The sequence below is a fragment of the Phaethon aethereus genome, assembly GCF_964289735.1.
Source record: "Phaethon aethereus genome assembly, chromosome: 6".
In the NCBI taxonomy this organism is placed as follows: domain Eukaryota; kingdom Metazoa; phylum Chordata; class Aves; order Phaethontiformes; family Phaethontidae; genus Phaethon; species Phaethon aethereus.
The window spans coordinates 655,348-798,981 of NC_138580.1; the positions used below are offsets into that span (position 1 = coordinate 655,348).

General features: G+C 45.1%; 2 protein-coding genes across 2 annotated transcripts; one reads left to right on the top strand and one right to left on the bottom strand.

Annotated features, from left to right (window-relative positions):
* Nucleotides 1–8,385: 8,385 nt before the first annotated feature.
* On the top strand, nucleotides 8,386–70,413 carry CCDC148 (coiled-coil domain containing 148; the record flags this gene model as incomplete). Its single annotated transcript, XM_082001159.1, has 14 exons — nucleotides 8,386–8,440; nucleotides 13,482–13,603; nucleotides 19,958–20,061; nucleotides 20,693–20,775; nucleotides 20,941–21,104; nucleotides 21,366–21,461; nucleotides 21,553–21,734; nucleotides 29,502–29,640; nucleotides 31,749–31,955; nucleotides 50,355–50,495; nucleotides 58,933–59,051; nucleotides 65,431–65,548; nucleotides 68,188–68,328; nucleotides 70,267–70,413. The coding sequence occupies 14 exons, from the start codon at nucleotides 8,386–8,388 to the stop codon at nucleotides 70,411–70,413; spliced, it is 1,818 nt and encodes a 605-aa protein (XP_081857285.1).
* A 3,839-nt stretch (nucleotides 70,414–74,252) lies between these two features.
* Nucleotides 74,253–82,191, bottom strand: UPP2 (uridine phosphorylase 2; the record flags this gene model as incomplete). The annotated part of the gene is made up of 7 exons (XM_082001499.1): nucleotides 74,253–74,696; nucleotides 75,219–75,365; nucleotides 76,971–77,180; nucleotides 77,858–77,972; nucleotides 80,150–80,308; nucleotides 81,385–81,502; nucleotides 82,166–82,191. 7 exons carry the CDS (start codon nucleotides 82,189–82,191, stop codon nucleotides 74,524–74,526), a joined length of 948 nt encoding a protein of 315 aa, XP_081857625.1. The 3' UTR covers nucleotides 74,253–74,523.
* Nucleotides 82,192–143,634: the final 61,443 nt, after the last annotated feature.

Below are 143,634 nucleotides of genomic sequence, written 5' to 3' on the forward strand. Positions count from 1 at the left end.
TTTTTTTAAACAGCATGTCCAGATCATTAAATCCTGTGCCTCCCCAGTAATTTTGCCCTTCTGTTCATTAGCAGCAGTTTAGCTGAGAGGAAAAAATGACACTCATGACCCGAATCTGCAAAGATTTCTGTATGCAAATGACTTGTTGAATTGAGGCAGTGAAATCTAGGCTCCTTTAAAGTTAATGGCTGAACTCATTGGGAGTACTCATGCTTGTGGAATTGGGACCTTAACTGGGTGTGAATCATCACCAGTAGCAGCAGGCTTTGCTCACTCCAGAAATGCTGACTAATGCTTGTAGAGTTTAATTTCTATTTAAATGAAAGGGAGTAGGATCTTGCCATAGTATTTGGTGTTCCTATGTTTAAGAATATACTTAAGTCATACACCTCAGGCACAAGCAAGTGTTACATAAAGAGTGCACTGAATTGTTCAGTTGAATTCAACGAATAATCTTTTAAGAGGTCATATTTGTTATTACGTAAAAGAGTTCTGAATTGTAGTGAAATACAAAATTATCAGCAGGAGGAGAAACAGAGGACTGGTAAACCTTGTGCTTTTACCATTACTAAAAGGCTTAGTTATGGCTGGCTGTAGACATAACTGATTTAGCATCCTTGGGGAACAGTTTTCTCTGTACTAAAGGCTTCTGTTCGATGTCTGGTTCGTCTTTTGTACTTTTTCTTTCTAAGATGCATCAAGACTTCTGACCTAGAGGCTATATTGAAGTTTGAACAAAGCCTTGAAGCAGGGTATCTGAACTCAGGCTTAGATGAACTTTTATAGCATTGAAGAGGTTTATAGATATATCAGCATTGAAGCAGAAATACATTTAACTTGCAGTGCTTTTATCATTTTCATTGGTACATTTTCTAGTTACTGTTATTATTAAATACTAGTTTATACAGATCTTGCCCTTTCCAAAACCATCTTAGCATTAGTTTTCAGTGTTTTAGTGAAGTCATAACATTGAATTTGTGATAACAGAAAATGTCTGTTAAAAGGCTGAGATCAAATACCAATGTATGACATCATTGCAGAAGAGAGAAATTGGTAGGCTGGAAGGGAATAAGCACTTATTTAATAAAATAAAGTAGCCCTAAAATTACAGAAAATGGCCAGTAAGTTGGTTTTGGAGTGGGTTTTTTTTTGCATCAGTTCTGTTCCCACAGATGTAATCTCCTGCTTTGTTTTCAAAGGAGTGGAAGCTAAGGCAAATATGTGTAGTTTTGTTAAAATGCTGGCATTATATCAGAAACATGTCAGTAGAAAGAAGAGATATTAACACTTTGCCAAAGGGATAAATAAATAAACCAGAGGGGTAGCTATGCTGCTGCTAATCTTACTAGTATCCATAGTTATTTTTCAAAAAAGACAGTGTTTCTTGTATTGGAAGAAGCTTGGCATTTATAGCTGGCCAGATGGACCCAGATTAGGATGATGTTTCCCAAAACATGTAATACAGGAGAGTGACGTTAACAGGCCAGCTGGACAGGGAACAGTAATGAAAGGTTTTTGTAGAGAGAAGTGGGTGCAATGGATCCAGTTGTCTTAAAGCTTTCAAGTACTCCCAATTTTTCATCATTAAGTTATTTTTGCCTTCATGTAGGGTTAGATGAGTTCACTGTGTAGTACTCTTCCCAAGTTTATCAACAGAAGTAGTAGTGCTACGATGGTCAGAAACCCAAAAAAGCAGGCAGAAGGAAGGCTGGCTGTCTATAGCAGAAGAATAGAATTTCTTTTAAGCTCATGAGAGACGAGGTTGTTAGCTCCTTGTGCAGTTATTTTTCTGAAGACAGATGTTTTGTCCGGCCTCTACATTACTCATAATTTTGAAATGTCTCTTCAACCTGATTTGTTTCATTTAACCTAGTAAAATCTTAACTCTACTAAAGGTTTGATGCAGTAATGAAACTGTCAGGTGGTATCCCCTTTCTCTTTATTTCCAGCTGAAGTTCCTGACCTGTTTTTTCTTTTAATTTATTTTTAAATCCCACGCTGTCGTGCTCTGACCATGTACAACAGCCAGAAGAGGTACTGTGAGCTGATGGGGAAGGCAGGAGAATAAGAAGAAGCCAGCTTGAAAATCAGACTGGGGTTGAAAAGTATGGGTTTGTGCAAGATGCTGCTCATTCTGTCAAACTTGGATAAGGATTGCTGATACTTACAAAAGATAGTTTGCATCCTCCTATGCAATCGTACAGCACGTAATAGTAATTGGCAGAGCTCCCTAATGCAGCTTTTTTTCTTCTTTTTTTAGAGCTTTTTTCCAAATCTGCTGAGCTGTCTAGTTCTTAGTTCTCCAGTGAAAATGCTCCTTTGCCCTTCCCTTGCTTGCTTAGGTCCCCAGGCTTGGACTCTATGGTGTTAGTATCTTTAGGTAAAATGCCATCCTGTTTATGATAGCATGAGTGGAGAGGGAAGCACTTCGCCATTTGTGAGAAATTAATCTGATTTTGCTGTTAGTTACAACTCCTGACCGGTCCTTGGGCTCACATGGTGACAGGAGGTAGCTCCATGTCCAGTCAGTGCTCTCAGGTACTTGAACCACTCCATTTCAGCCTGTCCTTGCTTGTTCTTGTGAGCAAATCTGAGCTTAAACTTCATTGTGTCTAAGGTATTTGGAGACAAACTTGCACTCACCCATAGGCTCTGGAACACCTTGTGGATTGCAGTGTGAATAGGAGGAAGGCTTTCGCTTGTGCTGCCTGTTAGCTTGGGCTTGACCTTGCATCTACCAGTGATGTGGGCACACGGTCATCCTGGCCTGGCTAGCTCCACGTACGCCAGCAGTGTTAGGGCAGGCAATCATCCGGGTGTTTTTTTGGAAGGATGCAATGTTATATGACACAAAGCGTTAACAGCTTTGGAAGTACCACTTAAGTTCAGCAAGCAAAGCGTGGCATGCCTTAGCTGCTTTGGACCAAAGCCTTGGGTACACTATGGACACAGTCAGTCCCTCCTAATGCTGGTGTCCCAGGGTGCTCTGGAGTTCTGTTTTACAGTCTGACCACACTGGGGCTGAGCCAAGAAAGGGAACCCAGATGGAGGTGGGGGCTTGGGGGGTGTGTGTGTGTGTGTGTGTGTGTGTGTGTGTGTGTTAATGTTTTTGTTTGTTTGTTTGCATTTTAATTTTCAGTTATTGGATAAAGTGTTTTAGATTAAACACTCTAATGACATGGTATCTAATTTTGATGTAGGATGTTTGGATGTGAGGCGTAGGCACTATTCAAAAACCTTCAGAGTAGATTATCCCTTTATATATGTGGATAAGGTAACCATCCAATATGTGAATCCTTGTGGTTCCAATGCTTAGAAGACCCTTCAGGATGGGCATTGGAAACCAAAGTTTTCCTCTTTCATGCCTCTTTATCCCTAACCACTGGGATACAATGTTTAAAGGAAGGGAAGGTGCTTTTCTCTTTTGCAAATGGTACCCAAATTTCCTTGTGGCTTCTAAAGAGTATTTTAAAAGGTTAAATGCTAAGATGTCAACCTTCTTGAATCTTTTCTTAATCTTTGTGGTCACAAATATTCAATGGATTGATCAAATTCCTGGATACTGTGTTTGGTTCAGGCTACATTTTATGGACGTTAATAAACTAATTGCTAAAAAAGCCAACAGAAATAAACCTATTCCAAATGAAAATATGCTATGAGTACCAGAACAAGTGAAGTTACTCTTGTTCTAAGGAGTACTGAATAATCTCCCTTTAGAAAAGTATGCAAATTATAGTTGTTCTGTTGTAACGTGTGGAGGTGGAAAGATATTGAAGGCAGTAAACTCTTACTGAAATTGATATTTCTACTCTTTAAGTATTTTAGCTTCAAAAACACATAGATATATGGAAAAAATCATTATCTGTAACTCATTAGGTCTGTTCAAGCAGCTGCAAACCTTTAAGAATTAATAATTTTCATCATGAAATATAAAGTCTGTGTTGTAAGCTGTAGTGTTCATTCAGTGTAAAATTTCAAATGAAGCTGACAGGAGACTTGCAGGATAGAGGTTGAGAAAGCACCCTCAGAATTAACCCACTGCTATCAATTAAATTTGTCATCTTTAAACCTACAAATTATTTGATCTTTGTAAAAGTGTCCTTATGATGTAAATATACCAAGCCTCACCCTAAATTGATTTCCTTTCCCCTTTTAATACAGACTCCACAACTAGGAGAAATACTAACAGATCTCAATTTAATGAGAGCATTGACATAGTGGAAATTACTCTTTTAAGGTTATAAAATGCAAAAATTCCAGTGGTTTCTTGAAGAGCAAAAGGATGAAGGTGCTTCAAGGCATTGCCAGATGTATTGAGATGCAAAATCCAGTGGCTCTTGTTAAAAACGAAAATAGCCCCTGAAATATTTGCATTACTTTCCATGAACTAGAGTGGAAATGCAAGAGGAAGTAGGAAAAAAAATCTGCTGCATATGAATTTCTGTGAGTTGTGCTTGTAAGAATGAAAAATGGGAGTAGATTATATGCTCTTTGAAATTGCGGAATCACAGTTCTTCCACTCGGCCCTGGGAGGCGGAGCTCAGCAGGGAATTCCGCAGGTACTGATGCAAACCGCACGCCGAAAGAAAGGATCTGCTGCAACACTGGCGTGAATGAATACAGTCTGTAGAACTGATGATGGAGGCTTAAATGCCCTTGCTAAGGACTAAGCTTGTGAAAAGAGCAGAGTCAGAACCTTTTGAGGCAGATTGTTTATTTTGTACCACTGAATCCCTCTCTAACTTTGAATCCCTCCCTAACTTAAGCATGGGGAAGATGGCTGCGAAGAATTGCAAGTGCCAGCAGGCAAAGCAAAGCCTGTTTTCATTGTTGCAAATCTCTCATTGTCACTTTGCAAGGAACTTTGATGTCTCACTCTGAGACTATCCCATGTTCCGTTTTCCTTTAGATATATTCTGCTTTTAATTTGAGGAATTCTGACAACTTGGTCGAAGCTGCTGCTGTCGCTGGGCTGTTACAAATCTAAAAAGTCCAAATGGTTCCACAAAGCGTGTGCAGACAATCTGCTTCGAGTCTAACGGAGAAATATTTATTTCCGTTTGCAGAATCTCAGAATGTGGTAGCCTTGCTGATATCTGCTAAGGAAAATCAACATTGCAATATAAATATTGATCATAGTACACAAAAACCCTCAAGAGAACTTGCTGTTGTTTAAAACTCATGCTGCTGATCTGTAGAGCTCGAGTGGCTCTGCTGGAGAAAGGTCATGTGGTTCAGAATCCTTGTGTTGGTTCTTCCCCCTTGCTTTCTTGGCCCTACGTAAATACAGGCTATATCTGATGGTATAAGGGGAGACTTGGTGCAGTTATTCTTCATTTTTACATTAGTGAGGATATCAGTAGGGTATAGAAATATCAAGCCACAGTTGAATATTCACATCTTCCTGAATGAGGCTAGGAATTGTGATGTCGTATGATCTTTCTGAGAGAGAGATGTATGACAGTCTGTTTTAGACTGGTCAATCAAAAAAGCTTTCAAATGAAGAATTTCAATATATTGTGATGCTTTCCCTCTCTCTAAATTCAGGTATGTGATTGATTTACTCTTCAAGGGAAGGGTAAAATTCAGCAAAGGAAAAAAAAGCCTGGTTTTGTTTCCTTGTGATTCACATTGAAAGCCTTAAGAAGAAATAATTGAAAAGGTAGTACTAAACAAATATTTTTTTGTTTCCTTACTTCTTTTTTCTACTACTTTAGCTTTTGTTATTAGTATTTTTTTTTTCTGTTCAACCTTAATGACTATAAATTCAGTGGAAGATTGTGTCACATAATTGTGCTGGAGTTTCCAGGAAGTGCTGAATATTACAGAATTCCATGGGAAATGATGCCAGTTTGCAAGGTTTCACTCTGTCTGAAAATTCCCCCTCTGGCCCCTTTTTTAGTTCCAGAATTTCTTGATGTGTCTACTTCCCCCTCCTCCCAAGAAGAAGATTTTGGAGTCTGGAAATCTAAGGGAATTATGACACTAGGGATACTAAACTAAACCTAATTTACAACTTGCAAACCACCTGACTAAAAAGGATTTTCTTTAAATGCCTTTTTAAATGTATCAGCCTGTAGCTTAAAGATTTGTGTGTTGGTGATGGAGCATTTCTTGTTCCTGTTATATTTCAGTGATTCCTCCAAGAAACAGAGAAAGACAAGCCTGTGCATAGTCATTCTAAGAAGCAGCAGAAAAATATATTTTGTCTTTGGGGGAAAAGAAGCAACATTTAAACTGTCTTTGTGCATCTTGGAGAAATAAATCTGGTAAATCCCATACTTTAGTGTGTTATGTAAATCCCTACCTTAAGGGTTTACATGTATAATTAATTTGATTTTTTTAAAAAATCTACTCCAAGCAAAGTATATATGCAGTTAAAAAATTATATGTAGATAAGTTGATGTATAGATAAAACATTACCATGACAAACAGGCCAAAGTTGCTTCTGATATGGAGAATTACCTTATCTGTCTGGATGAATTTGGCAGTGTTGTATGGCTACAAGTTGAAACCAAATCATTGCTTTAAGTGGAGAAAAATCGAATCAACAGTATGAGTGTGCTAACCTTTTTCTTCCTTTCTTTTTCTCTTGACTTCTGAGAAGTGTGTAGACTTTGGGATAGAACTGTGAATTTATTTACAGGTGACTATTAGATTGTAAAATACACATTAATCTTTCAAAAGGGTGTCGTATTTACTTGCTCTCTCTTTAATTTCAGTCTTTGTGATCAGATGATGATGTTCAATGTAGCTAGTGACCAATTGATATTGTCAATTACTTTCAAAACAAATTTGGAAAGGCCCCTTTATCATTAATGAATGGTCACTCTTGAGTGAAGACAGACAACATTTAGACTTGCATAGTTTTGGTTTACTGCAAGGTACAGTTTCATAGCATTGTTAAGTAACACTGAAGAATACACATGAAGAAGCACTGAGAAATGTCACACACTATCAATGAGCATTCACTATTTTCTACTTGGTTTGGTCATGGAATATGCACTGTTCAAAGCCTGGTGGTCATGAATTTTATTTGCCTTGTACCTTGCATAGTTAAAATGTACAGAATTAATATCAAACTGACTTTGAGCCACAGGAACAGCAGTGTGTGTGTATGTATATGTCCTGTTGTGGCTCTAATTTCAACTGCACTTACCATTTATTTGCAGTAATAATGGAAGCTCATTCATGAAACTGTTGTCCATCTAGGTCAGATTTTTACACGCTATCTGTTTTTTATGATTGTGCGATGCAGAATGTTGTAATGAAGAAACATAGCTCACAGGAAAGTACAATGCTAAGTACTTTGGTTGCGGTTTCGCATTTTTATTTGTCTGATATTAATAGCACTCTGTCAGAGTGGTTCCCCTTCCATTGCTTCCACTGCTCTTCCTTCCCTCCTTGTTGCATTGTGCCATCCTGGGAACTTGTATGGATAAACTGGTTAAACTCACTAGAACATCAGAAAAATAACTGCACAACGCACAACTTAACAGATTTTGCTGGTCTGCTGTTTACTGGGTTGCTACTTGCTGTGGGACAAGACAAATGTCAAAGGTGTGACAAAGTGGATGGAATTTTGTGTGTAGGAAATTTTGGTAAGGTTGAGCGGGGTTTGAAGTGGGGAAGCTGGTTGAACATGACCTTCCCCTTCTGGCATTATTCAGCTATTGTTTCAGTTCAATGGAAACACCTTGTTTTGATCTATTGCATTAATTTGTATGCAAGACCTGTGATGGTGCCCATGCATGCTTAATTAATGTGAAAGTAAGGTTTTTAAGACATCAAAGTTTTTTTACTATGTTGTACATCTTATTACATCTTAAATGTCAAGTTTATCCCAAGATGATGTGAATACTTGGTACATGCTGCCTGTCATAGTTGCTCATCAGGAACTAAAGCACTGTTGCTGAAACAGCTCCTTGGATTGACAAGTGTTAATACAGAGACTCTTAAAGGTGGGCGTATAGGGATCTATACATAAACCACAGTCTCTAAATATAAGAAGAGAGTGATCTTTTCAGGCTTAATTTCTAAAAAGCAAAGAACACCTCAAAAACTTACCTTACATTTGGGTCAATAGGATTGTTATATTTTGAAAAGCACACAGCAAAGAATAGGTGATCTATGTAACAGCATTACAGATTCATCAAGGAAATAATATTTTCTTTTCTTTTTCTTAGCTGCTAAATGATATGAGGCACGTGAAATCTCTCTTAAAATGAAAGATGAACTTGTGGAATTTCTAATTACATTTTTAGTAAAATGTGTCTTCTCAGAAAACCATACGTAGTTTTTGAATGTGTTTTTAGCTTTCATCCACAGTGTTGGTGTTCTCAAAACATTTGTTTCTCAACAGGTATAAAAAAATACATTAAAAAAATGAGTGAACCGGACCATGGAACACTCTTTACAACTCATGGGACTAGTGATGTAGGTATGTATGCATGCTATCGTGTTCAAATTTAATTGTGTTATCACAATCTAGAATAAAACTACTTCTGAAATACTCTGTGCAATTAATAGCTGCATAAGGAAGCTGCTATGGCATTCCGATCATCGAATCATAGAATGGTTTGGGTTGGAAGGGACCTTCAAAGACCATCTAGTTCCAACTCCCCTGCCATGGCCAGGGACATCTTTCACTAGGTCAGGTTGTTCAAAGCCCCATCCAGCCTGACCTGGAACACCTCCAATGATGGGGCATCCACAACTGGACAACCTGTTCCAGTGCCTCACCACCCTTGTAAAAAACTTCTTCCTTATGTCCAATCTAAATCTGCCCTCTTTCAGTTTAAAGCCATTGCCCCTTGTCCTGTCACTACAGGCCCTGGTAAAAAGCCCCTCTCCTGCTTTCTTGTAGGCCCCCTTGATATATTGAAAGGCTGCCATCAGGTTTCCCTGGAGCCTCCTCTTCTCCAGGCTGAACAACCCCAACTCTCTCAGCCTTTCCTCACAGGAGAGGTGTTCCAGCCATTTCCGTGGCCTCCTCTGGACCTGCTCTACCAGGTGCATGTCTGCCTTGTACTGGAGACCCCAGAGCTGGACGCAGTGTTCTGGCACGGGCTGTCGAGAGCACAGTAGAGGGGGAGAATCCCCTCCCTCAATCTGCTGGCCATGCTGCTTTTGATGCAGCCCAGGCTATGGCTGTCTTTCTGGGCTGCAGGCATGTGTTGCTGGCTCATGTCCAATTTTTTGTCCACCAGGATTCCCAAGTCCTTCTCTGCAGGGCTGCCCTGAATCCATTCAAGGCCCAGTCTGTGCTGATATTGGGGACTGTCCTGGTGGTTGACTTCAAAATATCTTTCCACAATGAGGCATCATTTGGGCTGATGTTGTCAAACTTTCTGTAGGCATGTGGCAAACGAAAATCCTTAAGGGAGACTTGAAGGAAGATCATGAGATAGCTTTGCAGAATTTACCTTCCCATTTTACATGGGATCCCTCTGCAAAACGGTATGTCAGACATACCGCTTCCAGCCACTATGTTTTTAACAGTGAATGGAAAAAAAATCTTTCTACTAATACCTAGTGGCAAGTTTGACTACTAAAGGAACCTAAAAAAGAGGTTGGAAAGAAAAGGCCCATTCCTTATGCCTGTTATCTTGCTAGCTTATGTAAAGTTACTGAGGGTCTGTGCACTAAAGCTTTACAGTAGTGGGGCAAATGTTTGTTATCTTGCTAGCTTATGTAAAGTTACTGAGGGTCTGTGCACTAAAGCTTTACAGTAGTGGGGCAAATGTTCAAGTATTTTCATTTACAATTATAATTGTATCTCAGGCTTTAGCAAATATTTGTTATAGAAAATTGTGAAAAGGCATTTTAAAAGTGAGAAGTGTAATGTTTTATATTTTTATTCCTGTGTGAATATATGTGTATATATTTGTGGGTGTATACATACATATAAACATATATAAAATAATATATACAATGTCCAATACATTACCTATTAAATACAAAGTTTGTATCCTATATGCCAAGACCCTGATTTTGGAGTTAATTTCACATGACCCTATAGACTTCAGAAAATTCCACAAAGTCATCAGTAGAAGAAACAGATAAAAATTAGTAGCAGAGAATCATAAGGTTCAGATATACAGGCTAAAGGAAAAAGCATATTGAAAGCAAAGATAAAATTGAATTATTCAGGGTTGGAGGTTTGGAAATGAAATCTGTCTTTCACTCCTCATTCTTTTCTTAGATGTGAGGGACATTATTAAGTTGGTGAAGGTGAGTTATCTGAGGAAGTACCTCAGGTACCTACTTTCTCTTACATTGGTTCTATATGTAGCTATGTATATTTATATCTTTATATAAAACTTTTCTCAGACTGTAGAAAATATAAGATCATGTTGCTGAATAATCTTGGGATTTTCAGAGGCAACTCTAAGGCTTGCAGACATTGCCGCAAGCTTTTTTTTTAATTAGAATCCAACATAGTAACAACTTTATTTTTAATCTAGGTACCACCAAGTTACCTTTTTAAGTAAGTGGATTCTTTCTGCTTATTCACTGTTCTCCAGTAGATTTTTCTATGGTTAGAACAGATTAAGACAACCCAGCCAAAGAAAAACAGTGCTTGTCCCTGTTGGATTATAGCAGTCCTTGTTCTCTCCATCTATTTATTCAATGGGGTGGTTCATTCTCCCTCCCTTCCTAGTTGTTTTCTGCACTGTATTAGTTATTGGTTCATGTACATCAGTATACACTTTCATATTTTTAATCTCGATTTTCCACGCTTTTTGTTGTCAATCCTCTTCTCTCATTTTATATTGTGAGAAAGAAAGGGTGCAAAAAAGTTTACTTGGGCTTGTTTTTTGATCAAGTCTCTTTTCCTTACTGCACTATATGGAGAAATAAAGCTGGCATAGAGAAAGCAGGGTTTCAAAAGCCAATGGTGAGTGAGAGCTGTCAAACAGGGACAGCAAACTAATTTCATTGAGTAGTTTGAGATGACAATGCTGACACAGACCAAATAAAACTGGTCAGGATATTGCCATTTTTGAGTGCCATACCCAGACAGGGTTCCTACCCCTGGATGTCTCTACCACAGTTCAGAACAGGTGATGTGAGAGATCCGTGACCGTGAAATGATTTAGGAATAACTTCCGATTCCTGATCTGAAGGAGTGGCAAGGCTAAAAGCTGACTGTAGCATGAGGACTTTGCCAGTGCGTGCATTGACATGTGTGTGGGATGCATGTAGAACATTTCCAAAAACACTGGCACTAGGTACTTAAGGAGGTCTCTGCAGCAGCTGCAGCAGGTGCTGCAGGAGAGATTTAGACCTTTATCTCCTCAGGAAGATGACAGCGTGCCACCTTTGTTCTGACGCTTACCTGCATCGTAGTATGCTATCCTGAAATTATTGAAGATCTCTGATGCTGGAACATCACGCTATCATGCTTTTCAAAGATCATGAGATTCGCAAGAACCGTATCAAGGAGTTGTACTTAATGACTTCTAGCAGCTCATGTCATTTAGTAGTACTAGTAACAGTTACTGATCCTTTTCTAATGAATGTGACAGGATGCAGCTGCTAACTTTGCTCCCAGGCATTTGCCTGCAGGGAGCCTGAATTAGAAATGTTACGGAATTGCTCTGAAGCTCCTGCCGTGCCCTGCTGCTCTTGTGTGTGGACCTGATGTTGCTGCCCGAAATGACTCCTAGCAGACCAGAGGTGATTGTAAGCCTTTGGGACGGGTCATGAAGGAGTGATAGGCTTAGAAGGAAGAACTGAATGAGTGGCTTTTCAGAGGGTTTGGCAACTGAACCTTTGCTGCTTTGAACACGGAATGACGTTCCAAAATCTCTGCTGGACAGTGTTGTAAGCAAAGTGAGAAAGAAGGAAAAAAAAAAATCTTCACATAAAATCTTCCTAAGTTAGGGATGGGAACTTTAAATTTGGATTGATGATAAAAGCCCGCAGATGAACAAAGTTACCTAAAGGCCTAAAAACTGGGAGCCAGGAGATTATTCGTACTAAGCTCATAGGAGGGATAAAATGAAAGAAATTAGTGGATCAAACTGCTGAGCATTTTTTGTGTAAGCTATATAGAGAATAAAAAAGTAGTCATAATACAAGATCAAAGCTATAACCTGGTTAGCATAATGTTGCTTCGGTGGAACAATTTGCATGTTGAGAAGATTAGTGGAGAGGAAAGCAGGACTGACGAGCAGGAGGAAGGGAGGAAGCCTTCCTCTGTGTAGGTGGTGTCCCCTCCAAGGTCAGAGTGGAAACTGCAAAGGGACTGCCTGTGGAAACTGTAGGTGAGGATTAGAGGGGAAGAAGGACGCGGTTCTGTTTTGATGGGAGTCTGGCGCAGGCCAATAAGCCAGGAAAATCTGTTGATGAGTATCAGGCAGCTGTGTGTCTGAGGTTACCTTGAGCGTGCTGCTCTCTCTTTCTGTTGACAAATCTTGTTCAGACAGGATTTGCAGCCTTTGTTTTCTGGATTCGTTCTGATGTGGCTGGTGGTCTTCCCAGTCCTTGCCTCACCCGGTTTTAAGTGTATATGTAATATGCTTTGGATCAAAGTGACCATGAAATGGCAGAAGTTATAATTTTTAGGAACTTGCTGAGGTGGAATAGAAATAAAGGTAGTGGATTTTAGGAACGTGAACGTAAGCTCAAAGTAGGCCTCCATGGTAAACTTGAGGTGACTCGTTCGGGGAATATGGCAATCCCACAGTGAAACTTCTTAGAGGGATCGTTGTAAGTTATCTTCACTGTGGGGTAAAAGAACAGCTTGGTTAACTCTTTATTCACTTCAAAGGCTTTTTCAGCAAAACTACTTCCTTTGGGGTTTTTTGGACAGCAGTCTTTCAATACTGCCATGGTCTTTCAAATATAGACGATAGGACCGCAGAAAGTGGGAGTTATAATCCACACTGCATGAGGCAGAAACCAAAATTATGTTTTTCTCTTTTAAGGAAGTACATTGTTTTCCCAGGGGCCTACAGAAATTTAATATAGAAATCATGCTGTTCTTATGGCTGGAGATTCAATGGGAAATGTAACTGCAACTCACTCTGTTTCCATCTAATTAGTAGTTTGTATACCTTTTAGAAAAAAATTACTCCTATTGTTGAATCTGTAGATTTCACAAATTGGAAGACTACCTCGATATTTATTGTAATAAGAATGCATATATTGAAATGTACGTATTTCTGTATTAGAACTTACTAAAATTCCAGTAAACCCAGTTAATAGTTAATTGTTCACATAGTAAAAAAAAAAAAAAATTAAAATAAACTCTTTGTAAACAGATAAATGGTTAATGTTTCTTATATAATTTCTACTAGCTTATGTTTGTTTCAAATTCTTATTCACCAACTAAAAATCTCTTTGTTATGGAAACTTTTAATGTTTAAAATATACTGTTTCTAATTTCTATCTATAATGCTTTCATTTTGCCTCACACTTAAAATATTTCTTCAGAATTTGAAATGACTATATGTGTTTTATGTGATAACTAGAAAACTTGGTTGTTCCTCTACGAAATGGTCTTTGCAGCCAGAAGTATAAACCTGTTGACTATAAACATCTATATGAACTTGCTGCAGTAGAAAAAATGGCATCTGCAAAAATTCAATTGAAGGTACGATTTTTATGGTATTTGTAATGTGAATGATTTTAAAATTCAGTTATCATATTTCTTTTCACTGCCCCAAGGAATCTGAGAATGAATAGGGGTAACAAATTGCTGTAACAGTGTTTGGCAAAAAGGGGCAAAAGATGAGAGTTTATGACAGTTAGTGTTATTGTGATTTAGACACATTAATGTCAAAGCGTGGAATTTCTTTGAATCAAAGGTGCAAAAGTATGTGTGGATTCTGCTTCCCAAAAGACAGGAAAAGTTAGTATTCGAGTGCTTTGGGGAAATTCATCCAGACTCATTACATAAACTACTCAAAATACTGGGGGTAATGAAGAACTTACAGGAATAAGTGGGAAGGGGAGGTTGATCCAGAAAGAAAGAAAACAAAATGAAACAAAAAGATAAAAAGTGAGGATTTGCAAAAGTCAAGCTGAGGTAGGTCTTGAAATGAAAATTAAAAGGGTTTTATAGCCATAAAACATGAATGTAGAGGTAGACAGTTAGAAAGGTATACATAGCTACAATATGGCCCAAATGGTAAATAAGAAGGTAATCTATTTAATACTAGTAAGGTTTAATGAAAACTTTACCTCTACTTTTATTAAGAATAGTGATGTATAATATGTGGGCAAAGCAGGGTCACTAACAGAACTGAGGAAGAAGCAAAAGTTGGGGTTGTCAAACTGGAAAGAAGAATAAGTACCAGATATTCTGTATCCACTCATGCAATTCCACATACTCATATTTTCTGTGAGTCTGATCTTAGAGACATTTAATAAATCCGTGCAACAGTGGATGCTACCATATGAGTTGAAAATAGCAAAACAGTTTAGTGTGTTAAGAAAGGAGATAAAATTTTGGAAGCATTTTTGGCAATGATACACCCAAAGTCTTCAGCGATGTGCAAGTTAATGAGAGTCCAAGGTGAAGAGAAGAATTGGTTAAACCCGAGAAAGAAAATGGAAAGTGGGGACCGGTCTGTAAATATGGGGGAGGACAAGGTGAACACTGGTAGCTCTCCAGACAGCCTCATTTCATCCTTTATGTTAGGCATATGCCAAATGTTATGACAGAGTTTTACCTTTGTAGAAAAAGGACCAAATATTAGAGAAAATGTAAAGAGAGGACTGGAAAGATTAAGATATAGCTCTGACATAGCTAACTCTAGAATACTGCATATGACCCTCATCATTATAGTACCCCCTCCCCACCCCCCTGAATAATAAAGGAAAAAAATCCTCATGAGAAAACCTAAAGGAGTTTAAAATTTTCAAGTGTTTTGAATAGTGGTATTGATTATACTTACTGATGTTAATACAATTCTATGCAACACATAAATGAAATTGGACAACTTGATACTAGAACTAACTGCAGATAAACCATTCATGTATGAATCTGTTCCAATTTGCTTAGCTTTAAAGTATCTCTAGGCAAGCAAACGCAAGGATGCAGATTGGCTTTTCTTCTTTTCTTCTGCCAAAAACCTAAGCAGGACTTTGGAGCATCATTGTATTCTTGTTCTTATTCCTGTCCTTCAAAAAGTTCCCTGTCTTTATTTTAACATAATACTGAAATCAATAATGTAAATCGTTGCTTTGAAAAGAGACTTTGAAAAAATGACATTCTATTCTTACAAAACTTTATTGGTTTTATGCTTGCAAGAATGAAAATGTACTTTTTCCACAATATCAAGGAAGATTTTACTTTAAACACACAGGATGCTAGCCTGCTGATCAAGGTGTCTCTTCTTTGGGTCACATTCCAAAGCAGAACTGTTGCATGAGACCTACTTTATGTCATGTCAACTCTCAGGTGCCTTGTTTTTCTTGAACGCGGTTTACCTTCACCATTGACGTAGCCAGCACATCGGATTTAGCCTGGTCTATTAGCTTAGGTTCAGTGCTGCACAAACACAGCTCTTCTGCCTCCAGAGGTACATCTGTTTGAAAAACAGTTTAGCTCTCACATGACATGACAACTAAACTCTTAGGTCCTCCTGGACCTCAGCATGAAGCCGTTCAGGTGCTTTTGTGGCACCCTTCTGGAACTGGGGTGATTTCAGTACTTGTGGGCCTGGGCTGGCTGCTGATGCTTGGTTGCATTGCAGGTTCCAGTAAGGTTGACCAGCTGCTGTGTGACACCCTGCGGTTAGCAATCAGACTAGGTAGTGGGAGTTCTGAGACCTGCAGTATCGGGAAAATCATAGAGTGGCTTTGATAGCAGCCAGACCTCATTGCGTAGAACCAGTCCGGTTAAATTGAGGTAGATTTTAAAAGATTATGTGCTTGAGGGTCTTTGTATCTTGCTTCCCTGAATGTCCTCTATGAATATGTATTGCCTGGTTTGTCAGTCTTGGTTACATACAACATTGGAGAGCTGATGAATTTGTTTGTTTACTTATTTTTAAATTTTGTGCCATTCTGAGCGGGTGGTTCTGATTTCTTCCAACATTACCTACAAACCAACAGGGAAAATATGGAATATTTTTGTGAACAAGCTCCTTAAGCAGCAAATGTATGAGAAGTCTGTGGATCATCTTGGCTCTCATCCAGCTGTACACTAAATAGTTTGTTCCTGATTTTGCAGTGGGAAGAAAATAACATTTTAATCTCAACATGTTTGTCTTGAGAAAAGAAATTCTTTGAAAACAGATTTATGAGTTTAAGTTTTTTCCACACAGCTTGTCATCATGCTGTGGCTGTTGAGCTGCAACAGAATTTGAAGTGTTGCACTTCTTGTTTTTAGTGGGACAGCCAAAACATGGATGTTCTTTTAGTACTTGTATATTGTAACTAGTTGGGGCAGCGTTGGGAGGGTGAAGGTGGTTAGGAATAAACAGGTTTTGGGTTTAGATGTGGATGTCCAGAAACATTCTTTGGATTTGTGTTTTTAAAGAGCTTCCCTTTAAAAAATTGTGCTTTCTTTGAAGGATAGTATATGTCAAACTGCTAGAGCTGGCACTTCAGGACATGGTTTATTGGGCATGGTCGTGCTGGGTTGATGGTTGGATTTGATGATCTTAAGGGTCTTTTCCAACCTTAGTGATTCTCTGAAATGCGGATGCACAAGAAGTCGCCAACCTCTTTGGAGCACATGTTGCTGGCTCTGTATGTTTTCCATCTCAAGTTGTGTGGAAATAGTGTAAAATGTTGGTCCAGAAACACTGTAGAGTGATAACACTTTGTGGGAGTGCAGCTGCTTTCAGTGTATAAGTCTTTCACTAATTGCTACATGATTTAAAAAAAAAAAATCAAATTCACAGAAAGAAGTGATTTCTGAAGAAATTGACACTGATACACATTCAGCTGAAATAGTTCTTTTAGGCTGAGAAACAAAATAGAAGAGGAAAGAAATTATCAATTTGAAGCAGACCCCTCCGGCAGTAATGCCATTTAAATGCTTTTTAGAAAATTGCAAATTCAGCAGAAGGATAACAGAGTTTTGTATGCTTAGCCTGTGCTAACATGGCAATTTATTGTATCTCCAGTCTTTGGCCATTCCTCTGAACAGTTGCAATTTTGTGGATAGCTTTTGGGACAAAAGGCTACGCTGAAGAGTATAGAAGCTATGCAAAATGCAGTGACTAAAGTTTTCTTGTGTAGATGACTTAAGGGACCTGATCATCTGATGTCTTTGGCATGTATAAAATATAATTCGAAGTCTTCATTCAGACAGGATTGCAGAGTTCAAAGGGAAATTTGCTGAAGAAATATGGGATTATGGTAAAGTTCTAAAAAAAAAAAAAAAACAACCTTTAAATCCATGTCTAAAACCTATTTAGAAGTTCTCTGAACAGAGGTTATTAAATTAAATATATTGGTTAGCACATAACCATTTTTTTTGTTCCTGTGCTGTTTTTTAAATCTTAGTAAATGGAATATACACAGTACCAACAAGCATAACTTACTAGTTCACACTACTATCCTGAAGGCCTTGCAACAGAAAAAGGGGGTTGCTCATGCAGCTCCCCTTTTTGTTTCTAAAATAGAAAAGCATGATGGTGAATGAGAGAAAAAATGCATACTTACTTTATAATATTGCTTCCTTTAATGCATGTAAGTATCATATATCAAAAGCGCTGGCAGGTATTTCTTCATGCATTGGCAATACAAAATTCTGCTGAATTCATTCAAGCTTTAAACTAATTTTTCATCATCTGTCTTTTGGTATTTCACCTTTTCAAGTGTTTACCAACTGAGGAGGTAGTAAAATATATATATGCTGAAAGCTCCACAGAGAATAGAAGTGTTCCCACCTACTACTTTTTTTGTTGCTGATTCAGGCTATCCAAATTTTGAAGTGCTGGGTTACTCCTCCATTGAGGTAGAACCAAAGAAGCAAATGGTAAATCAGTTGTTGACCATTTCAGAAAGAAAAACACAGCGCATACAGAAAACAGCTAATATTGCAGCAGTTATACATAAATGTCATTGCTGTTGCTATAAAATAATTTCAAGAGCATATTAAACTTTATGTACAGATCTACTTCAATTTTGGTTCACTTTAGTTTTAGAATTGATTTGAAGACGTATGTATTTTCAAATTACTTCAATACAGTGTTCTGTTTGATGAAGTCTGGTTTTAAGCACCTAATGGGAGTCAAGAGGAAGCTATAAGTAACTTTTTAAACGTGAAAATATGTAAGCAATAAAAATAAGGAGACATTATCTTTGATTTAAAGCATTGTAACATACTGATTGAGAGCATAAAACAAGTGTTTTCAAGCTCTCTTATAGTGCAGTCACAGATGCATCCTGTAAACACCTTGTTTCTCATTTACAGTCACATAATCTCTCCATAGCACCCATTCCAACTTCTTACCCAAATAATACCGCGAAAGCAGGCTTGCTGCAAAAGCTCAATAGATTAGCCATATTCCAGCTGTGGTTCTTCCGTATGTGAGTGTTTAGAAACCAGGTGTATTCAACCGGATATATTAAACTTAGGTTCATTTGAGGTGTAAATGCTTCTAGTTTCAAAATTGTAGGTATTTTGTTTTAAAGTAAGATTTTAGCTTTGTTGGTGGGTGAATGAGAGGCTGTGGTTTGAGAAGTGATGGGGCTCTTGCTTACCTGTGCGTGAGTGCTGCAAAGACAAGCTCTACAGCGTGCCTTGTTGGGATGCGTGCCGGTATCGCCTGCCCGGCCGGCACAGAGAACGGAGAGCGCGCCTGCAGGGGGATTTACTCTCCACGTGCTTATGCGTGTGAACGCGGAGGGGGCCGTGTGTGGGTTTGTCCAGCTTTCGCCAGGCAGGAAAGCTGACTAAGCATTTTAAACACAGCAGATTACTGCCACCTGAGCCAAGTGGAAACCCAGCATTTTTGACTCGGAACATCATTTCTTTCCTGTACTAGATGTGGAGTGAGATCTTTATTCCTTTCTCCCTGTTAGGAACTAGGACAAGAGTTTCCAATTTTTTTTTCCTGTCTTGCTACCATTCTGCAGTGGAATAATGTATCTGCACGAAGGAAGGTCTGGGGAGGAAAAAAAAAAGTGGAGTGTGTGTGAGTTGTGGGAGCCTCGGGAATCAGAGAGGGTTCTGCAACTAGAGGAGGTTGGCTGGAGCAGGGGTGAGGTCAGGTGTTACGGAGGAAAAGGCGGTAGCAAAAAGAGAAGGAGCGGGAAAGGAGCCAATTCTGAACTGAAATGCAGCTTTGTCCTGAGTATCCACTGAGAGGCCAGAAGACCATCATGGTGGCGGGAGGATGAGAGAAAACTAACTTGTCTCAGGGGCTTCTGGCAGCCACAGATTTCTGATCCTTTTCCCTTCATTGTTGGTTGGCCAGAGTCATCTGGCTACCGCTTCATCAGCCTTTCCCTGACAGCTTTTCCTCAAGCTTAAGCTGTAAACCCATCTATCTCAAAAGGATGTATTTCTATTTTTCTGAAGTTAGAAGCAACGTTTTTGTGAAGCCCTCAGACAGTTTCAGAGCCTCTTTAATTGGATAGATTTTGAAAAAGCACTCTTTTTTAGTAATCAATTTTTGAAATTCTTTTTCTTGAAAGACACACTTTCACTCTTATCTTCCCACCTGTAAGAACGTGTATTTTTCTTTCTCCTGCTTGTCTTCCCCCCTTTACCTCCTGGGAAATAAGGATGGGAAAGAAAGGGGAAAGAAGAAAATGGACTGCATTTTTTTCACTTTCTTCTCTCATTTAATTGTGATTTTGAAATGGAATAATTTTTTTCATGAAAATTGGTTACATTTGAACCTGTTGTTCTCTAGAAAAACACAGTTTTGATAAAAGCTTTTAGGTTTACCATTCCGTAGTTAAAAGTTTCCATATGAAGGCATTTGATAAAGCTATTGAACAGATTCAAAATACTTACAAGCTTTAATTTTTCCTGCAGATTAAAAACATAGAGCAAGCTTCAAAAATTAACAAAGAGCAAATGCTGCTGAAACAGCATCAGCAACTATGGTGGCAAGAGCATAAAAGACTGAGTGAGAACAGGTAGGAGCTGAGGAATCTTAATTAGCCATTATTAAAGAAATACTTCAGTAGACAGAGATGCTGGTGTGGCACACTTGATTCAAGGGACTTTGAGAGGAAAAGATTAAAATACCTGAACTGAAGGTATTTTTTTGTGCAGGGCATGAGAGTTTGTGACCTATATTGAAAGGGGCCTGTAGACAAGAAGAGAACATATAAAGGGAAGGGAGAATAGAGTGGATGTTGTTCTGCTGTTGTTGACCTCTCCATGATGATCTCATAGTTGTTTGGTTGACCTATCAACATCTGAAGAGCATGTATTTGCAGGAGTATCAGAAGTTTTGAGATACTTTTTAATTCCTTCAGAGTCTGTCTCTAGATGTGCATATTGAGTTCACACTTGTTAAAGGGAACATTAATATTGTTCTTGTCTATTAGCTTGTGTATTGTATATACAACAGATCAATGAGATCATTTTTTGTTTAGAGGGTAGCTTCCATACCACCTTCATGTCGAAGTCCTGCACTTCATACCTTCTCAGGCAAAGAATCCTCCTTTTTACTTAATTATTAGAGTATTTGTGGCTTATGATTCTTGAAAACTTAATGAATAAGAAATTAAAGCTTCTGTAAAACTCATTCATACCTTCCAGGCAAAAAACAGAAATGGAAATAAAAACTTTTCTTGACGAAGAAAGCCATAAGCACAGCTTCTTTTTGGATATGAGGAACTTGGGTAAGAATTTTTTATTCATTTCTTGATTATTTCTTATAGGCAAAATTATCTTGATTATTTGTTTGAGTTTTTAAATCCCTGTCTTGACAGATTTAGATTTAGAAAGCACAGTGCTGTGTAATATTTTGTGTGTTTGAGAAAGTTTTATGTTTCGTTTGGATATAGAGCATAAATTATCAAAGGAGCGTGATACATACCAAACAAATACTGTAGTTCCTATCTGGCAACTAAAAGAGAATTTGAAATTCAGGCTGTCTGAAATGCAGCGTTACCTCTCAGAAGAATCTTGTCTAAAATCTAAGATGAATCCTGTTGAGATGTTACAGCAGGTTGGTATTTTAACTTTATTTTTGCAATTTATTACCACTGTATTTTTGGCATTTTAATTTATTTCTATGTAATACTTTGAGAATATAACTCACATTCAGAGTATCCAGTAACCTCTGTACTTGCCATAGTGTAAATCTGCTTCACTAAAATCTGTAAAAGCATAGCAGTGTAGAACTGGAAATCAGGCTCTTTGTTTTTAAACTAGAGTTTTTATATTATAACAAGATAAAGAAATAACAGTAACATATTTCATGAAATAGATCAAATTTGTGAAGAAGCAACAGAAAGCAATTTTGGAATTCCTTATCCTTGAAAGTCTGACTTTGGAAAGAGAGCTTGAAGGCTATAAAACAAAGGTAAGCTTTTCCTTATAAGTTTAATTAGCAATTTTTTGAGAGAGAAAATACAATGCAGAGTAGTCTGCTGAGTAGCATGTTTCCATCACAGGCATTAGCGCATTCTTTTGAAGAGCAAAATGGACTTTTCCTTGAAGTTCCTTCAGCACTACTGTCTTTGGAATGCCCCTACCCTGATTTGAAGACTTTAGTTATCAATGAATACCGAAAGCTTGCAAGTGGGTACTGGTCTAAGCTTCAAGAGATTGATCAACAGCTAAAAGTTTTAAATAGGTAATGACGTCTGTTTCTGTATTTCTTTTGTTGGGTATAAAATAAATAACTATAATGTATATTGTAATCTGTAGATCCTGTAGTTGCCTTTGCCGTTAGAGTTGATTCTATTTTATGCAGAGCAGAGAATAGTTGATGCACTGCCCAGCTCTCTAGGATTAAGTAGTTGGTAACTGTTTGCACAGCTGAGAGAATTGAGGCAGTCCTTTCAAAAGCTTTCATCTGACATAATAACAGAAATGTTTTGTGGATTAAAGAACCGACAATCTGGTGTGCATCAAATGTCCTCTTCACATGCTTTTGTATGAATAGAAATTATTCTTTCTGTATGGTGATTACACTATCAAATTTATGCCGGAAAAGTACAGTCTTTCTGAGAGAGATCTAGAATGTATTTATCTATAAAGCAGATAAATAGGTCCAATCTTTTCACAAATTTTGGATTGCTGCAGTCATTCCCATCACAAAGAAATGCAGAAAATGTATGTAGCTCTGATTCAGAATAACTGAAAAGGGGAGGGATTTTTCTGTAAGTGAAAAAAATTATGAACATTTATGTTCTTTATATAAACATCTATAAATCTAACATAGCTATATATTAATAGTATAAAGCTTAGCTTTTCTGCTAAGGCTAACTTAAGTCCGGGAGATACTGAGTTGCCGATATTGGAGCAGCCTTGACTTCTTTTTGCCATCTGCTGGTATTTTTCTGGCTTAGAACGGCATCAGGTTTTAAGAAGACTGAGAATAGGAAGGTCAATGGAATTGTTTGAAGCCTGAGCAGAAGAAACTGGGGAGAGCAGGAAAGTCCCTAAGTTTCTTTGGTAAAGCAATCACATGCTGCTTCTAGATCTCCCTCTTTTTCTACATACACCTACAGTGCAGCACTTAAATCTTCAGCCACTGCTGCTGAATTAGTTTGGGGGTGCTGAAACATGTTTAAGATGTTGGATCCCATCAAAAGTGATGTTACAATCTACTTATCGGTACAATTTATACAAAATATATTCTGTAGGTTGTTCTTCCGTCACCTGAAACCTGTATATTATTATTGTAATGTCCTAGCTATTATGACATGATACTTACTAAAAATTGTTCTGATCTTTCCCATATTTAAAGCATTTATTAAGCAGCAAGTGGCAAATTTACAGCAGTTCCTTTGCTGCTGTCTCTGATATTTTGTTGTAGTTGCTCTTATGGAAGAAGTTTTAACAACCTCTATAAGAAAATTTGTAACAAATACTAAATCATTAAGTATGTACAAAGTCTTTCTAGTGGTTTTAATTAAAATTATATTAAAGTTTATGATCAACACAATTTTGGTGAAAATTCATGAATTTAAATACCTCGATCCACACAGCATGTGTGCTACTGAAGAATAGACAAACGTCAATGTAGACAACAGAATCTATGAAAATCTATGACGGTATTTTCATTGATCATATGCCAGGTTGGAATTTATGTCTTAAGCTAGCTAATTTTGCACTGATAGTTAAGTAACATCAAGACTTAAAGCTATAATGCCATATTTGTGAGAGAAAAAAATTCAGTTGTAGGCATAAAAACATATGCAGTGTACTTTGAAGGAATGAAGTTATGATATCTAGGTGAGAAAAAAGAAATGAATGTAGCTGGAAGAACTGCTGGTGGTAGTGGCAGTGGCAGCAGTCTGCTGGTGGACGTATGGGTAGGTTGCATAGGACAACTTGCTCAATTTGCATCAGCATATGCCAGTATTGTTAGCTGGGAATGTATGAAATCATAAATGAACCATCAGCAATTACCTTAGGCATTCTATTTAAAGCTAGATATTGGTCTTTTTTGTTTGCCTTCTGGTCTCCAAATCTTGAAGTATTTCTCATTTATGTTTCTATGATTTTATCCACAACAATGTTAAAACTGTGTTTTCAATAACAATGCAAGACTTTGTTCTTGTAGAATTGCTTACTTCCAAGATCTGGGTTTTATAAAAGACATGACACTTTGTCACTTCTTACATTTATATTGGCTAATTTGCATGAAAATATTTTATGAGTTTGCAAAGATACAGCTTTGTGACTTAAATATTCCATATTTCATCAAACTAACTTTGATCCAACTAACGCAGATAATATTATTAAAAATTGAGTGACAGATTTTTCACCTTGGTGTGTATCCACTGCACTCTGCTGATTAATATAGCCTTAATGAAGCCTTTGCAATTATTGCCGTTGCTCTATACCCAAAGATACCAAACATTCTCCTGCAATACATTTTTTTTCCGCATGTAATTTGAGGAGTTGCTCAGTAGAACAATATGATTATATGATAACACGATAACTTAGGCATTTCATCTGAGGAGTACTTCTCTGCCCTTCTTCCTCTCTCATCATATGCTTGAATGTACAGTAAAGAAACCTTAAGTTAATATTAGTCTTCTGACATTATACATCTCCTTGTTTAACTATTCAGACTGCCAGAAAATTTGGAAAATGTGCATAGAATTTCCAAAGAAGAAAAATCAGAAGAAGATAATATTCTGGTCTGCTATGTTCTTTGTATGCTTTGCAGTCCTACTATAATGCACATTACAGTGTTTATTGCTTTTAGAAACTGAAGAAGAATTTGGGGTTTTTTCAAGCATAATACAGGATTATAATCTAAATTCACTTCTTTTACTGCTGCTAGAACACCAATTTTTGTGTTTGGGAAATACCCGCAAACGGTGGACTTGGAACTGATGTGTGTTTTATAGCTGATGGTTCTCTAAGCACTATTAATATTTTTGCCACAATTTCCAAGGATGTCTCAATTATTTAAATAACTGAAGGATGAGTGGAGTATTGCATATTCAGCCCTGTATCCTCCGCAGAATCCTGTCGAATGAATGGCATAGTAGGACAAAGTCAAGTAAATTTAGTTCCTCTTTTCAGGCCTATTACCGGGATGTTTCTGGTACAACAATCGGCAATGACATAATAGTCAGGGAGGTTAACATCTCACTTGGTGGTATTGTTGCAGGCTGTGTGCCTGCAGATTCAACAAGACAGCACTGCACCAAGTCTGCATGGCTGTTGCAAAGGATATCTGGGGATTATAGGGTGGAGAGGGTAGCTTCCCTTCCGAGTTGTTTATATTCTTTAGAATGTGTAAAGCCAGGGATTAATGCTGGGTAAATCTGTTTCAAAAGAAGCAGCTGCCTCAGGGTTGTTGAATACAAGACAATTGTTGTGTTTCAGTTCTGAAACAAAATAAAGATTGTACTGTTTTCTAGTAGAATGACACATACAAGAAAAGGAAGCACTACATTTAAAATTTGGGTCATGCATTCAGCCTTGGGAAAGTTTGTCAACATCTTGACTCTGAAGAAGCCTGATATTAGCTTAAATATGAATGTGAAATTCGTTGGCACTTTTCAAACTCATTTTAGATGATATCTTCCTTCCTGAAATTTTACGAAAGTTTAAGTAAAGTGACATCTTGAATTCAGTCAGACAGGGTATTTTGAAATTCTGCATGCGTTTGTTGGTTACGAATACACTGGGCTGGATCATGCTGCCTTTTTTTCTTTTTCTTTTCTTTTCTTTTCTTTGCTATTTGTCTATGAACAGCTGACAAAACCGCTGACAGCACAGCTGACATTTTGGCATGGCTGACAAACCAAAGCATTGGCAGTTAGTTTGTCCCTATGTACAATAAACTACTTGTAGCTCTAGCTATAGCTGATTACTCCCCGGAGTATCTTCCACAAAACTTAATTTCTCCATCTTGTTCTGGAGTAGCGTAAAGAGTCATTGTTCGCTAGCTGTTAGAGGAGTATACAAGTTGGAGGGAACCTTGAGACATGTGTGAGAGACGGGAGCCAGAAATTGATGCAGCAGCTGGTGCCTCCGCCCTTGAGTGCTGGGGGCAGCGGTCATCACCAGACTGCCCTTCGGACCACAGAATCTGTGGTTTTCCCTGCTCTCAAGTTCAGCGTATAATGTTTCCTGGCCAAGATGTATCTTAGTCTGCCTTACTCTTCTTGTCAACAGAGGACCTGTATTTGTTCACAAACCTGTATGGTCAGAAATATCTAAGTTAGATTGTTAGAAAAGAGAATCGTAGCTCTTAGAATTGTCTCATTACTGTCACTAAAACGACGTGTTAAAACGGCACCATACCGAGGTGTATCCGGACTCACAGAAGAGGATTACTGATTTCTTTCAGAAATTACAAGAGGTAGTTCAAAATCCAACTCATAAACTAGTAAACACTCCTTTAGGGTGGCTGGTACTCTCTCTGAGTAAAGGCTAGCAGGGTTTTATGGTGGTTCTTCTAATAAATAAATAAAATATTGGGGCTGGAAAGACAAGAATGCTAGGTGTTATCTTAAGGAAAAAAATAGCTTTGAACTCACTTAGTTCAGCATCAGTAGGATCAGTTGCAGTGAAAGAGATTTAAATCGTAGCAAAGAATAATTAATTTGTTCATTAAAGTTATTCTTCAGAAGTCTATACCTCAGAATGTCAAGTTATGACACAGATTCTAAAATTAATAAATGAACTGGTTTCATAGGAAAGCTCCCTCTAGAGAAAAGGGAGGAGTTAAAATCATGAATTTCTGAGGATCCGTTGCAAGACGTTTTTCTTAGAGGCAGTAAATGTTGCAGAAATAGCGCATCTTCCAATAGCACCTCGGTGTCAAAGCTCAGGGCCTCTTGTCTTTGGCAAACTGTATCTGCTGTTCAAGTCCTGCCGCTTGAAGGTTATAAAATATTACAGCAACCTCTCCCTGTTTGAAGGCTTCCTTAGCCCCATTTCACTTTCTGGGGTACTAGTCCTTCGTTAGACCTAGCATATGAAAAACCCTCAACTCAGACATCTATATTCACTCTCTGTCATGGGAAACTTAAGCAATCGCCTATAAAGAAACACTTTCATTGCTGTTCTGCTTTTGCTGATGTAATTTCACTTTTTATGTTGTCTCCGACATTTGCTTGGTAGTTGTCAGTCACTGCAAATAAACTTTTTACAGGAGCTAATTTTTTCTCTTCCGTGTTTTGAAGTGACCTCCATTTCTTCTCATGATGACTGGATTTAATAGCAAACAGCTGAGTCCTAGAACTAGTTTGTCAGATATTTCACATAGTTTACAAGAAAAGAGAGCAAAATTGGTGGTAAGTGTGAGTAATATACATCAAGCTCATATAAACTTGTAGAGGGAAAGCTGTCTCCTTCCACAACTTTATTAATTTTAGCCTACTAATGAGTCTCCAAGTCAGGATTGTTACTATAGTATTCCTAGTCCTAAATCTGTATCTGCATAAGTAGTCGGGAGCTTTTCTGTATGAGATTGCCTCTGCTGTACTGTAATACATCCCCACACAGCAAGTGTTCAAAGGCTTGAGTAAATGGGGAGGTCCATGGGCTGCAAGGTAAGGTGTGACTTCGTGATGCTTTACGTACCCTGCTCGCCGCCTCTGGGCGTGCTAACTGTGACTTGGCTGCTTGGCGTTCTTTTCATGGCAAGTCAGGTTGCTGTTGAACTCTGTTTTTTCCCAGCTATGTTTCGTGAATTATTCCAGAGCTGTCAACAAATGCAGATTGTGAACCTTTCTCTTGCGTGGAAAAGCAAAGCCTAAAGCGTCGGTGTATGCTCTTTGTCCTGGGATGTGATGCTGCTACTTGCGGACACTTCAGTCTTTTTTCAAAGTTAATTTTCTATCTGTTGCTTTCATTTTACTCCATTGATAAACAGATAAGCTACTCAAAAGCATTCCCACAGAGGCCCAGCAAACAGTTAGTGCTTCATGTTTTCCCACAGAAAACCCTTTCCTGACTGGAATCTCTCTCTATGCAATACAGACATTATTACTGCAGAGCGCTCTGTTTTGATGTGCTTGTAGCACTAACAGCCATAATAATGTTATTGGAGTTTACTGAGGAAGTAGGATGTGATTTCTCCTTACCTGGCCATCTTCATTGTGATGCTGTCTGCATAAAAGGGCAAGAGTAACTTTTAACATTTATTCAAAGAAAAACAAAATACAGAAAAAGTACACATAGAGTGCAAGAAATAAGGTGTTGATTACTAGGTCTTAGTAATTGTAATGTTTCCTCATATTTGGTTTTCACTGAGTTGCCACTATTCTGATCCTGGAATAACGATTTTGTGCTGAAAATGTTGTAGTAAGCTAAGAATCATTTTTATTTCATGAAAGTCAGAGGATGAAGAGTTGAAGCAGTGAGGAAGGAACCTCTGATCACTAGCTGTCTCCAGAAAGATGGGTGAAGGTTAAATCCCTCTTAAAAATCCCTCTCAAGACCATAAGGGTTAAAAAAAAAAAAAGCCCATTATTCTGCCTGAAGAAAACTGTAAAATAAGTGCCTTTAGGTAGGTGAAGATAAGTGGACCTCTGTCCAAATTTGTGCCAACTTCACACCAAAGCATGCCACAGCAGAAAGTGCCAGTAGAGAGGAAAAAAGGTGAAATGCTTGTCATCAAGAGATTGGATTCCCTTGCCTGACAGGATATTACTTCGAAAATGGTTTGTTGAAATGGGATATTGTGTCTTCGCATTCTTGATACGTCTGTAGGTGAAGCTTTCCATTTCTTAAAACTGGCAGATCTAGGGATATTTTCTTGTTTCTTCCTTCAGTGTCCCAGAATGTCATATAATGGTGATAATACACTGTGGTTTACAGTACCAGAGTGGTTTTGTACCACTGTTTTTTAAGGAAAAATTGTGTTAAACTGGATTACACAGAAATTTTTTTAATGCTTGTGTTCACTGTTCTCTCTTCAGAGATAATGCTAGATCGTATCGTAACATCGAGCTTAATATTAATTACAGATAAGCATCTCACAAAAAATCCTCTTTTTTAAATACTTACATATTTTTGTTGCGTAAGGATAAAGTTGTACTAACGTTTCACTGAAGGCAGTGCTATTGAACACTGAGACACCACTGCTGGCTCAGGAAGCCCGAGAGCTGCAAACAGTTTGGGGCTGCAGGAATTTGGTGGGGGTAGAGTCATATGATTGCAGCCTTTTAATTTTCCCTGGGCTTTTAGTCACTTGTGAAAGCAGGTCACTGGGATAGAGAGACCTTTTGGTCTGACTCGGTGTAGCTGCTCGTACGTTACTGCTGACAATAGAAGCCCGACATTAATCCCTTTGAGGCCGAGAGTTCAGACTGAGGGTAAAATCTAATCTACCAAATCCAAATCTGTGGTACTCTGTTTTATGTTCCTTCTTGCTACTCTAATTTTCCAAAATACTTGAATGCAGACTGATTACTATACCTCCTATTTTAAAAAATCATGAATCTTATGCCTTGCTGATGAGTTTATGGCTGTCAGAAGTTTGTTTTTAAACTAGCTCCTCATTTAGCTACACACAGGTATTACCACTTCATTCATTTCGTTTTGATCATTTCTTTAGTGTTCACTGGTAGAGGCTGATCATCTGCTTCCTTTTCCACACTGTATTTTTGGTGTGGCGTGACTATTAATTAATGTAATGTATTCGCGACACCCAGTATCATTCCCCGGTAAAAAGCCACGTTAGAAAAGGAACAACGTACTCGATGATGGCACGATAAAAGGCTCCGTTAGAAGAGCCGTATAGGTTTGCTTCATTTCATTAAAGTAAATCTAAATTTCTCAGCTCTGCTTCAACCCCCGGTTTACAGGTTGAGGATTGTGAGCCCACTGAAAGGTTAGGCCTTTAAAAATAAACCAGAACCAACCTCCTCCTTTTCAAAGGTTAAGTTACACTGATGCCAATTGTTTTGCATTTCTACAGGGACACTGAATGGAAGGAAGAAGATCAGTGGGTTTTTCAGACTGTTATTAATCAGTATCCGAGTGATCTTCAGAGGAGGAGGACTTTGTACCTCGATGTGCTGCAGAGATACCTTCCTCACAAATCTAGGCATGATCTGGTCAGTTTTGTTTTAAACAAATTAATACAATTTAGATTAATTATATAAATTCTGACATAAATCGGGTAGTGAACGTTTGTATTAAAGAATGTTTAGCGAAGGTTTTTTGTTTTAAAATTTCTTAATCATAAATTTTATTCTGCACAGTGAAGAAGGGATGCCCCTGTCTTCAAAATGCATGAACTTGAAAACCTATCACTTCTTCAAAATAAGCGCTGTGGAGATTTTATAGTTCCACATACTTTTACAGCCAAATTCACAACAGTAGTTTGTTAGCCTTGCTTTTGCTGTACGATTTTACAGTTATGTCATGCTATTTTGCCTCTCTTGCTATTTTAATTTTTTATGAGGATGTATAGCATTGTCGCACTGTCTAGGAACAGTTATTTTAATTGGTCTGTGGCACGTATATAGCTGGAAGAGTGGAAAGCTATCTCCTGCTCTGAAGGAGAGGCTATTTTTATATGCATAATGCCTTTCAAATTGATTGCTGATTCCTTTTACACTCCACAGTGAATAAGCACATAGCAGCTAATAGAGGAATGCATTTCAAGGCCAGAACACTTCAGGATGTCATAAGTAAAGTAGGAGTCTTTTTTTATCTCAGCATGTATTTTTAGACCATCTACTTCCCTGTGTTTGAGGGGTGCCAAGTGCACAGGAGTGACAGTGAAGTGATACTGGTAATTAGCACACTTTTGCCAAAAGTAAAGTTCTTGCGGAATTCAGAACTTTTGCCTGTGAGACCTGGGCTAAATAATTATGTGCTTTGTACAATGTAGGTATATTTTAAGCATAGCCATTATTAACGGGTCTCCCTAATCCTTTGAAGGTTCACATAAAATTTAAAAATCATAATTCTGCATTGAATTTCTATCTGTTAGTATCTATGTTAGCGCAACAAATACAGAAATGCTAAAACAGGGCTAAGAATCTATTCTTAAAACATTTGTGTTACATTAGAATACTAACCTTAGAGCCTTCTATGCCTTCTTCCCTCTGAAGAAGAATGGATCAGCGGGCAAGCACTGAGCGCTGGATCCAGTAGCAGCTCATCACAGAGGTCTGTTTTTAGAAGAGCAGCCTCTCCATCCCGTTTCTTGCTTATAAGTGTCGTAGCTGTAGGTGCTTGCTAGCAAGGCCCCCCCAGTTAGCGGCAGTGGCAGTGTGAACGGACGCGGTGGCCTACGCGCGTTTGCCCAAAGAGAAGCCGCAGAGGTAGTGGTACCACCTCCTTCAGCTGTGAGCTGACAGCAGTATGTGTGAGGAGTCAGCATCCCCCTGCCCCCGCCAAAAGCCTGGACATTAGCATCAGGAATGGTCCCCTTGACACTTGTGAGCAGACAGCCACTTCTAGAATCTCCTTCATCCCTGTCACTTGTATTTTTGGGGATGTAAGACAGGTCCAAGACTCTACTGCCTCAATCTGTGCAGCCTTACCTGTTACCACTTCTGTCAGAGTCTTGAAGCTTGAATGTCCTCCGGAACCTCACTGAATAAGGCCAGAGAAGGTGTATTATAGGTGTAACTGTTTCTGTTAGGTGGTGAAATTGGTGGTGGCAGTGTGCTGCCTGGCGAGATAAAAATCCATTTCCAAATTTCCTGTTAGGAAAGAAAACGTGACGCTAATTCTCATCTGTACTGTGTTTGTACAATTGCCTTCATTGGTGTTCTGCTTCTCTGTAGATCATAATTTGCTACAAAGCTTCTCATCTTGCTAAAAGTGCTCAATATCCCTGAAGGCGTATTGAAAGGACCTACTTGCATTTTATGTACCCAAGGGCAGGAAGGAACCGTTGCATCTAATTTATTCATATTGCAAAAACGTAGTTCAGGAAAGAACAGTGGGACATCAGGATATTGAAGTGCCATGTGGTACGGGCAAACAGGGAAGGGCTGGAGTGGCATCACTGCTTACCAACACTGGGAAACTGCAGCGTACCTGGCACCTGACAGAATACTTTTGGGCCTTAAGTTATGGATTCCATAGGAATATCGGTGATACAATAATTAAATCAATTCTATTCAAGGTTTGCAAAAATGTCTAGAATTATTTTCTTTTCTAATGCATAGTTTTTAAACCTTTCTGAAATGCTTTACTTTTTTAGGTTGTTCATGAGAAAGCTTGGAGTCGTTACCATTTCCTTGGGAATCAGCGCAGAGTCTTGATATTAAATTGGTCTCAAGCTAGGAAAGCCTTTTTACTTAAGGCAGCAACGACAGTTGCTGAAGCCTCTGCTGCTCATGAGACAGAAGTAGTGTTGGCTAATAACAGGCAAAAGCAACAGGAGATTTGTGCTGCTCTGAAAGCAAAGGTAGGTTCAGTTATAAATCTACCACATGCAAATCTGTTTTTTACTGGTAAATTCAAAATGAAGTTACAGTGTTTCAGTGAAGAAAAACTAACTGAAGCTAGTTGTCGTAATCCTGTTTTTACTGGCCTGATTGAATTGGTTTTGTGCAGTTAGGGAAAAAAAGCAGACTATAATCTGTTGACAGAGGTTGCTGTGTTTGTGAAGCTTGACTTGCAAATGGTTTTGAAGACTCTCTGTTTCATTACCAGTAAGGATCCCTGTTAGTGTTTCAACCAGCTCTTGAACTTAGTTTGTCTTCTTTTTGATGAAGATTTCGATTACCTAGCACACTTTAGGCCTTGCCATGAGTTTCATACGGTGGGTGTAATCTCTGTATAAACTGTGATCACATTTACTTTGATGGTTTTTGAGCACCGTCAAAGAGTTTGAACTGTGTTTCAGTATTGGAAGAACAAGATTTGTTCTGCAGTTTACAATATGAGAGACTGTAAGCAAGCTACAGGAGTAAAGCTTGGCAGCATATTCCTTCGGTACCTTTGTAACATTGGCAAATCACAAAATATTTGTGTTTCTGTTTCTTCCTTCACAAAGTGGGATTGGTATCTGTACTGTCTGAGGCTTTGTTCATAATTGCTTTTAAAACTAGAATCCTTAGAAGCAGAAGCGAAACGTTCCATTCATCATCACTACCACCAATTTTTTAGATTAATGCTGTTTTCAGAGGAGTAATGAATATCTGTCTTCCCTTCTGTTTATTTCTAAGCATGCTTTCTAAGACCTGAAAAAACTAGAACTTGTTTGCCCTTGTTTTGAAGGTTTCACAATATTCTGAAAGGTGATTTACTGTGTTAAGAGGTGAAAAAAGATAAAAATATCTGGTGTTTTTTTGGTAAGACAACTGAATAAAATGGGAGGAGCCTGGACACGAGGAAAGTGTTGTTATGTTGATGCCTAAGGCGTTTGTAAGGGGAATCACGTTTCTGGGCGTGAAAGGCATGTTAAGATTTGTTTAAACTGCTCTCTCTGATTTTTCCACTTGCACAGAAATTATCATCTGAAAGCATACGTGGTGTATTATTCTCACTTTACTAACCTCTCTTCAATCTCTGTTGAAGCCTTACTTTTCAGCAAAATACTAAACACTTGATTTTGGTTTTCTACACGTAGAAAAACACAGTAAAACCTGTAATGTGATTAAGATTTTTGATGTTGATGCTGATTTTTCACTATAGTAACAATACAAAAAAACCTTCTGTTCCTGGATCCATCTGTCATAGGAGGGTTTGCATCTAAACACTTCAGGGTTAGAAACCGTCTGGGCTTGACTAAGTGGGGAGTACCCATTTTAACTCCTGTGGCAGGCTTCCCTGGAGGCAAGTGGAGTAAGGAGCAGCTCTCCAGAGCTGGGGGGGTGTTTAATGTAGGACTCCCTTTCTGGAACTGCTGTGTGTCTCTTATCTGCACAGTTAAAGGTGGAAGAGCCATTTATTCCAGAACTGTGAATTTTTTCTTTTTTTTTTTTTTTTCTTCCCCACAAAAAGTAACGAACAAGCATCTCCACAACATTCTCACGGATGCATTGAACGTTGTCTGGAAGTTTTTCGGGTTTTGACCTCCTGTTTCCAGTAGCCTGGAACTGTTTGAAACATAAACCTATTAGGCCTGTGCTTTTCAAGAGTTGCTTTCAAAGGTGGCTTTGTTAAAATGTTGAACGTTTTGAACAGAAACAATTCACCTGTTTCCCAGAAAAGAGAAATGAAAAAGGTACCTTTTTTTCATTAGAAGGATATCATTGTGACCTTGTTTTGATCAGGAGTACAGCTGAAAGGGCTAGAGGGCGGAAGTTGAAATTGGGGAAGGAGCTAGCTGTTTTTCAAAGCAATTATTCTGAATGTATCCATGGGTTTTGTTTGGATTCAACAGGTATATGCATTTGAAAACTCATACTTTACCCAGTTATAGTTCATTTTACAGACTTGTCTTTCTACATTTCTGAAGTGTGCAACTACAGAATGTCATCCTGCAGAAAGCGGCTGCGGGCAGCTATCAGGTGAAGAGTCTGCCTAGTGACTAACTCAGTCTAGTGAGTTAATTTACACTGATAAAAACCCATCCTGACAGGATGGATGAGATGGGGTACAAAGTGAATCTGTCTCAAGGGAATGAGTGTAGAGCTGGAAATCAGGGATTAGGGCTGTTCTCCCACTTTTTCTTTTTGGCCATTAATTGACTTAGTGTTTTGCATTTCAGTAAGTTTGGCGTGAGGCAATCTTACTCATATCACTGCCACAGGGAAAATGTAGTTGCTATAATGATTTAGTTGCATAGTAAACTCTAGGTATGCTTGTGAAAAGTTTGCATCTTGAATGTGAGAGTTATAGATCTCCTTCATTACACCACCAGGTTTCAGAGAACGTCATAGCATTTATATACCTATTTACATCAGCTGTAAAATGAAGTTAGGACACACGCACTGTAAGATATGTAAGCCGTTCCAGAAATGCAAAGGATTGTTAGATCCATTTTGCAGACAGAATATGCAGAAATACATTAAAATCAAAATGGATTGTTTAAGCAGCTGTTAATGATAGAGTGGGAGAAGACTAGACTGAATACGACACCTTTCATTTAACTTCCAGTCAGTAAGCCATTTAGCCTGGTTTACTTCCTTCGTTTAAAAGGGATATCTTTCTGTACATTTCTATGCTGCTTTGAGTTTGTGGCATTTTTCACAAGAGTTTTTCATTCTCTGTCTGTGAAAATCACTTTGCTCCTAATTACAGTACAGATTGAGCAACGCAAAAGAGAAAGAAAATTTTCATGTGTGACAGGCTATGCGTTTTTTTTGTTGCTGGAATAGCCACATGGTATCACCTAGTTTTTAAATAGTTCTTTTCATCTGTCAACAGCAAACCAAAAGCATAGCAAACAGACTGAAGAACACGTTATTTTAAAGCTGTTTTAAATGCCCTAGAAGCAACTATGCCATCAGTGAAGACTTTAAGCCTTGTGTCTGACAAGAGGTGATAACAATTAACAAGAAAAGCGGCAGAGAAGTTAAATTAATGCTTATAGCAGTTTTCACTCGGGGAAAGGATTTCCAAATTCTTATTCCACGTTCTATCTCACAGAAGAGCAATGTGTGTCCTTAACAGAAATCAGAGTCTCTAAGGAGGAGTTTTGCAAAAACTCAAGAAGCTCAGGTAAAATAAATCACAAGGGCCACATGGTAGTTGTCTGAATGAAGTGTGGAATGGATAATGCTAGTGAGGATATACAGTACGTTCTTAAAGAGGAAGTGGTTCTGGTACATATCCGTAACACCCCTCTTTGCTGTGGGAAAACAAACAAAACAAAATCATGGGGGGGTTACACTTTCAATGAGTGATCAAGAATCACTCATATTTGATATGCTTTATACTGTGTGGATTTAAGCACTCTCAGGGTTCTGTAGCAGATGCTGTGTAAAAAATTTCTCTGTGTAAAATTCTGCTTTCTATAAACAATATAGAGAAGCAAATTCTTCTGTGTCACAAGGTAGTTAAGTAATGAAGTGAGAGCACGATCTTTTAAGAGGGTCAGTAGGGTGCTGCTTCACAGCTGGTGTTTGAAGGATTGAAGTACTTGCTGCAATAAATTTAAAAATTCAGTCAAGGTATCTGCATGCATTTGAAATGTTATTTTTCTATTGAATTTATCCTAAAATATTTATAATCCAGTCCTTTCTATCTTCATATGAAACAATTTTGAAAGGACACTTTCAAAGGGAAGGTCTACAACAGTAGACAAAAAGACAGCTGAATCTCCTGTGTGTGATGCATAGGGTGGGCTGCTTCTTCCTTAGCATAAAGCTATGTGCCTGCCTTTTAAATCTTTTCTCTTTCTCTTTTTGTGTTCCAGGATTAATCCCCATTCCAGTGCTAAAATCTCTTGCAACACATTGTGAATTTTTGGAGAGCAACTCTTGCATTCCTTATCCTGGCAGAAACTAAGATAAATTAATTTCAAAGGGAAATGAATTAGGTGGAATTAACTGGGATATTACAAATCATATAAAGCATGTTGCAGATGGCCTTCCTTCTCCCTTCCTGTATAATGAGAAGAAAGGATGTGTCAGTAAACTCAGGGGAAAAAAATCGTATCTCCGTATTCAGCGTATAGTCAAGGCACTAATTTGAATGATTTGACTGCCATAGGAGATCAACATTGAAATACTAAAACTGAATGTAAAAAAAGAAAGTCTGGATAGATATCAAATCTAGTACTTTGACTGTTATCTGATCATTTTGCAGGAAACCTTTTAAAAAATAAGTACTTAAATAGTGGGATATTTAAAAGAAGAGTTTTCTTTTTCAGAAGCATTGTCTATTCACTGCTGCGGTGACCCCTTCTTGTTAGGTATGAGAAATACGAGGAAGCTTTAAAAACCTAAATTCTAATTACAGTTAATCATCCAGGAAGTACATGGTGAACTTGAGTTGTAGGATGCTATAGTATTTCTCCAAAGTGGATGTGAGCAAACAACTCAGATTTTAAAATTCAGCAAAGATGAGCCAACTTTGACTCAGTAATATGTTTTTAATCCAGAGCTAAAAAAATCTGGATTTATTAATTTGAGGTCAGCACAGCATTGATGAATTGCATGGCTTTTGGGTCAGATAAAGCTCATATGCAGTAAGCTTGAAGCACATGCAGAGATTGCCTCTGCAAATTTCCCTTGCTTTTCTTCACCCCTCCTTTTCCCCGCCCTGTTTTCCTATACCACATCTATCATATGGTGTTGTTACCGTTGAATCTATCAACCTCTCTGTTGAAATAGTCTCACGTAATATTTGTTTGAAGACATAGCAGATTTAAGGGGTTGCCAGCCCAAATGTTTTTTATTACCTCATGGTGCAGTTCACAGGCCTTTGTCATGGTGATGCAAGCGTAAGGCCACAATAACAAGGCAGAAGTGTTCCCGTAACTTCTCTCTCTTTCAGTACACACACACCAGAAGTAGTTGATAAACCAATTTATGAAGTGTAAAAAGCAGACATTCTCTATGTTTTAAGCTACAAATGAAAAAAATAATTGATCTTTTTGCTAAAAAGTCATTAGCAGAATACAAAAATAGATAGCCAGATGCTCGTTATGTTAACCAGATCCTTAAACTGTATTTCAGAGGGGTTTAGTTAAATACTAATCTGAGAGAAATAGAAGTTCAGACTTGAGCTATTGCCTGTCTCATAAACTGTGTTTGAAGTATAATTTATAAGCGCACATTCTTTCTACTTCCAGTGATTATGTTGTTCGTTGCACACAACACAGGGCAAGGTTGATGGCTGTGCGAGGCACCGCGCAGGCGATGAACGTAACTATCGAGCTGCCAGCTGAGCCGTAGCAGTGGACGCCCTGCGCTATGCCAGTTGCCTGGGGAGTGTATTAATTTAAACTGCCATCATGGTTTGCTCCTGCATTGTAATTCGAATTTATGCTACAATGAGATATACAAATTGGAGAAACACTTCCTTCGCTATTTGACCGTAACAGATTTGGGAAGGACTAGGAGCACACACAGAGCCACACATGCCGGTGACGCTGTGCGGGGCAGTTTGTTAAACTGTGGTAACTCCAGTATGTGTGCTTCTTTTTATTCTTCTGAGGACACTATCGCAACCGCATACTTAATAGTTAATCTTAGGTACTGGGCATAAATTGCAGACTTTTGGTAGCAGGGGGCTGCCAGGGTGTCCTGCATGGGAAGAGACTATGGACTGACTTGGCAGCTCTGAGGTCCATTTAAACAACCCGTTGCACCCCAAAACTTCAACCAAGCAAAGCAGCACATAGTACCTCAGCCTGAGACGTGTCTTGCTCATTTACCTGGCTGCTAGGTTCATCAAAGCTTGTAGGATCTTATGTATGTTTGAGACATACACTTATCTGTCAAATTGAGTTGAAATTGTCCAATGACCCCAAAAATTACTTGAGGGTGGATAGCTGGACAAACAGACAGCTCACGCCAACCTTATTTTCTTAGGAGAATTATCTTCCTTCTTCAGCTAGGAAAGTGGCACCTTTGGCAAACAAAATAATTTGCATTAAAACAATTTTGCAAAAGTAGTAAAGGATCAAAGAAGCTCTTCATACAACTGCAGAAGGAACTAGAAGAGATAGTACTGTATATAAAAGGACAGAAAATTTAGCTAAGTGGTTGTAAGTAGAAATGTGGCTTAAGGTTGTGCACGTGAATGTTTAAGCTTACATAGTATTTAAACATGTTAATAAAATGTTGACATTCCGTTGTCAGGAACAGGAAGATGTTCTGAATAATGCTGACTGAGAGGAGAGAGGAAATACAAGGACAAGCAGTGAAAAGTAAACTGTTCATACACTGTCTTGAGCAAAGATGTTGTGGTGTGCTTTCAGCTTCAGGGAACTAAAACCCATCTTATATTGGATCAAAAGTTTTACAGGTACCAGTCCTAGCCCTTGTAACTAAGTTTCCAACTGAAAGCAATATATCTTTTTACTCTTCAGGTTATGGCTGAGGACTATGCTCAGATGCTTTTCTCTCATGCCCCTTTTTCAGATTTAAACACTTTTATAGCAAGGAAATGCCTACAGTTCTGTTAATTATCAAAACAGTTACTTTTAACCAATTTCTGATTTTCAAATTAAAATTTTTCTGGAGGTGGATATGGAGTTTTAATTAACAAAATTAATCCTAGTGCCAGTAGCCTTGCTTTTCTCCATTGTTTCTTGCAGACTTCTCAGAGGTAGCCTGTGGAGCACAAGCTGCTCAAGAGTACTAGTCAAAAATCTACTTGGGATGTGAACTTTCCCTGTTTTTCTAATCACAGCCAGAATGAGATTGCCTTCTGAGCTGAACAAACAAACTTGCAAGCGGATTATTTCTTAGTTACCCCATTGGCAAATGCTCTAATACTGGACTTCTCCTAGGTCTTGTGTAAGTCAGTCAGAAGCAGAATCCTGTTGGCTCGTACCATTTGCTGCTTCATCATTCAAGACCCTGTGGAGTCTGGCCATGATTCCAGGTGCTGTTCAGGAGTTTTCAGAGTACAAGAATCCTGTCTGGAGAAAAGAAGGAACAAGATTTTAGAGTTGAAAGTTATTGGAAGCTTCAGGCCTCCATTTTAATATCACAATAGTTTATGTTGAGATACCTGTTGATGTCAATAGCTGTTGTCATAAGTAACTTCACGTATTAGCTGTGTGGTCTCAGGAAGTGCTGCACTCTCTGTGAAAGTAATACAAGATGAGTTCTTTGCCATGGCAGTAGAGCTAAGTCTTGTCCCCAAGGGAAGCGAGCAGCGTTCTCCCTGCTGGACTGCCAAGAGACCTGCTGTTTCAGAGCGTTTGCTGCCCTATAGCCTCTTGTCGCAGGGGGGCTGTCGAGTTTTTCTATTCAGGGTTAGATGTTAGCATGGGTTTTGAATGCTTTGTGTTTGTCACGAAGCTAACGGCCAGCAGAATTTTGAGCACTGTATCACAGAACGCAGACAGCCGGATGGCTGAGCAGCGTGTTGCTTGACCTGCTGGCAGGAGACCGTAACTTGTCACTGCAGCTCTCTGGGCTGCTGCCACCAGCATATGAACCAAAACATGTAAGCGGCAGTGATTCTTGCTAAATCTTCCTACTTGGTCGTGATATTTAATATGGAGTCTCCCCTGTAAACCTGAACTTCCTTCCACAGTACACTCGTACTTGACTCATTTGCTATTTTCAACACTCATGTTCGTTCATAAGGCTACTGACATCCAAGGAAAGGAAAGCAGTATGTGTGATGCTTACCACAAAGGGCTTTCTGCATTCAAAAAATGATGGCTTTTTCACATTGTTTTGACAAATTCCTCCCTGCCCTGTAATATTTTAGACTCCAGGGAACTGTTCTTAATATACATTTTAATTTCTTCCCTTTTATAAGCTCTGGTATTCACACCCTGAGGCACCCATCTCATTATCTTTCCATTTAGGAATATCAGCATACACCTTCTATTCTTATTTTATTTCCAAGAATAACACTCTTAATATTTTATATTTCAATGTGTGGTGGGTTTGATTAGTGCAAGGGTTTTTTTATTTTCAGTTGATACAGTTATACATCAGTAGCAGGTCTACTATACATTCCAGTTTCCTTGGAGATGTCAGCTTTGTTGGGGCAAAATTTGCCTGTAACTTCCAAAGTCTTGGCAAACAAGTCGTTAACTGGAAATCTAGAAAGCCATGAGATGCCCACTGCACAAGTGTAAATCTACTCCCCAATACCTGTGCTGTGAGTTCTGCATGTCTGAGCGCTGTTAAAACTACTGAACATCGGCATATGTTACCCATCGGTCCAGTGTTTCCTAAATGTCATACTTTTCATGCATGCCCAAACCATCCATAAAGAGCGTATCCAGCCGTTGCTTCCTGTGAGTGTCAGGCTTGCTGTGCAAATACTGTGGAGGCTCACACTTTTGTCTGGGAAAAGCTGTAGCGATTCTGTCCTGGAGTTGTAAATGTTTTACAACATGCATTCATTTCCTTCTTCCTAGTCCCTAGCAGAAAATCTTAAAAGTCTGCGTAGTCGAAGTAGGATTCGCAACGAGAAATTGTGGGTGAATGCAAGTTTGAAAACACTTTTTTTTTTTTTTAAATGAAGTGCACTCCTTTTTAGTAATCATTGAACAGGCATTTCTGTATAATTAGTGACTTAAATTGTCTTAGTTTTGTAACACAGACTTCTATTGTCCTGTTCCATTTAAGTCTAAGGGATTTATTACCCCATTAACCCAAGTGGAATTTATGTGCTTAACTTCTGTTAACCTTAATAGAAATGATCTGGGTGAATCCTTGTTCTTCTATGGGAGACTAGGTCTTTGATTTTTTTTTTTTATTTTCCTCTACATTTTCTTCCCCCTTTTCTTAAAAATCTTTCCCTTTTGCCACCTTAGAATGGAAAGGGGTTGCTCAGGCAAGATACATAGATCAGCATGCACTACTTTTATGTAAAGTATTAAGGACTAAGCTATCTTGCAAATGCAGAAGCTATGCTGCTCGTAATGAAAGTCACCTTTTAATGAGTTTTCCATGTTAATCTTCTAGTGATCTCAGTTTGACTGCTCTTTGGCCAGTTGTATAGTAGATAAAAAGTAATGACCTTCTCTTGTGTGGGGAAATAAGAAGTTTGCCAAATTTATTAAATCATCTTCATTGATTGGATGATGTGTCCATTAGGAACTGAACTGTGAAGAATATCTTTACTGAAGACCTGATGTTGCAATCCTGTAATTCCTTTAGCTCATAACTTTTTATCACTTAATCACCTTTTACATCTGTTTTACTTAATTCTGTTTTTCAGGACACACTAGAAACACATAGCTCTAAAATGGCCGTTTGTCTGTAAAGAGAATTCCTTAGGTCACTAACTAGTTCTGAGGCTGCAGTCCTTATCTTAAAAACGTGAAGGAAAAATGTCATGGTTGACGTGGTTTGAATCCAAACTTCCAATTAAGAGGCATTTTTTCCCCCTCTGTGCCTTGTGGCTTCTATCTGGAAAAACGAAGAGGTATGTCTGATTTACCATAAATGGGATAACTCTCAATTCCATTCCTTTCCAGAGCTTATTTCGTGGTTCTGAATGACTTTGCTCTATCTGGACAAGCCGAAAAGCTGCTGAACTTGTTCTCTGTTTTCAAGGGTACCTTCAGTAGCCTAACACAGAGCTTTGCCACAGAACAGAAATTTTATTGCTGTGAAACGTGAAATAACACTTCATGGCTATTACTTCTTGGGATTTCCTACCCACCTTGCAGAGCAGCCAGTGAGAACTGTGGGACAAATGTATGTAGATGCATTCTGTGGTTCCTTTTTTTTATGCTTAGGATTTTTTTAATACTGAATTCCTTTAAATAGTATTTGAATCTCTCGCCATCTTGTAATCGCATTTCAATGTTTCTGACCGTGCAGCCCTGACTGCTGCAGCTGCTGTTGCTTTCAGTTGCATGGTGATGCCACCATGAAAATGCTGGCTCTTTCACTGGTGCTGGGACAGCATGCTCATGCTGCTGCATGCTTTCTCAACTTACGCAATTTTTGCGGTACTTTTTTTGCTATGTAGCATCTTCATTTGTAAAGTTATTTTTTGTGAAGAGACCCTCTAAAATTTTTTTTCCTAGGCATTCTTAGAATCAGTTGTGAACAGTTTGAAGAAGGAGAAAAAAAAAGCAAACCATAATTACAATAAGGAAAGGTGTGCAGAAATGTTTGAGATTAATAAAGCTTTGGAAGAGTCCGAAAGTATATTGGGATTGGGTCATTTTATAAGGTTGAAAGAGTGAGCTAGGGAGAATCATGGTGGGAATATTGGAGAATTTTCTTTTTATGCCTTTACTTATGACAAACAGTACTGACTTTTTCACACAATTATTGTGAATCTTTGCTTAGAATTTTAATTCTAGCAACTTATTATATCTGTGTAGCACAGTGTAGCCTGTGAGAATACTGGTCTGGAGCTTTGTGTAGTCATTTTGTTCCTCCTGGTCATTTTATGTCCTTTGGGTTTATAGTGTATTTTTGCCTCAATTTTCAAAGGCTTGTTTTACTCCTCGCCATGACCTATACGTGCAGACCCTCTCTACACCAGTCAGTTGTCCTGTGTTCCTATTTACCTAGCTATGCAGTTTAGCTGCTAGGAGGAGCTTGATGCCAACTCTCTGTCACCCTAGGCAGCTTCAAGATCTGTTTATAATATGTTAGTGGTGCTTAAAGAGAAAACCTTACATGGTGCTATGTTACCATGTGCTAATTTAACGGGAATTCCCGAGGAAAGGCTCTCAAAAATTGTTTTGTCATTAAAAAAAGATGTATCTGTAGCATTAAGTACGTGGTAAATACATTATTACTATTCAGATGTTAGAGTGAAAAAAACTAATTTATTACTTTAATTAGTTTGTAGAGTACTTTACATAATTGTAATGTGCAATATTGAAATAATGAACTGAAAATGGGTATGTACACATTCTGTTCAGCACAGCAATTTAATAATTCACTTGGCAAAAGCTCCTCTAATAATACATGAACTGTGAAATGTACTTGAAATGCCGGTTGTAATTAAAAACTTACAGAACTTAATGTTGGCAGGGCTTGTACTGCCAAAAATGTAAGCTGCTTTGTAAAACAGGCAATAGGGGATCCAGTTTTCAGTGTGTTTTCAATATTAGTTTAACTACTAGGGTTTTTTTAAAATTTAAACAGAACATTTACTGTTGACACAGTAAACTCTACCCTTCCGATTTTGCACTCGTAGGAATGGAAAAATGCAATCAAGAACACATTAATTTTTTTGTGCCTTCTGTGGTCCCAGGTTACCGCCTTAGAGAATCAGAATTATTGTTCAGGATTTTTTGTTTGTTCTTCAGATCTGCATACTGCCTCTGGAGGAAAAACCCTGATGAATACAGTGGGTTTTCTTGAAAAGCTTAAATTGTAGGGATGCTGGGAATTCAGCATCAGGTAGTCACTTTTAAACAGCAAGACATGGAAAGTATGGAAATGCGTGCCACAGAGATTCCTCAGCTCTTATGCCCCTTTCCCTGCCTGCCCTTTGGTGGTGTGACTTGCTTGGCAGCAGTGCCCGGGGGCTCTCGGGTGGGACTGGGATCCCACAGCGCCAGGCACAGGCTCCGGAGGGGGTGGTTTGCAAGGTAGGCTCAGATGCAGGCTGGGTTTCCGTAAGAGGCAGTCCGCTATAGCCTTTGTTAACATCAGTTAAGCTAGTCTAGCTCCTAATTTTGAACCTGTGACAATATGGAGAGAGGGACTGAGCTGGGAACCTTTTCATTCCAGCCCCTGCCGTCTCCTGTGGACGGTACTCCCTTGAGACGTTCCCCTTTATAGGCAGGCTGGCCCACAAAATGTGTTGCGGCTGTGGGACTAGAACTACTCTCTAGCAGAGAGATGTATTAATGTTTGAATATGATTTAAAAAGTGAATATTGACATTTGAATCAGCTGTTTAATTCCTAATTTTTGGTATTTCTTACATAACTAAACACTTTAACTCAGCTGTGTTAAAAACATCTTATCCTATATGAGCATAACTCCACATGGGGGAGATGTGGCAGAATGCCAACCTGCTGAATCACATTTTATAAATATTTTGCAAACAGTGTTTTCTGTTTTATACCAATTTTTCCTTTTTTGTTGCAATTATGAATACTTTTTAAAAGAAGCGACTCTTCTTTTGCCTTAGTGAAAAGACATGGGTTAGATAAACGTGGGAGGGGCAGGGATAATGTAACCTAACTTCATATGCTGCCTACAGAAAGGATTAAATGGGCATTGTGGGCAAGTATAATGCAATGAAACTTTCCTTCCTTCTGTCATTCTTACTGCCCGTTTTCTTGATTGGTAATGGGCTCATACATTGAAAAAAACTAACTACGTGGAAAGCAGATTCTACCCACTGAGTAAATAGGTGTGTTTAGTAGTGATTTGGGGCAGCGTAGATACCATTGTGGAGAGAGCGCTGAATTGTTGGCATATCAGTTTTGTCTGGGGAACCTCATTGCAGGATGAATGTTTTTTCAGCTGAGTGAAGTTTGTATATTTGATGCTTGGTTACGCTCACTTGTTTGTATGAAACCTGCTGAAAATCTAGATTGTGCCCCAATATCGATTTCTGACTTGACTCAAAAGGCTTTAAGAGAAGAGCTATGTGAATAGAACTAGGGAAAGTGATTATGGCCTGTCATGAGATCAGGGTGTAACATATGCCATGCAAACAACTGCTAATCAAAATGAATGAATAAGGAGACTTGAGATGATTTTAGACTAATTAGTATCTGTATCTGCTTACTGCTTTATTGTTTGCTGTCCTTCAATCAGCTGTTGTCTTGACAGACTCTCTGCTGGGCCAATTCTATTCTCAACATCCATTTCCAGTCAGTATTTCCCCTGAAATATCAGTTAACTGTAGCTTTTATGGAGACCAATTTAACAGACTCGCCATGCTAACTAATGGCTGCAATCAAACAACTAAAAAAGATCCCTGGCTAAGAGGTAAACTAATATCTAGAGAAGACCAGTAAAGGATCAGAGGGTTCTCAAACTTGGATGAAGCTGAAGCTGCATCGTGTCGTGAGCCCACTTACATTGGCATGTATCTCATTACTGAAGAGAGTTTGAAAGGAGTGTGAACTAGGCTGTAGGAAAACACAGGCTTAAAAAAAGCAATTGTTTTGTTACATAGTTTGACTGTTACCTCATTTCAGTTCAGAAAATCTCGGTGATGTTATTATACGAGTTTAAAGTTCCTTCGAATGCTTCTGCAGTTTATTCTAACTCCAATCTAAGTAGACTTTTAGCAGACTTCATTCATTTTTTGTTGTTAGATTTTAAAGCTTCATGTATATGTTTTTGCTTCAGTCTGTTTAAAATTGTGGTAGAAATGATTGCCTCTTCTTCCACATTCATTTTCAGAACATTCCTTTTAAAGTTTATTAGCGTAGCAAGTGAAGGGCAACTGAAACAATTTAGGGTTTTATTTTTGATTCTTAAACTGCTAAAATGCATGAGCAGACTGCTGTCAAAATTGCCAAATAAAAATTTCTATTTAGACAAAGACCTTGTGTTACAAGTTTCACGGTGTGGGGGCGGTTTCATTCAGGCATTACAGCTAAGCTCCAGAAAATAGGGTCTTACGAAAATTGACTCCTTCCCCCTAGAAGTCTCTTAGCTGCTAGTATGGCCGTCTCATGTAATCCTCATTCGGTGTTTATTATTGTTCCATATTTCTGTTTAGATGGATGGTTTGAAATTGTAGTTGGCTGTTATCAAAAGTGATACACATTCTTCTGCTGATGCTTCCCTTGGAACTTGCTCGCTTTAGCGTGCGGAGCTGCTATGGATTTCTTTGCCTGCTTGGTGGCATTCTTATTCTTCTATGGCTTGGAACCAATCAGTTTGTCATTCCCTCTGCAGGAGACGGGCCCAGGCCCGCTGGCTTCCTCTGTAGGATCCGTCTAGTAAACCTCTGCCACGTGGCAATTTTTTGCTGAAGTCCTCATTTATCCATTCACATTCCTGCCAAGCTAAACATGCTGTTTAGATCCCGTCTAGTGCTGAATTTGTTACCAGTCAGAACTAACCATAGAAAACCCTGAAATAAAGGTCAGAATACATCTTACTCCTTATACTTGGCTGTTCCTCACCTTCAGTGTCTCTCTTCAGAACTTGGGAGAGTTCAAACAGCTCTCCCAAGAAAGTTAGATCCTCTTACCTGCTTCTTTCCTGGCTTTTTCTAGTCCCCCTACGCTGAACTACATCACAAGAATCCTTGCTTTGCATATTCCTCAAGAAAATGCATTTCTGTCATGCCTAACTGCATAGCTAAACACCTGATTCTTTTTCTTGGAACTTGCTTAAATCTTAGAGCATCTGCTTGTCAACTTGATGTTTTTAACTTATGAACAAACTTAAGGAAATAAGATCTCAGATGATATGATAGAAAGACTTGAGACACAGAACTGAGCATGGGAGAATGATGTGAGGACTAAACTACAGGAAAACATGTTCCTCCCTACACCAGAGTAATTCTTTGACATTAAAGAAAAGACAGTGGACAGCAGAGAAGATATTCCCAAGTGAATGTCTGGACACCGGAAGAGAGACGCTCTTCTGCTTCTTGGTGATTTTCAAGTGGAACGGCAATGGTGTCAGGGAATGAGAAGACCTCGGTTCAAGCTAGTCTAGAAATGAGGATGTTCTTTTTAACTTTGAGGACAGCTGGATACAGGTCCCTGTCTCAAAAAGTCTTCCATTAGTTCTTTCTTACTGGAGCAAGTCCAGTGAAGGGCCATTAAGATGAAGGGTCTGGAGCACCTCTCCTATGAGGAAAGGCAGAGAGAGCTGGGACTGTTCGGCCCAGAGACGAGGAGGCTCAGGGCCGTCTCGCCAATGGAGATAAACACCTGAAGGGAGGCTGCAAAGAGGACGGAGCCAGGCGCTTCTCAGAGGTGCCCGGTGACAGGACAAGAAGCAACGGGCACAAACTGAAACACTTGAAATTCCATCCCATCCATCACTCTTCTGCTGACAGGGGGGATGAACGCTAGAACATGGTGTCCAGAGAGGCTGAGCCCCCACCCATTGGAGATACTTAAACCTCGATTCTTCACGGTCCTAGGTAACTAGCTGTAGCTTGAGTGGGGGGTGGCCTAGACGGTCTTGAGAGGTCCCTTCCCACCTCAGCTGCTCTGATTCTGTTGTCTGCGACCTGGAATATTTGTAACCATAACGGTGGCTTCATATTCCTTTTTGCAGAGTAAAGAATTGAATGTGGATTTCCCACAGCCTGGGTAAGAGGGCTCAAGGCATTTATGCTGTGATATGGCACTCTTGATTAATCACGTCATTAAATAAAAATTTGGAAACTATTTGGAACGTACTGCTTGAATTCATTAATGTATTTGAGATGACCAAAAGCATGATATTACTGGGGGGGAAACCTACAACTTAGCAAAAATTTTTGCCCCAGTACTTCTTTTAATAGCCTGTTTTGAGGAAATTAAGGTAAATGATTCATATGCAGTATATATTCAAGTGGGACCAGTCATATTTAGTTCTCTTTTCTGAAAAAAAGAAATTATTTAATGCAGATGCTTAGAGCTATTTATATTACAGGACTTATGTCTGAGGGTTATTTTTGTTAATGTGTCACTTCTAATTAACAGAAAATTGGGGACGGGGGGAGAACAGGTGTTCCGTGTGTCCCAGAAGTGCTCAGTGTGCTCCCCAGTTCTTATAGAAACTTAACATACCTCTGACTGGCAGGTTAAAGGATGGGCCCGGGGGATAAGAGGCTGCTTTGGAGGGTGCTTTTTTCTTTTTAGGATAGTTTTACCACGGGCAAAGAAACTCGACCAAACATGTCTTCCATTAATGATGTTTCTTTATTTTTATTATTATTATTAATAATTTATTATTTATTATTATTTCCGTGAGATCCTGTGAAAGGAACATTTTCAAAATTTGGAAGAGAAAGATCATGATGAAGACTAACACCTGTGCTAAGGAACACTGCAGTAACATTTTTAAATTTTTCTTTCCATACTGTACAAGTTTAAATTCCAGTTTGAAATAATGTTGTAATAACAACTAAAAGAAAAATAGCAGTTTCTGTGCTGTCTGTCATGACTGTACTGCGCACTCAAATACATATAGACAAGCGCAGTTTGCGTGTACATATCCTAATTGACCCCTCTTGCACATTCTCAAGCATCCATGCCCCACTGCAGTTTCCATGTGCACACGGTTATGTTCCCTCCTTGCAAACCATCCCACTGCGTTTTTTGACGTTCATTCAGTGCCATTAATACTTGCTGGCACAGACAAACGTATCCCTGTTTCTACCCCACTGCCCCACAAAATAATGAGTAGAATTGTTCAAACAAGGTGGAGAGTGAGGAAAGTAGAGAGGTTCGGGTTTTCAGGATCTTGTTCCTTTTTTTTCTTCTAGCTGCCTATATTTTCGTAGTCACAAGGGTAATTTTTGACTCGGGCCTTTGCTCTCTTCCTGTAAAACATCTAATTGGTGAAGCTGACTGTTTCCTACTAGTTTTTTTTTTTCCCCCCTAGAAAGGAGATTTCAGTTATGAACAGGCCTCCACTGAGAATTAGTTACAAAAACGGAAGAGGTTAAAAAGAGTTTAATGGTCAGCTAAATTATAATTATTAACTTTGGGGATGGAGTTGAAGCTGGGAAAAGCTGTATGTACTCTGAGAGAATAACAGTGTAAATGAAAGTTGCTTGCAGAATCCCAAAACTCAGTAGTTTTTATTAAAACCTGAAAACACAGCAATTAATGCTTAGGCTTGGGTATGGTAGCAAATTGCATTGAACTTTTAAAGACAAACTCAGGTTGCAGGAGGCAGAAGTAACTGTTGGTTAGTCTGTATACAGATGACATTCCTGGCAGGCAGAGTATCTGTTTAACAAGCTCTCTTTACATCTTTTAACAAAGAGAGTTTAATTTTACAACCACTGTAAAACTTGATTTTATTTTAACGTTATTACTTTGTCTGTACTATGTGAAAAGTCACAGCAGTGTTTAGTCTATTGGGACACTTTGCAAAGAACAAAATACAATTGTTATTTAAGCAGAGAAGCGGGGCAAACAAGCCATCACTCAGAGATGCAGCTCACTGAGAACCTCGGACCACAGGGAACGCTGGGTTTCTGAACAAAAGTCTTTCACAAGCACAGAACAGAAGAATTAACAGAGTCTGTGCACACAGCTAGCAAAACACAGTAAAGGTGGAGAAATAAAAGTATTTTAATATCTTGGTATTAAAGTATTTACTGTAGTATAGAAAACCAGATGAAAAATGGTTGAAATGCTTGTTCCTTTGAGGAATACAGAGTTCTGTTAGCACTTGACAAATCCACTTCAAAAAAAGCTGGCAAGCCAACAAAAAGGAGACATCCTTAATCCTGCTGAAACCAGAGTGACACAGATGAGCACAGAACTGCTCTTGTCGCCACCAGGGTAAATCGGGGACCCACGCTGACTGAGAGCAGTGTGCTCGGGGCACGGAAAACAAGTCGCTACCCGTTACCAGTTACTGAGGACGTCTTGTCTTGTTTAACCAGCACAGTATGTCAAGAGTGGATCTCTGGCAGGTTGAGCTAAGTGATCCGTCCTGTCCCCGACACGTTTTGTTGAGCGTGCGGGCCCTGTAACGAGAGGTGCCGTGGAGCTGGTCCCTGCCGCGCTGCTGCACACGCTTATCCAGCCGAGCGGGAGGCTGCGGCGGCGGAGCGCGGCTGGCGTCTCTCTTCCCGCGGAAGAGTGGGATGTCAGGTATACACGGCCATTATGGGCAGCAGTCACAACCCCTGAATGGGAGGCAGGGATCCTAGGCTAATTTTGTGCAGTTTGAAAGCTGGCAAAAGGTGAAGTCTCTGTCGCTGAAGTCCGTTATTTCCACAGAGAAATTTCCACTGGTTGGAAGCAAAGTGGTGTTACAGAAACGCCTGAGCTGAAGGGTGCGAGCGGACGCTGGTCTGTTAGCATTGGTCTCCGTTCTTTCATGGAGTCGTTAAGAAGTTTATGTCTTGCTGAAAGTCTAAGCACTCAAGGGGGATTTAAGATCTGATGTTACCAAGATGGGTTTGGCAATTTTGCCTAAAATCTTTTCATATGTGATTTTATTGCGTATTATGCCAGTCAGCTGTGAATTGCACATTAACATGTGGAAAGGTGGTGCCTACTAAATGATTACGTATTGCTGATAAGATTATAAATCTTAGTTTGTAAAGGGATTACATGGGTTTCCTTCCCAGTCAGTCTGGCGGGATCGCAGCATTACACAAGTCTGCTGTGGGACTGTCTTTTCAACCGTTTCTTCCAGGTTCTACAGTGGAAAGCACAGCAGGAAGAGGCTGCTAAACTAGAAGCTGCTGTAGCTGCCAGAAGAAAAGAAAAGAAAGATGAGGAAGAAAGGCTACAGAGAGAACAGGAAATGATTCGGAGAGCTCAGGAGAAAGAGAAAGTATGAGAAACTTTTACACGTTTTTGCATATGTTAATGTGTACAATTGCCTTTAAAATCTTTAACTGATCTCACTACCTTGTATTCTTGTAAAGTATGAAGTATTAGTATAGAGATGAGCAAACGGTTAGTTGAGTCTTGCTACTGTCCCTTTTAGCTTTAAAGCTGCCTGCTCTTACACACCAGTTATGTTACTTCATTACGTTTCAAAAAAAAAAAAAAAGGCATACGCGCATAAGTGTATGTGACTATCTCCATGTCACAAAACATCAGCACAGAGGCACTACTGCATTTCTAACTCTGACGGATTTGTGCTTTTTAGCGACGTGGCAAAGACTATGAAAGCTTCCAATGCTGCAGTTAAGTATGCTGCAATGCAGCAAACGAGCCTTTCAGTATAGTGTCTGCAAGATAGCGCGCAGCACTTGCAGCACGAGGACCTTGAAAGTGGGCCTGAAGCACGATGGTAATATTAACCGTTCCAAGATATCAGAAGTCTTTGTTACATTATTCTGAGTACTTATGTGGTGACTACTTGGCAAATGGCTTTAATGCATAAGTCTAACCTTCAACTTAATAGAAAATCAGAAATCCACTATAGTGAATGTAATGCTTTTAGAAAATCAAGCTGTCACATATGTATTTGTGTTGACCTTTTTATTAAATGGTAAGGCCAAAATCCAGGATGTTGTTTTATTAGAACTTGACCTTCTTTTTCTGATTATTTTTTACACTGGAATCTGTTGTGCTTAGAGTCCAACTCACCTGTAGCATGTTTGTTAAGACTGCATAATTACTTCTGGAACAAATAAGTCAGAGAATTTAGTGGATTCTTATTGCTTTGTCTTTCCAATGCTGATGAGTAAATAGACTTTTTTACTCTTATGAGACTACTCATGCTAACATGTTTGCAAGAAGGGTCACTAAAAGCTGTGCTCTTATAGCATGCCAGTTAGAAGCAGAGTTAAGAATATAAGGCTAAACTGTTCCAAATATAGTATTTTCATGATGCATATGAAGGATTTAGTGACATCAGTATGTGTCACACTGCAGAAATCTTGTGCAAATAAAGGAAGAAAACAAAATCTTTATATATGCTATCATGTTTTCTCTTTAAATTGTTGCCTTCTTGTCTTTCTTTATTTGCCACATTTCTGTGTAACACATCTTACTGGGAGCAAATGTTTACTGATGAGACTACATGGCCAGTTAGATGCCCGAGAATTCGAAGGATTCTCATGTTGGTAGAGGTGTCTATTGCAGTGATATGCCTTGCAGGCAAAAAAAAAAACCAAACACAAAACTATCCATACTTACAGCTATTTGATCAAGTTGTTACTAAAACAATTTACAACACTTAGTAAAAGCAGAAAAGAAATTATAGCAGAGCAAAATAAATGGCTTGTAGGTGGGTGAAACTGGCTGCCTTAGCAGAACAATGAAAATGAAGCCCTATTCTACCTGTCTATTTTTGTAGCACTCAAATATTTTCTTCTTGCTTTGTCCAAAGAAATGTCTTCATGCCATGTCAAACAGGCAAGAGCAGGAGCTCTTGTGGCTTACTGTATTCCTGGTGTTAGTTTGCATATCTGTTGAATTTGTTTATATCAACAACTCTGCAAAGAAGCACTCGACTGAAAGTGCTACCTGGAGAAAAGAAGCTGAAGCTGCTGAAGCCTTCTTGTCTCCAGGTAGAGGCGGTTATCTCCTCATTATTTGTCATTGCTGCAAGTCCGCAGAGCCGACATTTAAAAAGCTGCCTAATTTCAAATGGGTTTTATTTTATGTTATTTGTGAGTTTTTTCTTCTTGGTCATGGCTGCGTTTGCATACTGCATGTTTCCAGTTTCTTCTCTAGCTGAAGAAGTCTCTACTAACATCGGTCACCTGATTTTATTCTTTTTCTGCAATTTATCTTGAAGATGAAATACACATTCTTGGCAGAGCACAATCTTTCTGTTAAACTATGCTAAATCACATAGTTAGCAAAATTGCAACTAATTGTCCAAAAGTCAGTTTCAAGAGGTGTTTCTCTTTCCTTAAAAATATACAGAGTACTCTCACTTTTCATAGGAATCAGAAAAGTTTAGATTGGAAGGGACCTCAAGAGGTCTCTAGTCCAATCTCCTGCTCAGTTATGAGGTCCGACCAGCTAACTCACCGTTTTATCCTTATTTTAATTTGTTTTATTTATCCTTAGATTTATCTCTAATATTTGAGACTGTCATTTCAGGTTCAAAAGTTAAGCAAGCCATATTTATGTGTTTGCAACCCATGCACTTTCAGAGGAATCTCGGCTCAGTTTAAATCAGTATTGATTTTACCTTAACTTTTAATTGGCTTATTGTAGATATTGTTAGTGAACTTTTTAGATATAAACCTCTATAAAAAGACACAAGGGAATTTTTCAAGATTATGTGTATGTGCATTGTGTAACAAAACTTTATTTTATATGTGATTGATTTTTTTTTTTTTCTTCCCCCTACTGACGTATGTTTCCTGGTATTTGTTCTTGGCTGATATGTTGTTACTGTTCTTATATGCTGGATTTAAAGTTATAAAATAACAAATTAAGGCAGAACAACTACATTTGGTGTCTGCATTCATCTTCTCTGTAAGAGTATTCAGGGTGAGATGTGATGAAATGTTGACTGGTACGGATAATGCGTAAATTGCCTCAGTTGGAGCGCGTGATTGTGAGATTTTGTGGTTTCTCCACCAGCACTGGAAACAGAGGTACAGAGAGAGGGGCAGCCCGTATTTAATGATGGTTTGCTGCTTAGGTTATGACAAACTTCGTTGCTGCTTTTCTTTTTGTTACAGCTTGTTCTGCTTTTTTGTCTTTACTCGCACCACGTTTATAGTGGCAGGTGGCTCTGAAACCACAAGGAAGGGAAGAGACTTGGTAAGGCTGTGTTGACCTAACCACCAGCAATGCTCAGTTTATCTGTAAATATTTCGGTTGTGCAAACTTTCCACTTTTCTGTGGCCTATGTGTAATGTCTCTATAGAACAGGCCTGCCTGTGCACAGATGGAATAGCAGCTGTTTGAGGTCAGCAGTCATATGTCTCATGTGAGTATATTACACCTTACCTTAAAAAGGGCAGCTAACCTTACACTGCAGATGCTTTCCTGGTGAATGTGCTGTGGCATGCAAGAAGAATATGTAAGGTATCTGTGATCGGTGTAAAAGAAATGCCCGCACTCTGCCTAGCTTGTAACCTAGGCAGGGTATGTCAAGTACTTCGAAACCCGAGAATGGGTAAAATTACATTAAATCTTAAATACCAATGCTACGTTTGCTCCGTGGGATTGCAGATCAGATTTTGTCCTATATATTCAAATATGGAATTTCAGAAATCTCCACTGGCCCCTAATTAGAGTTTATGGTAAAGCTTTCAGGCAATGTGGAATACAGGAGGTGAATAATTGCAAAAGAGAGTTTCATTTCATAAACATAAGTATTCCAAACAATATTAAATAAAAACATTATAAGAAATATGGTTCTAGCCATCCTTGTTTTCATGTTCTTCATGTGCAAAAATGGCCTATATAAAGAAATGATTGGCTTATAGGTTGGGAATTCTGGAATATTAGCACTCTTTGGAAGACCTGTTTTATTCTGAATCATAGTAGTTAAAGATCTTTCTGCACAAAGTCAATCATATAAAGAGGGTAGTATTTTGACTGCCATTTCAACTGAAATCTCCAAAAGAGGCTTAAGTTCAATACAGTTCAAGGGATCTTTTCCTATGTGAGATGATTCCGTAGGTGAAGTTCGTTGTAGGAAATTACCTGTACTTTGGGAGGTAGGATAAGATCTCGGACTTTCACAGGAGCTTTATGCATTTAGTTGTAAAATCAAACAGATTATTGAGGTATCATTTCAGTTGCTTTTATAATTAATTTTATAATAAACATTTTCTTAGATTATTTAAATTCTTAATATTTTCTTAGATTTTTTGTTTTTTCCTAAAGCTTCTGTTCTCTATTTTTCCAGCTGTATTTTAAATTTTAGAAACATAATGCTGTTTTGTTAGTGAATTACAAGTGGCAGCATTGTCATATGCTTCTGTCATCATAAACAGTCTTTTCAAAAATTCAGTCTTGATTTTGAAGGTAAACACTATCTTTGTTTTGCTGGAAGCAATAACTTCTAGTTAATTTTGTAGCTCTTCTCTTTCTATTTGTTATAGCAATTGCCAAGAAGTCTGTTAGGTCTAAGGCATGAGGGGGTATGAAGCACCATGCCATTCTCTGGCTAGTCTTTTGGTTTCTGATTTGGAAGTACATCATTATTTCTCTGTCCCAGCTTGTCTTTCTCTTCTGGTACCTGCACGTGGAATGGAAAAACAAAAAGTGGAAATGAAACAGTGAGAAGTACAACAAAGAGAAATTGCAAGAGTGCTAACCGTTGTAGATCTACCAGGTCATCCTAACTCTTCCTGGGGGGATAGAGAAGTACTTGGTATAATGCAGAAGAGAGAATATATGATACCTATTGGAGATGACGTGGTATGTGAGTTGTGTTATTATTACATGTTAATAACCGGAACAGGCAGGCTAGGTCAGCTTAACTTCAGTTAGGGCAAGAGACAGCAAGGTCAGGAATTACTGGAGGTCTTGCACCGAGGTGTGCTGGGGTTTTCCACGGGCAAAAAGACACAAGAAATGGCTGGAGCATCATGTTGCCAGTGAGCATAACTGATGCCTTTCATAGGCTGAGTTGAGGAATTGTGGTCACATCCAGTCACCTGACATAGGCTGAACTGTTCTACGTTATTAACATAGTACGGAGGAGCGCAGCACCCTGAATACGTTCCTCTGCCTCTGAACTTAGGTTCAGACACAGGTTCCTATGTCTAAACCCTTCCTCAAAATTAGTTGCTGAAATTAGGTAAACTAAAAGGCTTTTGTCCTAAAATATAATTTGTTTATTAGTGCTTATTAAAAAATCTTACTGATTTTGTGTGTCTGCTCCTTCTCTTTGTTTTTTCTACCCCGTGTTAACAGTCCTGGTCTGCATACCCTTTGGGTCGCTGTTAGCCTTCCGACGCGTGCCTGGTTTCACCAAGGCCTGAGCTGAAGTCAGCCCTAGCCCCTAGCACTGCCTTTTGCCGTCGGCAGCGGAGCTCCCGCGGGCGGCGGGGAGGAGGGCTGTGCTGGCACCGGCCGGCACCCGCTCAGCCCTGGCGTTGTCGCCAGCAGCGGCCATAACAATGGAGGCAACACCTACGACAGTTTCCCTCCCTCCCGCCGCCTTCCTCGTCCCCAGCCGTTCCTGCTGCTGCTGTGGTTTGGCAGCGTAGTGGCCCCTCCGCAGGGGCTCTCTCCGGGCAGGTGCCCGCTCTTTCCCGAAGCAGTGTGAACTTCCTGCGGCCGTCAGCAAGGAGCTCCGCCAGCCTTCCGCCCACGGCATGGCGCGCTGGCTCCACGGGGCTCCAAATCTGGCGTTGGCCAGAGTCAGCTGAAGCCTCCTACTTCTCGTGTTGGAGAGGCAGATTGCTCTCCAGCCGGCCTCTCCGTGACATTTGGGAATCTGTGAGCTTCTTATCAAACCCCTCATAAATTGTCGCTTCTCTATTTGAGTAGCCCCATCCTGTTCCTCCAGTGCCTGTGTCAGAACTTGTAGGAACCTTCGATCACTCCTGTTTCTCTGCTCTTTCCATCTGAAAAGGTTCCTTTCAAAGAGGGAGGGATCAGAACTGCACGTGGGACTATAAACGTATTTTCTGGTTTTTCCTATTCTTTTTGTACTGCGTCCCGACACCAGAGACATTTGATTTGCCTTTCGGCTGCTGCTGTGCACGGAGCTGACGCGTCACAGGAGGGGTTCAGGTGCCCTCTTGGCCAGCGGCACTCGAATCCGGGGTGTAGTGCTCGTCTGGCTGCGCCGGTCGTGGCACTCCGCGCTTTCTATTCCTCAGAGGATGGTTTCTTGGCCTTTGTGAAAGCTGCTGCGTGCCGTCGTCAGCTTTAACACAGCCTGCGGTCACTGGTGCCCGAAAGCCCGGCTTGGCGTCAGCCACGGGCCCTCGCTTGCCTGTAGCGACATCAGGAAACGCTGCTCTTGGGTTGCGGAGCCAGATTTGCAGGAGGACGTTCCCTGCATTTTGCTCTGCAAGCAGAACGGCTTTTTTCTGTTACAGGAAAGGCATTTGAAGTTCTGTGCCCCTACCAGGTGTCTGAAGTGAGGGAGGCCTGTCTCTGCCACAGTGACGGGCAACAGCTGCTTGTAACCGTCGCTGAAAAATGAAAGGGCCGAAGAGTTGTCTGTGCTGTGCTCGCCGCTGACCTGGCAGCCGGCCACAGCTCTTATCCTTTATACCTAACTGACCGCTTACTCAGCCTATGAAAGGCATCAGTTATGCTCACTGGCAACATGATGCTCCAGCCATTTCTTGTGTCTTTTTGCCCGTGGAAAACCCCAGCACACCTCGGTGCAAGACCTCCAGTAATTCCTGACCTTGCTGTCTCTTGCCCTAACTGAAGTTAAGCTGACCTAGCCTGCCTGTTCCGGTTATTAACATGTAATAATAACACAACTCCTTACTAGGAGCAGCCCTGCTGGATATCCAGCCATGGCAGCTGGGACTTGGTGAAAATTAATAGGAATAGTTACCTCAGAAGCAAAGTAAATACATTTGTATTTCAGCGATGTCTTACCTAGATAGGAATGGTTTTACTGATGCTGAGCGTACTGCGTGGGTTAGATGACCTCCTGAGATCCCCCCAAACCCTGTGTTGTAGTGGCCTCAGCGTTCGTGACCGGTACCTGAACAGGTTCACCTAACACTCGCTTAGGAATGCAAGTGTCGGGGTCACACTCCTGAACTTCAGTGTAATTCAGATGTTCTTGAAAATTGTATTAAAAAAAATTTGAAGTCAGCACTTCAATGATGAAGGTGATTCTTGTTCCTGTGTCTAAGAAAACTTGCTCTGTCAGCTTTCTGAGCTGGTTGGTTGCTCGTGAGGTTAGCTCAAGTCACCATTCGAAACTTTGGGAAGTGTACCACCACAGCAGTTTCCTTCTTAAGATAGCGTTAAAGTGTTGGTTGAGAGCCATCTCAACATGAGCCATCAGTGTGCCCAGGTGGCCAAGAAGGCCAAGAGCCTCCTGGCCTGTGTCACAATTAGTGTGGCCAGCAGGAGCCAGGCAGGGATCATGCCCCTGTACTCGGCACTGGTGGCACTGGCACCTCGAATCCTGTGTTCAGTGTTGGGCCCCTCACGACAAGAAGGACGTTGAGGTGCTGGAGCGTGTCCAGAGAAGGGCAGCGGAGCTGGGGAGGGGTCTGGAGCACAAGTCTGATGAGGAGCGGCTGAGGGAACTGGGGGTGTTCAGTCTGGAGAAGAGGAGGCTGAGGGGAGCCCTCATCGCTCTCTACAGCTACCTGAAAGGGGGTTGTGGTGAGGTGGATGTTGGTCTCTTCTCCCAAGTAACCAGCGACAGAACAAGAGGAAATGGCCTCAAGTTGCGCCGGGGGAGGTTTACACTGGATATGAGGAAAAATTTCTTCACTGAAAGGGTTGTCAAGCATTGGAACAGGCTGCTCAGGGTCACTGCTTGAGTCACCATCCCTGAAGGTGTTTAGAAGACATGTAGACATGGTGCTTAGGAACATGGTTTAGTGGTGGACTTGGCAGTGTTAGGTTTACGACTGGACTCGATGATCTTAAGGGTCTTTTCCAATCTAAATGATTCTATGATTTGTAACATATGTCATGGCAAGGTGGGAATTACAAGCTTTCTGCAAATTCCACCAGTTGTCTTTGAAGAACTGCCCTGGTTTTCAGAGCTGTATCTGATAAAATTTATTAAAATGAAGAATTCAGAGTTTCACTTCAGGAGTATTTACTTTAAATCTGAATTCCTCATTTTAATCTAAAAAACCTCATCTTCCCAGATAAGCTTTCCTGCTCAGGTTTCACTGTCTTGCTCGAGGCCTTTCTTTCTTACAGAAAAGCTTCATATTTACATGAGGACCACCCATATGCTTCTTCCTGTTCCTCAGCAGGCTCTCCACCTCAGCCAAAATGAACTGGGCTGGCGTGGATCCAGCCGTTTGAGCTAACTTAGGACATTTCAACTCAAGGATCATTCACTCCTTTGAGCAGCATAGCTTAAGGTTTTGATGGCAGAGTTGGAAAGCAAGGGCCAAATGAAAGTAGCAGTCTTTAGTTTGCAATTGAAAATTATATTCAAATTAGCATCAGCAGTCTGATTTTACTATTTCTGTTGAGGGCTTCCCACCCTCTTAGGGCACTTAACCTAGTAAATATTTTGTTAGCCCATACAGTTCTAAAACATAAATCTTACTCTAAAAAGATCAAAATTGGTTTTTCTTTAACTTAATGCTTTTCTTACTTTATTTGTTCTCACTACCTTGGCTTGTGAATGATTGTTATTTTGTTTACTGTGTTTGTTCAAACTCTAGGTGAAAAAGTACTGGGCTGAGAAACAGCTCAAGTGGCAAGAACAAGAAGAGAAAGATCTACAACGTCTGGAGGAATTAAGAAAATTAATGGCTGAACAAGCAGTTAAAGACAGAGAAAGGTAAAAGAAATTAAATGTGAATACCTATAGTATCAATAGGAACTTCTTATAAGCTAATTTGCTTTTATCTCCCAACTTTCTAAATTAGAGTAAATTGAGATAAGTAATTTCTTTTCTTCCTGTTTGGCAGTTACCCCAGTCTATACACCAAAGTTGCATCGTGATTGTACCCTGGAATCAACTTATTTGTTAGTTTGAATTAATTCATATCCATCAAAGTTTTAGACCTTTGTAAGTGCTAAACTGTTCTAATCATGATAGGGTACAAACATTAAAACCAGCTCCCTTCATGATTTTTTTAATTGTAGCTGGGTAATAAGACCTTCTACATTCCCACTTCACAAAATTATTTATAATCAGGTTTGGTTTGTTTGAGAGGCAAGCAAGAGGAGCACATTAAGCACTTAACAGCCTCAAAGATATTGATTATTCTTTTAGAGGGTCTTAAACTGCGCATCTAGTTGTATATGCTCTTCGCCTGTTTGGTGTAGTTTACGACTTCAGCCTGTTAACATTTGAATCCTTGCCAAGCCTTCATTGCAGATTGTGGCCTTTAGTGACCTGTTGAAGATCTAATTGATTTCATAGAGGGATTCCTCTGTCACAGAAGAGCATAAAACAACCTGTATGTAGTCTGATTGTAATTGCTCTCAAATCACAGGCTTACTTTTTTACACGGAGGGAACCACCAAATCGCGTGGACCAGAAATGTGATTAAAGTAGGGTTAAAGTACCATTGGCATTAGAATATTATACTTGGTCTTAAACATTCAGTGGGAAACACTACTTCGATCTTATTTTGTTATGATACATTGCTGACAGCTAAATTTAAATGTCTGTATCCTTATGCTACAAATATATCTCTACCTTTCCTTAAACATACTGCAATGATTTTTGCTCATAGCAAAAGAAACACACATACTTGAATTACTGAGTTTTCAGCAGAACCAGTCAGGAAAGAATTACTTTTCTTTAAACCTGTGTACTGCACTATGCCATACTGTTGGAGAATATTCTTTTCTTATGCTAATAAACATTGCAGAAGAAAATCTAAGGAAGTGGCACAGTTCATTGAGGAATGCAGGAGGGAAATAATCACACCTTTGGGTTATTATGAATCAAAAGTCAGTAAATGCTTAGCATTATGTTTCCCAGAATGGGCATACTGTACAAAATAAAACAGTTTAAAGAAAAATGCTTACTGTTTGTGAAGATTAATAATTCTTTGAAATTACTTAATGCTTTTCATCTTCAAAGCCTTCGGAACCATTAATCAAAGAAGGGCAGAGAGCTGTTACTGTTATTAGGTACCGTAGTGCTACAAGTATGGCATAAGGCATTTTGAAATATGTATTGTACTGAACTAAGGTAGACACACGGGCATAATGATTTCACGGTGCAGAACTGCATTCCTGTAGAGACTGATAATATTCTTACATGTTTCACCTGTTGCAGCACATAAATTGGGTTTGAGTCTTTGCAGAACTGATCATGAAAGATGGCACAGGCCAATACCACAGTTCTGATCTGACACGTTTTCAGGCTTTTTTGGGAAAGGAAAAGATTTTTGGATTGTGAGCTGACTGACTATTCCAAGTACAAGATACGGCCTGGATAGTACATAGAGTTTCTAATAGGTACAGTAAGATATTAAAAAATTGTCTGTTCTTATCCTGAATTGCTTTTTAAATTAATTTAAAATTAAGTAGTCAGGTTTATGAAAAAGAAAATTATTATCACAGAGTCACAGTGGTGCTCTATTCAGGTCTCATTTTGTACTTGCAAGATGCTAGCGTAGCCAGAGCTATGACCTGATCAAAGGAAAGGATTAAAGGCACCTGAAACTGGATGTAGAATTTCAAGTGACTAAGTCCGAATTTGCTTTCTACAACTCCTCTGCTTAGTGACTGTCTGACAGTGGAGACATTTAGCTGATTGGCCATTTCATTTTTTGGCCTGGAAATTCCAAGGTAGCTGCAGTTTTATGTTGCATGCGTGTCTTAGAACTGTTGTCTTCAGAGCAGCTGGCTACCCAGCACTTGCCTAAACCCCAGTGGGTTCAAGTTTATGTAAGTTCCCATAGATGTTGATCAAGTAAAAGGCGGCAAGAGTAGTGAGTTTAACACAAAATCCAAATAAGCAATGCTATCTGCATTCAGAAACATGGGGGAGGGGAAGAGGATTGTGCTGTGATTTCTGCTCCAAGCACAGTACCTATTCATTTTTTATCAAACAGTCATTTCATACAAAATTCCTAAAACAGTTTTTAAAAAAAATCACGGGAGCTGGGGTAAAAACCTAGGTCTGCCCAGATCCTGTCAAATCCCCCAACAAGTAGGCAAAAATCATACTCCTTTTTTGCTTTCTCCTACTCCCGTTCATTTTGTATTGTTTGCTGGTAATGGTCCGGCTATTAAAACGGACCGGAGGTGCCCCTAGACTGTTGTATATTCTTGCTGGTTGTGATGCTTGCTGGTAACACAGAAAATGCAGATTTGAACTCCTGCAGGCTAAGAACTCGAGACTAAAACTGTCTGGACAAGAGCTGGCAAGTATCATAAAAGGCCTGGGCTGGCCACATTTGAAAAGGAAAGCCGAGAGTTCTGATCCTTTTTTTAATAAAAAATAAAGGTTTAGTAGCTCCAGAGAGAGAAACGCTCCAGAACGCAGCAGGTACTAGATAAATGGTGGGCATTCTCCTCACTGGCATTCAGCAGCACTTAACCCCATGAAGCTGGGGGAGCCGGTGGGACTACTTGGGGCATAAGGAGTTAGTGCTGGGCAAGATACATTTGCATGTGGCCCGTTGGAAGTAGAGATGTAAGCAGAGATGTACATCTAGTGCAGCTGGTCCTTTACACGTACATAGGATCACACAATCAGCTGTTCTAAATGTCTTAGGTTAGGTCTAAATGCCTATGTCTTTAGGACACGGAATTATAAGCTCTCTTTTAATGTGGTATCAAGAACTAAGCTCTCTTTTAATGTGGTGTTGAGAACTAAAAACTGCATTGAAGTCTTATTGTGCTTCAAGAATTAGCATCCAAAAGGGCAGGTGTTTGTCCGTTGCTAACAGTCCACTTCTCCCTTTTTAACCTGTGCAGTGAACTTCAGTCGGGTCCTCCATCGGGTCCCTTAGGTACGGAGTGGATTGCGTGTACAGAAAATATTCTAAAAGAACATCCCCCCCCCAAAGCAATAGATTTTGCATTAAAGTTGCAGGGTGAGAATTAAATTGGCATGAAACTGTGCAAATACTGTCTCTCCCTACCTATCGAGAAGAAGATTGTCTCAGCCCTGTTCTCCAGCAAGGCAGTGAGTGGGAAACGTTCGCAGGGAATTAACCCAGCACCTGTGCCGCTGCCGGTCCTGGCCCTGAATTCGAAGGGCAGGGCTGGGAGGTCGGAAGGAAGGGATCGTTCTTTGCGAGAATCGTATCCCACCAACCGTCGGAAACAGCCGTGGCAGCGGTTTGCCATGCAGCTCCGTTCGTCACGCGCCGGGGTGAAGGGGCTGAGGTACCGCATCTCGCCCTTTCCCTCTTACTCTTCGGAGCGGTTCCTTGCTGGGAGTGTGTGCGGATAGCCTGTCCTCCCTCCCCTCTTGCCCCACCTCAAGGGATTTCCTTCCTGAAGCGCAGCTCTCATCAGCTCCCCTGAAGCCCACCCGCTCTCTCCAGTCGGTGCTTCACGTTGACGGGACACAGAACGGAAAGAATCCAGAAAAACTGTGGGCAAATAACTGGGTGTTAAAGCCACCCGCAACGTTGGGCAAACGAGAGGGCTGTGGGTGGGGACGATGCTCGCAGCAGCTTTGCTTCGAGCTTGTGCTGTTAGGTTTAAGAATGCCTTGGCGCTGAGGGCTGGGTTAGGCAGCACACCTCGACAGAGCCGCAGCGCTTTGCGGGCACTTGCAGCACGAATTAGCAAAGGATTTAGCCCATCGTTTTGTCATGGGAACCGGTGGCTGCTTCTGAAATGTTCAAATTAGTGCGTAAAGCACTTTCTGTCCCAGCTGCCTCGTGCCTTGGCGGCATTGTGCGTCGATTCAGCCCATCACTGGTGGAAACACAAGCAGACCTTAGCCACTAAGACAACGCTTTCTCCTGTTTATATGAGATTTATTCAGCTGATGACAGTGACCAGGATAAGTTGTGACATAGGGCAAAAAACCTATCTATATTATAACACAATTTTTTAAAGTCTTGCTAAAGCTTTCATAATAAACATAGTAGTTTATTATTTCCTATTGAATATTTATGAGACAGGGTCTGAAAGCAGAGTTTTAATGGAAATTATGCTTATCAAAAATTACATAAGCCTGTACTCGCAATACTTCAAAAAGGTAGCTTTACCTGAAACTAATCAGCTAAGCTCATTTTCCAGCTGGTGATCTATTAAAATTGTTACTTGCTGTGGTACTTAAAGTCAAAATTGAGCATTAAGACGTTTTAAGCTTTTTAAAATGAAGTTTACTTTGAAGAAATAGTAGCTAAAATATTACTAAGTATAATAGAGTGAAAGAGAATTAACAACTTTATTTGGATGTGGACACTGTGAAATCAAAGCTCACTGTAAACATTTAAAGCAGAGTATAAAAAGTATTGGAAGAATATGCCAAATTAGGAACACAATGTACGATTGAATATGTATTTACAAGGTTCTCTGCTTTCCCTGAGCGGAGATTTCTTAGCTCTGCCATTGCCCTCTGTCAATGAAACTTGATCTTTGTTAATACTGGCCTCGGCCTCTCCAGTATGAGCAAGACGATGACCTCCCTAGCATAACATATTCACGAAAAGATGGACCTTCTTCCGAGGGGCAACAAGTAAGTCCTGGCTCTGCCCTGGTTTGCCCTTCCATTACTTTGGCAACCAATTCCAGTCACTTACACCTCTGCAAACTGGGTTTGGAAATGCCATAAAACGTTTTCATTTAGCAATACTTTACATTCCTAGGTACATGAAAACTTCTGCAGTAGAGGCAAAGTATTTGAAATTAGACCTGGATGAATGCCCCTCAGTTTTCCTTCTTGGTAATTTACAGAAGTTTCCAGGGTGCTGAATTTCAGATTTGATAACATGGCGGGTTTAGGACATGTATCATAGTAGTCAGCTCAAGCAGAGTGAAAGGTTTTTAATAGAAAATAATTTTTTGTCATTTTTCAGAAAAATGTGAATATCTGCTTTTTATTACATTTTCTTCATATAAAAAGAAGATTAGGCTTTCTCCCTGGAACAAAATTACCTCTGAAGATTATTGTTGTAAGCATTCATCTGCCTAAACGGCAATGGCTACAGTAAGAAATGGAAAACCTCTCTGGGGCATCCTCAGGAGCTTTGGACCACTCTCTTGGGACAAATAGGTTTGTCCTAATAATTGTATCGATGCAGCGGTCTTTTCTAGCTGCCAACATATGTTTAGTTCTGATTTTTGCAGTTTATAGCACAAGTTATACACTCCTTTGAGCTTACTAAAATTTCGAGAGTAAGAAAATAAAAATACGTGTTTTACTGTAGTTGAAGCCGCTCTTGCTTCTCCATTTCTCTAAAGGTAAGTAAAATTTGAAGGGCAAAAGAAGGATAATTCTCTGAATGCAAACCATGGCGATAGCAACTCCCGTATAAGGACTAAAAGTGACATACCAAAGCATGCCCTGCAGTTTCTCAAGACAGAGTTTGGCAGTGGACTGAGGGTTATTAGGAAATACGGTCATGGTAGTACTATCGGGACTATAAAAACCTATTGGAAAGAGTTGACCAGCAAAAATAATGCCGTAGGTAAAGTTTCGGGATTATTTGGGCTAACCTCCAGTTTCTTTCCTTTTGAAGAAGGATGTAATTCTCAAGTTTTCTTGCTTCTTCCAGTTACAAGATTGGGAGTGATGAGTTTCTTGTAATGGAAAGGGTTATAGGAAAGAGTTCTTCTGCCATACACAGATGTCAGAGAACACTTCTACTTGGCAAAGAAAATGGGGAATAAGAACCAAGACTAACTATATAAAGTATGCTAGAGAAAATCTGCATTCTAGAAATGAAATCTGAAAGGTTAGCCAAACTGTTTAAAAAATAAATAAATAAACCAAAACCCACTACCAATAACAAACCCAAAACCAAATAAAAAAATACAACTCCACAAACCCACCTTCCCCAAAAACCCCAAACCAAAAAACTCCAACAAAAATAATGCATTCAAATGAAAAAGCTTTTTTTTTTGCATTTTTCAGGTGTTTTGATGAACCACTGTATTATTATTAGCTGGATATAGAAAACATTGGACTAGTTTTCAAACTGAAATATCATAATAGAAATTTAAAATTACTCTCGGCCAATGTTTTTTCCATTTGTACGTGTTATATTTGTACGTATGCTGTTTTGCAGGGTAAAATTTAGGCAAGCGTTACTGGAAAAACGGTTGCTGGAGAAAAAGGAGCTGGCCCTTCAAGAAGCACGTGAAGAAGCAGAAAAAGAGAAATGCCTCGAAGCACTCCGACAACAGGTGGGTTTATTTCCTGTATATAGCATTTTCTTGCACAGTAATCATACAAACACATACTGTCATATTATGTGAAAGATAAAAAGAACAATCGATCAAAAGCAAATAAATGAAGAAGTTAAACTGCACTTCTATTCTGACTTTAACCGTAATTCTGTCATGCTATAAATCCTATGTGCTTTGTAACTCTGACAATAGGAACTTTACGATGTTAAGTTGCACTGTTGGAGCTGTTGATATCTGAAAATAGATAGATACTGTTTTTTCTGGGTTGGATGTGATTTCTCTTTTTCTTTGATTTTTTGTTGGTTTTTTTTTTAATAATCCTAAGTCTGCCTCGAGTCTTAGGTAAGATTTATGAGTAATTTAAATTCTTTTTAAATTCTGAAAATCTACAGACCTTGGCTGACTTTTCTTCAGAGAGAGATTTAACTCTCTGTGAAACTTTGGTATGTTATTTTTAAAAGGACATCCCAGAAAATGCTTGCTAATGTTTGTCATAGTAAATGTAGTATTATTTTTTTTTTCTACTGTTGATTTTTGAAGGAGTAATTTTTACCATAATTTATATTTTTGTGTCTAATTGCCTTGTTTTTTCCTCCAAAGATTAAAAGGAAAAACCTGGAGTTCACATTCTTTACACTATAGGAACTGCGGCCTAAATGTGCAGCCAAAGGAAAACAAGGGAGGGAGAAGAGGTGCTCTTCAAACCCTTTTGATTTTGGATAATTTAAACAGCACTAATGCAGCATCCTTCTCCCCGGCACTACCCGTGATTAAAAATACAGTATTTGATGCAGCCTTGACCTCACCTTCAGCATGTCCTTTGGTTTCAGGATTAACCAACCCAGAGCAGTGTGCCTGCCAGTGAAATTCTTCCTTGGTCCCTCGTGGACTATTTGTGGCCTTATACGTGCTTTCACTTCAGCATTTAGTGTACAAAGTCAAGAAAAAAGAAGAATATAACAGAGGTCAAATACTCCAAGCCATCTTCTGTGGAAGAGCTGAGCATAACAGGAATAAATAAACCTAAGAGATCGTTGGTCTGTTATTTCAGTAATTTTTTAAACTCTTGAACTCAGGCTCATTTCCAGACAATAATGCTTTATTTTTAATACTCTGATTCAATTAAATATTTTACAGTATTAACAGTGTTATTTTAGGTTGTCAATGCATTTGTAATAGCTCTATTAGGCCTTTTCTAAGTTACTGGTTGAACTGCATGGTGGTTTTGCGTCAGATTTTACAAGAGGCTGGTTGAGAGCATGATCTGTTGATCTCTTCTGTCTGACCCAATTCTCCTACCAAAGTAGAAAACGCTTCTAGAACGGCCTTTAACCAGGATGGTAGTGTTCCCACTTCATTGCGTTTTTCTAACCAATATTTTATTATAATAATTTATTTTATCTATTCTCTGTGTTTCACACTAATGAAATACTGCTTCATAAAATACGCCCCGTGGTTGCACGTGGGGGAAACAAAAAAGATCTTTAGTAAAGTCATCCAGTCTGTATATTTTGACAGCCTGTAAATACAAAGATGACATTTTATTAGAGAGATGGAAAAAAAATTATCATCCACAATTTTCAATATTTTTTCTGGTTTTAGCCATTGAGATGGTGTCCTGACTTTGATTATTTGCTCATGCCTCTCTCTGTATTTTCCAAAGTAGTATGAGCCTCTATCTGAATATTTTAACAGAAAGAAAATAAGCAATGAAAGAAAGGTTGACTCTTGCATGATACAGTGTCTGAGAGAATCTTTGATACTGATCTAGCCACAGGAAATTAAACTGTTACAACAGACACACTCAAGAAAAAAAACAAAGGATTGTGTTGTTTGTGGCATATCACTCAATGGTTTTGCCCATAACTCTGTAAAAATTGTGAACTACCGATCTGAACAACTTTGCTTCCATCAGAAGAAAGAGAAGAAAGCCTGGATTTCCAGGAATTGTGAGTATTGCCAAATTGCGAGTTTGCTGGTTCCTTTTGGTTACTGGTTTTGAGTGTCAGAGCTCGTGTCAGTCTCTGCCTGAGAGCCGAGGATGCTGCTGCTTCTCTCTTACAGCATCGTTGCTGAGCTGGGGCCTCCTTCGCAGCCAGGACCGCACGCTGCTGTGGCAAAGCAAAGATCAGTAGTGCACATATTTGGGAAGTGCTGGTTTTCGCGTAAGCTTATTTCCTAGCAGGGGTATGACGAGGTAGCAGCATAAGCGCTCTCCTCATGGAAATGCCGCCCAGCTTTCAAGCTGATGTTTGCAAGGACTGACAGTGGGCATTCACAACATGCAGGTTTTTCTCTGTTAAGCCTGCCCACCTAGCAGGCCGTTCTCCACTTCACGGCAGTTCTGGGCATGCACAGTGCTGTATTAAGTCCAGCCAATTAAATTGTCTCCATTGGGAAACAGGAAAAAAAAATCTCCCTGATTATTTTTCTCTGTCAAAGTGGTTTTACTCTGGATTCAAGTTGTAAGCTTTACAACTTTTATATACGGATACAAGGTGGTTTAAGACAACTTTTGAAATTTTTAAACCAGGTAAACGATCGTGTTCTCAAAAGAAGTGGTATTGACAATAACCCTTTCTCACCTTAGGTCTACGTAGATAGAGTAATTGTTGCTTTCATATCATGTATTTCAGGTTGCCGTTGTTGCAAAAGTAGATCCAGCTAGAGCAGTGGCTGATACGGTGGCATCTAAAGCTCGGATGGGCATTGGAACCAAAGAAGAGTTTGATCTTCAGAAGCCACTGTTTAAGTTGCATACATACAGTGAACAGCAGGTAACCATCTGTAATCATACTGTACAGTTTATTGTATGCACATCATGATAGTCATATTAATAATATATCCTAAATAGCAATATCAACACTAGAATATAATATGTGTAAAAATAAAAATATTAGTGGTAGTAGGTGGGGTAATCTCTCTGACCCAGCGTAGATGCTGGAGGAGCACAAGAGTGGACCACAAAGGTCGGTTCAGGTCCAGTGTCTCCCTGAACAGCATCTCTCATTGCCACCACTGGAGAGAGGATACTGGGCTAAATGGGCCGTTGGGCAGTTCCTGTGTTTGCGAGGCATTTTGACGGATCTGTCTGCTGTTTTTTCATTTTAAAACTCACCCCTTTTACATTTTTATACAGTTATTTAAAAGAGTGCCTCCTTTTCACCCACTCCAGTTTAGTGTTGTACTAAGTATTTCAAGTGAATTGACTCAGCATAAAAGTTCTGACTGTATACAAAAGAGCTATGTCACAGGTAACTTAATTATGGGGTATTCTGTTTTCTTGGAAGATTATGCACAGCACAGATCTCTTCGTAAGCTGAAAATTAGTGTCTTGACTACCTTTACACTATTGCTGGATTGAAGGTCAGTTGGGATGTGGTATGCAAGGGCTAAAGGAGAAGAAATCAGTGAGATGTAAATGAAGTAAGAAACTTGAAGTAACTATACTCCTGTTTTCAGGTCACTCAGATTGCTGAGGACAGTGCTAGCTCAATTTCAAATGGAATTAAGCAACACAGGGGAGGATTTTTCAATTCCCTTACTGTTCCCCATCTGCTCAGTCTATGCATTTGAAATTATTCCCACTCTGGAATTTGAAAATTATGTTTACAGAAAGAGAAGTGCTATAATATAATTCTGTGGCATAAAAGCTTTCTTTTAGCACTGAATAGCTGAAATTTAATGATGCCTATAACTAAGCTTGTGCAGCACTTCCCATTTTGAGATATTTTAAAGCTGCTCAGTTTGGTAAAGAAGAGTCATGGTACAAGAGATGTAGGTTTTGCTTGGCTATTAAAATTTACCCAAATCTGACCAATGTGTGAGGTTCTGAAAAGCCTTGGCTTAAAAATGCTCTGAACATGTGTATTTGGGATTGACACCTGAAAGCTCCGAATATTCTTCCTGTTTCGACTCCAAGCAGGTTTTGGTACTGCTCAGCCTGCATTACGTGATCCCTGCTAAGCATATCAGCGTGCATCATCCCGGAGCTGCAGCGGTCATGGGTGACGTTCCCCAGGCTTGGTCCTCCCAGCAGCTCTGGGCTCTGTGGCAGGTGATGGTAGGACTGAAGGCAATGCGACGCTCATCTTGTAATTCCAGTGCTCCCCCACTATAGCCCATGGAAGAAGGATTTGAAAGAGGCTTACAAATTTTGTCAAATAACCTTTTGACAAATTTTAGAAGTAATTTCCCTGGGCACTAATTGTTGTTATGTAAAATGGAAGTGGCACTGCCATGTCATCACAAGGCAACGCTGTGAGAAAAATCATAAACGTGTTTGAAGCACTCAGATTCCATAGAAACAAACAGGAAGGGATTAAAATCTTGTGCTGAAAGCAGGGCTGTGCTGATGGGGAACATCAGAGAAGGCAGGAACTCTTCAGTGAGTAGTTTGAATTAAAAGACACTCGGTTTCTCATCTACCCTTTGAGTTTTGCTGAGGAATGACAAGCAGGGCTCTTTGTTAAAATAGTTTGTGATCATTAATATTAAAAAGGATAAAATCAAGACATGTGCAGTGAGATGAGACTTGTTCACTGTAGAGTTTCTCCGCTTTTGAAGGCTTTATTTTATGACCATAATTTTCTGACTGTCTTTTAAAACTTTTTAAATATATACAACCACAGATAACCTGTAAGATACACTGTGTATATGAGGAAAGTATTGTTTTGTTTCTATTTATCAATCATTCCTGTGGTTTCTTGTAACAGATCATTGCTGACCCTAGACTTCGTGTTGAGCTAGCTCTTCGAGAAGCTGGACTTCATAAAACACTTTATGCAAAAGAGATTTTACCAAAAATTCCTCCACTGAAGCTTCCAAGAAGAGATATGGAATCTACAGCTTTTAAAATGTAGAGCGCCTCTCATATCAGTAGAGAAGGTTCAGGGGTATTGTCTGACCTATAATGTCAAAACTTCAAGTAAATTTCCCTTAGGCTGTGTCAGAACTACTTGGTTCTCAGTGTTTGCGATCGTTCAAAAAAACTGTCTCATGCAGTGCTGCACTGGTTTACGCCTGCCTTGGTGAAGGGTTTATAGAGGTTTGGTGGGTGTAAGCTGTTGTGTAATTTCCCACGTCCCTTTCTACTGGGAGGTAGGATACCTGTACGTGGAAGACTCTCACAGACATTACAGGCCAATCTGATACACAGCATCCTGAGCAGGAACTCTTTTTTTTTTAATTGGCAGCATAAATCCAAAATAGCTTTGCAGAACAGTCACTTTAGATTATATTATGATACATGAATACGTCCCACAACTTTCATTCCAGGCTTCTTGATGATTTGATTCTTTTAATTATAAAATCTTCATTACCATGAATGTTTCTATTATTCCTTGATTATAATAAGAAGAAATTTAACCTTTGTCTATATTTAGAAACCAATTTGCTGCATCATATTTACTGCAAACCAGTCATGCAATTTCATATTGCAGATTAGTCTTTCAGTATAGATTATAAATAACATCTCAGATCTGGGATCTTCATTTTGCAGCTGAAACTACTGAATACAATTCTATTAAATGAAAGGGAAACTGATGTCATTTCTTTTTGTAACTGATGATATTTTCAAGCCTTACATAAGATAAGCGTAAAGTGTATATAAACAAGTTACAATTAGCAGCTTAACCAAAAATTTCTAATGACGATGAATACCAGAAAGATCTGAACAGCCATAGTTGTGTGTCTAGATGATGATAAGAACTTCATTAATGGGATGTCATAATGCCTCATAGGTGTGGACGGATCACATCCCTACAATGCCTTGTGAAACAGGCAGTAGCTCCTCCCTGTCGAAACGAGATGCTGAGGCTTGGGGCAGGTGAGCACCCGGCCGCTGTTCTCCCAGCGGAGCCCATGGCGCGGGTCCAGCAAACAAGAAGGGAGCAGCTTTACTGCGAGACACTACGTGCCGCCTCCCTCCACCGGCACAGACAACCGGCCCGCTTCTCTTGACGTGCGCAGCGACTCTGCACCAAACGTTTTGCAGTCGGAGATGAGCGATGTTAAGTTTTCACACCTCAAACTGATAATAACATCAGCAAAATCTTGTAGCGTAAGCCTGATCTCGGCAGGTGTCTCTGAGCTCTGCGGGAGGGAGAAGCACCCTCTGGCCTGGGTGTTCAAGGGTGCCAAGTCAGAAGCAGAGAGAAGCTCTAAGAAGGGTGCTGGAAAAGCAGGGGAAGAGCTGGTGCCACAGACTCCTGAGAGCAAGCAAAGTTTAAGACCGGGGGCAACGTAATCTGAGTATTGAAGCAAAGTTATTTTAGCGGGGGGAGAAATGCTACAGAGACTGCCCAAAAGCCGTGGGAGCTGTGTGTCTTCTGGATTTAGCTTTTGCATGTTTGTGCTAAAATTACAGTTCTGTGCATATTTGTGCATTTTATTTTGGGATCTTATTTGGGGTAACTCCTTATTTTTAAAAGACACTTGGCCAGCTTCACAACTTGCTGGATGTTCCTGCCAGGGAGACCAGCATTGCTTTTCTCCTCTGGAGACAAGATTAGCTTCGAGACTGCTTCCCAGAAACAGAAGATCCCAAACTTAAGGCAGTTGACCTTTTTTTTTCTCCTTGCCTTTAAAAGCAGGTCTACAAGATAATTTCAGTGGCGCAAAAATCTTTTCAGATTATAGTTATCGCCTCATCTTTTATATATACCAAGACATTTATGAAAAAAGTTTAAATGAAGCAGTCAGTTCTTTTTGAAATAAAGGGCACTGATTTTTAGGCAGTGTCTTGTGATTGTCTTCATGTCTGTTGTTTCTCAGGGAGTAGACTGAGTAGAAGTCTGCTTACATCGATGAGCCTGTGCCAACTCACTGCAATCATGACTCTGGGCTTCTAATTGATACGGAGAGGCCAGAATGAGGATTTTGAGAGGGATTTTCCGGTAACAGTGGAGCATGGAAAACACGCAGGTCAGTGAAACTGGCTTCAGGTACTTTGCGCAGCACAACCAGAGGCTGCTCTTGCCAGGGGAGCTCCTGCCTGGGCTACTCTCCCTGGCCTGGCCAAGCACCTCTCTTCCATGCTCCTGCGGGAAGGAGGTGGATGTTTCGCTTTACTTCGTCATCCTCACCTTAGCACTGCTCACGAGAGATGATCAAAACCCTTCAGGAAATGTTATAATGACATGAGTTTTCACGTTTCTGTAAGCTATGGCAGAGCGAACCTCACCTGCCGTATTAGGCTAAATGTTAAAGTATCACATGTCTTTTCCTGGAGGGGTTTTAAATTATGTTCACAGAGGACTTAAGGTACATTCCTATTAGTATAGAATTTTCTTAGGTGGACTTTGGACTTAGCAGAACCGAGTTTGAATGATAGGTTAGATTGCATGGTAATCACTGCAGTGATTTTGTTTCCGTTCTGGAAGGACACTGGCTCCTGTCCTGGGATTCCTCCCCCGTCAGGTTAATATTTGAACCTGAAAACTGCAACCTCAGCATGGAAACCAGGAACCAATCTGCTTTTCTTGTAAAAAAGTGGAGTTTGCTTTTTCACAGCAGCAAACCGAATGTAGCCCAGATCAAAGTGCTGGTTAAGTTGTTGAGTAGTTCAGAGGGACCATGAAAGGGGTCCCAGCACCGGGGCAGACCATCAGGGGAGCACCCTGGACGGCCACACTCCGCCGCCGGCCCCATGCCCCAGAAATGGATCTCTGCGGACAGGAGGAGGCGGCGTGGCAACGTGCAGTGGGGTGATGAGAGGGACGCCAAGAGAAACCTGCATATTTGGGAGGTAAATCAAGCTGTGCACAAGTGTTTGGAAATATTTCTGGGGTTAGAAGGGCCCCGAGGTTGCTGATGGAGCAGATTTTAGGATACGGACTGGAGAACGACTACTGCAGGACAGCCCCTCAGCATGTCTGTAAGTATCTTTACACTTACACGTTTCATGCTTTTAATATTAGCATCTTAAGTCCTCTCCCAGGTTTTTTGCTACGTTAAAATTTTGTTTACCAGAACTCTTAAATCCTGTAAGTTATTGTTCCAAAGGTGTTAAAATTCATTTGGAAGCAAGCTCATAAGTGAACCTTAAGAACTGGAAGAGATTTCAGTGGGAAATTCTTCAGGCTGTAGGTAACCCTCCACAAAAAACCCTCCACTCAACCCAGGGGCAGCTTAGTTTCTTACAGCTTGGGAGATGATTTTCTGGATCGTTGATGGTGTTGATAGCAGGTGAACGTGAAACATGCAGTCTCTGGCAGTTACTTGAAATTGGGTCAAGCTTATCAGGTCAAGGGTATATCAGTAATGTGTGGTCCCCATCCCTTTCCCTCTTGGGGGGCCCCATGTGCCCCGTGCCCGAACCTGCCGACCGTGCGACGGGGACGAAGCTGCTCCTGCTCGGCCAGGGACAGTCTGCGCCAGGTGGGCATCCTGCACGCCGGCCCGCCGTGTTCAAACGCCCCGGCACTTGTCAGATCTTTAAATATTGTATGAATGAAGGTCTGAATGGCCTTTGTAACAGCAGTGAATAACAATAATGGTCACAAATGCAGATTAATTTTGCATGTCATTTACTTCGGTTTTGGCTTTATGCCAAATGCAAAGCGATCTCTTTCCTAGGGGATCGCTGTGGGCAGGAGCGACCCTAACGGGACGGTCCTTTACAACCGCTGAGGATGGGAGCGAGGAACGCCGTTTGGTAACGCAGTCCTAATGTCTGTGTAAGCTTTGGCTGCGCCTCCCCTCAGCCGTGCAAGCGTGTTGGTGCAGCTCCCGCTGTACTGGTAGTCCGCAGCTCCCGCACAGTGGTGTTCACTGGATCCGGCCACCCTGCTCAGCCGCGGAGAGCACCTGCCCGCGGGAGTGCATCGTGACCCAGTCTGCCTTTTCGTTTCCCAGAGGAAGGGTCCGTGGTGTGCCGGGGCGGGTAGCTCCCGCGCCGGCACTGCTGGGGACACAGACCCGCGCCGCGCTGCCTGGGACCCGGTGCCCCATTGCTTGTGCTGCATCGCCCATCAGTCGCTGGAGAAAAGCATGTTTCCCGCCGGCGGGTGCAGCCCCAGGCGCTTTCGGATGAAGGCCGCGATCAGGCGCTGGGGCCGCTGCTGGTACTCCCGCAGCACCTCGCGGGGCGCCCGGATCTGGTCCCCCTCCAGGCGGTCCAGGAGCGCCACGCAGACGACGGCAGCTGCAGGATGGCCAAAGCGCTGCGTTACCTCACGTGCGATGACAGGCATCCGCCGCCTTAAGACGCTGCCTCGTGGGAAGGAGAGGAGGCCCCGCTCCCGCTGCCCTCCCCGGGGCTCGCAGGGGGACGCGCCCCGAGGCACCGGTGGAGCCGAAGCAGCGGGAGCCCCGGGGCAGCCGCTGGCTGCGGCGCCGCTCTGCAGGCGCCCTCCGCTCGCCCCGTCTCCCTTCGGCAGAGAGGGGAAGGCAGCTACAGCCCCACGGCCAGGATTGTTTCGAGGCCAGGGGAGAGGTGAAGGGGGATTAAGTTTCGTCCAACACGCACTCAGGCCTCTTAAGACAGACTTGTTTTTTATTGAGCCACAAAATTTGTTTCTGTGTACTTTTCTAGCGAAAATCGTTAGGAATGTGCTTTTGGCCCTCAGGTTGTCTGAGTCTCGCAACAAACGGAACCCTCAGGTGGGGGTCGGCTGGGGAGCGCGGGGATGCGGAAGGACAGGGAAGCGGCCGCGGGAGGACTCACCTTTCAGGCCACACAGCCTGCACAGGGCAGCGAACGCCGTGGACTCCATCTCAATGTTCCTTACGCCGGCGTCATAAGCTCTTTTTAAGTACGCTAATTTTTTTTCACTGGAAAAAGAGCACAATGCTCCATCTAATCTCCCCTGACCTTGAAAGGAAGCAGAGAAGTGTCACTGCTGGCCCTGCGCGGGCTTACGCTCGCGGTGAACCGGGCGTAGTCTCAAGCGGAAAGCCCAGCAGCGCCTACGTTTTGTATGAAGCTGACTAAGTTTTCCTTTGAACAGTTGACTCACATTAACCTCGGTGTCCAAAGCCAGCGCGCTATGCCTCTGTATGGAGGGGAGAATGAGGCAGGTTTTAATATTTGTAAAGCGGAAGAGCAAGCCCGCAGGTGTTAAGTACAGGGGGCATATTGCACTCTGCAGGGGCAAGTCATCGCTGCTCCTCTGAGGTCCCTGGCGTATGTCAGCTGTGAAGGTCTGCCAGGTTAAATCCAAAAAATGCCAAATTCCTGTGGAAGAGGGGCATAGCAAGGTGTGCAGAATGAGAAAACTGGGGAGAGGAAAACCTCCTTAATTTAGGCTTAATTTTTCTTAAGGGGCTGCCACGGGTGGCAGGCAGCTGGGGCCGCTCGCGATGGCGTTCCCTGCGCGGGCGGCATTGGTGCTGGCCGGGGAGCTGGGCTGCGGGGCACTGGTGCTCCCTCCCACTCCTGCCGCAGCCTGGGGCACCGCCGCGGGTGGGACCCGATGCCGCGCTCGGTGCGTCCGGGTGCGGGCGCCCATCCCAACCCTCTCCTTTAATGCCAGCGGTGGCTTTGGCTGTCCTGCAGCCGCACCTGGGCCCACAGAGCAGACGCGTGCCTGGCGCAGCTACTCCTCTCGCACAGAACGGCAAGTCCTTTGTGCAAGCAAAATGCGTACCTGCGGCTGTGCTAACCTGGGCAGAGTGCTTGGTTTTATTGCTCTTCCTGCTGCTAATCCTCTCAAATGCCGTTTTGTTTAAATAAAACATGGCCTTGAGCAATACACAGATGGTTGCATTTGCAAGCAGATCCAAAGGTTTATAAATAGTCCTCAGATTATTAATTTTTCATTTATTACATTTCATCTACTCTGCAATCAGCATTTAATTTTGCAAAAGAAACTGTTCCAGAGTAACCAAAGTTTCTTTACACAAACGTCACACGCTTCCTGCCCTTTTTCTAGTGTTTGGTAGTTTAGAAGTCACAATCTTGTAGGAGACAGCTCGGTGTCACCCATCTGCTAGGCTCACCACAGGATTGTGGACAAGGGGCTGTTTTCTTTGCCAGGGTGCAGCTACTGGCCTCCTGCTTTCGGAGGGTCTGCGACTGCACGTGGCTCCCGTGCAACGGCTGGACCGGGCGGCCCCAGAGGTCCCCCACGCATTTGCATTGTCCCAGGGAGCAACCACTGTTGGGTGGATCTTCACTCCTGATCCACCACCAGCTACAGCAGCGCTGGCCTTGCAGGTGACATTACAAAATGTAACTGTCAGTTGCACAGGAGACCAGCTAGAGAGGACATGTCGCCTTGGCAAAGTGCTGAAATTGGTATTGCGTGTTCTGAAGACGTACCCTGCTCTGACAGCTGAACAAGCTCTAACATATCGGGTGGGTCAGCTCCTGCAGCCCTTCTTAGGCTTTGGAAGCCTGGGTAGTTTTGCCTACGTAAGAACGTAAAGGCTTGGCATTATGTTTGTGGGGAGGAAGAACAGTCAAAGATCGTTTTACCTTCGTAGAAGTCATAGGTGCACATGGTATGGCCAATGAGCGTGGGAAAGTCAGGAATCTCCTTGCTGCAGGCGAGTAGCTCCTCCGCAAGGTCCTTGTCCAGGTCAGTGCTCCGCACCACCACGTCATCCAGCACCACCTGCTCAAACCGTGGCTTGAAGGAGGAGTCCACCGCCATGTCCGTGATCACAACAGACCCAGCCTCGATCCCTGTGAAAATGAAGGTTCAGGCTAAGCCAGAGCTCATAACACGTGTGACCTGCTGCAAAACTTCAGCATGACAGAAAAGTCCCTACAGATGTATGTGTGACTGTGGGGTGGTTCTTTTTAGTGAGTAAAACAGATGTGAGAGAATAATTGAAATTCATGCAGTAGCACAGATATACAAGTAAAATGTACAGAATCAGCACACGATGAGTGATTGTGGGAATGTGCTGAGTGACAGCATTTTAATGGCTTCTGCCTTGCAGAAATCCCCACCACCAGCTTGTGCAGGCGTGAGCAGCATCACTGCCTGGGTGGGAGTCCCACTAGCAACGAGGACTACAGACACTGAGGCAGCCGGAAGGATCCCACAGCATGAGAGTGACTTCCACTGTCCTGGGTCTGGCTGGGATAGACTTGTTTTTTCTTCCTGATGGCTGGTCAGGTTTTCTGTTTGAAAAGTGATACCAAACTGTTGTGAATTCAAGGCCTTTGTTCATTACGAAAATGTGCACTCTGCTAAGCCAGTCTCTAAAAGTTTGCTGGGTTTTAACCCAGCACAAAGTGTCATCATGTTTGATATTTGGGGACCTGACAAAATCCTCAAATTTAGATGACCTATTGCTGAGGATTTTTTTTATTAATACCCTTTTTGCCCAGAAGAAAGACCATGGATAGCTTACCTAAGCCTCCAGAAGTACCGATGCGTATAATAGTAACGTCTCGGCATTTTGCATGGTGCAGCAGTTTGATTAGTTCATGAAGCATGATGGAAATGGAAGGAATGCCCATCCCGTGCTGTTGGGAGGAGAGAAAAGAAAAACGTCATTCCCTGTGATGCTGCAGCAGGTGACAGGTACATGACTGCAATGAGCCCAGGGTTACGCCGTGACCCCTTTCCACTGATAAGGCGAACAGTGATTTTTTGAGGGGGGAGGGCCATCTCGGGGTCTTTGTAGTTTGTCCAGGTAAAGCACCTAACAGTCTTCTGCTCCCCTGGACGCTTCGGAGGCTCTTCTTATCACTAGAGCTGACGTTCATCCCTGGGGACCAGGATATCGGGTGTGCAGATGGTGTCTCTCCTTCAAGAAAGGTCTCTCCACAAATGCATCCTGATGGTTGAATACTCCAAGACCTTCCCCTTATGCCACATGCTGACTTCCATTGTTTGTTGTGTCCTGCTCATACTCTTGGAGTGGTGAGTTTCAGCGAGGACAACCCGAGCCTCCGCTTCTCTGGGTGTCTGCCAGCCCATCCTCGCCACACGCCAGAGCACCTCTGCCCTCGTCGCTGGGCACAAAAGACAGTGGGTAGGTTTGTACCCCTTGGTGAGGACCAGTTTTGGGGTCAGGTGTTTGCTGCGTGAAGCCTCACGCCTTGTGGGCCACCTATCCTGCATCCTGGCTTGCGTCACCCACCCTGGTGTCCCTCCACCCCCATCCCCAGCGCCTGCCTGGCTGCCTGCAGGCTCTCCCTCCGCTGGCACTGTCCCGTTCCCCGTCCTGTGCCGGGGCTCGCAGTGCCCCGCCGCCCCGTCCCCGCTGCCGCTCCTCGGGGCTGGCAGATGTTCTGCAAACCTCAAGCTGTCGAGGCCGCCTCTGCGTTCTGCTCAGAGCTCCCTCACGTGATCATCTTAGTTTTCTCCTCCATTCCTCAACCACCATCCTGTTCTCGGACTTACCTTTGAAAACAAAAGGTGTTTGGTGGTGTGGGACTTGGTTTTTTCCCCATGAAAAATGCCTCACATTTTCTTAGTTTTGCTATCATGTTCAAAAACCTGAAGGAAGCGTATGTTAAGAAGCACAGTTAATTTAACATACGCGGTCAGTTTTGCTGTTGCTTCGTCTCTTTTCATTTGGCTGCGAGACTGATGGTCTATTGGGCTTGTATCATGTTTTAAATATGAAAACATTTTGCATGTTGTTATTCTGGAACATCAGCCTGACTTATTTGCCAATGCCTGAAAAATGTATTCTCATTGTAAATATTCCAAGCAGGAAACTGTTCCTGCCTCCGGTATGTTTGAGTTCATTTGTGTTTCTAAGCAACTTGCAAAAATGCGACGTTGGCAGCTGCTCTGCACGAAGCATTTTGGGGGAGGCTCGCTGCGTGCTCTGCCCTGCGTCCCCTCGCAGGGATGAGCCTGGGGGTCCATGGCTTCTGCACTGGCGCAAAAGGGGTGCACGGCCCAGAGCTCGGCGTCGGCTTTTCTCCTAGGTGTGCCACAACGGCTGTCAGATTGGGGAATAGCAGAACTTGTGGGGTTTTTTTCCCCTTGGATCCTTTCAGACTGATTCCCTCAGGTTTTTCTGCCGGTCAGGTTTGGTTTGATTTTGTCAGAGGGACCAAACGTGAGCTCTGTTGTGTGAGTGACGCTGTCTCCTGTGAATCAGATCTAAGACTAATCTTGTGCCCGAAGAAATGATGGCAGGACGAAGCCTTGGGGTACAAGCACTCATCAGCACAGCCTGTATTTGCTTTTTCCTTTGTGGAATGCCAAACATACTGCTGCTGTTAAAGAATAATTAATAATAAAGCAAGAGAGGTCATGTCAATGTAATACTTCCACCAATATTTCGTAGTTCATGCATGGTGGGAAGTGGTCTTCGCCTCCGAAATGGCCAGACTGCTGAGCTGAGCAAAATACATGCGTGTTCATTTTTAATGATGCTTTTTGAACTGAACACGTAGGGTGCTGAGAAATACCATTCAAGCAGAAGAAGCTTTACCATGACTAAAAGGCTGCACTGGTGGTAATGGCTGAAAACTGAAAAGAGGGGAAAAATCTGCTGGTGAGTGTAGTGGGAGGCAGAGGGGCAGGAGGGAGAGGTCGCGCCGGCCACCGGGGTAGACGGGGCCCCGTACCAGCCCACTGCCGGACCACGCCAGCGGCAGCAGACCCCAGGGCAGGGGCTGCCGTGAGCGCCCGGGATGGAAAACGCCTGCGGTGCAGTGCAGCACGGCGCGGTACTTACGCTGATGGAGAGCACCGGCCCAGCCCGGTACATGGCGTACCGGTCCGTCCCCGCGCAGATGTCTGCCAGGTCCTCGCCATCGCCCGCCAGTTCCAGCTGCTTGTGCATGAACTGGGCAAACGCCTTCATCCTGTTTGGGCTGCCGCCAACGCAGACGAACTGGATGTAAAATATAAATTTGTTGGTACTTTTTAGCTAAAACAGGTACCGAGATTCAGCCGTAACGTGGCAGTGGCAGGCTGCGCCGGACACGTCTCCCCGGAGAGCGCAGCAGGGTGCTGCTTCCTTGCAGGCAATCAGGGGATATCAGAACAACTGAGGGTCTCGAAAACAGGAGTTAATATTACAACCAAACTTACTCCTTTCGGGTTGTGACTATGCTAGGTCCGGACAGCTGTACAGCTGCACATACTTGGGTATCAGTCCCAGGCCAAGAAAATTTAAAATAATTCAGCAAACTTAAGCTGTTAGTATTCCTACTGATGGCAAAGCAAAACCAGATGTTAGAGTAGCTCGTCATTTAATTTATTCTATCAACAGTGCCAGCTGCAATTAATGAGCACCGCTGATGACACAGAGACCATAAAGTCAGGGAGGAAAAAGGACAAATCTTACATATTAAGAGGAAAAAATGCTCCCTGAATGTAGGAGGGGGACAGGCACACGGCTGCAAGGGCAGCGCTGCTGATGCGGCTGCCAGCGGTGCTGGGGAGCGGGAGCCCACGCGTGGCAGCCGCTGTGCTGGGCTGCTCGGCCCCGTGGCCCCAGGGCACCGCGGCCCTTCCCACCCCCGCTGCTGGGGAAACGCTCCAACTGAAAATGGAAGAGGAACATGGTCGTGACAGGCTGCTTTTGACAGCAGGTCTCAGCCAAAAACCTGACATCCTCTTCCCCTTGTCTCCAGTAGATGATGATCAGATGCTTTGGGCAAATGCTTCGTCCGTCTGTTCTGTAACATGGGGGCCAATATAAAATCAGGTTTTACGGAATGGCAGGTTTTTAAAAGGAGAAGTTGTTCGTGGGATTTCTGCCCTAAACAAGCAAGGACAGACGATCTCCCTGCCCGGGATGCCCCGGGTCACTGAGTCCCTTTGCCGAGCAGCCGGACCCCGTCGGATGCCGGGAGCATCCGCAGCAGCGAGGCTGCGGCACGGGACGGCAGAGCTGCAGGATGAGGGGCTGGAGAGCCCTGCGGGGCTGGGGGCTGCTGCCTCGCTTTTGCATCTGCGGTTTACCTTTATGTCCCCGAACATTGCTGGCAGGTTGTGCGTCCTCGTTCCCAAGTCCAGGTGATACAGAACGTCCTCCTCCATTGAGTCCAAGTGTGGGTTTTTGATGTGGACGAGCCCGCCGCTGCGGGGAGACGGGGCGAAGACGCGTCAGGGGCAGTGGGTGCCGGGCAGCGCCCGCAGGAACGGGGACAGGGCAGGACGGGGCGCGGGGCGGCCTGGGAGCCCCTGCGAGGGGCACGCGTGGCCCTGGTGTCGGGGAAGGGTCGGGACAGGGACGAGCGGCTCTGCATGGTGTCCAGCCTGGCTGCCTTTCTGTCAGAGCCCTGCTGTCACACGAGCTGTCCCCCTCCTTACATCCGTTGCTATTGGTAACCTCGACGCCTCTTTTATTATGTCCGCGCATTTGGCAAAAAAACGTTTCTCGATACTTATCATCAATTTAGTCAATGGCAACCTTAGCTCTTTCTGTCATGTAATTCTGCCAGAAATATCTAGTGGGTAACGTACTGTGCTTTTTGGTATGTGACAGCTTATTAAGCTCTTAGCAAATCGGGATTTTATATTTATATTGTCCCAAATAACTGCCGAGCAGTACAAGTGCAAATTAAATTCAGATTCTGCAGACAGCGGGAGGCCGGTCTGCCTTCCCTTTCCGCTTGCTTTAATGGGTGGAAGGCGACTAAGTAACAATACAGGTCAATTTTACAAATAAGGCTTAAACAAAACCCAGAGAACATTTTTCTTGTCTTATTAAAACTATTTCAAACCCTCCCCTGTTACTCACCCGGGGTAACCTGTTGTTTCAGTCATAGCAGCTCTACCAGAGTCGGCTGAAGGCGATACTCTGCAGGCGAGGTAAGGAAAACACCCCGCTATTTCCTCAGCTGCTGGGTTTGGGAGCTCGGAAGAGGTTCTAAGGGGCCCGCAGGGGGTTAAATACCCTCTCCGGCTTTGTGCGGCTCCCAAGATCAACAGCGGCCGGTGCCCCTCCGCCCGCTCCCCGCTGCCGCGCTGCCTGCTCGGGGCGCGCGCTGCCGGCTCCCAGATTGGCTGTTTCGGCAGGTGTGTCGCTGTCCACGCCGCGCGCAGGCGCGAGGGCCGGGGCCGGTGACCCGCGCGCTCTCTGGCCGGCGGGGCGGGCGCCGGGGCGCGCGTGCCCCTACCGGGGCGCGGGTCTGCCCGGCCCGGCGGCAGCTCCGTGCCGAGCGTCCGCCCGGTGCGCTGCTCCCCCGAGCCGCGCGTCCTCCCGGCCCCAGCGCGGAAACGGCGCTGCCGCCCCAGCTGCCCGGCACGCCGGCTTCAGACCCTGCCTTCCTCTGCCCCGTTCCCCGCAAACGTGAAGCCGCCCTGCGCTTCGCTCGCGCTCATAAAGAGCGAGCGAAGGCCGCAGCAAACCTCCGCGGGCTCCGCGCCGGGGCGGCGGCGCGCCGGGCGGCGCGACCCTGGCTCCGTGCCGCGGCTCACAGCTGCAGCAGCACGGGCCGTTGCACCGGTCCCCGTGTGGGTGTGGATCAACCCGTGCCGGCGCGGCAGCCGCCTCGCGCCCGCCGCGGGCTGCGCCTGCGTTGGGGACAGCCGTGCCCGCGGGGCCGGGGAGCGCCCGCAGCCCCGCCCGGCCCCGGGTGCCTGCCTGGGCGTGAGCGGAAGCGGGGCGAGGGGCCGTCAGCCGCCGGGGCGAGGGGCCGCTCCGGCGCAGACCTTCCCTCCGTTCAGGAGCCGCCTTTGGTGCCGTTGTGCCCTGCCTGGGTCACTCCTCGGACCCCTCCGCAGGACGCAGGGGACTCTGCGCAGCAGCCCGTCGCACCTAAGCGCCCGGTGAGCGTCCTCACGCGCGGCGCGCCCGGGCCCCGGCGATGGCTGTGCTCCGCGGGGCGCGCGCCGCTGCCCGCTGTCCCCAGGGCCACAGAGCGTGCGGTGGGACGCGGCGCACGCCTTGGGCTGCGGGACGGGGCCTGGGGAGCCGGCGGCAGCGCCGGGGCAGCCCCTGCTGCGGCTCCGACCGAAGGGCAGCGCGGAGGCAGCACCGCACTGGCCAGGCCCCGTGCTCGCAGCGTGAACTGCAGGGCGCCGAGCAAGGCTGCAGGCGCTCGGCCTCCGCCTCGGTGCTTCTCGGGTTCGTCTCCTCGGCAAGGAGCTGCCGTTTGAGACGGATGCGCACGAGCGGGAGGAGACTGGCGGTACCGGTCCTGCGGCCTGCCCGGACGCAGTGTGAGACGTGGCCCGGGAAGGTATTTCAGGCTGTGGCTGGAGGGGCAGAACTGGCCTCTGGGAATGGTAGATGAAAGCTCTGGTTAATTAGATAAGTGCTAGGTAATTAATTGCCATGGTGAACTGAACCAATAAAGATGTCTGATTTCAGTGCAGATTTAGTCAGCCAATGCTTTTGATCTGCTGCGGTCTCAGATCACTGCTCTGCGAGTGCCGTCATCGCCGCCGCAGGTCCCCGGCTCTTACGGCAAGCGCTCGCCGTAGCAGTGAGCTGCCGAGAAGCACAAAGAGTCTGTGGGAGCAGCCGGCGCCCTCGTTACAGCCTCTGGGCAACCTTAATTGCCTACGGAGGTTTTTATTATTTTCTTTTTTTAGCTTTGACAACTTTTGTAACTGGAGCCATGTGAACATGGCGGGGCCTGGCTGGCCGTGACTTCGCAGACTGAACCGTTCGGATCCGGGATGGGAGGCCAGGCGTCCTCGGGTGCTGGTGGGCTCCTGCGCTCAGGACCCCTGGCCTGACCACCCCTCTGTGCCTGGCTGGGGACATCAGCAGAGCTGATGCCTCCACGGCCCTGGTTCGGTAGCTGGTCCCCCACTGTCCTGCCTTCACCTGGTCACTGGCCATGCCGGCACCTCCGGGGTCCTGGGCTGAGTGCTGGGCTCGCCATGCAGGGCAACCAGCTGTCCCAAATTATCCCAAAATCAGTACAAAATCCTGATGCCAGCTGAGTGCTCGGCTGTGGCAGGCAGGTCTTCTGTGTCCAGCGCTGTGAGGTGTGGTACGAGGCGGGTGATGGGGCTGCCCCACTCCTGCCCACCTCCCCTCCTGCTGCCGCATGGCCCCGTCTTTTGGCCTGGTACTTAACCATGGCTTCGGCTTCTTTCAAAGCGATTCGCAAGGCCCCCTCCATCCAGATGCCTTTATCCTTCGAGCATGGTCGTTTTCTTCCTTGCTATTCAGCCAGTTAATAATACTAAAAATAAATGAAAATCAAAGCATGATTGCCATCCACTCAAAGGTGCGGTTCTAGTTAAAATCATAGTGTGTGGGGCCTGCTTGCAGCGCAGTAATGAGGTTCCTGTTTTGCTAGCGGGGCAGGGAACATAATTGTCATAACTGAGGCAGCCTTTTGCTGGGCAAATAAACATCCAAACCCTTAAAATTGCCAAAGACTGTATAAAGGCAAATAAGCGTTACAACCCAGTGGTACAGAAAAGTGTAAATTGGATATCTTGCCCAAGACAGGGTCAGGATGGATCTGAGGAGGGGTGGGAGCAGAGCCCTTACGGATATTTCAGATTTGCTGGAGTCGTACCAAAGTCAGGCTGGAATGATTTCTCTGCTCTGATGAAGTTCTCCCCTCTCTGGATGCTGTTAACATATGCCTGCCAAAGATACCTTACTACTGACGCGCCATAGCACTCCTGAAGAATAAGAATCTGGAGTCTCTTTTTTTTCTTCTAGAGTGCACCAGATTGCACCATGAGGTACAGAGAAAAGACTTTCCTTAGGGATACACACACATCTTCCTCCTTGCAGCCTTGAACCGCCCAAGTCACCCAGTGCAATCGCTGTGTTTTTCAGCATAAAACTTGGTGTTTCAGGCAGAATGCAGTTAATACAGTGATTGCCATGCAGATCTTTACGGTTTTGTGCAATTAGCATTATTTCATTTAGAGAATACAACAGGAAGGTTTGCTACACACAGATGGCAGCTGTGAACACTCGGAGGGAGGCGAGATCACAGCTTGGGCTTCCCAGGGGCTCGCCTGCTTCCCTGGGCGCGCGCTTGGCGGAGGGAAACGAGGCTCCCCGGCCCCGCGCGTGCCTTTAGCATCCCTCGCTGCCCGACAGAAACGCCTTCCCCGCCCGCGGCTCCAGCCCCCGGCAGGCGTGGAGCTGGCAGGGAGCATCACACGCCGCACTCGCCACGTGCCCGCCGCCCACATGAGTGTGGAGGGGCTGAAGCCAGGGCAGTTACCCAGCCGTCGTTAAGATGCTAATTGGGCACGCAGGGCCCGTATTGGTGTTGATGATGCACGCAGGAGAAGGAACAGCTTGTGCATTGAGTCCGTGGGATGAGTGGGCACAAAAATCCCCCGCTTGTGAAGGGAGAGTGGCCGATGGGGAAGGAGCAGCACAAGTCCCTCGCCCCGCTCCGTTGTTTCCCAGCGGCTCCAACGCTGACTTGCAATCCACAGCCCTGAGGGGGTTCAGTGGAGAAAGGACCTTGGTCTCCCTCCGGTACGGCGGCATCTCGGCCCCATGAAACGCTGGCTCTGCAGCGGGCTGAGCCCACCCGTGGGTGTCCTGCGACCCACGGGGCACAGCTGGGCAGCGGCTTTATTTGCATTCAGCAGCGCTGGAGGGAAAGGCAGGATTTGCCAGAATCATGGATGGACAGACAACTGCCATCATGTGAGGGACCCTACGGCAAGGCAGGAGTGTGCACGGCCCTGAGCCAGCCGCTCCCGTGGGCAGACGTTGCTGGCTTGGTGTGTTAGATGCAGCCCTTCTGTATCTTCCCCCTTTTCCACCTTTGGTGGTAGAGTATTTTTTGGGCACACCTGGCAAGGTCTGCACCTGCGTGATTGTAAACCATCTCACAATAGAATAATTTCCCCGAACACATGGACAACTTCTTAAGTTTAATATTTCCTTATGACCTAAAAATAATATCCCCGTGCACCCAGCTGCCATTCGTGACACCCTTGCCTGGTGGTCAGTGAAACCCCATCCCCGAGCCGCCGCAGCCCTCTGCCCCGGCGCGCTCGGTCCCGGGCAGGGAGCCCGCCGCGCTCTGCGTGTGGCGAAGAGGCAAAGGGGCAAGGGTCTGGAGGGTGGCCCTGCTGAGTGAGCAGAGACAGAAATCTCCTCGAGCCGTAGCTCTGCCTGGCAAGGTAGGCTGAGAAATCATGAGTAAGCAATGTTCCTGGTGGTGTTTGTGCCTGCTGTGTTCAAGGTAAAAGGAACAAGCGTGTTCTTTTTAAGTAAACACGATTGCAGCAAGGGAACAGTTGCTTTGTGCTTTTGACTTCCCAGAACTGATGTTGAAGGGAAGGGACAGCAGCCGCCGCGGCTGCACAGGTTTTGGCGCCTGCCTCCATGCAGGTTGGCTCGCTGCCTGGCCCGTACAAAAAGTCCATGACATTTCCTCCTTTGTGATTATTTTTTTTGTGGCTGTTCTCTTTTAGGATGGCTTTAAATATATCCTGAGCTGAAGTGTGGCTGTTCTCTCACTGACTGTAGGGTGACTCGTGCGTCGCAGGCACCGTTTGCCTTCCTGCTTGCCACGGCACAGACTGCAGGAATAGAATAGAGTAGAATAGAATAGAATAGAATAGAATAGAATAGAATAGAATAGAATAGAATAGAATAGAATAGAATAGAATAGAATAGAATAGAATAGGATATTTTCAGTTGAAAGGGACGTACAGTGATCATCTAGTCCAACTGCCTGACTGTTTTCTTCTTTAGCGAGGCAGGGTGGGGAAGTGAGGATGGTGAAAAGCAGAGATTGTTGCCCCAAGCAAGTGTTTGTTTGTGACTTATTCAGAGCTAAATTCAGACTTTATGGGTGCCAGGCAGTAGGGCTGTAAGCATATGTGCTAAAGGATGACAAATAAAGCAGGATGAAGTATACGGCAGAATAACATATGGTAATCTAGACAGGCTCAGCAATAGAAGAGCTCGGGAAAGCCAGTGCTCCCGCACCCATCCAAGACCTCTAGTCATGTTAAATGCTGTTTTAAAATAGACAGCCGCTTGTCAGCCTGTGCACGGCAGAAAGACGTTCTACCCGCTGAGTCTTGCCCAAGCTGCTGTAATGTCTGCTCCAAACAAGCCTGAGCAGTTTCTTCTCAAGTCAGCTCATTTCTGACTTCTCTCCTGTGGTACCTCTATTGCAACGCCGTGCTCCCTGAAGCTGCTGAGGAACGAGATCTTCCAACTGTTTGGAGAGCAGCCCCGGTCCGTGAGCGAAGGCAGGCAGGCAGCCCCGGCACCCCTTGCGGCCCCGGCTCTCGGGGCTGGGCAGGAGGGAGCAGATCGCAGTCTGCGGCGGGAGCAGGCTCCGCCACCGTCACAGCGGCGGGTACGAGCCCATGCTCGCACCAAGCGCATTAGTGTCAGCTTTTAAATTAGCAGTTCTGGTTTGTTAGCAGAGGGCTTATGAAAATTCACAATCTAAGAGACGTCTGGTGTATTCCTCTAGTAACGATTTCTGGCAGTCAGCATGAAGGAGCAGAAAAAGCATGGGGAGAGTTTTTACCTGACAGAAACAAGGCGATGTGCCAACAGTAGAGAGCTTCCCCCTCCCCTTCCCCGGACCCTGCCCGTGCCCCTTCCCTTCGTTGCAGATCTAGAATAGCAAACAACGTGGGCAAAATGTAGATTTTTATCAACTGTTTGCTCTGGTTCTTTGTTTTGCTTTGTTTATTACTGGTATAAATCTGTCCCTGGCTTTGGGAGAAGTCAGTAAAACGCTCTCTGAAGAAACCAGGCACCACAAATCCTCAGGGCACTCGAGTAACTACAGCTTGTCAGGACATGTTTTCCCCTGAGGTGAAACATTGTCATAAACCCATTTATTTCAGGCAGAAATCAGACGCCTGATGAGTGTAGCTATTCGAGGAGCTGCTGCTCTGCCTGTCCCCGTGTTGTAGCGAGGTCCCTGTTTGCTGTGCCGGAGGGGCTGAGCACTGAACATACTCATTGCAGAAATGTTTCTTGGAGTTGTGGACAAGGTTGAGTCGCTTTTCTCTCCGTAGCCACGCTGTAGCCTTGAACACGGCATGCTGGCTCCCCCCCGGGGACGGGCAGCGAGTCTGCCCACCCTGCAGACGTCTTTCTGCCCAAACCCTGCCGGGGCAGACGGGAGGGGCCGTGCCCGCGCAGCGGGGCGTGCTGCCCGGCCGGGCTGCCCGAGAGGTGCGGGCGCAGGGGCGGCAGCCACGCACGCTGGGGGAGCGCCAGGCTGGCCCCTCGCGTGCCTCGGGGAAAGCTGCCCCGCGCTTGGTTTACACCCGCCGCTTTCTGGCCGGAGTCGGTCCGCGCCCTGCTGCAGGACCACGGGGCGCTGCGCCAGCCCCGCCCGGCTGCACCGGCCCCGGCGGCCTTGGCGCACGCAGCCGCGGGGCGTTCCCCTCCCGGCGCCCGGCGGGGCCCGCCCGCTGCTGTCCTCACAGGCGGCAGCGCGACGGCTTGTTGCGGTTGCTGCCGTATCGCCGCTGCCCGTCCGTGCCCTTCCTGGACACCCGCCTCACCCGCCTTCCCCGGCCCAGCACGGCGGATCAGCTTCAGCAGCGAACGCTGGCGTTGGCGTATCGCTTCTCCAAACGCAGGGTTCCTTTTGTGCCTTCACGCGGGACGGGCATTAAAGTGAGAGGCCAGATCAGCCCTGGGACTGTTTGGAGGCAGGGACCCCGTGCCCGGGCTGGGCTAGGTTTCACCTTGCCTTGCTTTAGCTGCTTTTTGTTCCCGCTCGTTGCAGCCACAAAACGTGCTTTGAAAGCGCGGGGCAGGCAGCGGGTCCCTGGGACGGCGCAGCAATGCCGCGGTGCGCGTGGGGAGGACGGCTGCTGCAGTCACGCTGCACCCGCCGCGCGGGGCTGCGTACCGGGGCGGGCGGGAGCGGCACCATCTCTCCCCGGGCACAGACCCTGCGCGGGCACGGGGACCCCCGGGGTGATGCTGCTGCCCCGCGGCTGGCACTGTGGGGTCAGATCCTCAAAGACTTCAGTGAACGCCAGAACAACCCCTGGCCAGCAGCAGCCCTGCCCGCCGGCGCTGCCGGTCCCCACGCCGCGTCGCCAGCAGAGCTCCAGGCGAGGGGCTGCCGTCCCGTCCTGGCACGAGCGCGCTCCCCTTCTCCTCCGGCGCCTGGGACTGTCCTCTCCCGTCTCGGAGGAGGTTTGCAGCCTCAGAGCAAAGCCCCGCGCCGAGCGGTCATGACGCTGCTCCGTGCTGCTGAGCTCATTTACCCCCCCCCGTGGGGCCCTCTTACCGGTGGCCGACACTCGGCACTTTTTTTATCGCGTTTATTTATCAACACTGTCGGCTGCGTTCCTGAGCGAGGCCGGTCAGTCGGAGGAGCTGTGCTCTGTGGCAGGCGTCCTCCACGCGCCTTGCCGGCTCTCCCTCTGTGCGGCACCCTTCGGTCAGTGAAATCGGGGTGCCAGGTTCGGACACCAGGCCGGACCCCTGCTTTTCCTGACGCACCTTCTCTGATCCCTGGGACCGACGGAGCTGGACTTGGCTGTCTGCGTATGCCTCCCCCTTCAAACAGCAATCCCAGCCCTGGGGCTCTTCCCCCCAGCGCGGCTCTGCGGGCTTGCCTTTCCCGCAAATGCGGGCGTTCAGGCAGCGGCTGGGTCTGCACCCAGTCAGGGCCAGGCACGCCGCATGGACCACCTCGGTGTGACCGGCCTGGGCCGTGCCCAGCGTGGTCCCCTGCGGTGCCGCACGTCCAGGCGCAGCCTCTGGGCCGGGGAACCGGGCTCATCGCTGCCTGCGAGCCACCACTGCATGTCCTGCAGATGCTCAGCTACAGACTGAGCATTCATGTGAGAGGAGCTGGGAAGGTGCGATACGGGGGCTTATTTATTGCTCGTAGTGCAACGGCGTGCTGCAGCCCAGCTGGAGGCTGCTCCTCTGCCGACAGGGCAGAGGGACCACCACACGCTTGTTGTGGGACCGGTAGTGCATCCCACCGGAGCAAGCGTTCCCTGTCCAGGAGCCAAAATCCACAGTCTGGAGGTAGCTAATGGGAGAGCGTCCAGCTCTCCCCTGCTCTAGCACACCAGGTTACTGCTCCCAACCCGCTGCGTCCCCGGCTGGGGAAAGGCCCATGCAGGAGTGGGCGCTGCCCCGCAGCCCCTCCGCCTGCCTCCGCTGCCAGCTCCCACCCAGGCCGGTTCCAGCACCGCCAGTGCAACCGCAACGTCTGAGCTCTGCCGGTGGCCAGCCCCCGCAGGAATTTCGGGTTAAAGCTGGGCTAGTTCCTGTCTTTTTTACTGCTCATTGATCAATCAGAGTCACTAGAGACTGCAGAAATTTGTTTCTTTTTAAAGCGCTGTTTTGTTAGCCAGAGGCTCGGCGAGGACCCCGCTAAGGGAAGTGCAGGAGGAGGACAGCTGGGTCCCAGGCGCAGCGGCCAGGCAGCCTTTGGTCCCACATTTCCCTATTTCACAATAAACTCTGTCTTCTCACGACGGGCTGGGCTGAGCCAGGTGCCATCCCCTCAGCCCAGCAGACCCCGCGGTCACTGCTCCTGTCAGAGTCACCGCTCCCATCGGAGTCACCGCTCCCGCCAGTGTCACAGCCATGCTGTCTGGTAGGGCCGCAGGGAACAGCGGGGTCAGCAGCGCCGAGCTGCTTGCCGACAGAGCATGCAACGAGGCAATGCACAGTGAGGTCGTTCCTGCTCTTGCCTGTGTCATGGTCATGCCGTCGGCTGGCCTGCTGCCTCCCTGCTCCTGCTGCCAGCAGCACTCTCCCTCCACCCTGAAATAACCTCTGGCTCCTGCCAGACCTCTGCCATCGCCCTGCGGGTCATTGTTATCCTCACCCTGCCTCAGCCGGTAGCACGGGGAATAAGCACTCTTTATCCCATGAAGTGCCATTGTTCCAAAAAGGCAATTTTCTTAGGCGCTCGCTAAACACGGTGGTGGCGTCACGATGCTGTAGGGTTGTCGCTGCTGTTGGTCTCCATCCCGCAGCTGGGATCCTGCGCTGACGGGCGCAGCGTGCCTGGATCCGGTCGTCCCATCGTCCCGGCCTGCCTCATGCCCTTCCGTGCAAATGCAGCTCCTGCCCTGGCTGGCCCTGGTACCGCTGTGCTGGCAGCCGCAAGCCGCGCAGCCTTCGCGCGGAGCACGGGGGTGCGAGGAGGACTGAGCCGCGGCAGACGGTGAGCCCCACTTAGGGCCATGTTGGAGCAGCCCCGCTCTGGCTGTGTGTCCCCCGGCTCCCTGCAGGCTTTGCGCGGGCTGGGCACGGCTGAGGGCGACACGAGGAGGAGAGCGACCTTGGATCCGGGCGCTTGGCCACTAGCAATCACAAACTGGCGTGCCCCGTCAGGGACGTGAAAAAAGCAAAGCACAAGGCAGAGGCGGCAGCGTTTTCTTCTGCACAGCAGAGCAGAGTCCCAGGCTTCCTTTTCTTCAGCCCACGTGAGCGGAAAGCCCGCTGCGGGGTCAGGCGCGCGACCTCTTTCCTTCCAAAAGCACAGATGCTTGTAGATGATAAAATGATGGTTTGTACTCGGGAGCAGGGGCTGGAGAAACAGCCTCGGGACAGAGTTCTGTTAATTGCTGAAGACGTCAGCTCTGTAAGGTTTCTGTCCCTGCTTTGAAATCGGCTTGTGCCGGCTGACTCGGGGGCTGTCCTGGGGGTGAGCGTGCCTGCAGTGCCTGCCCGGTGCCAGGGCACACACCCTGCCGCGGGCATGCGGGGCTGGCGCGCGCTGCGCGTCTGCGCGGCCGGGCTGAGAGCTCGGCGCGAGCCCGGGGGCGGCGGCTGTCAGCGTGCCCACCGGAAACTTCCGCCGCAGGCAACGCTGGCAGCAGAAAGCCAAGGGCCAGCAGAAGAGCCAAGGCTTGTGGAAGGAGGGTGGACACTTCTGGGTGCAAAACTGGTGGAGAAAGAGACATTTTAATTCTGAGCAAGAAAACTGTCTCCTGGAGCTTGTGCAGAAAGTAAAAGAATTTGAGATACTTTCTTTTTTAAATTAACAGATTGCAAGAAATTAATACCTGATTTCAATACAAACTTCCAGTCTTAACAGGAACAGTCTGCAAGATCCTGAATAAGGGCTGTATTTAACCCAACCATGAAAAAAGAAAGGATCTACATGATATTCTCAGCTTAATTGTTACTATTTTCTGTGTTGCCCTGTGCTCTGTGCTCCCTCTGGAGGGTATGTCTGCACAGGTTTGTGTTGTGCAGCGTGGCAGGGAGGGTAGTCCTGGGGACGGTGCCTCAGGAGCCCGCGATGGAGATGCTCCCACGGCAGAGGGAGGACTGGCCGGAAGCATTTGCCGCGGGGCCAGACTTTGCTGTGCCCCAGGACGGGTGTGAGACACGTGGCAAGCACCAAGGGCCCGGGTCCACCAGGTCACTGCTGGCCAACCTGTGTTAGCTGGGCGCAATGCGTGTGGCCGTGGTCAGGCTCAGCCCCTTCCGTGCCCATCGGCTGCTCTCCTGCGGAGCGGCTCCTCTGCCGTAGGAGCGGGGGACCACGTGTCCCGGGATGGGGTTGCTCCTGCACAGCGAGGGCTGTGGGTTTCGCGCGCCTCCAGGCCCCCTCTGACCACCCTGTGAACGCCCACCCGTGCTCCAGCCGCCGCCCCTGTCCTATGCAACAAGAAACAAATGCAAGATTTTGTCATTAAGCTGTCTGCTCCCCTGTGCCTCTTTGTATGAGAGTTAGCTGCTCCCGTCCTGCTTGAACTGTGGGGATGTCATCGCCAGCAAGTTCTCGGCTTGCCCCATCCCCTCTGCAGCCAGCAGCAGCCCCGTCCCGGGGGCTGCCCACCTCCTGCAGAGCCACCGGCCCTCCCTGGTGGCCCCACGTCCCCCGGTCGTCCGCTGAGAGCAGCCACAGAGATTTATGCAAAATGTTGACGCATGAAACGCTGCCTGGTTTGCTGGGATGGAGCAGGGAAGCGGCTCTCCCTCACCCAAGCCACCGGCTCGGCGGTGCTCCCCGCCTCTCGGCACCGGCAAACGCACTCCTCTGCTTGCTCCCTTCCTGCCCAGCGCTCTCCTGCTCTCCAGGCTCTGAATCCAGGTGGTGCTTGGTTGTCCTTTTTTTTGTTTTTTTAACGTGTATTTTTATCCTTTTGTCCTTCCCTCTCTGGGCTTGCGGGTGCACGTTACAGGCGCCGGTGCCTGATGGTGCAGGTAGAAGGAGGGAGGGCTAGGAGGAGATTTCGACCACAATAAGGCAAACGACGCAGGGCCTGAGCGGAGTTCATAAAGCCGCTGTGCTTTTTGAGCCCAATCTCGGCTCAAAAGCAGGACAAGGAACAATTTTTCTTCAGGCAACGTCTGGGGGTTTGGCTCACCGTGCCCCAGCCCTGTCCCCTCCAAAGCTGCCTGCTCCTGCCTGCAGCCCTGCGCTGCTGGGGTGCCCGTGGCTGGCGCGGGGCTGGAGCACGGGGGTGAGGGGCTCGCCGGCCCCGGGCAGCACGGCTGGGCTTGGTAGCGGCTGCAATCGCTCTGTGTGCTAAATTTGTTAGGATCTGAGTTTTCTCTGTGCGCGGCTGCTTGGGCAGTTTCCTACGCCCCACGGAGGATTAGGGGCTTCCAGGCAATGACAAACCTATGCTGGCTGGTTATTTTAAAATGAGGTGTCCAGACCTTACCTTACCTGACTTTACTGAGATGGAAACACATGAAGGGAGTAAATACTGCTTTCAGAAGAGGCGTCCTGGTCTTGCCGGTGCTGGCTTTGCATTTCAGTGCCTTGTGGACACACGTGCAGGAGCACTGCAAAACCATCCCTGCCTTTCCTCGCTCTTCTCTGCACCCAGTTCAACCAAGCCGGCTTGAAATGTGTGGTTTTTCCTTTTTCAGACAGTTCCTTTCCTTTTCCCTGTATTTATCATAATTTCTCTCTTTTTACACATTTCCTTTCTCATCCTGGCAAGGTGTCCCCATGGCCTTTCCCCTTCTCCTCCACAGAGGCTGCAGAAGGAGGGTTTGTCCTGCACTGCTCCCCAGCCTGCCGTCCCACTCCATGGCTGTGGGAGCCCGAGCCCCCAGCTGCTGTGCCATCACCGGGCAGGCAGAGACCAAGGAGCTGGAGACAGGTGAGAGAAGCGTGAGAGGGGTTAAAAATAACAACATGAAAATCAAACTCGTTTCTTGCAGCCTTCAGGATATATCTTTGCCTTTCTCTGCAACTCTGAAGACCAAGGACCTTACTGCAAGTAAGTGATCTTGCAGCTTTATAGCTTCACCAAGGTTTTTAAGGTTTAAAACCACCAAGCATTGCAAGGCTTCTGCTGAAATCTCATGGTCCATGAAAGGGATTTAGAAAGCCACAGGCTAAGACTGGAGGCTGGAAGGGGGTAGAAATAAATGGTGATGGGGCCTTAAGGGTCCCTGCAACCATGTGAGCTGAGTTTGGAAAATGCATGTGAGCAGGATGCTGTGGTGGTCCTGTGTGCCACGGCACGCTCTTGGAGAAGGGCTGGGTGGCAACTGGGCTGTTGGCAACGCTGCCGGAGGCGATGCTCAGGAAGGGCATCCCTGTGCCTGTGCCGGGACCCGGCTGCCGGGACGGCGGGTCATGACGGTGCCCAGCAGGCTCTGTGCGGGTAGGGCTGCGCGGTACCGAGGTCACAAGGTGCCACAGGACAGTCCTGCTCCTTTCTTACCCTGCGAGCAAGGCTCAGAAAGACTTTTTGTTAGTGTGACTTCTGCATAAACCCAGATTACCTACAGATGGAAGCAGACGGGCCAGATGACCCATAAGATCCCTTCCTTGTCCAACCCTAGTGTCTCTGACAGCTGCAGATCAGAAGCACTGTTTGTGCCTCATTTGCACACTAAGACAAGGGCTTTCCAGAATTCTGGAATCTCTGGTGCTGTGGGAGATGTGGGACTGAAGGGCGAGTGGCTTTAGTCATTCAAGGAGTGAAAGTACGCTTTTGGCATGTCCCATTTAATTTTTAAAGTGTTTGTGCCAAGCACTTGCTGGGTGCAGATAAGAAGTGTACAATAAAACATATAAATATCCCAGAAGAGTCACAGTTTATCTTAAAACTGTTCCAGATGGGCTAAGCGTTTATTACGGAGCAGTCACGTTACAGTCCCTGCTGCACGGTGTTCACCTGACAGTCAGGTCAGGTAGGAGTAAGCTGATCAGTTCGTCACCCTGAAAGGCATCCACAAAACTGACCTTCCAGTTCTTTTTCTTTTCTAGCCTAAGATATGAAAACCTCTACGTTCCTCTGTTCTTGTACCAGAGAGGACTAGAAGTGCTCGAAACAGTCTATTTTTATAAGATTGAGCATTTTAAGCAGATGAGGTACTTAGCTATTCGAACTAGAAATTCATTAGAATTAAATAAACGGCGCATGAGGCCAGGGCAGAGAGAAGTGGGTTAATAATTTGCCCTGTACAACTCAGAAAAATAGAAGGTCATATATCTTCGTAGTCACAGAGCTCTGCGACTTTGACTCTCTCAGTCTGCATGTGATGTGCCAGGGTGGGTAAAAGAGAGGCTTTAGAAGAAAACAAAAAAAAAAAAAAAAAAAGAAAAGCCAGAAGAAGAGTCTTGTGAAGAGGCCAGAACGTGACTGGGTTTCTTCTGCCTGCACGGAGGGTAGCAGTGGTTAGCCGCTGTTCAGATTCTGCTCTGCAGCACTGATGGTATTTGCACCAGGGCATCAGCCAGCGCTTTGCAAGCTGGGCCGGCGCGCGCCGGGCGCTCTCCCGGCACGGCTGGCGCAGGGGCCCGGCAGCGCGCGGCGGCACGAGCCGAGCTGGAAACGGCCGCTGGAAACCCCACCGGGCGCCGCCGCGGCGCGCTGGAGCTCGCCGGGGTGCGCCCACGGCTCACCCCACGCGAGCTCCCGAATCGGGAGGATCCTCGGCTCAGCGGAAGGCCGCTACACCGCTGTGCGCGCACTTACACCCGTATCCGTCGGCCTTCCGGTAGCTTTATTCACCAGTTCGTCACGTTCTTTTCGGGTCCCCGTCTGTTACAAGCCGGGTGTAAGCCTCCCGGGCCGGGGAGCGCAGCGCTCGGTTTTGCTGGCCCCCCCGCGCCCGCTGCACCCCAGGTGTAATGCAGAGGGTGGGCAGGGGCGGCTCCGGGCCAGCCCCGGAGAGTGCCCGTCCCGCGGGGCGCGAGCCAGGCCGCCTGCGGGTGCCGGGGTCTCGGCCCCCCCGCGGGCACCCATCCTGCTCCCGAAGCCGAGCGCTGGAGCGCGGCATTGGCCAGACTGGGCGAGCAGCCCGCGTGGCGCCAGTCCCGGCTGGCTGCCGGCGGAGGGGCTGTGGCACGGCGCCCGGGGTTGTTGTGGCCACGGCTGGTAACGGCGCGCACCACAGGCACGGTGCTGCCGGGAGGGAACGAGCCCGGGGAATGCCCCCGGCCAGGAGACCCCTCCTGCGAGCCCATCCGGTCAGGGCTGCGGGATTGAATCTCCGCCTCCAGGGACGGCGTGGGGGGTTCTGCAGCGATTCCCCCGGCGGGGCCGCGGCAGAGTGCCGCAGCTCGGCGCCGGGGGCGAGTTTATCATCAGGGGACCTGTCTGCTGGAGCACCCGGCCGACCTGGGCAGATGTTGGCCCGGCAGCACACGTTTCTGGAGAACGCTGAGCCGTCGGAGGGCCAGGCTGGAAGGGACCCGAGGAGGTCGCCGGGGCCAGCCCCCGTCCAAATCAGGGCTATCGTGTGAGATCAGACCTCACCTGCAGTCTTGGGCAAACTAAACCGTGTATGTATAGTTGTATATTCAAATATTTCAGCAATTCACTTTAATGCCATCATTCCAGCTGTTCTGCAATTATGCGTGTTAGTTAAATATGCATAAGCCATCGCAGAAACCTAGTACCTCCATAGGCTGCCACGTGTCAGAAAAAGAGACAGTTTTAGCTGCAGAAAGAGCACTCTCTTGTGAATTTTTTCATGCTATATTCAAATCCACTTGCAGCACAAGAATTCCATTTCCTGCCACTCAGGAACACCAGAACTCACTTTACGGCAGCAGCAGCGTTTAGTACGTATCGGTGCCATTTTTCTGATGATTTTGAAATGGGACATTGAGCGGTAGTTACTTTTCGTGAGGCAGGAATTCAGACAAATTACTTCCCAGACCCAGAGCCAGTCCTCACTTACATGGCTTTAAATCCGAACCGATCCAGCTGGAGCACATGCAGCTCCCATGCGGTAGCAACCCCGTTCATGAGATCCGAAATTAACCTTTCACAGCTTTGTGTGCTGGAATGGTGAATCGAAAGTAACGCCATCCCTGGAAGGTCGGGGGTGTGGGCAGGGGAGCGCTCGCAGCGCTCGCAGCGACGCTTGCCCTCTGCCCCAGCCTGAGCTCAGGCTCCCACCTGCCGCCCGACGCGCGGGCGCCGACCCCAGGCCTGCGGACAAGGTACGGAACGGCCCAACCGAGCAGTCGGTGCGCGGGGACGAAGCACGCCCGTCTCGCAGCGTGGCCAAAACGAGGTGTTTCTCTGTGCGCGACGTCACAGCAGCGGGCAGCAGACGTCGCTGTTTAATGGTTCACCTCTGAAGCAATCGGCGCCGACATGTCTCCAAAGCCGCGGCTCTTGGGGTTGACCCAGGGGAAGCCAGGAGCTGGCGAAGCCGCGCCGGCACGGGCTGAGGTGCAGCCGGCGTGTGCAGTGGGGAGGGGAAAAGGGGCTCGATAGCACCCTGTGGGCAGCGGCTGGTGGCCATTTTTGTCCAGACTGTTTTCCCTTTGTAGAAGGCCGATTCGTCAAAAGCCAATACATTTCAGTGAAGACAGTCCGTTTTGATGAATTTCCACGTCAGCAAAATACCCAAATAAAAAATGATTCATTAATGTCACCCCAAGCTGACATTTTCAGAACGTGATGTCTAGGTTGCCATGTAGGAGCTTCATTATTTTGAAATGTATTTCCTTTTGTATCAGAAAAGGCCATTTTTTAAAAGTTGAAATTGGAGCACAGTGCTTTGATTCACTAAAAAGTCTACCCCTACCCCAGCCCAGCTCTCATTTTAGGAGAAATACGGAAACATTAACTTTCACTCAGCATTGGGACAGACGTTAACCAGTGCTGCTGGGCAAGAGCGGCATTTTGTACCCCGCAACAGGAGTTGTGGGTCTGATGGCAGCGCAGCCAAGGCTCCGTGCAGCCAGCTTGCATGGTCAGAGGGGCCGTGTGTGCCCGGGGCTGTGTGTGTGTGTGCCCGGGGCTGTGTGTGTGTGTGCCCGGGGCTGTGTGTGTGTGTGCCCGGGGCTGTGTGTGTGTGTGCCCGGGGCTGTGTGTGTGTGTGCCCGGGGCTGTGTGTGTGTGTGTGCCTGGGGCTGTGTGTGTGTGTGCCCGGGGCTGTGTGTGTGTGTGCCCGGGGCTGTGTGTGTGTGTGCCCGGGGCTGTGTGTGTGTGTGTGCCTGGGGCTGTGTGTGTGTGTGCCCGGGGCTGCATATGTGTGTGCCCGGGGCTGTGTGTGTGTGTGCCTGGGGCTGTGTGTGTGTGTGACCGGGGCTGTGTGTGTGTGTACCCGGGGCTATGTGTGTGTGTGTGCCTGGGGCTGTGTGTGTGTGTGCCCGGGGCTGCATATGTGTGTGCCCGGGGCTGTGTGTGTGTGTGCCTGGGGCTGTGTGTGTGTGTGTGCCCGGGGCTGTGTGTGTGTGTGCCCGGGGCTGCGTGTGTGTGTGTGTGCCCGGGGCTGCGTGTGTGTGTGACCGGGGCTGTGTGTGTGTGCCTGGGGCTGCATGTGTGTGTGTGCCTGGGGCTGTGTGTGTGTGTGCCTGGGGCTGTGTGTGTGTGTGCCCGGGGCTGTGTATGTGTGTGTGACCGGGGCTGCGTGTGTGTGTGCCCGGGGTGTGTATGTGTGTGCCCGGGGCTGCATGTGTGTGTGCCTGGGGCTGCGTGTGTGTGTGTGTGACCGGGGCTGTGTGTGTGTGTGCCCAGGGCTGTGTGTGTGTGTGCCTGGGGCTGTGTGTGTGTGTGCCCGGGGCTATGTGTGTGTGTGCCCGGGGCTGTGTATGTGTGTGTGACCGGGGCTGCGTGTGTGTGTGCCCGGGGCTGTGTGTGTGTGTGTGCCCGGGGCTATGTGTGTGTGTGCCTGGGGCTGCGTGTGTGTGTGTGCCCAGGGCTGTGTGTGTGTGTGACCGGGGCTGCATGTGTGTGTGCCCAGGGCTGTGTGTGTGTGTGCCCAGGGCTGTGTGTGTGTGTGCCCGGGGCTGCGTGTGTATGTGCCCGGGGCTGCATGTGTGTGTGCTCGGGGCTGTGTGTGTGTGTGCCCGGGGCTGTGTGTGTGTGCCTGGGGCTGTGTGTGTGTGTGTGCCTGGGGCTGTGTATGTGTGTGCCCGGGGCTGTGTGTGTGTGTGCCCGGGGCTGTGTATGTGTGTGTGACCGGGGCTGCGTGTGTGTGTGCCCGGGGCTGTGTGTGTGTGTGTGCCCAGGGCTGTGTGTGTTTGCCTGGGGCTGTGTGTGTGTGCCTGGGGCTGTGTGTGTGTGTGCCTGGGGCTGTGTGTGTTTGCCTGGGGCTGCGTGTGTGTGTGTGTGCCCAGGGCTGTGTGTGTTTGCCTGGGGCTGTGTGTGTGTGCCTGGGGCTGTGCGTGTGTGCCTGGGGCTGTGCACGTGTGCCCAGGGCTGTGTGTGTGTGCCTGGGGCTGTGCGTGTGTGCCTGGGGCTGTGCACGTGTGCCCAGGGCTGTGCGTGTGTGCCCGGGGCTGTGCGTGTGTGCCTGGGGCTGTGCACGTGTGCCTGGGGCTGTGTGTGCCCACCCGGGGTTTTGGGTGGCGTGGCAGTGCCCTGCCGGCGCTGCGCCCCGGCCCAGAGCACCGCGTGCTTTCCCACATGCTGCCCAGGGCGGCTTTGCCGGCACAGGGCTCCGCGCTGGCGCTGAGGTTAGCGCCAGGCGTGCGCGCCCGGCGACAGCCCCAGCCTTCAGTGGGGTATTCGCTGCCTTCCGAGAGGACTCAAGAATGGGAAGCATCTGTCTATAAACGGAGCCTCCTGGCCAGGGTCACATAATCCGGGATCCTTGATTTCTTACAGAAAACACGACGGAGGCGTAATGCCCTCATAACTCTGTTGTTCTCTGAAGTCTGGTGACCTACACAGGTCCTGCAGAAAATTAACTCCCTGAGTTTACTGCCTATGGGACCAGCTCCAAGACAGCTCTGGGATGGACCTGGGGATGAGCATGGGCACATCGGGCTGTCGGACTCGCGCCAGCGGCTGGCGTAGGTGGAGAACGCCTCGCCCGGCACAGCCCGGGCATCTCAGCCAGGCCACGATGGTGTTACCGTCTCCCTACTTGATGCAAGAGGCTATTTCTAGCTACACTGTATTTTTAATATGTAATAACATTTTGCATTTTCTGTGTGTGGAAAGGTCATGATCAAAAGCAAAAGCCTGCAGTGGAAAGCAGGCCTCTTCAGCATCCCGCATTTCAATGCGAAAGCATGTCGTACGTCAGCAGAGCTATAACTGGTCTGCGCTGTGTGTGAAAAAATATTCTAAAATACCTTAATTGTAATTGAAAATTACAGGCACAAAACATGAAGCTGCACAAGATAAAGTGCAGGGCAGATCTGCTGGGAGTACATAAACGTCTTTGCTCACCTGCAGCGGGACGTGAAGTGCCAGCACACCAGGGGCCAGGGTGTCCCAGGCCGGCTCGGGCAGCCGGGGGTGGCTGGGCAGGGTTCCCCTTGGGTTCCTGGGACTGTCCTTGTGCCTTGGGAGACTCTGAGTGCAAGCCTGCCTGTCCCAAAGCCAGGGCACTCAGGAGCTGACTGGGCTTTTGCCAGCCTCATCCATCCTGCCTGCTCCTCACTGCTAAAAACCGCTGTTAATCATGGCAGAGCTCACTTCTGTTCCTGATCGGAGCCCACGGCACAAGAGAGACACAGACCTGCTGGAGCGGGGCCAGAGGAGGCCCCAGCAACGCTCCGAGGGCTGGAACAGCTCTGCTGGGAGGACAGGCTGGGAGAGCTGGGGGGGCTCAGCCTGGAGCAGAGAAGGCTCCGGGGAGACCTTCCTGCAGCTGCCAGGGCTGAGAGGGGCTTAGAAGAAAGGTGGGGAGAGACTTTTTAGCAGGGCCTGTTGCGATAGGACAAGGGATAACAGTTTTAAACTAAAAGAGGGCAGATTTAGACTAGGTATAAGGACAAAATTTTTGACAACGAGGGTGGTGAACCCCCAGCCCAGGTGGCCCAGAGAGGTGGTCGATGCCCCATCCCTGGAAACATCCCAGTCAGGCTGGACGGGGCTCTGAGCAACCTGATCGAGTTGGGGATGTCCCTGCTCATGGCACGGGGGTTGGACTAAGTGGCCTTGAAATGTCCCTTCCAACCCAAACCCTTCTATGATGCTACCACTCTTAGTACCTAGGAAAAAAAATGATCGCACCTAGGAAAAAAAATGATTGCTAGTGAGTGAATGAATGACAAATTAGGCATTGTATTTGCTAGGAGTTAATTATCAGAGAATATTTTCAGGTGCCTTTTAGCTTCTCCTGAGCGAGGCTAGAAGGAAAGGAGACAGGTGCCACCTTGTGTGGAAATGTTTCTTCATGCAGTAGGCACATGAGAGAACTTCTTTTCTTTTTTTTTTTTTTTGGTCATGTATTTGATATTCACTTCACTTATCACTGAAATGCAGCCAGGTCTTTATTAGACCATGCCAGCTCTTTAAAAATGCCCAGTAACACAGAACCACTTTCACAGAGACGCCGCCGAAAGATGCCGTTTGCATTTCTAAGTACTCTGCCTCGTTTCTCCAGTTGGTCTATCCCTGCCCTCGCCAAATACACTGCCTGTCCGCGTTTCCCAGCTCTGGAGAGGGCAAGCCCCAGGCTCCGTATCTGCGCAATGCATCGGGTACAGCTACTGCTCGAACCGTCCCCCGGTCCGAACCTGAGGTGAGGCCGGTCCCCGTGGGGCCATCGGAACGGGTGCCTTCGGGACAAGGACTGGGTGGCCACAGTAGATGGAGGAAAAGCCGCCCCCCAGGAGACGTGAAGTGCCCGCACCGGGTGCCAGAGGCTGAGCACGCTCTCTGCGGGGCAGAGGGCTGCACCCGCGGAGCCCCCGTCGCACCCGCTCCCCCTGCAGCGCGCTGCAGAGCCCGTGCTGTCCGGGCAGGATGCGTGCATCAGCTGGCATGGACTCCTGTCCTGCACCTGCCTCTGCTGGCTGTTGCTGATGGACCAGTCCTGTTCATTTCTGCTCAAAGCTTGCAGCGTTGCACACTTAATGAAACCGAGCTGAAAAAACAAATGACAAGAGACATGTGAGATGGGGATGTCTGCGGGGTTAACTGAAGCTGTCACATTTTTCATCAGACATTTCTGCCTTAAATAAAATCAGCCCCATGATGGTTTTCTGTGTTGAATAGCTGCAGGTATTGGAGCAGAATCATTTTCAGTGAAGACTGGCTTGCTCAGATCTTTGGTGAGGAGCCCAAATCTGCCCGGTGGCAAGGAATCCTAATGCTGTGCACGGCCCTGTGGAAATGGAGACCGCTGTTGGTATCGTGTGCTCCTGCCAGACCAGCTGGCCGTCTGCAGCACACATGGGGGACACGTGTGTTTTCACGTGTCTGGAGTCTCCGGGTGCACGGGGACGCTTAGTGCCGTCCATCAGAGGTGCTGTGGGGTATCGCATTGCTCTGCGGCCAGCAAAGGCTCGGCCAGGCTGTGCAGCAGGCACGCTGCTTGCCGCTGTCAAAGGCAGCAGCCTTTGAGTGAGAGCAGGAAAATAAACAGCAACAGCAAAGCAGTGAATGTGCTGAGGAGTGTCGGCAGAACAAATGTGCTGTAGCTAACCTATTAAGAACCACCTGAGGAACCATGATGTAAAAATGAGGAAAATGGAGCCATTCCATTCTTTCCTGAGCAGGAGCAGGAGCGGGCTGTCCTCCCTGGCACTGTACAGCTGAACATGACACAAGCTGACCGAAACGGGATGAATCATAAGGGACAAAAGTGGGCAGTGTCGGCACTTCTGCCTTTCATAGCGCTGCCGGGAGGGAGGAGCAGTGTGGACGAGTCAGATGAGGATGGGTCCCTCTCCCCAGCCCGCGCATCCAGCACGGTGACTCGGGGCTTTGGCAGAGCTGAGCCCGGAGCACCGCGCTCTGTCTTCTCTCCCTGCTGTTCATCCGCTTCGGTTGTTATTAATGACTGGCCTTACCATTGCCGTGAGGCTTACTGGAATGACCTGGGGGCCTCTCTGTGCTACGGTGCCTTTGCACTGTAACAGGCGCTGCTGCTCTGAAAGCCTTACCTTGTTTGTGCTGCAGACACAGTACAAATTCCTTCTGTAAAACCAAATCCAGCTCCCGGCATAATTATTTATGTGCTAGCCAGCAGGCCAGGCAGGAGCGCTGATGAAATGTCAGCCCTCACCCGAGCTGGCAGTGCCTCTCCATATCTGCACACAGACCCACTAATAAATATTTACATTGCTGCGCTCACCTCCAGCTCTAGCAGTAATTATTTTATCAAGGTGATAAAAATAGCAGCCTTTAAGACAGCCCTAGCAGTTCACTCTGAGCTGTGTATCCCAAGCCTTTATGGAAATTAATTCAAAAACCAATGTCCTCAGACCAAAGGTGTGGGTAACCCCGGCGGCACAGGCAGCACGGCTGGCCCCCACACCACGAGTGAGACCCACCGGCGTTGCAGCACTGGCAGAAGGAGACGCGGGCGCTGCCAGTAGCTGGGGCGGGCTGCTCGAGGAGGGACCCCGGACTGAAATGCACAGAGAGTGGTGGGCGCTGGCCTGTCACTGGTGGTGGGTTGGGGAATCTTCCCGTGCTAAGAGAAACTGCTGCTTTTTCCGATTAATCAGGAGTACAAGCGGGGTGCCTGGAAAGAAGAGATGGTGTAACTCAAGCTGTCAAGGACAGCGGCGTGCGGGACCCTCCTGGCTGCTCAGACCTCAGGCCAAAGCGGGGCTGTGGGGCACGAGATGCCCCCGAGGGGCTGCCACCACTCGCCAGGGCTTGCGCCCCCCGAGAGCAGGACACAAGCGGTTCAGCTGCTTGTGACAGATTCGGAGATGTGTTGCCTTGCCGTGAAGTTAATGCTTTCTTTGCCCACAGAAGATCCTTCTGTGGCTCCCATCTTTCCCCTGCAGCTCAGCACATCCCTGTGCCGCACAGGGAGCCCTCGCCCCTCGTCCTGACCCTGCCATCGACCTGGTCAGCCTGCCTAGCCTTAGTGACATCCCTGGTGCAGAGCAAGCGCTTCATCCGCAAACTGCAGGCATTTGGGCTGGGCCCCAAGTAAGCACATGGGGACAGCACCGGCAGGTCAAGCGTGGGCTGCAGGCTGGGCTTGGAGGGCACCTGGGAACCTGGGGGCTGCACTTGCATTTGCCTACAAAATACCTATCAACTCAGGGTGTTGGCCACTACAAGGGATCATTATTCAGTTTTGCCTTTACTACCTAAGGTGCAGAACAGCAAAAGGTTCTTAAACATAAAGGTTTCAGAACTAATTTCAGTAACTCTGTGTTTTTTTGGAGAAAATGTGTTCATTTTCTTCTGCGTTTATTAGAATAGATTTTCAATTAAATGGCTTTAAGGTTAAAGCTGAACAAGCAGCCCCCAACCAGGAGAGCACCTCCCTTTTTCTCCCATTCCCCGGTTTGTGTTACTGGTGCCAGCCCTCCCAGCTGGGGACTGCTGCTCACCCTTTGGCTTTGGCCAGGTGCCGTTTTTGCCAGCTACCAGAGCCACATCAGCCTCCCTCTCCCTCCGCTGGCCCTGTTCAGCCCCCTCGTCCTGTGACAGCCACCATTGTCCAAATACCAGAGGAGGGTGCATGCAGCAACCAGTGTTTGAGTGTTTCACCGCAGAGTCGAAACCAGGTTCGTTAGCCCAAAGCTGTGAAATGGAAGGAGAGCCTGTCAGTAGAGCTGGACCCCAAAGACAAAATTGGGTGGACTGAAGCTTGAGGTCTGGAAATACGAAGGAGAGTCATTCATGGGCAGGGGTCTGGGGGCATGGAGGCAGGGGCCAGGGCGGGCAGGGGGCCGGAGAGGTGAGTGGCACGGGGGCAGGCGGTGCACCGGAGGTGCCTGGTTTGGGGACACACGTCGCTTTTGGCATTGATGGCATTTTGAGGGCCACCCACAGTCACTTGGTACTCCAGGACTGGTCATCCGAGAGCAGGCGGGTGCTTTCGCAGCAGCGAAGCAAAATCACAGCTTACACTTGCTTCCTACCATGTTTCCAGTTCCTGTACTGGGCCTGGAAAGGCCGCAAGTGACACCAGGAAGGGAACAAAAAGGTGCAGTGCGATGCTGCTGGGTGCACCTGGTCTGCACGTGGACATCTTCTGGGGTCTGCGGAGGAAATCCAGCCAAAACCCTGAGCACTACAGAGGAGCCCTGCCCTGCAGCCTATCTGTAAATGTGCATCCTTCTTGTGTTTAGGCCATTTTCATTGCTTTGGGCAGTAACTTATGTTTTTAAATGCCAGCGCTGCTAAATTTGTATCTTTGTAGAGTGGTGGTTCTGGTGCCTTTTTCATGGGGGAGACAAGTCACTAAGATTGGTGAAAGAGGCTCATTCTGCCCATCGTTCATCCTAGCAAAGGCAATGCACACTGGCCGTGCCCCCGGGTTTAAGGCGCTCCCCACCGCTGCTCTCCCGTCTGCTCAGCCCTATGCCTGGTACAACCCTGCTGGCTCATTTCTCATCTCAGGCAATGAGACAAAGGCAATTTAATTAAGAATGCCAGAGTGGGCATCCTACCAAGGATCCATAGAGGAGCCTGACTTCAGCACTCACAGCTTCAGGAAAATTTATACATGAGCTGTTAACTCCTCTAATTCCCAAATACCCAACTACACAGGGTTATAATGTGGCAAGAGAGTCAGGCGTGCATGTAGTATATTTTCTGTGTAGCTGTTCTTTGTTTTCATATACCTCTCACTGCTAAATTCTAAAAGCACTTCCTCTATTTGGCCAGCAGTTGTGATTCTGTCATTTAGATGAGTCTCAGATTATCACCAAATCTATAAAGTTTCCTTATTGCTTTGCAAAAAGGAGCCTAAACAAAACAAATCACGTTAAGGCCAGTGGAGCGAAGCACCCTCTTTACAGTGACGACCTGCCTTTATTTCGTATTTCATGCTGGCACTCCTATCTGCTGAAAGCAGCTACTCTAGGGAGATGTTGTACTGTTCATGACTGCGCCCCATCCCCTCCACCCCGCTCACCCAAGCGCTGTTGGAGCTGAGCTATGGCAGTGGCACTTTGCTGTGGACCAGAGTATATTTCAGCCATGCTTTATCATGCACGCGGCAGCTGTGCTCCCCAGAAAGGACCCTGCAGATTAGCATCCAGCTAGCTTGCTTTGAGCTTGTCTAAGGAAGAAGGACATAAGTCAGGCTGTAGCCTCATCCATGCTAGTCACAGAAGATCTGAAGAACTTTGGGACCTTCCAAAGTGCATTATTTAAAATATAATGGTATCTCATAGCACACGCTGCCCTTAACTGCATTAGGCTGTCATCCCTCTGATATATTGCCGGGTTATTTCTGTCACGTCCAATATTAACAGACATTCTCCCTCCCTTTCCAGCTGTTCAGAAGCATCACAGCAAGCAGACTTTGGTTCCTTGTCCGGAGTCAGACGATGAATTACACGTCTCCCCTTCACCAGCTACTTAATCAGCTGTTGGAGAGGAAAATAAAAATGGTGCCCGGCTTTATGAGAATTGATTTATGAGAACTATCTTCATACTGAGGCTGCCTCTACTTCAGAGGAGCTGCTAAGGACCTATCCTTTGCTGCTCTGATCTCATGCTCTGTGCTTTGGAGGCATTTGAATCACAGTTTCTTCTTGGCAGATGTTGTAAAAGGGTGGGCCAAGACCTCACATCCAATACCTCCTCTTAACTCCTAGGTATAAATTTGGTGACTGCAGTCCACTCCTCTTTCCTGTGTCTACTCTTTGAACAGTAGGGCACGTGTCAAGAACTGCTCCGAAATACTCGATGTGGCTTTCCAGCACAGAGCCTGGCCATGACCTCCAAGCAGAAGGCTGAAGAAATCTGTCATGGAGTGGGACTTTTAGGGGTGGTGCAGACAACGAGACATTTGAGGAACTCCTCAGCCCACGGTGAGGTAGGAAGTCCTGAAAAAGATGAGTGGGAGAAGAGGATGCTGGTGGCCAAGATGTCTGCTGTTGCATGTTTCATTGCTGCAAAGGCGAGGGCTCCCTTGGTTCAACTCCAGGGCTCTGGACCACAAGGAGACAGATCTGGAGATTGGCTCAAAAATGTGGAGGGTTAAAAAAGGGGTTTTTTTTTACTGTATTGTCTGACTGAGCCTTTGGGGTTTACATCTTGAGCTCCTTGCTGTGACCATAAGGATCAGAAACCTTTCTTCTTATTCTTCACAACCCCTGAGGTTCCCAGAGTGTCCAGGACCTGTGTCTTTGGGATGACCCCAAACCGCTGACAGGATGGGCTGGTGAGCGATGGCCGGGAGCCACCACCGTCCCTCGCCCCCTGCAGAGCAGTGGTGCCAAGCAGCACCCGGGCACAAGGGAGAAACCCTCCGGTGCAGACTACTCAAGATCAGCTTTCAAAGCTCGGAGGTTATCGTTACAAAGCGTAAAACAGGAGCAGGAAGAAGAGACTCTTTGGTAACATTTGATGTTGCTTTATGCTTCTTCAGAAGCCAGGAACATCTTTATTAAACAACTGTGGGACTGAATCATGCTTTCTGCTTGCCTCAGTGCTTCTGCCCAGCTCCCCTCCTGCACTGTGCCCGGGCTGGGGAGGCAGGAGCATCCCGCTGGGCAGCCTGGCACTGCAGGCTCCATGGAGGGGCGAGGAGGGGGTGAGGGACAGGAGGCCACGTGCCGGCTCCACACGCACAGACTGCACCATGCTTGCTCTCCACCTTGTGTCTCCAGGTGGTTTTTGCCAACTGACTGCCTGGGCTGCAGCGGGAGCGGTGGGAACGTTTAAATACACACCCTGGCACATGCATTGCTAAATCAGGCACATTAAACCACTTTCTCTCTTTAATTACCTCCTTTGAATGAAGTCGTGGCATGCTGATGACCATAGCCTGCCCTTCTCATGCTTCCTCCTCAGCCCCATTGCATGGACCCATTGGACAAACCCTACCATGCCCTTCATGTGCCAGCACTTTCCGGCTACAACCAGCATCTGGAGCTGGCCCCGGCAGTGAGCAGAGGCCCTGGCCAGAGACAGAGGTGATGTGACCATCACTGCTCTGAGCTCGCCACTGCCTCCCACCCAGCCAGCACATGGTGGTGCCTGCGAGCTCGACGCCCACCAGCAGCGGGTGGGGGAAGCCCTGCGAGGGTATGCTCAGAGGCAGCTGCCGCCATCACGCTGCTGCTGCGGGGTCTGGTGGTGCCTTGTGGGCAGGCGTTACCCTGGGGAGCGCAGGTGGTCTTTCCCTCTCCCTCTTGGCGCCACGAGCGCGCCTGGGGCTCCAGCGCTGCCTCGGGGTGTGCTGGTGCTGGCAGTGCTCACAGGCCACCCCTCGCAGCTCCCACTCACCCGCTGCCGCGCAGCCTGGGTGACATCCGTTTGCTGGCACGGACCTGAGAGAAGGGTTTGGGGAGCCTTCAGCTGGGCTTGGCAACAGGACATTGATAACATGTGTTACAAGCCCTGGAACTTAAATATTTTGCTGCTATAAATGTTAGCAACGAGAGATCTCGTTACATTTAAATGCCAGATGACAGAAGCAGAGGCCAAAAAAAGCACCCTTCCCAGCCAAGCGGGAAGAGAAGGGAGCGACTGCGCCAGCGGGGCCGTCGGGGCGCGGGGCTGTCGGGGCGCAGGGCTGGCACAGGTTGCACTGGGAACGCCCACGCCAGGTGGGGGCACAGCCCGGCCGCAGTGCCCCGGGCACCGGGGAGGAAGGGGCCGGTACATCGCTCAGCAAAACCCCACCGAGCGGCACCGAGCGGAGGCGTGCCAGCGGCCAGCGCCTGCAGAGGCGCGCCGGTGGCCACGGGGCAGAGCTCACCCGTATTATGGTCTTGGCGTTTGAAATGGTAAGGAGCTTGCCGGCTTTTCCACCCACACCGCCTGCGCTCAGCCGCATGCCCTGTGACTCTGTCACGAGAGTTCTCATGGGCTGCAACTTGGCACGCGAGGTCTCCCACCCAGCTGGGGAGCAATTTTAATCGTTTATTTTTCGGCATAATTTCAGTAAGTTCCAGTTGGCTGTTCCTAAATAACACCCAGAGCAGAAAGAAGTTGCACAGCCGTGTGCAGTGAATCTTTGCAATTAGAGAATTTGAGCGCTTTTTGGTGGGTGTTTTGGTAAAAACAAAATGTTGCATGTGATCAGTTTGGAAAGAAAAGAGGACTAATTACAAGTGCTATTTAAAAAAATAGAATGAAAATGAGTTATGCTGCTAATGCTCAGATGCAAGAACATGGTTTGCTTAATTTAATAATACCGTGTAATTTGTGTGAAACTGAATTAGTAGCAATTATCTGTTGTTGTTAATCACTTGGAGTTGGGTTCTCCTCTCCATGCTCATACTGAATTGCACCTGGCTCCCTGACGCCACAGAAGTCCGCAGGATTTACAACGTAAAGGTACGCGTGCGATGTAAGGACTTGAACAGGGAGAAACAGAGAAGGTGCTGGGGGTCAGGCCCTTGCCAGAGCAGCTGGGACAGCACACATGTTCTCCATCCTGTCCTCACACTAATTAAATCTCCTCAGAGGAATTAATGGGAGTTCTGCACGCAGGCACTGGAACTGTTAGGACAGGCCTCGCCGGCTGTCTTCAGCAGCCCGAGCGCGGCTCCTTTTGTGACTCACGCGCCTGACTCACAGACGCCTGATGAAATACATGTACTCTCAGTCAAAGTTACCACAGCTAAATATTAAAACAAGCTCTTTAATTTCAAACCCAAATACTTCCCGGGGTTTTCTCAGCAGCTGTACTTGAAATGATGCTGTACCATACACTTGGGAAGGGGCAGTGATGTAACCGTCGCTACATTACAACTGAAAGATTTGCTTATTTGCATGTATATATATATGTATATGTATATATATTTAGAAATTTCCCCAAGGCAAAAGAAAATAATTCATGACAAGCAGCAGCTTGGAAGGTCATCTGGATTATTATTTCTGTACTTCAGCTCACCTCCAACACATAAGCAAAGTCTTTATGTACTGATTTTAATAATGCTAAAAGAGTTTAAAACCTTAGCAATACTCCAAGTAATTATTAGGTAGGCTTTCTCACGTTCGGCCTCATTTCGTGTACTTTAACAAAAGTACCTTTTACTGTGTATTTCAGAAGGAATAACAGTGTTGGTTTGTGGGGGTTTTTGCTGAACAGGCCTTGTTGTTCGGCTCCGTACTGACCCTGAGCCATCCCACTGCGCTTCTGCTGGCAGCAGGGCCCGCCCAGGCAGCCCGGACCTGGGCAGGTCCCTTCAGCCCTGCCTGCTCCTCCCCGGCGGCGGGAGGGGAACAGTGCTCACTGCTCTGCAGCATCGCTGCCATGCTGCCCACTGCGCGACGAAGCCTCCGGTGCCTCGCCCGCGGGGTTGCGTGGAGCTGCGTCGGCACAAGAAAATTCCCACAAACTTTTTTGACGTAGATATGCTTCAAGAGTGCCGAGTGACCTGGGTAACTGCTGCATGTGCCAAGCTGGGGTCGTGCTTGTGAGAATGGCAAACCTCCCATTCAAGTGAAAAGATACGGGAGTCTAAAGGGAGATCATTTTACTAAATGAGGTGACTGGTCTGGGGTCCAACAACTCCTCAGTCTTCCAAAACTTTCCTCTATGTCGTCTTTAAACAGGGTGAGCTGTTTCTATACTCACAAAGCATTGCGAAGTGGTCTTACTTGAAATTTCAGCTGCTCCAAACAGAGGCAGAATTTATGAAGTACAAAGGGGTTTCATGTTACCATGGGAATAATTTCAAAACAGAGAAGCCTGATTTTGCTATACTTGCTGTCTTGTTGGGAGAGTTTTCTGCGTGGAAGGATGACAGGGTGAACCTGCTCTACAGCAAAAGGTGTGTTTGCTTGCAATTGTTTTCTGGGGCCCACATACCTCTAAAGAGCATGATATTTGCATTAACATTAATGGGTTTATTCTAATGTCTGTGCGTGGCAATTTATGTAGATGGTACTCCTTTCACAAGGACAGGCCATTATTACACCTTGATTAATACAAACATTATCCACGAAAAAGTTACAAACTGTACGCTGGCATGGAAAAAGTAGCTACAAGAGGTACTCTGCCCTCAACTGGAAGACCCCTGATTTAATCAGGCTCCGCTCCTTGTACAGCTGTGCAAAGTCAGCTATGTATAAGTATGCTCATTACAGAATCACAGAATCACAGAATCATTAAGGTTGGAAAGGACCTTCAAGATCATCAATTCCAACTGTTAACCCAACACCACCATGCCCCCTGAACCATGTCCCAATGTGCCACGTCCACACGTTTTTTGAACACTTCCAGAGATGGCGACTCCACCACCTCCCTGGGCAGCCTGTTCCAATGCTTGACCACTCTCTCGGTGAAGAAATTTTTCCTAATACCCAAACTAAACCTCCCCTGTCGCAAATTGAGGCCATTTCCTCTCGTTCTATCACTTGTTACTTGGGAGAAGAGACCAACCCCCACCTCACCACAATCCCCTTTCAGGCAGCTGTAGAGAGCGATGAGGGCTCCCCTCAGCCTCTTCTTCTCCAGAATGAACACCCCTGGTGCCCTCAGCCGCTCCTCATCAGGCTTGTGTTCCAGACCCCTCCCCAGCTCCGTTGCCCTTCTCTGGACACACTCCAGCACCTCAGCATCCTTCTTGTAGTGAGAGGCCCAACACTGAACACAGGATTCGAGGTGCGGCCTCACCAGTGCCGAGTACATTAAATCCATTAACACCGTGCCTTGGGGGACTGTAAAACACCTGAAAAGCTAGATGTTTTACTGCTTTCACCGAGCTGTCATGGAAGCTGAGGCATGGCCAGATGGCCCTACGATCCTCCCCAAATCACCGGTCAGCAGCAGAACCAGTGGTCCTGATTCTGAGACACGACTGCCAGCCATTAAACGAAACACCTTGTCACAAGACTCGTCTTAGACTTCAGCCCTGTTTTTCTCCCCAAAATAAGGTTATTGCAGATAAAATTCTACTTACAGCTGGAATTTCCTATCAACACTTACGATACGGATGGAAAAGTTAGTTGAAAAAAGCCTGTACCTTTTGGAAAGAAAATTTATTTGTAAGGATGCTTATGATGATGACTAAGAAGTGGTATTCAAAAGGACAGAAAAGTAGTCATGTTTACAGATTATGCTGAGATTACTTCACTAGCCTAATTCTTCCCTCATCTTCACCATTAATTAAAAATCAGCTGCATGTAAACTGTACCTGTTCCATTTACATGAGGCTGTGGGCAGGAGCTGCTGAGTCCTAATTCCAGTTTCTAGCACTGGTTCCTTCTGTGGCTTTGAACGAGCACCTAGCAACAGCTGTCCCTTATCAAGCCATGTGTGGGTTACTTAGAAAATGACAAGTTTCCAAAACTCATATTGTTCTACCAAAAGTAAAGTAGAAAGTTATGCAAAGTGTTTTTAACCCATGCAGTTTCTCATGTTGCCTGGAAATCCTGCAACCTGTCATTAGTTAGAGATGGCTTTTAATCCAACAATGTCACTCTTTGTTGTGAGCTCTATTAACCACGTGGGCTACTATTCCCAAAAATGCTTTAGGCTCCAAATAAGCAGCTAGATTTTCAGAAGTGTTGGCTGTCAGCACCACCTGTGGAGCCTCAAGGGAAGCTTGGCATTTCTGGAAATTTAGCTGTTTACTTAGATTCTGTAAAATTGTATTTAGATACCTAACCTTTAGTCTTCTCTTTTGGAAAACGGTCCTTGTTAGAGCTGTATTTTCTCCTGAGGAACACCTACACATGAGCTACTTGAATGTCACATTCAGTTATTTGGCAGTACATTGTGGAAAATTACTGGCCTTGTACTGTTGAGTCAAATGTAGACCTATCAGTATTTTTAAGGGAATTAGTATTCTTTTCTCTGTTTAAAACCTTCCTGTTACTCATAATGAGTCAAATCCTGGCCCCATTCGGAGAGTGGTACATAAACGGGCTGTATGCACAAAGAAGCTTCTGAGGGAGCACTTCCCAAACCCCCTGTGCATCTGCCTTTTCCCAAAGGAACCAGCATTCGCTTCCCACCCTGACACCACTGCTGTGACTACTACCTGTATCGTTCCAGCCCAGCTCCTACTACGTCTCTATGTCTTCCATTTTCACTCCTCGTAGTCCCTTACCTCCTGCCTCACAGATGCTCATGTCACTGCTAGGAATGTGCCATATGTGTTGAGAAAAAGAACAAGATAGGTCCTCTGTCACATAGGAGAAATGACACAGGGTGCAGCATGCCTCTCCTCTGGCCTGAAATCTTTCCCTGCTGCCTCTGCAGCTGCAGGTGGCAGTTCAGTCAGCCTCGGGATCTTGTTACCGTCACAAGAACACAATTTGCCATTGTCTTTGCGCAGACCTTTGGTGTCTGCCTCCCCGGATCAGGCAGGAAACCTCTGCGTTTTGCCCACTGGTATGTGCTGTGGGCTGTTAAAGCCCGCTGGGGTCCACGTCCATCAGCAGCAGAGCTGCGTGCGGCGGTGTTGCCTGGGAAAACAAACACGGCCTAGCTCAGCCGTAAGCGCAGAATGACGCTCCTGGGCGGGTGAGAGCGTACCATGGGGCGATGATGGCAGCCCCATCTTGATCACAGAGGGACGTGTAATAGCTGATAACGTCTGAAGTCTTTGGGAACAAAGGTAATGTTTCAGACAGGGTTTGACAAATGACAGAATGGTTTCACACAGCCTGAGCTGCTGGTATCATGGGACTTGCCTTCCTCACTGTTTACTGAGAGCTCTGCCATCGTATCACTGTCTTGAGGAAACACGAAGCATCACAGGGAAGCCCTCTACAATGGTACTGAAGTCAGGAAGGTATATGAAGCATCAGAAGGTCAATATTATTTGGGAATTTCTGATGTAGACGGTCTGCTCAGGCTTGTTTTGGTTCAGGCTTGTTTAAAATGTATGTTTTCATGGCCTTAATTCATCACGTGATAATTTGAATGCTCCATTGATAGTAATTAGATGCAACTATTCTGCAAGTCTGCTTCAGTATTCCCTTAGAAAGCAACCTGTGCCTTTTCAGGAACTTCCAGTGACATTTACTTAGTGCAACTGGCAGTGACTGCGGTTCAACCTCAATCAATCAAAATAAGGGTATTTATATCGTGGTAACCTTAAAGTACCCTAAACTGGTGAAAAAGTTGCCCATAGCCCAAATCTTGTCGTTGTGAAACCTTCAAGTTTCATGCTCTTTAGAGATCTCCGAGGACGGTGCGCAAGTGCATGCCTGGTGGTTTCATCCGCTGTCCTCCCCGCACCGCCTGTCCCAGGCTGTGCTGCTTCAAGGGGTGCAGGTGCGCTCCCCTGGCCTGGGCACGGGCACCTCTGCCCGCCCAGCGCCAGCGAAGCCGGCTGTCCTGCGCCCCGTTAGCGGGGCCTCCACATCCCTGCTGGCAGTGGATGCCTCCTGGGCCTCGGGCAGCTGGAGACGCCCTTCGCCAAGGCCCGGCACAAGGAGTGGAAGTCGCGCCCCTCGGGCCCGGCTCGGAGGGATCCCGTTACTTTTGGCGGAAAGCGGTGGATCCCTGCTCCAGCTGAGCACCGCGGGGTGCTCCCCGTTTCAGGGGTCGCAGCGCGCAGGCCGCCCCGCCTTTGGCAAGGACGGCGGCGTTTCTGTCGCTTATCGCTAGCGCAGGTGACGTCGCTCCGCAGGACTGGTGTCCGTGGCGGTGCCTGCCGAGGTTGTTCTTTGCCCAGTGACATGTTCATGCGGCAGCCGGACGGGGCAGCCGCGCAGCCCTCAGAGCTCGGCCCCGCCGCGCTGCCCGGGGCCCGCTCACCCCCCCGCCCACACGGGCTCCCGGCCCCGCGGGACGCCGCCAGGGGGCGCAGCGCGGCGGGCGGAAGTGACGCGACGGGCCGGGAGTGACGGCTGCCGGCGGCCATTGGCGGGGCGGGGCGCTGCCGCCGCCGCCGCCCCCGCCGCCCCGCCGTCCCCTTTGTCAGCGCTCCGCCGCCGCGGGCATGCGGGTGGGTCGTGGACAGCGCAAGCGCCGGGCCTAGAGCGCGGCGGCCGCGCCGCCCCGCCGCCCATGGCCAGCCCGCCGCGGCCCTAGCGCCACCGCCGCGATGAGGAGGTGAGTGCAGCCGCCCGGCCGGGGTGGGGGCCGCGGCGGGCCGAGGCGAGGCGAGCCGAGCCGGCCCCGGCGTGGGTGGTGCGGGGCCGCGGCGCGCCGGTGACCGGCGGCGGGAGTGGCGGCCGGGTCGTGGGAGCGGGGCTGCGGGCCAGCCGGCGCAGCCGCGACCCCGCGTCGCGGCGAGGATGGCCGCCAGCCGGGCCGGGCGCTCCGGGCGGGCGTGAGGGGCCCCGCTCGCCCCCTCCCGCGGCAGGCCCCGCCGCCGCCCCCGCCCTGCGGGCGCCTCGTAAAATCCAGGAGGGAAGATTCCTGCGGGCTGATGGACGGGTTCGCCCCCCGAGACGGGAAAGGTTTAGCTAATAAGCGACTTCTCTCGCGAAAAGACGAGCTGGGGGTGCCGCGTTCCCCAGCACCCAGGCTCGACTTCATCCCGCGCACCGAGTTGCGCCTGAACTGCGGGAAAGGACACAAAGGATCTCGGTCCCGCCGCCGTCGCAGGGTACGCCTGCGGGGCTCGCAGTAGTGCCCTGTTCTCCGTAAGCACGGCCGCCGGGCCTGCGGGGGGAAGGGGGGGGCGGTTGTTTGGGATTCTTTCTATTTTATTTAAACTACACAAGCTCATCCAGGTTGGAGGTGCGGAGTTGCACTACGTCAAAATGAGCTCTTTCAGTGCGGCTCTGCTGGCACTGCTAGTGTCAATACGCTGAAGGTCCCTGGCTTGATAGGAAGAAGAAAGTTATAGGCCAGGGTCCCTTGTGCATATTAATCTGTTAAGGGCACTTCTTCCACTGCCAAGTGTGATGGCGTTTCGCACAGCGGGTCAGCAGGGGTCTAAACCAGCCTGCTTCTTTACAGTCATGCAGCTTTGAATTTCAGGAGGAAACAAAGGGGGTGGCACGGCTGTTGCCTGAGCTCCTGTCAAGACTTTTGCTGGTGGTGGAGGATGGGTCACTAGAAGGAGGCAGTTATTTCAGCCTGCTCAGATCTGCCTGTTAACTTCCAGGCTTTTAAAACCACATGCTGGTCTGTGAAATCTAGGGCATGAATATAGTAGGGGAAGCTGCCTGGGAAGTCTTTCCAATTCTCTTAGTCTATAAAAATGTGTTAAAATAACATGTTTCCAACAGTACTTTTACTGGGAACTGGGACTAAACCACTTTATTTTCCAAAAGTTGAGAGAAAAACTCATCTTCATCAGGTTCTGAAAGAGTAGGGGTTTATGTAGCTGTGCTGGAGGGACTAATTCATCAAAACAGTGCTGTTACTGGTGGCATCATGAGGCGGAAACTTTCAGATTCTGGACTGAGCTGGAGAACTGGCACTTTTGTATAAAAACTCTTCAGAAATGATGCATTGAGCTTTCAGAAGAGAACAGGTTCTTTTTGCAAGTCTCAGCTGTTTTTATGGTGTGCATTGAAGCTCATCTGTCAGGATCTCACTCTTTCATTTAAGAAAACTCTTATGGTTGTAGCAGTTTGCTGTGGGCAATGACAGGTCTATTTTTAAATCTTGAGTTTTCATTTGTTTTCTGAATAGGGTTTCTACTATGATCCTTATACTTCATCTTCAGAGAGACCGGTAGTGACCTGGAATGCAGCAGGCACTTTGTAAATACTCTTGAGTTCTGTCCTGGAAGGTCTAGTACTGTTTGAAGCGTGCTGGGTTGCCTTGAAATTGAAATCGGCAAAAAGCTGAAATCCTGGATGTGGAAAGCTCTCGAGTGCATGTCTGGTTCCTTTGATGACTGTAACTTTTTTTTTTTTTTGGAGGAGGTGTTACAGGTCTATTTTAGGGGAACAAAAAGTTCCTGTATGTGCAATGGGGTCCCTCAGAGGTGTTAAGTGTGTGCAATGTTTTGAGAGGTTTGCCTTCCATCTCAGTATTTTGTTTGCTGGGATAAGACCTGCATTCCTCCTTCGTTTCAGGGGGCGGTGGTGCTGCTCCTTGCCCAGTGGCACAGGACTTGGGAGTACTTACTGATTGTAAATCTCTTCTTGTTTGTCTTCTCACGCTGCAATGACAGGTGTGTTTCATTTTGTCTGCTGCTGTCTCCATTTCAAGACAAACTTTAAGGTCTGTTGCTGTGACTTAGGTCACCCCTCAACTGTTTTGGTTTGTAAATAATCAGCTTTTACATTCTAGTTAGGCCAAAACTACAGAAGGTGAGGCTGCTATTTAAATGAAACAGACTGAGGGAAGAAAACTGTGTTATTTTTTTTTAAGTCTTATAACAGTTTCAAAGTTGCAAGCTGAGAAAGGGAAATCCTACTGACCCAGTACTGATGATGTTTCCAGAGACCCCTTTGATAGGCTCTGTGTAAGGTCCACTGCACAGTAACTGTTGCTAACGCCTTTTCTCCTGTTTTTATATGTACCTTAGGAAACTGGAAATATTTTGGTTGCAGAGCTGTTGAGGTTGTTACTTAGTGTTTATACTCTCTGTAGGGAATACTGTGGCTGCATTAGTTACATAGAAAAGTATTCGTGAGGACCCCAACAGTGCATGTGTAAGGTCAGCCTCGCCCTCCATGGACTTAGCTCATAAAGTAACTTTGGCTGTGTTATGTTCTTGGAGCTTGCAATTTAACACAGTTTGAGGCATGATAATTTTTTTTTTTGCGTGTGCCTTAGTAGCTGGATATTTAATATTCTGCTGATTCTTTACGCTCTTCCTTATTAATGTGTATTTAGTGGGTTGCATTTTTTCTGCTGAGGTGACCTGCTAAAGCTCACCTCTAACACCATTTAGAAAGATTCCTCTGCAGGAGAATGCCAATGTGTTGAGGAGCTGAGGTGAAAGGGGAGGGCTAAATATAGCCATTTCCTGCAAAACTTATCTATTTTTGAGGCTAGCTCTCAAAATGAAATGTGTGTCTTCCGAAGCCTACAGAGAGGGTTTCTTTTCCTGTTTTACCCTTCAGAGATAAGGCTGTAGTTGTCTGTGGCCTGACTGTGGTTGGTAAGTCCCGGTGCAGGTGTAAGGGAAAACAAAGGGATTGGTGACTAGGGCTGGGGGAGATGGGAAGGCACTTGGCAACATAACTTGACATGTTATCATTTGCCTGTCTTCAGTCTGTGTCCAGCAGGGAAGGAATGGAGACTTGCATCATCTTGCCAAAACTGCCAGACACAGCAGCGGCAGAGGCATCAAATAGCTTGTTTGGGAGGCATGCAAATGAGCCTAGGAGAGGGATAAAAATTGTTTAAAGAAACACACTCTCTCTCAAAACTCTGTGGTTTTTTTTGACCAGCTGGTACTCTGAAGCCATGCTTGAATTTAATGAAAGTCTGATGCTAAAATAGGATCTAGGGACAGCCGTTGTAAAATAATTAGGCACCCTTTTAGCCTCCTTGTCCCTGCCAAAAAAAAAAAAAAAGACAAGCTGCTTGAATTCACTTGCATTCTTAGCTTTTTGAACTCTCAGATGGGCATCTCAATATCTGCTCTTGTATCTTTTATGTCTTCTACTGTGTATAAACAGGTTAAAAACTTAGCCCACCTGTGCAGCTGTATAGAGCTACTGAAGATTACGGTGATGGTATTGAATGCAGTAGATTTCTGGGTGATAATTGCTGTCTTCCAGCCTTCTGTGTATGAAAACTCATGGAGACCCCTTGGGGTGGACTGCAGGTTGGTCTTGAGGAGCATATGCATGTGTGTTAGGGGATAGTTTATTTGCTTTGAGACCTGAGGGTAGTCAAGACTGAGACAGTTTAAGAGCATGTTAGTTATAAAGGTATCCAACACTGACTAAAAATGCACCTTTTAAATCCTGCTGCAAACAAGTTCAGCAACTACACATTAAGGACATAAGTAATTTACATCTTTTACATATCTGTAAAATAAGGAATGATAGTATTTCTTATCAGTGTTGGAATGCTGAATTCACATAAGGTTACAAAGTGTTTTGAGATAATGAATTTAGAAAATGCTATTGACTATGAAATGTATGGAGTTCCATGGAAATGCTTTCAAGAAATTCCTTTTTTCTTTATGTTTGCAGCCAAAACACAGCTTCAGACTAATGCTTTCAAAAGCATAAAAGTGTAGTCAAATAGCAATAAGTAGTTGTAATTAAATAGTTTTCTTTGTATTGGACCGTAAGTATGCACGTGACCCAGTTTCAGCCGATGGGTAATCCTTTGCTTAAAATGTGGTCTTTTGCAATTACCTATATGTATCTTAGTGCTCACAGGTTCCTTTTTCAAAGCTATTTGCTTTTGTAAGTCTTACTGGTATTCAATACATTCTCTCAAAATTGTAGTCTCATAACGAGATCTGCAGTGAAGTAACTATGATTATAAAGTAGCATTGATTCTAGCCTTTGATGTTAATTCTGTGGGATGCTAACCATTTTCTAGAAGGAACATCAAGAGTGGGCCGGTATTCCTAGTGAAATAAGTACATTGCTACTTCTTTACATGGAATAAAGTGGTAACGTATTTTAGAAATGTGATGGTGTTCTTTGCTAGCAGTTCACATACTGACTTTCCCCTGGAAGGCCAGAATTGACCTTATGATTCATCTGCTGGTGAATAGTCAACATCAGGTGCTGCATCATGGCCTTTGCCAGTTATTATACAATCCCATCTTTAAACATGGTTCTTTTGATCTGCTGTTTCATTTCATGTTGAATTCATCTTGGTTGTCCACGTTCCACCTTGTTTGCTGAACCAGTGCTGGCCGCGAATATTGCTGTGTGGCATGGTTGCTATGCCTGGCAGGCCGGGCAATTTGTTGGATCCCAGGTCTTGTTGGATGGAAGGTTCTGCCCAGTTCTGGTTAGAACACGTTTTGCATTCTTTGTGCCTGCAAATTAGTGTGCCACCAGCTTTTAAACACCTCTAAAGCCCCCAAGATCGATGTCCCTCATCTCAAGTGATCGTGCTCTGTTCTGTTTAAGTACAAAGGCAGCATAAGTCTCTAAGGAATTAGGATAACTCCTTGTCCTCCAGATCGGCAGTTTCTTTATGCTCGGGACTTGTCATTTCAGTTTTACGTGAAGCTGGCTCAGTCTTGCTCCACAAAGCTTTGTGAGATGGTGTAGATGCAGCATGTCTAAATAAACTGACTCTTCTGCTGAGGAGGGAAATGTTTGAAAGGAAATATAAAAGTCTTAAAGTCATGATTGAAATGTGAGCGAATGGGAAGTGATGATTTTGCATTATTTCTTCTGATGTAAGAAATGGAGAATACCATGTGTCAATAGTCAGCAGTTTTAATTTTAAAAAAATGTAGCTTTTGCATGGTGCCTGTTTAAGTTATAGAATGATTGCAGTGGGACATTCAATAGAGTTTTGGTGGGGTTTTTTTGGTGTGTGTGTTTGGTGTAATTTATTTTGGTGTGGGGTTGTTTTGGGTTTTTTGTTTTTTTTGTGTGGGGGTTTTGGGTTTTTGTTTTTTGTTTAGAAAAGAATTGGGTATGTTTGTAGGTTTGTGGGCGGACCATTAAATACAGTGGTCCAGATGCAGTTTTGGTCATGGGAATTTACCTCTGACTGGGAAGCATGGGGTTGGGGGGCAAAGGAGGGTGGAAGAATGACATTTGCATGCTACGTCCTTATGCTTCTTTCTAAGCACCTGCTACTAGCCTCTTCTGGAGTCAGCAGGTTATTGTTGAGTTAGGCGTACATTTTGTTGTTCTTCTGTTTCTCCTGTTGACCTGAAAAGGCAGCTAAATGGTTGTTCAGCCTCAGAAGTCATTTTTGTCAGTGCATTTCCCCCTTTTGAAATGCTCCTGGCAGCATCAAAGCATGTTACTGTTGGCTACCTGTAGTGCTTCTGAAAAGATGCATATGGAAGTGTCTGTAGCTTGTTGTAAATTAACTCAAGTCTGCTTTAGCAAAAGGAAGACTATGGCTTGATTACAAAAAGCTTATTAAAACAGAAGACCTCCAGTTTGGTGATTGCCCAAGGCAGACTTTGGACTCTTCATTTGCCTTGTCTGAAATGAACAAAGATGGAGGTAGGAGGTGATGCAGGGGGGCACCAATGGCTATTATCTAGGCCTTTTTACAGAAGTGGAGATGATGCTGCAACTCTTAACCTTCCATCCTAAGTACCTGCAACATTCCTTCTCAGCATGCTGAAGACACGGATTGTCCTCAGTTGAATGCAACCTGGTAGGAGGACCTCTTCCTCGTCTTATGGAGCCGTTGAGTTGTGCTCACTGGAGGTCAGGCATTTCTTGTTCTGACTACAAACTGTACCTCTCTGCTAATAAGCTGCAGAAGAGAGGCCAACAAACACCTCTTCTAATTGCAGGTCTGCTGTTTGTCTGGCAAGTATCCTGTAACAGTAGGAGCAGATTGGCAGCTTTTCGACAGCTGCTTTTGACTGGGCGGATAGCTTGGAGGCTAGAAGTGGCTTCCTTTTGAAGTCCTGCAAGCTGCTGATCTCTGCTTTCATGAGTCGGTGTGCCTTGGCAGGCCCCTCCAACCTTCCCTGCTGAATGGCCTGGGGTTCCTGGCTGAGCAGTTTTAGGTGGTTGGTGCTGTGGTTGCGCAAGCCTTTTTGCTGGCTACCAATGTCAGGGAAGTAAGTAGTCATGCTTGTCACTCCCTGTGTGCTGTTCTTTCTCCTGTTCTGGCATCTCTGTGGCCATGTGGTGAACTGCATAAGGCATTAATTTGTTTAAAACTTAGTCCATCTTTGCCAGATTAGTTCAAACCTGGATTAATTCCTGGTTGTTTTTCACATGCTGGTGCTAAGGAAGGATTTCTGAGGGTATGAGTAGCTGGACAGATGCGGAGGGCTGTGTGTGCTACCTTGACATGTTTGTGAAAACTGTTGCCTTGCTTGAGTGTGTCGTGGGTGTGTTGAGTTTGCTGGCTGTGACCGAGGCTGTTTGCAGAGTGCTTTGGCCTGGTTTGCCAATGCCAGAGCGGACCTGGTGTGGTCTGCTCACCTGGAAGAGTTCCTGCAGGTTTCTCTGCTGCCTGCTTGCTCTTGGCCCCGGTTGTTACACCCGTGTGTGCTGAGAACACATGTTTTTGGAAGTTCTGCATGCTGTGGCTTTTGTGCCACAGCTCTAACACCTGCCTCTCTTTCCTTCTTGCAAGGAACGTGACTAGCATGGTGGCCAGCCTCTCCTCTGTGAGATGCTGCGCACAATGGCAAATCCGCCTTTGTCACTCATCCCTTTAGGGGTAGATAATTTCCTACAATGCCAGTTAGTATTGAATTGGAGGTAGAAGAGGGGAGATCTAAATCTCCCTAGGAACAAATGTAAAATTAAACAAAATGTGTGTTTGCATCAGCCTAAAATGGACTGGGCTATTTAGGGCTTTCTACTGCAATAAAGTTGTCTCTGGTGTTTGTGTGGGTGGACTGCAACAATTAAGTCATTTTAAGGCTGAATCTTAAGAGAGAAAATAAAATGAAAAGGTAATGGTTTGGTTTAAGAGAATAAATTAATGGTAACATGTTACATCAGAGAAAAGATAGATGGTACCTTGCAGATTGTTTATTATTGGTAAAAATCATGTCTATGTTGCATGTTGAAACTCTTTTTGACTTCATAAGGGGTAATATTTTTTTTGTTATCCGTTAAATTATACTCTACTGATGCTCGAGTGTAACTACCTGTTGAAGCTGCAGTTCTGTGTAGCAGTGTGCTGAAACATCGATTTTGATTGCATGGGCTGGACAAATCTCAGGCTGTAGGATGACTTGGCAATGGATTTTATGTGGCAGTCAATCCTGTAGTATTATAATGTGTGCAACTCCTTATTTTCTATTGTCAGAATGAAAAGATATATGGCTTGTAGTGCAGTAGTCCAAGTATTAAATTAGCTAATTCATATCTACTTAGGAGTGGAGTTAAAGTAAGTTGTGCATTTTAAAAAAGCTATTTTCAGATTGACATTTAAATATTGGGTGAAGTTAAATGATAATAAAAAGTACTTTAGATGTACTTCTAGCTCATAAAAAAGTGCTGATGCTCGTGCATTAAAAAGTGAAAAACAACAAACAGGTGTACTTTTGGTGATTGTGATAACAATAGAAAAATAAAGTATGTATTTGGAAAACTTAGGCTGCGGTTCTTTTCTGGACATTGATTCCTTCTTATTGGGCATTGATTGAAGTAATTTTTATTCCACTTGACTTGTATTTTTGGACGGAATTGTAAAACCTGTGTGCATCCTGAGTCTAAATGAAATAATGACGATAAAAAGGTGCTTGCATGGCAATTTTCACTCTGCCTGCTTTTCATCTCAAGTGGCAAATGTGGTGTGGAACCATCTCCGCTTGTCTTGATTCAGAACCTGTCTTCACTGAAGAGGTAGCATAGGGTCTTACTTTGATGTAGTTCTTTCTCTCAAGCAGAACCCTTGTGCTGCAGTTTAGAAGCCCTCTCTGTCCAGACTAGCTAACCAAACACAAGTCTGTGTAAGAGCAGAGGCACATCTTTACTTTGTGGTTATGATGAAGGTTAAATCATTTGAGTATTGGCTATCCTCCCAACATCTTTGCATAATTTGAACCCTTCTCCGTCCAGAAAGAAACATGCAAGTTATTTCAAGTCGCTGGGATAGAAGAAGAAGCTCCACCTAAAAGATTGCAAAGAAACCTGGGATATTGGTTGCCCCTACCTGCAAACTCCCGCATCATGCACGTGCAGCACCAGTAAAGGCGCAGCTTAGAGTATGGCTGGTGGCTCCCTATTTTTTTCAAATGTGTCATAACTTGGTCTGTCTTCCATGTCTGTTCTCATGGATCCTGCCCCTTGGCTTCTGTTGTCGGGACTGCACACTTAAAAATTCCTGAACAACTCCTTGGCTTTGCTTTTGCTATTTCTCTTAACCTCACATTAGCTGATTGTCAATTAGGCCTTTACAAATGTGCCAGAAATGCCACGTAGACACTTTTGTGTGTGTTTGTGGACCCGACGTGTTTGCATCAGCCTTTAGTAGGGAATAATCTAAATGAGTAACGTGTTCCAACTTGCCTAAGCAATAGGGTGTTTTTTCTGTCTTTGTGTAGGCATTTTACACATTTGTAAGACTCATGTCCATACCTCTGAAGCAAACTTGTGCATAATTGTTCTGGAAAACCTGTTGTAAAATCTGAAGCATTTAGACCCTTCCCTCCTTACATGTTCCTTATGATACAAGTAGTATTTTGAAGAATGAGTGTTCCCAAAACCAATATGTTTTTTGGGAACAAGTGTTCCCCAAAACAATATGACTGTCCTTAAATGATGGAAATAAAAACCTAAGCACCATTAAAATACTGTTTGAAAGAAATAAGGTATTTCCATGCCTTGTGCAAAGTTGGCATTTTTTTGAGTGGAAAAGTCATTGACTTCATCTTTCTAGTTGGGATTTGATCCTGCATGTTAGACATTTAAATAAAACGTTTATTGGACTCTAATGTATAACAACGTCTGGGATTTTGAGGGAACTTTATCTTACTTCTCCATTAGGAAGGCCAAAATGACATGCAGCAATAGGCCAGAACACCAAACTTGCTTTTAGAAGCTGTTGGTTTTCTTATGCAGTTACTGGAGTCTCTGGTGAGAAATCGGTGTGTCTGAGTCTGCAATGCAATTGCATGCCTTCCTTAACAATGGGTCCGCTAGGAGTAAAACTTGCTTTATTCCCAGTTTGGGGATTTGTAAAACCTAAATGTGTAGACCAATTATAATTATGTTGCTTTAGTTCCCGAAGTCTTTATTCTAAAAGAGGCCCTACTGGATGCAAACAAGAGTATTGAAGGCCCTGAAATGTTAGCATTTGAATGGTTTTGGCTTAGCTTTAAAATAAATATCTACTGGATATAGAGCTCTAGGGAGTGAACTAAAGCAAATGGAAAAGGTGAATTAACTTGAAGTTGTTCCGCAAGGCTGGGTTAATAGAGCCATAGCACATCAACACAGTGGCAGATGAAAACAAAAGAAAGGGATTTTGAGAGCTTGTTTGTATTTTGAGGCTATTCAGAAGTGAAGTAGATGCAGTTCGGAGGCTGCAGTTCCTCTGCACAGAGTCCTCTTGTCTTTCTTACTCTGCAGCATCAGTCCTTGTATGGCCTAAGTGAGTTTCCTGCAAGTGCCCACACTATTTCTGCAAGGAATAGCGAGAAATGTTCCTGGCTGTTTTCTGATGTGGGGAAGCCTTTAACTTGCAGCTTTTGAAAGACTGTGGTGTTCGTCTTGTGGTACTTGGTGGGTCTTTTGACACCTGGATGAAGAAATCAACAGGTTCCCTCATTGAAGGGGGAGATTTACAGTTTTTCCTGGCTGTGATGGAAAAGCTGGAAAGAGAAGCAAGTGCACATCTTCAGGCATGTGTGTGTGCCCCAAGATGACCAAAAGCAAAACAAATTGGCAAACCCCCTTTCTTCTGTGGAGGGAAGGAGCCTAACTCATCGCTTTTGACCACCTTCTGGTAGGAATGCTGGGGTTTGATAGTTCAGGTGAGTGGAGAAGGTGCTCTCTTTTTTTTCCCTTGATGCTGCCTAATTGAGAGTAGCACATGGTCCGTTCCCTAAAGGGTACTCTCTGTGCTCTTTTTGCTCCCGAAAGATTCCTAACAGGATGGACTTCTTTGTAGGGTTATGTGATTGTGGGACTTCACAGGAGCTGGGGAAATTGGAGGACTTTGTGGAGAATCTGGAAGAGCAAAGGAGCCTCCTTCAACAAGCTTTGGAGGAGACTTTAGGGAATATCACGCAAAGGGAACCACAGAATGTGGGTGTAGGTAACTGTAGAAGTGAGACCAGAACCGGCCTGGAACTTGGAGAACCAATACAGCCTGCTTTGTGTAGGGTCTTCAGCTAGGAATTCTAACGCCTGCCAACAGGAAAAGGCCCTGGCACTGCAGGCATAAGATTTACATGTTTACAGGGCAAAGAACCCATGTACTGGGAGTGAAAGTGTCCTTTTCTGTTAGGCCTCTTAAAGGAGAGTTCTGGAGAACTGAGAGTTTGGCTCTCTTTACAGATACAAGTAATTGGTGGGAATGGAGGTGAAAGGGGGACACTCAAGCAGGCTTCATGGGACTCTTATGTGTTGCTGAGAGAGAGGTTAATGGCAGAAGGCCAGGCACGTGGCTGAGTATCCGTAACAAAATAAGTTATTGCTGATCAGCTGTTAATTAGTGCTGTTCAGCTCTGTGTGTACACTGTGTCATGAATATGGGTAAAACAGTAGCTGAAAACATTTAACTGAGATTTCAGGTGGTGTGTCGTGGTGTTTACCCTGTAGTTTCTCTGTCCTGGTTGATGCACTAACTGGGTGCCGAAGTACCATGGCATCGTGCTAAGGTGCTTGGTGGCAAGTCAGAAAAAAAGTGATGGCATCGGACCGCACGTTTGACTCGGGATTGTCTTACCTGCACAGTTCCTAGTAGCACATGTAACATCTCACAGGTTGAGGACGGTGGTTTTTAACAGCTTTTTGTTGGTGGGAGGTGCGAGAGAACCGCTCTGCGCAGCGCGAAGGCTGGAGGCCTTGCAGTCGCCCTTGTGTGGATTGCACTGGCAATGACCCTTTGCAGGCTGAACTTGAAGGTCCCTCAAAGGAGTAAGGCTTGGTGAGCATCTGCTAAATTCTTGCATGGCGGTTAAGCGTGCATAGAAAAGGTTTCTTTCTAAAATGCTGACCAGTGTGAATGTGAAGAAGAAAAAACTAACCCCAAAACAAAACCGCAAACAGAAATGAACCATTAGCTGTAAAACGGAATCTGGGAGGGTTTGGTGTGCCAATAGTGTGAAAGGATATGAAATGTATTTTTTTTCCTCAAAGTTCTGAAATATTTTTTCCAAAAACGTTAAAGCTTTTTTGACATGATTGATCGTGTTTCAGTCTTACAGGTGTGTTTGGTTGTGTATAAAGTGAGGGATTCTTCTGAAAATGAACAAGTTGCAGTTGTAAAAGTTAGTGCATAAGCATGTAGTGTACTGAAAATGTACCTGCTTATCTTTAGCTCTTGAAGGTGCTTTGAGAACGGTTCTTCCAGTTTCTCTGTAGCTCATCTTTTGGACTTACAGCCTTCCTGTAACAAGTGCATAAATAATGGTTAATTTTTTAGTTTAATGTTTGCCTTCGCTTTATATTGAAGGTTTTCTTGTCCGTTGTGTTGTGCTCCAGGTGGCTCTGCACGGAGATGTGGATGTGCCTTAGGGTGGCTTGTGTGTGCTCTGTTGGCACTGCTAAACATCCCAGGAGGGTGAAGAATGTCCCAGATTCAGTTCGTAATGGCATATTAATTAAAAAATGAATGTTGGACAAGCAAGAAATGTCTGATTTAACACTCTCAATTTACATAGCACAATTGTACGAAAAAGACCTCCATTACATGTGTTATTTGACAACTTGGTGCAGCTTATAGTTCTTACCCAAATTGTTTTTAGGATTACAGCTGGTATGCAGTCATCTTTGGTTCTTAAACCACTGAAGAAAAAAGTATGCTTAATATGTTACCTTCTTTTTGGTAATAATTATTGGTCAAGAAGGCTACAGCAGCTACTGTGTCAAGAAGCAAACCAACACCAAAGGAAAGAGATCAGGCTTGTATGGCTAACCATGAGTTATAACTTGGTATTAAAATGGGTTTTCTCGCATAGGAAGAAAAAAGCACAGTGGGTTTTCTGACGTAGTATTTGTTCAGTTTCTTGAGACACCGAGGGAATACTTAAGTATCTAAATGTTAAAAGGAGATTCTGTTGGTTCTCTGATCTTGAAAGGACACTTTTCTTACAAAACAAACAGGCAGAAAAACCCCTGCAAAAATATATTTTCTCCATTGCAAGTAATTTAAAATGTTTAAATAAAATAAATGAACATTGTAAAGATCTTCCATGTAGAACATGCAAAAAAAATTAGCATTTGATTTTACTCTGGATTGAGTTAAAAACTAGAAAGCTAAAACTTAAACCTCTGTGGAAGAATTTGAGGAAATAATGAGATTTTAATCCCTGGGCTGACTCGCCCCTGAAGTGATACTGAGGTTGATGTCCTGAAGAAATAGACTTCACCTTTGCTGTTGTGCGTTTAAAGTATAAAAGTTAAAATTACCCTAAATGGTTGAACTGTTTTGGGTTTAATTTAATTTGTATTTTTGTTTGCTTGTTGTTTTTAATAAAAAAACACAGTAAATGCTAAGTAAAATTTAATAAACTCTCCCCCCAGGTGCATAGTAAAGATTTAAAAGTGATTAAACACTCCCTCCCACTCTACGACATCTCAGAGATTCCCAAAAAGCTCTTCACATCTCTCACTTGTGGATGGCACGCAGGCTGATGGGTGCCAGCTGCCGCAGGGGATAGGAGCGGGTGGGTGGCCGAGCACCCGCAGCCAGGTACGGTGGCAGGCCGGCGGCCCTGGCCCGGCAGGTGGCACCTGCGCCTGCCATCCGCTGGTCGGGTGGACTCAGGGCTGGGAAGTCAGCCGGGACTTCGGAAAGCAGAAAAGTGTGTTTCCCTCCTATCTATGAACTGAGAAATGGGGCGATCTTACCCCCCTCAGGTCACCCAGACAACAAGATTAACGGGCTGCTTTTGCTTAAAAAACCCCCACAGTAAATGTTCAGTAACTGCAGTATGGTGTCCTTTTCTAATAAACAGCCTGTAATAGCAGAATGTTTTGATAATTTTTCTTGCATAGTTAGCACAGTCAAGCTGTTGTAAGCCTGTTTTCCAATTAAAAGTAAACTTTTGAAATACTCTATTTGTAAGAGAGTGAATAATCAAACCAAATATATCGCTTTCTATTATGGTAAAGCATCAACTATTAAAAACTAGAAACCTGGGTTCCTGGATATTAAAGTAGAGGCATGGAGCTGCTTTGCTTAAGGCTTGGTTAATGAAAAATGCCACATGCAGTGTAAAGCAGATCTTCCTCAACAGCCGTGACTTACGCTGCCCTTTCGGGTTAACCGCCGTTTGTGCCCCCTCCTTTTTGGGCTGTATGCTTCCCTCACAGCATCCCTCCCTTCCTCTCTCCTGCTGTCTATTACTCCATGCACTTTTTGCATCTCTTCTGCCTGAATTCATGACTGGGGTAAGCAAAGATTTGCAGCGTAACTTTGGGGGCTGCCCCTCCCCATTACTGCAAGCCAGCACAGCATGCTCTCAGTCACAGTCAAAAGTTGTCATCTTCCCTTCCATCCCCTTTCATTCTTAACAAGACTGCCTTTATCCCTGGGAAGTGGTCTTTAAAGTGCATATTTAGCTAGTCTTAACAGTATATTCATTTGTGTTGGACAATAAGTAACCTTGCTTTAGAAAAGAACGAAAAATAAGTGCAAAATCAGATGTAAAATTGGTTATTTAAATTGTGACTCAACTTGGTAATTTTAATTACCTTGATCGACTTGGAAATATTTAAATGCATACCAAAACCTGAAATGAATATTCCACCTGTGCAAATGTAAAATGCTGTTTTGAAAACGTCAGAAAACCAGGTGAAATTCCAAATAGTGTGGGGTTTTTTGGTTTTGCGTGGGTTTGTTTTTTTTGCTAACCTTGAATTTTGCTTAGCTTTTCTTTGAATCATATGCTCACAAAATTACTCAGTTGGGTTTATTTTGCATTTCTGCAGCTATTTTTTTCCTGGTAGTAGTCCAAAGACACTTCCATCCTGTGCATCTATCCTGGGTACGGAATTCCCTGTTCAAGTAAAGGGGCTGCCGCAAAAGGGGGAGTGTAGCTATATTCAGGAGTGTTGGATAATCATTCTGTAGATTTATCCAATGTGAGCTGAGAGAGGTTGCGGGGTATGAAGTACTTTGAAATAATGTCACTGTCATTTTTATGCATTTCTAAGAATAAGATTTTGAATTTGAGAGAGGAGACAGGAGGAAGGGGATGAAGATGGAGTGAAGCCTTAAAGCAGTGTGGGAGGTCCAAAGAAACCTTCACCCTTCTATAAGAAAATTTGTCTAATGCCAGTGTGGCATAACACAGGCCCTAGAGCTGTGGTGCAGAGAACTGGAGCAGTCTAGAAAGGATGGAAATACTCTATATAGTGCAAAAATAGTTCTGTGCAGTCCTGTTTGCCTGAAGCAGCTTGTGTAGACTGGCTGGATTTTCAGGTGGCCAGGGACTGTTTTCTCCTGGGGAGCAGTGCAGACCTGCAAAGATCCCTAGCTCATACAACCCTCCCCAGAACTGCTAGTTTGGCAACTCTGCCCCTAGGAAGTTTACCACAAAACTATTTTGAAGCTGTTTGACTTCTTTGTAGTCCTGCTTGTGGGAACCTCAGTGTTTTTGGGCTTTGTACCATGGCTTGGTCTGCCTGCACTGAGCTGGCGTTGCTGCCGGTGCCCGTGTCGTGGTGCGATGGCAGCGCAGGCTTTTTCACGGGCAATGATGGAGCTGTTCAAACATCTCTCACTCTTTTCTCCCCAGCTGGCGACGGGTGAGCTAAGGCTGCGTTGATACAGTCAAATAGAGACCATCGAGCAGAGCCTTTGCTCAGAATTCATGTTCCCAGCAGTTTGTAGACAAGAACTGTCTTATGCTCTCTGGCTTGCATGTGGTGCTAATAAGAGATTGTCTACCTCTGGTCATACAGAGGTGTAGCAGTTGCAGGACTTTAAAGGAAGAAAACAGACCAAGTGCAGCAGTGAGGTGTATAGTTTAATCACTGCTTAAGGAGAACTGGAAGGTAATATACCGTTGCAGGTCCAGAAATACATGGCCCTCGAAACGGCTGCAGGTGAGAAGTCCTCTCTTACAAGGGCTGTCATTTAAAGATCTGTTGTTAGTAGTTATGTTTCGTGCAGCAGTGTTTTTATATGTGTGGATCAGTGTTAACTTGGTGTCCAGCAACACATGTCTTCACCAAAATTCAGATGCTGTGTTGTTGAAGGTTTAGTGCCATTGCTAAAGATCACAGCTGACTGGCAGCCTGGCTGCGCCCTTCAGAACCTGACAGGAAAACAGAGAGCAGAAGAGGTGTTGATCCCAGCTAGAAAAAAGTAGTTTGAGATCATGCACTGCATTTAGTTATAAAAGCTACTTAAAAAAAAGTGTGAGGGTGGAAGAGGTAGTCCGTCACCTCTCTCTTCTTAACCTTCTGCTGCTGAGGTGCCCTGAATGAGATCAACCCACATTCTGGTCAGCTCCACATTCTGGTCAGCTACACAGCTGAAGGAGGAAATATTTCAGTCACCGTTCATTATTACCTTCCTTAACTTCTTTCTTTGACGTTAGCACAAGTTCGGTCTAATTCTTTTGTAGGCAAGGTAACAGTGTTTGAAAATTGTCTGCTATGTAGTATACGTGAAGTTCTCCTAGTGCAGAAGGTAGCCGGAAGAGAAGGTGGCCAAAAGGAGAGTGCATGGACTGGAAGACAGTTGCAAAGGTGAAGGATGGGCGAGGTTCCAGAAAATGGAGTGAAAATGCTCATGGTGTCAGTAAGGGAAGAGAAAAAGAAGAGAAATCAAAGTGCTTTTCTTAGTTAAATGATTTATGCCATGTAACTTTTGTAGGTAGCTAAATTTCAGTTTCATGTATTGTCGTGAACTAGGTATTAAGAAAAAGCTGCATTGCTCCTCTAATTCGGGAGAATTCTAGGCAGAGAGAAGATTTTGTTTGATTGTGTAAATGGCTTTTCATCAAAACCAAACCTGACCAACAGCCAACTTCATGCAGCAGCAGTTCATGGGTTTGTTAGTTTCAAACTCTTGATTATCTTTGCTCTGGGAATCCATGGGAATATTAGATGATCTTTTCTGAAAATTGCCCACAGGACAAGATGGAAGTTGCTTCCATCAGACTACAGTAAGACAGTTCAAGCCCAAAGCTCTAGTACAAACGAATGCGGTCTTATCCATGTCCACGGTGAATGTTACACAAACAAAAGGCAAATGACTGTTACATGGATCAGTAGGGATGACATATTTTTACTAACTCAGATTGTCAAGTAAGTTCATGTTATTCAGTTAATTCTGGGAGTTTTGGAGATATTTTGGTAATTTCTGTGTTTATTTGGCCAACTGACATAGAAAAATAATGTGTTAAAAGCATTTATAAAGAATTCATTTATTCAGCTCTGATCTGCTTGTTTGCTCACCCGTGCTTAGCTTTATTTGGAGTGCCAGGCTGCCTGCGATGTGGATTGGGGACCTGCAGTGGTGGGGCACTGGGTGATGGCACGGTCCTGCTGATAGCAGGGCTGGGCGTGTGCAGAAGCTATTGCCATGTCAGTGCTTCTGAGCACTATTGCTTTTAGCTAATCCTTCTTTTCGAAATGGCTAATAAGTTAGTATTTGCCTTGGGAATAGGCAACAGCTGGGTGCAAAGCAAAAATCTGTTAAAGCAGTAGTAATTTCTGAAGTGTTGCGTAGAAGGTTTTTTGTATGTATTCAGTAGCAAATTACCATTTGAGCGTGTGCTGTTGTTGCTTCCCCAAAGTTGGCTGAAGTTGGCACGAGATGTCTATTTGAAGCTGATCGTGATTGCTATGAGACTTTGTTAAAACGGCTGTACAATGTAGTGGTTGGCACTCTCTCCTTCCACTTGCAACACGATGGATTCTGTTCAACAGGAACTATTTTAATTGGTTTCCACTCTTTGTTAAAACTCTGCTGCTAGATGTAGAAACCTGTGACATGTTTCGTTTGTTCCTGAAAGCATACACTTCGTTCTGCTTTGGTCATTCAAATTCGTTTTACATGATTGTCAGCTGAAAAAAAAGACTGCACTTGGCAGCACTTCAGCAGCAAGGCAGCTTCCTGTGGCCCAGGCCTATAAACTCTATAAACTCTGGGGGGGGCTGTGTGTTACAGGAGTGAAAATTCCTCTCTGACAGCACTCATTGCTTAGCATAGGGCAGGGTGGCCGTCGGAAACGGTGGGCACCGCGGGAGGGATGGGAGGCAGCGCTGGCGCAGCGCACCCGCTGCTGCGAGGACCGAGGGTGGGTTTCGCAGCCGGTCCGCGGCGGCAGGCAGCACCACGCGCCGGGAGCCCCGCGCTCGGGCAGTGGGCGCTGCTGGTGACTGGCGAGTGGAAAACATCTGTGCTGCGATGGCCCGGCTCCGCTTTCCCCAGCGCCCAGTTACGCTGAACGCGCGCCCGTGGCGGGGAGCTGTGTGTTGGGCTGGAAGCCAGGTCTTCGTCAAGCCTAGATGTGCCGTCTGTCGGGGGCAGAAGGCAGGCAAACGAGTGGGAGAGTATTTCTTTGGTGGTAAGCCTTGAGTTCATAACGCTCTTCAGCGTGATAGCTGGTTTGAAAATAACCAGTAGTCATGACTTCTGTTAATTAACTACTAAGAGTTAAATAAATGTTGTTGGAAAAACTAGTCTCTGTTTATTTGGCGCGTCTTTCTCCAGAAAAGGCTGGTGCTAGTTGGTACATGCTTGATTTCTGTGCATGTCTACCGTGTGGTTTTATGTTTTTTCTCTGTATTGATTTTCATGATTCATTCAACATGATCTAAGCAAAAAGCATACTTAAATGATGCCGGAGACAGCTGTCTGTTAAAGTGGGACATTTATGTACGCTGAAGTGGCGCCAGGTTTTTTTCCATTACTTTATCAAGTAACACACACCAGTAATATTTCTTTGTTTAATTTCCTTTTCTAGGTCACTGGTATGTCACCTTTGTTTTGTTTAAAGAGCTATGGTAAATTCTTACTCTAAACTTTCCTATCAGTTTTGTTCCTGTTATTTTTCTGATAATCCTTTTTGAGTTTATTTTGAAGTGGAAAAGCCTTTACATTGTGTTTGGGAGTCTGTCTAGTTTTTTCCCGGTAGAGCTGTTTTGGAAGGTACATGTGGGAAATTTGGATAAAAGCAGAAATGTATGAAGCTCTGGAATCTGATGTGTAGCTTTTCCCAGTTTTAATCTGCCGCTCTTCTTTGTATGGCAGGCTGAAGTTCCAGATGTTGTTTTGGCTTGGAGATAGGGAATAGGGGAAAAATAAGCATTCTTAACGTTAAGAGAGTCAGACTGGCTGGTTCTGTACTGACAGGAAAATGGAGAGATAAAACCTCCTTTAATGGTGCATGCGCTGCCTAAGTAGCCAATAAAACAATGCCGTCTTCACTGGAAGTAAGTCCCAGATTGGCAATGATTGGTGCCAACTGCACAAGGAGACAGCTGCGGAGGCTGGGAAGTATTAAAGTAAAACTAAACATTAACTTGGATAGCAGTGGGGTTCTGTTCGGGTGTGCAAATCCCCTCCTTTTTTCAGTTAACAGTTAATTCTTAGCCCCCTTTCTTCCCCCCCCCGCTTGGCCCTGCTTGCTTACCTTCAGTAGCTGACTGGATTTGGGTGGCGGTGCGGCGCGGGGGTGAAGGGATGTCAGTAAAACACACTTCTGGGGTCAGATGGCTTTATGGCTCTTAACTATATCAGAGTTTCATCTTGGAGCACCAGTGTGGTTTTTGAAGCTCAGCCCCCCACCCCGATGAGCTCCAGTTATTGCGAGTCGCAGAGTGGTTTGGGCATGCATGTGCTGGATTCCTTCTGGAGGAAACTAGGCTGCAAGCTCCGTTTCTGGTGCGTACCAAATGTGCTCCATCCCGAAACGTGGGCGTAAAGGTCTTGGCCTCTTCTGGACAGCTTTGAGCCATGTGTGGTAGCAGTAGCTTCAAGCAAAGGGACGTGGCTAAATCTACTCTTGAAGTAAAACTGCCGAAATGCTTGTTAAGAGTATATGTGGCGGCCAGGAATGCAACCTCCTGTACTCATCTATAGGTCATATGTATAATAGTCTATCCATTTTCCATGTTATGTTATATTAAATATATGAATGTGCTTTGTCCTGTGTCTCTTCCTGACCTGTTCCTCCTGTCATGCTTATTTCTAGAATGTATGAGCAGTTTTATTTTTAAATGATTGCTGCAGTTCTGCTTATTTCCTCCTTAAACTTTTTTTTTTCTTTTTCCATTGTTGAGACTAGGAAATAGTAGTTTCTGGTCAGTGGCCTGCTTCCCTCATCGCCTGTCCCTTCCAGTGAAGCATAGCTGTCCTTCAGGGTTTTTTTACCTTGGTGAGCTTTTCTTGTAAGAAAGCTCAGTTCACTTGCCTTGTTTAATACTATAAAGCTAAAAGTTAATAGTGCTGACATTGATCTAAGTTACAGAGAACCAAGCTGTAACAGCTCTTCTGGTATCTAAAGTCTTCTGTTTGCTGCTTGGAATTGGGATAAACTTGTTCATGTCACAGTTTGTGTAATTTATTGAAACAAGGGTTTGGGTTTGTGTTTTGAGTGGGGGGGGGGGAACTGGTGCATGTTGGTGTAACAGAGAAAGACAAACTTGGAGCGTGTACAGTCTTAGCCAGTTGGACGTGCATGCTAACATAGGCTAGGATTGTAATGATCTAACACTTCTGTCCTTTTTTTTTTTTTTTGTCACAGAAGTAGGAGTACATGCCTGGAGCCAGCTGGCTGACCAGCTGTGGTTGTGTAAGCATTGCCCTGTCACCCCAGAAACGCCATCCTTAGAAATCCTACAGGACTGGGCTATAGGAAGAGCTTCAGAATAAATGGGCTATTGCACATGTTTGCTGGAGGAAGATACAGAAAGAAAATCTGGGTGTAGGAGACTCCTGCTGCTTACCTTTGTGCTGCTCTGCATTCCTTCGCTCGGCTGCCCGGAGGCAGCAGTGGGGTGTCTTGCTCATGTGGTTCATGATTCAAGCCAAACCCAGATGTTTTCGTGCCCAGTCTGGCCTATTTTCTGAGAATAATTTTGGATGCCTCAGTCCATTTTATTGTGGTTTCCTTAGCGTCTAGTCCAGCTGAAGCTAAGATGATTCCTGGCCTAATTGAGTGCTCACAGGCAGGCATGGCAGCTACTGCTTTATCTCTGCAACCATGTTCCTGCCTAACTTCAGAGCACCCAGAATTAGATCAACGCTGGTGAGAACTTGAGGTTGTTTTTTGTTGCTGTGTTTCTTTGAGTGGAAAGTTTTGCAGCATGAAACTCAGGAGAGTCTTTCTTGTGGCCAGGAGATAGGTGAAAACTTGACATTTTCCTGTGGAGGCAGATCTGGTCTTGCTGACCAGTCTGGCTTTCCGTTTCCACTGAGCAGCAATAAGGGCATGGAAACGTTTTCATACTGACTGTTGGACCTTTTAATTGGTATTATCATCTGTGCTGACAGGTTGATGACAATGACTACCCCGGGCATCCAAAATTTAGTTCCCTGTGCCTTTGACAATGCTTTTTGACCATTTTGTAGGAACAGTTTCCATAAAATGTTATTTGTGGGAAGTATATTCGTTCCTTTAACTTGTGCGTTCTCGTCTCAGAGGAAAATGGCTTTATGCCAAATACTTCCTGATACTGGGGAAAAAAAAGTGGTGTGGTGACCTATTCTGTGTGAACAAGTGCTGTCTTTGCTTGTACCCTATTCAGAAGGATCTTTTAGTCCATCACTTCCCATTCGTGAGGAGGGCTGTTGACCCAAGGTGTATTTGGATCCTTCATTCAAGGATCCAAAGCTCAACTTGTCTGTAAAGAGAATTGTAGCTTGCATTTTACTTCACATTTGCAGTTTGCAGCTGGGAGCATGTGCGAGGTCAGCCACGGTAATTTAGCTGTTTAATAGTAATTTGACTGATTGCTTTTGGCATCTGCAACAGCAATTAAAACAAAAGTCTGGGTAAATGTATGGAACAGTTTTTTGAAGAAACGCAAGTACAGTCAGGTTTGGGAAGACCATGTGAGATGCGTGAATTTGAAGGCTTACACCAAATAGGTGGAAAGGGAACAGTTATAACAGCTCTGGAAAGAAGTGTCAGAATTGTATATATTTGGAATAAATTTTACGTAGGGAGAGGTCATAAGATGCCCAATTATTAGACTGAGGGTTTTGTAGTGTGGTGAAGATGAACGTCAGTTGTGACTATGAAAGGACAATTCCATTACCAGGAGGGACACAGATGTTTGCCTGTGAGATCAAGGTAGACATGGCTGAAACAGCAACTAAGGAATGTCAGGACAGGGTATTCAGAAAGAAAGATCTCAAGCTGTTTTAGCATACAGGTTTGAACATTAGCTGGATTAGTGTTGGCAGGCGAGGTTGCCACAGGTAAGATGTGAGCAGCACCGAGACCTGTGGTGGAGGTTGCGGAGCCTTATGAAGCCTCAGGCGAGAAAGGAGGACAGCCTTGCAGGATGCTTTGAGGGAGTTGGAGCAGAGCAAGGGGAAAGGATCATGGTCGAGGGTGAGAAGAGAGGGAAAGCTATGGTGTAAACAGCAGCACAGGTAGCCTTGAGGTTAATGGGGGTGGGGCACAAATATCATCTGAGAGTTCTAGGATGGAGAAAAACCCCAACTGTTCTTTACCTTACTAGCTCCTTAAACTGAGCTTTGAGTTACATTCATCTTAAAGTGATGACTGACCTTCCAATGTTATGTTTCTAGATTTAATGAGGTTCTGTATGCCTCTCCATGGTAGTGCCCAATTTGTATAATGTCAGTGGAAGAAGAAAGGTTGTGGACCACCATGCCTGTAATATAACTTGGTTTTGCCTGTACTTTGTATTTAATAACAGAATAAATAATATGGCCTTGGCCTGTCCAAACAGGCAAGACCAATTTATAGAATAATATTTTTTAAATTCTTTGGTGGCATAATATAATCTCTGAAGAATTTTACTTTCTCGTGCAGCAGGGTGTTTCCTTTTCTGGATTGCTAATTGCATTCAGCTTTTCGGACTCCAAAGTAACAGTTAATGAAAGAATCTGATGAGATGAAAGGCTGTTCAGCAACACATGTCTATGGAGTGTTAGGAACTTCTGTTCTCAGTCTGATTGTTCTAAAAATATTCCATTAATTTGTATTTGGCTTCCTTTGGCTCGCCGACACTTGGGAGCAGTTAGGCTTTAAGTGGCGTGCAAAACGAGTACCTGACTTCTTCGTGTCCCTTAACCTTTCCTACTTTGTAGCAACCCATCACTCCTGAAGAATGCTGTTCTAATCCCAGCCTAATCCATGAGCGATGAGCCGGATGTATAAAGCCCGGTGCTCCCAGAGCCCATTCTCCGTGCTGAGCCCCTCGCCGTGGAGCCGGGGCTGATCCTGCAGTGCCTGCAGCCCTGCGCCGCAGCTGCTCTTCTCACCTGGCAGGCGCGGTGTGTTGGTCCTCTGCGCGCCTTGCTCTCCTGTCCTGCTTGTTTTTATACATTTGGTGGCTTTATGCGTCTGCTGTGTCACGCTGAGGTTATATTATTCTGCTAATGCAATGAAATGGATTAAACTTTTTTTAAGCTAATTTTTGTCAAAATCCCATGAGTTGCGTTCTGGTTAGGATGCTTTGGCTAAGGGATGTAAGTACAGTATTCTTGTGGTAACAACCCTGTGAAAATAATTGTGGAGGTTCAGATTTACCCAGGCAGGGAAAATCCTGCTGGGATTGTTGATGTGCAAATGAGGGTCCTGCTGGTGGTGAAATACCTACGCAGATAAGGTGTCACCTGGAGAGTCCTGCTGCAGTGAGGGAGCTCCCAGTAGCTTCTTCAGTTCCTCACTGGGTTTGGCTCTGAATGATCCTGCCTGATAACATCAGAGGCTGAAAATAAAAAGCATTTACACCTCTTAAGATCCCTGCATATGTGAAAACACAGAACTAGACTGTGGTGACACACTGCTTGATGCATTTGTAGGAACTAGACTACATTTTTATCTTTCAGTAGGGCTTGCCAGAGTGAGAGATGGCTTTTAAATGCTGTTCACATCATATAATGAGACCCTACCTTCTCCACTAAAATGAAAAAAACAAGTGAAGTCAAGTAAAGAAATGAGTATTTAAAATTTGTGGAAAGAAAAGAGACAAAAACCAGAAAAAAACAACTTTTTTTGAGAAAAAATTAGGACTTTTGTTGGTGGGACTGAAGCTAAAGATTTGTTTTCAGAAATGTTTGCTTTGTGTTGGCTGAAGTATTTTGTGACACAGATTGCCTGTGAAGAGTTTAATATTTAAATAGTTAGTAAAAATAATTTTAAAATCCTGATCTTAGACTAATAGTCATTGATCTCATTTAGACCATAACTTCAACTGTCTCAACTTTTTTAATTAAGACTTATTATGCAAGTCTCTGGGAGAGTTAAACTGTAGGACAGGGCCGTGTGGGGATATTCGGTATCTCAGTAGTGTACACAAGCCGTGACATAACCTTGGACTTGTGTAGGGCTTGACATAAGTTCAGAGGTTTTGATACCTGGTTTCAGTCCAACATGATGATGTAACTTAGTTGACCGTTTGGTGAAATTGCAGTGTAGAGAGATCTTCCGTCATCCTGTCTTGCAGGCCACCTTCGGAAACTTTCCTGAGGTTGGTTGGGGTGTTTAGGTTTTCAAGAGCAAAACATTAATAGGGGACATACCAGCAGTTTCTCTTCAGTGGTGTCACGAAATGGCAAGGACGAGCCTGCCCCGGAGGCCTCTTCGCTGAACCAAGCCTGTTCCAGGAGGGCGGGCTGGCAATTGCTTGATGAAAGGGAAGTGAAAGTGAAGTGAGGAATAGAAATGGCAGCTTTGTTTTAGACTAAACCAAAAAAACCCTAGAGGAATGTTCTGATGAAGATGTTTCTTGACTTGGCAGATTGTTGGGGTTTTGCTTTAAAAAGTGTATTTTATTTGGAGAACTTGGAGAACTGGGGCGGGGGGGGGGGGGGAGCAATTTGTTAAGACACTGCTGCCTGTCTTGCTAATTCCTGTAGGGACTGAAGGTGTATTTTCACTGATTTGTTGTTGTTGCTTTGGGTGGTTTGTTTGTTTGTTTTGGGGTTTTTTTTCTGTTTTTTTAAAAAAATCAACCTAAGATTTTGCTGCCACTGAAGGGGTGCCCCTCTCTGAGATCAGCTTTGTTCCCACCACCTCTCCTGTGGTAGCGCTGGTCACGTTGCACTCCTGGGCCGAGCTTTGCACGTTTAGTCAAGACTAAACAGTGTGTGGCCTGATCAATGGCCCGATCCGGCTTACCCCACGGCCTTGTGATCACTGCAGCCAAGAGGAGGGGTGAGAGCCTGCGTAGAGTGATGGCAGTGAGCTGAGGACATGATTGGACAGACATTTTTGGCACTGCTGTGTCTTAGATTGGTCCAAACTGGTTGTGAAACCATACCCTAATAAGACTTGACTCTGATCCTGTGTCAGACTATATGCCCTTTCTATGCAGGTATGACCTAAGCTCAGTGTTTCTGCCCATACTTGTTTTCGTCACCTGTCAAGACAGATGCGCCCAGGATATGATATAAGCAGTGTTTGATGGGCAATTTTGAAACGGCTGCAAGCTGTGAAAGTGTGTTCCTCCTTGAACTCCAATGTCACATACTGCACAGATAAAATCTTTAATAAATAAAGTATTGCTAGCTGGATGAAAGTAGGCCAAATCTCAAAGAGGTAGACTTTGAGTAAGTTAAAAGTAAGTAGCGGTTACTGTGCACGTTTTGGGTTTGTGTTGTCATTTTCTTTTTCCTAAAGAATGCAGAAACTGCTTTTACAGGCGATTTCTGATAATTTGTCAGTTGAAAATATTTGTGTTTCGGTCTTCACAGGGGGTGGATAAATCCAGGTTTTCTGCTTAGATTAGAGGGCATTTATATCTTCATTGGAAGTTCTGCGCTGAGATCTGACAGTAGATACTGGCTTCTGAGAGAGAAAAATTCTTAGGGAAAAAGTATTATGTCTTGCAGCAGGATTTGAAAGGATATTTTGCTTGCCTCTTAACGCCCAAGGCCCCAGCACAAATTAAGTCGCCAGATGTTAATGGCAATTGTCTCCACTTTGTGTGGGCACTTGGAATGGCCTTAGCGGAGTGAGTGGTACCTGAATTGTTTCTAGTAGGGAAAATGTCCAAGAAACTTTGTTTCAGCTGTGCAATGGAGCCTTTTTCATGGCAATTACAGAATGCAGTGTTCCCCTCTGGTAGGAACTGTCTGTGCGCCATGTAATAATACCTGCGTAGCAATAAAATGTATGTAGTATAATAAAGTAACACCTTTGTTTATATGTGAAATATGGGAGAAGCCACAGTAATTCATGTATCTAACACTGTCTTGAACTGATACCTACTTGATGCCTCAGGCACATATATTGTAAGATGAAGCTGCTGCATGCTTGACTGTTCGCCTGTTCGCTTGACTGTCTCATGAAACTGCTTGCAAATTCGTATCTGCCTATTTGCCCATATAAACGAAACCATGTGTAATTGATTCTTTACACATGTGGAATTGCATACCTAACTTTCAAGATGCTTGCAGTGATGACACGATCAGTGAACCGTATGCAGTAACTTAGTGAATGAGTGTTTTTAAGGGATGTTGCTGTGTGCAGGCTGTGCAGAGGAAGCTGTTCCATGGTGCAATGTTAACCCTTGATAGCTGCCTCCTGCTGAATTCAGTTACCCTGCAAGGCAATTAATGATATGGAAAGATATGCATGTGGCTTCAAAGGCGCCAGGAAGTTGCAATATATATTGGGGTTTTCAGATCAATTTAAAAATGTCTATGCTTACCTCATAATTTGTGTAAGTCATCCACTGTCAGGTTGCCTAAGACACCTGTTTTGATGCAATACCTACACACAACCCAAACTTTTACACTTGGGCTTGCTAACAAGAAGACACTTCTATCTTCAACCACCCAGTGAAGTTCTGCTGCCCACATACAAGGTTGTGAGTCCACCTGCTCACCCGCTGACCTGCAAGCTAGTATTATTTTCGGTCTCTTCTGTGCCCCTTGTGCATCCTGGGCCTTCAGCCGCTCTGCATGTTCTCTGGGCATTAGCCATGTTCTGGGCGCAATGGAGCCTTTGCCTTCCCCTCCATTAAAGGAGGGGCTGTACGTGTGACTTGTGCCTTCCCCATCCTGCTCAGGAAGGGTCTGGTGCCGCTTCTGGTTCACTTCTTTGCCTAGGTAGGAGGAAAAAATCTTGGATAAGTGGTTTTGTTGTCCCTCCGTGTCATCATGTACCTGTCCCCCCACCCTGACACTGTGAATGTTACTTCGTCGTTGTCCCATGCTGTGCCATTCCCGCAGCTGGCGTGTCAGCTGGAGCCTTTGGGTGACAGCATAGGCAATAAATGGGTTCTACTTGCGTATGACAGGAGGGAGACCAAACGGGGTTTTATTTCTGTAAGTGACACTTGTGCTTTGTTACCTCTTCTTTTCTTTTAAGAACCGAGGGAGTGGCTCTTCATGAGCATATTCAGAGCTATTAATCTCATAAGGAGTAAGTTTCATGACATTTTACATTGTATAGGTTGTTTTCTTCCTCCTCCTGGTGATTTTCTTACTCAGCAGTGTCTTGATGTTGCTTTGTACATGAGGAGTATAGAAGAACCAGTATCTTGCATGCTTCACTCTCCCTGTTTTTGTGGTCATTTGAATTTGAGACTTGCCTTTGAAGGTGGCAATCTTTTGCAGATTTTCTTGAGCTGAAGGGTATTGATGTGTGCCTTGTACAATTGCAGGTGGATGCCAAGCGGAGTTTGTGGCTGGCTTCCATCTTGCTGAATTCTGGCAACAAAGTTTAGACTTTAAGAAAGGAATACCCAAGGTTGGTTGGTAGTTTGTGTGAGTTTCAATTTAAAAAAAAAAAGGCAAGCTGTGAATTATTGCTTATAAATGCACATCTTTCCTTCTAAAGACACAGCTGTTGATGAATTTAGCTTGTGTGTGGCTATTGTGGATGGTAGAATTACAGTGCAATATTATGGATGTTTTCTTTTGATACAGATCTGGTGAGGTACATGCAAAATATGTACAGCCCTTGGGCTCTTGGCGGGTTGCCACCAGGACTGTCAGTGATAGTGTGGGTGCTTCTGATCTCATCGGAAAAGTCTGAACTCCTCTAATGGTTCGTGTTCCCATGTCTGTGTCACATTGAGATGAAACGTAATCGTAAATTTCTTCACTAATTGGACTGCTCTTTTGTCTGGCGCGGTCTTCGCTCTCTATCGGGGTGGTGGCATTAGAGACTAAACGCGGTTTCCTGGCAGCCGGTGCTGGTGTCGGTGTGGTGTTGCGTGTCGTCTTGGCTCCCCGCTCTTCGCTCTGCCGTGGCTTGTTGCAGCAGTGATCTCTGCAGTGCCAGCTGTGGTCCCGAGCTCTCCCTCACCCCCGTGCTGCTGTCAGGCCATGGAGAAATG